At 39.8% G+C, this 125092-nt stretch overlaps 10 protein-coding genes across 18 annotated transcripts in view; 4 read left to right on the plus strand and 6 right to left on the minus strand.

Annotated features, from left to right (window-relative positions):
• LOC123960625 (speckle type BTB/POZ protein) overlaps nucleotides 1-15290 on the minus strand; it is a 99859-nt gene extending 84569 nt beyond the window's left edge. The window contains exon 1 of one of the 2 annotated variants that reach the window (XM_046035483.1): nucleotides 15172-15290. The gene's annotated coding sequence lies outside the window, so the exon portion shown is untranslated. The remainder of the gene's footprint in view (nucleotides 1-15171) is intronic. The other variant, XM_046035492.1, reaches the window with a different exon arrangement.
• Nucleotides 15291-43064: 27774 nt separating this feature from the next.
• On the minus strand, nucleotides 43065-45392 carry ndufa4a (NDUFA4 mitochondrial complex associated a). The gene is made up of 4 exons (XM_046035212.1): nucleotides 45235-45392; nucleotides 44023-44111; nucleotides 43757-43817; nucleotides 43065-43321 (listed from the first exon to the last, which is right to left on the minus strand). Exons 1-4 carry the CDS (start codon nucleotides 45274-45276, stop codon nucleotides 43265-43267), a joined length of 249 nt encoding a protein of 82 aa, XP_045891168.1. The 5' UTR covers nucleotides 45277-45392; the 3' UTR covers nucleotides 43065-43264.
• A 1345-nt stretch (nucleotides 45393-46737) lies between these two features.
• Nucleotides 46738-52796, minus strand: slc35b1 (solute carrier family 35 member B1). The gene is made up of 9 exons (XM_046043579.1): nucleotides 52280-52796; nucleotides 51235-51338; nucleotides 50913-51043; nucleotides 50765-50795; nucleotides 49815-49975; nucleotides 49537-49663; nucleotides 48166-48272; nucleotides 47823-47976; nucleotides 46738-47400 (listed from the first exon to the last, which is right to left on the minus strand). Exons 1-9 carry the CDS (start codon nucleotides 52402-52404, stop codon nucleotides 47348-47350), a joined length of 993 nt encoding a protein of 330 aa, XP_045899535.1. The 5' UTR covers nucleotides 52405-52796; the 3' UTR covers nucleotides 46738-47347.
• A 475-nt stretch (nucleotides 52797-53271) lies between these two features.
• fam117aa (family with sequence similarity 117 member Aa) lies at nucleotides 53272-63445 on the minus strand. The gene is made up of 8 exons (XM_046043651.1): nucleotides 62930-63445; nucleotides 60447-60592; nucleotides 57812-57907; nucleotides 57514-57627; nucleotides 56666-56782; nucleotides 55900-56119; nucleotides 55612-55786; nucleotides 53272-54698 (listed from the first exon to the last, which is right to left on the minus strand). The coding sequence occupies exons 1-8, from the start codon at nucleotides 63054-63056 to the stop codon at nucleotides 54485-54487; spliced, it is 1209 nt and encodes a 402-aa protein (XP_045899607.1). The 5' UTR covers nucleotides 63057-63445; the 3' UTR covers nucleotides 53272-54484.
• A 1955-nt stretch (nucleotides 63446-65400) lies between these two features.
• rundc3aa (RUN domain containing 3Aa) lies at nucleotides 65401-78986 on the minus strand. 2 transcript variants are annotated; one of them, XM_046035687.1, is made up of 11 exons: nucleotides 78719-78986; nucleotides 70122-70249; nucleotides 69714-69847; nucleotides 69509-69594; nucleotides 69142-69231; nucleotides 68398-68478; nucleotides 68137-68302; nucleotides 67873-68030; nucleotides 67026-67139; nucleotides 66756-66862; nucleotides 65401-66313 (listed from the first exon to the last, which is right to left on the minus strand). In XM_046035687.1, exons 1-11 carry the CDS (start codon nucleotides 78823-78825, stop codon nucleotides 66171-66173), a joined length of 1314 nt encoding a protein of 437 aa, XP_045891643.1. In that variant the 5' UTR covers nucleotides 78826-78986; the 3' UTR covers nucleotides 65401-66170. The 2 variants fall into 2 exon arrangements, with proteins under 2 accessions (XP_045891643.1, XP_045891650.1); XM_046035694.1 differs by having other exon boundaries at nucleotides 70134-70249; nucleotides 78719-78985.
• zwi (zwilling) lies at nucleotides 72613-74322 on the plus strand. The gene is made up of 2 exons (XM_046035755.1): nucleotides 72613-73200; nucleotides 74240-74322. The coding sequence occupies exon 1, from the start codon at nucleotides 72761-72763 to the stop codon at nucleotides 73007-73009; it is 249 nt and encodes an 82-aa protein (XP_045891711.1). The 5' UTR covers nucleotides 72613-72760; the 3' UTR covers nucleotides 73010-73200; nucleotides 74240-74322.
• Nucleotides 78987-80359: 1373 nt separating the features above from the next.
• On the plus strand, nucleotides 80360-83341 carry rnf113a (ring finger protein 113A). The gene is made up of 10 exons (XM_046035742.1): nucleotides 80360-80502; nucleotides 81272-81351; nucleotides 81432-81530; nucleotides 81791-81898; nucleotides 82193-82302; nucleotides 82419-82525; nucleotides 82614-82703; nucleotides 82779-82872; nucleotides 82956-83062; nucleotides 83193-83341. Exons 1-10 carry the CDS (start codon nucleotides 80397-80399, stop codon nucleotides 83258-83260), a joined length of 969 nt encoding a protein of 322 aa, XP_045891698.1. The 5' UTR covers nucleotides 80360-80396; the 3' UTR covers nucleotides 83261-83341.
• A 76-nt stretch (nucleotides 83342-83417) lies between these two features.
• strada (STE20 related adaptor alpha) lies at nucleotides 83418-94581 on the minus strand. 4 transcript variants are annotated; one of them, XM_046035730.1, is made up of 13 exons: nucleotides 94425-94581; nucleotides 92615-92680; nucleotides 92100-92157; nucleotides 89510-89538; nucleotides 87920-88022; nucleotides 87287-87408; nucleotides 86956-87064; nucleotides 86703-86826; nucleotides 85927-86098; nucleotides 85617-85721; nucleotides 85067-85320; nucleotides 84931-84973; nucleotides 83418-84455 (listed from the first exon to the last, which is right to left on the minus strand). In XM_046035730.1, exons 2-13 carry the CDS (start codon nucleotides 92624-92626, stop codon nucleotides 84300-84302), a joined length of 1287 nt encoding a protein of 428 aa, XP_045891686.1. In that variant the 5' UTR covers nucleotides 92627-92680; nucleotides 94425-94581; the 3' UTR covers nucleotides 83418-84299. The 4 variants fall into 4 exon arrangements, with proteins under 4 accessions (XP_045891686.1, XP_045891669.1, XP_045891662.1 ...); XM_046035713.1 differs by lacking the exon at nucleotides 89510-89538 and having other exon boundaries at nucleotides 94425-94535; XM_046035706.1 differs by lacking the exons at nucleotides 89510-89538; nucleotides 92100-92157.
• Nucleotides 94529-104099, plus strand: ddx42 (DEAD (Asp-Glu-Ala-Asp) box helicase 42). Of its 4 annotated transcripts, none has more exons than XM_046035652.1 (19): nucleotides 94575-94660; nucleotides 95883-95940; nucleotides 96483-96701; nucleotides 96839-96989; nucleotides 97092-97153; nucleotides 97565-97601; nucleotides 98003-98155; nucleotides 98278-98382; nucleotides 99206-99325; nucleotides 99439-99615; nucleotides 99712-99840; nucleotides 99951-100050; nucleotides 100134-100181; nucleotides 100280-100377; nucleotides 100976-101252; nucleotides 101455-101681; nucleotides 101784-101894; nucleotides 102106-102225; nucleotides 102787-104099. In XM_046035652.1, the coding sequence occupies exons 2-19, from the start codon at nucleotides 95897-95899 to the stop codon at nucleotides 103384-103386; spliced, it is 2778 nt and encodes a 925-aa protein (XP_045891608.1). In that variant the 5' UTR covers nucleotides 94575-94660; nucleotides 95883-95896; the 3' UTR covers nucleotides 103387-104099. The 4 variants fall into 4 exon arrangements, with proteins under 4 accessions (XP_045891622.1, XP_045891608.1, XP_045891613.1 ...); XM_046035657.1 differs by having other exon boundaries at nucleotides 102109-102225; XM_046035666.1 differs by lacking the exon at nucleotides 95883-95940 and having other exon boundaries at nucleotides 94529-94660.
• A 5367-nt stretch (nucleotides 104100-109466) lies between these two features.
• Nucleotides 109467-120344, plus strand: limd2 (LIM domain containing 2). Its single transcript, XM_046041544.1, has 4 exons — nucleotides 109467-109643; nucleotides 118207-118251; nucleotides 118500-118636; nucleotides 118736-120344. Exons 1-4 carry the CDS (start codon nucleotides 109641-109643, stop codon nucleotides 118893-118895), a joined length of 345 nt encoding a protein of 114 aa, XP_045897500.1. The 5' UTR covers nucleotides 109467-109640; the 3' UTR covers nucleotides 118896-120344.
• The last annotated feature ends 4748 nt before the right edge of the window (nucleotides 120345-125092 follow it).

The following is a 125092-nucleotide window of genomic DNA, read 5'->3' on the forward strand; positions in this document are numbered from 1 at the left end:
TGTATATTAACTTATTGAGAGAAAACTGGTAGATCTATGTAAAATCAGATGTTGAGCACCCCCATATCACCAAAATTATTATTAATATTTGAGGTCAGCCCTAATCTGCACATTTGACATTTTAACATGTAAAGTGACTGACAGTGCTGGATAAAAACGAAAAGCTTAAAAAGGGTGAGGAGAGAAAAAGTGTTTTCTGAGAGACTAGTTAGAGTCAGAGCTCAGCAAATCTGGGTATTGTGCGGAACAGGAACCATACTGACTGGTTGAGTACAGGTAAACAGAAAGGAGGTAGGGAACATGATGGAGCAGTTGATGTTTATTTACTTGAAAAGACACCCCGAGCAAACAGTTGTTAGTGCACAAGTGAATGTTTATGTGTCTTTTACATTTGCAGGTTTGTGACTCTAGAAGGTGTATGAACGTATGTGTGTCAGCGCATTGACATCCACAAAAGGTGGAAAAGCCAGAGCCGTGACCCTGCAGACGAGAGGGGTTTTTAATGAGCCGCCTCGCTGCCCAGTGTGTTGCAGTCGCAATAATACGCGCACACACATATATATATATATATATATATACACACACACACACACACACACACACACACTATGCACTGTGTAAATCCAAGGCCGAGTGTGTACTTCTGAGGAAAGCCATGAGAGAAAGAGATGGGATACTTTGGAAAGTGTGGAGGAGAGATTATGAGAAACTTCTAATACAAGTGTGGTGCAGCAAAGGCTCTGTGATCTCTTATTACTTAGACTACAAAACATTTTCTCAAGCAATGTGCAACGATGTACAATCCAAGGACACAACATAACCACCAAGCCAGCTCTGACAGCTACATCCACAATTGAACGTGATAGGGCTAATCGCTATGCAGCTTTCTCACTGAGGGGAACCTACATGGGGGAGTTTTGTCAGGCATAATAAACTCTCCTTGCGTTGTCACACCACTGTTGAGGAGGAAGGTTAAACTTAGAGCTGTCTGTAAAGCTGTCCCTCTGCAGCAGCAGTGCTCTGACTGGGGATCAGCGTAGTGTGGCTTCTGTTGGGCCTCTGGGCCACACAGCGACAAAGAGGAGGAGGTGGCGGCGGTGGGGCTCAGCCCGGCGCTAAAGACTTTGACACTAACATAATCACTGATAATTGATTCGGCTGGTGAGGAAGGTGCAACATTAAAGGATAAAAACGGCAGCGCTGGGGCTTAATGTGAGCTGATGGGGCTGAAGCTTCCTGTCACACGCTGTCTAATCACACAAGAAGGGAAGATCCTGAAGACATACACATATCATCAAATCACTACCAGACCTAGACCCGCTCAGCACCCTCAAAGGGGCTTTGATCAGCAATGGGCCAAGGAAAGCGAGGGGGCACACAGGGCAAGGACGGCACAGAGACGGTGGAGGACAATGTAAAGAAGACAGGAATCCTCAGCTGTTGCAGCACAACCCTGAGATGTCACATGGCAGGACAGAAACAGCAGGGTGTATCACTGATTAGCACCCAAGGTTCAGACAGCATTACAACTTATTGAGCTTAACATAATCCTGTGACCATAATAAATATAGGCAGAGGTGATTTTACTCAAATTACATTTACAACGGATAACTCGGTTAGTTTTGACTTAATTCCGATTTGGCTAAAGCAGATTTCAAGCGCAGACTAATAGATGCTGTTAAACACTGAAATAAAGCTGAAACAATGACAGAAAATTAATCAGCAAATATTTTGATGACACATTCATTAATTTAGTCATTTATCAAGCAGAATATTACCTAGTCCCAGCATCTGAAATGTGAGGATTTGCTGATATTCTCTTATATACCACTAAATATTGAATAAGTTTGGGTTTTGGACTGTTGAACATTTGAAAATGTCACCTTGGGCTTTAAGTTGGTCATTTTTCACCATTTTCTGACATTTTATTTAGAAAGAATTCTACAGATTAATCAACAATGATAATAAATCACTACAATGACAGTGAACTACCAAACATAAACTCATTGCTCCTGCAGAGGGGAACAAAGAGTCTGTGTTTACTTTAGCTTTTTGTTGCTCAGGAGGTGATTTTTCCTCATTTATCAGCTGTTTACATATACACACACACACACACGTTTAATGTATACATATATGTTGGTCTATTTCCCAGTGTTAAATTAAAGTAATATAAAGACAAACAGCAAGCTGAAATAACGGCAGCCTGTACAAGATGTTCAGAAGTTAATCTATTTGTTATTAGCTGTATATTTGCTCCTCACTTCTCACAATAATCTAAATGGAGCAGCAATATTCCAGTTACACTTTAGCTAATGTTATTCTCATTAGCTTACTATGAAATGACTGCCAACGGTTTACTGTCAAAAACTGCCAACCTGTGGGACACACTGAAATAAATCTGATGGCTTTCTCATTTTTTAGAGATAATCAACACATTTCTAGCATGTTCCACGTGTGATTTGAGCAGTTGTTGTTTCTTAACATGGTATAACATGGAGCGCCAATTCTAGTCACCGTCACAGCTTTGTTATTAACATGTAATGGAGACACATGAGGTAAGTCTAGTAGCGGTGACTGGGGTGTGCCTATCTGGTAAGTGAACTTATGAAGACGGAGGGCTCCCTGCAGCCTTACAGTCAGGGTGCTGATATAGTGGCCAGCCTGCACCCTTTCCCTACCTGCAGGAAGGATATGTGGGTTCATGAGAATCAGCATGGAAGCCTGCTAGACTGGAAATGACAATATTAAGTGGCAGTGCGACCGTTTTCATGAACACAGGGAGGCCAAGAGCACAGAGAAGCAGGAAGGCCTCTATTATGTCACAGAATACCAGACATAAAAAAGGAGCCAGTCGGACTATATGTCCTCCTCTACAGCACTGACAGACTCACCTTTCCCAAATTAAAGGTTGCTAAGTACAAACAGCATGAGACAGAAAAACACACATTTCCACCTTGTGCAGCAGACATAAACACACATCGCCTCCTGTCGAAAATGGCTGGTGGGAGATCAAAGATTTTACAGATGTTTAACGGAACCATAGGAGCTCCTTCAGAGGTACACCGCAGGGGTCGGATATCTTACAGAGGAGCAAGAGAGGAAAGAGGGAGGCTGAGCGGGAAAAAAGGGAGTAATGGCAAATAAGAGAGGGAAAGGGGGGCAGCAAAGGCTTTAGGCGGAAGACAGTGGAGAGAGAAGAGGAAGAATAGGATGACACGTAAGAGAGAAAATGCTAATGAGGGGCTGCCAAAGCAAAAGAGAGGAGAGAGAACGTGAGAGATTACTATAGGGACTGTTGGAAGAGAATTTGAAGAGCAGAACAAAGCTGACAATGAAAAAAGTGTGGCAGGGGGCGTAGAGAGCACATGAGGAAATGGCAATGCATGAGACTTGACGAGCACGTATCATGCTGCTAAAAGGGGCAGGATGCTTTCTCATATGTCCTTCAAAACGTAGTGCTGGCGGCTGTAGACATCACAGCACAATATGTTCCAAGAAAGAAAATGCAAGAGACACAGAAAAGATTGAGAGGTAGCAAGAAAGAGGAAGAAGTACAATAAAAAGTATAGAGATTATCCCCAGAGATGCAGCCCATGGCATCTGTTTGTCACAAGCCAGAAGCACAGGGAGGAAGAGGAGGAGGAGGAGTGTAGACAGACTGAGAGGTAGCTGCTCTTCTCAGTCTCGGCTATCTGGCTGTACTCCACCAGCAGCTGGAGGCTAAACTTAAGCTCTGCCAGCAACCACCAGGGGAGAAAGGAGAGGCCTTGGGAAGGGGTCATCTACAATCACCAACCAAAACAAAACTCAGGGACGCACATCTGCATCATTAGCAGAGGAGCCCAGAGTCCCCTGACTACCCGCTGCACAACAGATCCCTCAGAAATGTGGCCACCACAGTGCCTGTGCACAAAAACAGCCTCTGCGCAATCACCACACATCGATGTCAGCTTCCTCTTAATGAATATTCATCTGCCTCATTAACACTCAAGTGGGGAAACATAGCATATTGCATGAGACTCCTGTTACTTGGAGAGAGAACGAGAGTTGAGTAAGGGAGAGGAAAGGGAAAGAAGAGATGGGACACATGGTGACTGTAGAGGAAGCAAAGGGGAAGAGAGCCAGAGTAAGAGGCAAAGCCTTCTTTTCATTGCCAGAAAACTTTTTTTTTAAATCTCAAGAGTGAAGGGGGGGTGTCCTATATTGTTCCGGGAGCTGATACCCTCCTGTCGCTTTTCCTCATGAAGCCAGACTAGGCCAGTATGAAAGCAGCGTCAGCAGCAGGGACAGCACAGCGGGAGCACAGTATGGGAATTACAGACCATTTTACCCTGCAAATCCTCCAGCAATAAAAGCTTTAAAACAGCTGCAATTTCTCTGCTGAAGTCTGGCTGTTCACAATAACTGCTAAACTGTGGGGGATATGTGTGAATACACCTCAACACAAGTTGCAGCCGTGCAGACATTCATACAACCCCCGTCCTTGTTCAGGGACAAAACACACCCGCACATACAGACGTACAAAGCCAGGCTGTCTCGTACACAAACACTGATTCTGTCGGTCCACTCAGACAGACTCTTTCTTTCTGAGCCACTTGCCAACAGACACACATGCGGGCCGATTCTACCACACATAGAGAGAGGATTATTTTCTTTTTATGTTGTAATGCCAGTGAATCTCTTAACAGGAACTGCCAACAGGGGAAATCTCCCATCCTGCAGCTGCGTCCTCAGAGAGACTCTGGAAACAGCAGACTCTATTTCCTTGACTTTTTCTCTGCGGCTTTGGTCACAGAAACAGCCGCCCACTTGGGGGGGAAAGAAACGAGGCAAAGTCAGACGATGCCCAAAATTTTGCCCCACTCGAGTCACTCTGGTCCTTTAAAGGGCACTGACCAACCCGGTGGTAACATAATTGGACGCGGCCTCTGGAAATCAATACGCCTGCTTACATCAGGGGCCTCCACCAAAGCTATTTCATATTCCACCTTCTACACACGATTTCTGACAAAAAAAAAACTTCAATTTCAGAACAGTATGAACTATCGATTTCACAGCCATGTTTCTTACCCTCTCTCTCCGCCTACTCCTGTCCTCTCTATTTTCCAGTCCCCTACCATTGACATGCAACTCCTTTCCCACTCTCTGTTACAAGGAAACAGAAGTGTTTTCTGTTTGGGGGTAAACAGGCTGGAGTGGTACTTACCTGTGAACCCCATAATTTTAGACCATTCAAATCCCTTACAAGTGGCTTTGCATGGATTTATTTCAATTGGTTGGGACAAGGACCTTCTAAAAGTTCTATCCTTTTAGTGTATTTCTTTAACTATCTGTCAAATATTAGAAAGAAGCCTTTTCTCTGCTAAAAGTAAAAACCAAGGCTATTTACTACTTTTTAAAGATGTATCTCCAATTTTATACTGTCGTTTAAATTGTCTGCTCTTTCTTTAGAGACTTGTTTTCAGTTATTACTCTGAAACCACTAAGCAACACACATAGTATAAAGTTTATTATTATTATTTAGAGATGCAAATAACAATTATAATTATAATATTATTACATAATCTGTCCATCGCTCGATTAATTAATAAGTTGTTCTAAGAAATATCACAAAATAGAGGAACATGTTCACACCCCTCACAAGTCTCAAGAGCACAAAGTATGGTAACATATAGTCCCCCCCAAAAGTATTGGAACGGTAGGGCAAATTGCTTTACTTTTGTTGTTCACTGAAGGCATTTGGGTTTAAGATCAAAAGATGAGTATGAGACAAGAGTTCTGAATTTCAGCTCTCATTTTGTGGTATTCACATCTAGATGTGTTGAACAACTCAGGACATACCACCCTTTGTTTGAACCCACCCATTTTTCAAGTGAGCAAAACTATTGGAACATGTGACTGACAGATGTTTCTTGTTGTCCAGTTGTTACCTTTTAGGTTGATTGTCCAAACATTAAATAGCTCTGCAAGACTAGTCTACGTTTTCATCCTTGGTTCAAACCTTGGACAAACGTTGGGCATAGCAAGCCTGAAAAATGTCCTGAAAAAGAAAGAAACTACTGGTGTACTGAGCAACAGACGTCCAACAGGTCGGCCAAGGACAGCAACAGTAGTTGATGACAGAAATATTGTGAGAGCTGTGAAGAAAACCCCCAAAACATCAGTAAGTGACATCAGCAATGACCTCCACAGTGCAGGGGTGAAGGGATCACAATCCACTGTTCGAAGAAGACTCAGAGAGCAGAAATATAGAGGCCACACCACAAGATGCAAACCACTCATCAGCAGTAAGAATCGGAAGGCCAGATTGAAATTTGCAAAGAAGTACAGAGATGAGCCGCAAAAGTTCTATAACACGATCTTATGGACTGATGAGACCAAGATTAATCTCTACCAAAGTGATGGAAAGGCCAAAGTGTGGAGAAAGAAAGGAACTGCTAATGGTCCGAAGCATACAAGTTCATCTGTGAAGCATGGTGGAGGTGATGTCATGGCTTGGGCCTGCATGGTTACTTCTGGAACAGGCTCATTAATATTTATTGATGATGTAACTGATGATGGAAGCAGCAGAATGAATTCAGAAGTGGACAGAAACATTTTGTCTGATAATTTACGGAGAAATGCATTGAAACTAATCGGGAGGAAGTTTATCATGCAGCAGGACAATGACCCAAAGCACACTGCCAACAAAACAAAGGACTTCATCAGGGGGAAAAAGTGGAAGGTTTTAGACTGGCCAAGTCAATCAGCTGACCTTAACCCAACAGAGCTGCATTTCACCTCCTTACACCCCGAAACAAACAAGAACTGAAAGAAGCTGCGGTAAAAGCCTGGAATAGCTTCACAAATGAAGAATGCAACAGTTTGGTGATGTCGATGGGTCGCAGGCTTCAGGCAGTTATTGCAAGGGTTATACCACCAAATATTAAATGTTATTTACTTTAAGATTATTTGTTCCATTACTTTTGCTCACCTAAGAATGCTGTGGTCTAATACAAATGGTAGTATGTCCTAAGATGTTTAACACATGTGGATGTGAATACCAGGAAATGAGAGCTGAAATTCTGAACTCCTCACCGATATAACTGATGCTTGGGAGATGGGTACCAATGATCTTCTGAGCAGTTTTAATCACCCGCTGCAGAGCCCTCTGGTCCTGGGCCATACACATCCCATGCCAGTTAGTGATGTTTTCAGTCAGGATGCTTTCTATTGCTGCTCTATAAAAGCTGACAAGAACTTGGCGTGGGAATTTGGCCTTCCTTAAGAATTACAGCGGTTTCTGATGACCATGTGAGGTTCTCTGTGATGCTGATTCTCGGGAACCTGAAATTATTCACCTGCTCCACCTCAGCACCACTGATGTAGACAGGAGTGTGTGTCTTTGTCTCCTTTTCGTGAAATCAACAATTAGCTCATTGGTTTTGCTGATGTTGAGCAGTAGGTTGTTCCCTGTGCACTCTCTGTTTCAGTCTCGGTGTCATCCGCAAACTTCACATCAGAGTTCTCACCATGTCGGAGGATGCAGTCGCGGTTGTACAGCGTGAACAGGAGGGGGCTGAGCACACAGCCCTGGGGGGCTCCGGTGTTGACAACTAGAGTGGAGGAGGTGTGACCGACAAAGGAAGTCCTGCATCCAGTTGCAGAGTGTTGTATTTAAACCCATTGTGCTAGGTTTACCAATCAGTTTCATCGGGGAGTTTGTGTTGAATGCTGAGCTGAAATCAACAAACAGCATTCTGGTGTACGTGTTGTTTTTGTCAAGGTGTGTGAGGGCTGAGTGGAGGGCAGTGGAGATGGCAATTTCTGTGGATCTGTTGGTTCTGAAAGCAACTGGCGAGGGTCCAGGCTGGCTGGGATGTTGTTCTTTATGTGCTGAAGTTATTGATGTAATTCAAATTCTTAAGTCCCGTCTCTGGCTTCATCGCTTAATTTCCTGGACATACTTGTTTTCAGCAATGCCTTGAACTTTGTCGCACTGGACCTCTCTTCACTTTTCGGTATAAATGCTCCGTACTTGTATAACACCTTTCTAGTCTTTTTTTTGACCACTCAAAGCGCTTTTACACTACATCTGCATTCACTATTCACACACATTCATTCACTGAGCCTAAGTGCTCAAACAGAAACTAACATTCAGCCACCTGATTAACGGGCAACCCACTCTACCTCCTGAGCCACAGCCGCCCTATATAATGCATTATTCCCACTGCCTTCAACATTAAAAAAGGATTAAGAATGAATGATTCTCATATGCCAAATCAAATAATATTTCAGCCATGACAGAACTGGATCTGGTAATCAAACCATTAGGATGGGTCACCATTTTCCAGACTTAAATGCCAGATAATTATTATTATTATTATTATTATATTAATTAGGGTTCGCCCAAATGTAATTTTTTGAGCTTCGAAGCTAGACAGTAATTAACAGCAAATAGTCGAAGCTTCGACGGCACCACGGACTGACTGCGTGTACGTGTGAGAGAGAGAGAAAGAGAGAGTGCTCTGTTTCTTTATTTACATGTAGGCTATATAATAACAGCATGTTATTATTACCAAAAGGTTGTGTTTAACTTTTCTCGTGGCGAGGCTAGTAGTCCCAAGTGCAGGACTAAAAGAGGGAGGAGACTGGAGTTGGATAAAAGAGGAAAAATTATTGCAGGGTTGAAGTGATCGGAAATTGAGCCGGGAAGAGCGAGGCAGACTGGAAGACTAGATGCTGTAGAGCCAGGTTAATGGCTGCAGTGCAGAGCAGGAAGGAACCGTAGCTGAGAGTTGAGCAGGTCCAGAAAAGATCATGGGAATATATTACCCAGGCAGGGGTCCAGGGAGAGTAGACGAGTAGTAGTAGACGATGAGCACCTTTTCCGGTAGTGGAAAGTAACAACACGTTATTGTGTAAAATTCGCTTTAAACTTTTTTTATAACCTAGTAAATGTTCTTAAACCCCATAACTGCCACACTGCCATTGTCATAACTCAGTTTAAAGTTAAAAATCAATATTCGAATCCAAAAATTGAAAATCGAATGTGTACCCAACGATCAAATATTCGAACATTCAAATATTCAGGTCCAGCCCTACAGATAATATCAGCAAAATTTGATTTGACTTAGAGGCAATGACAACTAACAGTGTTGTCATTAATTCACATTCAGATGGCTTCCCTGGGTCACGAGTTGCGTTGAGCAGACTGGCACAGACCGGGGACCAGACCAGTTCAATCACAGGTCCAAACTCAGCATGCATGCATGATTTAAATACATCTAAAATGGCAGATGGCGAGAGCGCTGGCTCATGTCTGGCTCCTAGACAGAAACAGTGATGTAGGAGAAGCAGAAGATGAAGCTGAGTGAGAGTGAGGAATAACCTGGCTTGTCGTTAAGATTACCTTTCCTCTTAAAACATTCACTTCATCTGTGTCACTCCTGCTCCCAACTTGTTATTGGAAAATAGGAAAGGTGGGAAACCATTCGATGCCGGCACTGTCTACATCAGTCACACACTGACACACACACACACAAAATACATTTCATCCTCCATATCCGAAACAGCCAATAGCACTGGCAGGCATTTGCGACCCCAATCCATATTTCAATTTCCCTCCTCTCATGCAAACTAATTCAATACTTGTTGCCTTCCCTTACAAGCGATCGGCAATGTGAGAAATAAGCTTCTTCTCATGCTGCATCTATAAAAGGCCCAATCAGACACATTTTTGAGTGGGCCTCTGCCTATATCAATTATGTCTTTGTGGGCCTGCACACTGGCAGATTCTTGGAGGCAGCATTAGAGGATGAAAAATCTGTGCTTTGAAACATTCTCACCACACTGTAATACCAATTGCAGATCACTTTTCTCCATATTTTCTGTACTCTGAACGCATTCAGCCCATATTCAGCTACGTTTGAAAGTCATAATTTACATCACATACTGTCAGTGCTTAAGTCAACAGCTTAACTACACATGTGTTCAAACCAATTAAATAAGCATTAGGCTAACAGTGGGATGTCAGTCAAATGAGTATTTCAAAAATTATATACCCTAATTTTAACTTCTAAAAGTCCCTCACAAACCCAGAAACAGAAACACCAAAGCTAGGCTGTGATGCCATCAGCCAACACTTTTTGGAATTGATCCACCGACACCGCTCAGGAGACAGACTGGACATAGTGACAAGCCCAATTTGAGGGGAATTTATATTCTCCTAATCAGGTTGATTAGTGGAGAAAAACTCAGTCAAACTCCATTCATTTAGAGATTCTACAATGGATTTCTGATGAGTGAACGATCTCCAATGACTTTGTCCTCACTAACGAGCATTTTGATGCACTAACTGCTGCAGCATTTTACACTGTGACAACCAACAAAAGACTCACACATCTTGACATTTTCTCCTGCAGCGCCATCAAGAAAGCAATTCAACAAAAGCACACAGCCAAGTAGGAATATGGGTGTCATGGTGAGCTGGGTGCAGCAGAGTCAAACTAAGAAGTGGTGCAGTGCAGAAACATTGTGATACTATACTTACTTGATACCACTATGGTGGACAGTATATTACTGATCGTTACATTCTTTCCTCTAATTCACTGTCAATGCATTCTGCGTTGTTCAAAATACACAAGCATGTGTGCAAGTATGTACTCACCAACATACCCATACTTAACAACACCTACAACACCTGCCCCAACTCAGGATCCTGGTTGCACTTTTCCTCACAACTCTTTGGCCATGTAAAGGGAGAAGCGAGCAGGTAATAGCAACAAATTTAGGGGCTTAAATGGCAACAGCTTTACGATGCCTGAGCGGCCTCTATGACTCCATTCCTGTCAGATTCTATTAGCTTGGCCTCTACCACGTGTTTCGATTGGCTCTTGGCCTATTCCCAGCAGTTACAGAAGCACCTCCCATAAATAAACCAAATGGCTGCATCTTGTAGTGTATGAAAAGGGTGGGGGGAGCAGGGCACTTGTGTATAAAGAACATCTGACAGAGTGGTTGAATAGTTTAATATACAGCACTGGGCTGAATGGACACAGTCGACTAGAGGGAGAGCTCGACACACATCATTGTAAGAGTTTAGATTTGACTAGTGTTTAAGAAGAATGCAAGCAGCCAGGCGAGAAAAGCACTTCTAAATCAAGACAAGTGGTCTCATTCTACTCCACACACACACTCCAATAAACAAAAGAAAAAGTGTGTCTATCTGCCAGCTGCCAGGTGGAAGTCTAAGGAAAGGCCACCTGTCTAATAAATGTTTTTGATGTGTACAGCTCAGCAATATGAAACTGAGCATCTGGCCTGTCTCTTCCAAACTGATCTTGTTAGCAGCATGCATATCCGTTCCTCTTATAGAGAATTTATTTGAGTGCTTCACCCAAATAGGTTTTCCCTTTCCAAAAATGAATTCAACCAATGAGGGCTTGTGAAGGGTTAGGGTTAGTCACACTCATCTGCCAGATGTTCAGTGGATTTTTTTCATAAGGAGCACACAGTGTTTCCCTCAGTTCAGACCAAAAACTGAGAATGGTTTTAATTAAATCCAACTCACTTGTTCTTTATAAACCAAATACCCCAAGAGCAAGACGAAATGGAATAATAAATTCTAGCAACAATTATTATATGCAATGCTTGACATGCTGCGGCTGAATTAGTTTTTTTTATGGCTTTGAGAAAACATTTCCATGGGCAGATAAAAAATACTGGACTGTTGCTCAGTCTGCTGAAAGAAGTCAGGCTGGCAGGGCTGCTCACACAATGACATGACAATCAGCTATGTGTTCCTTTGAATTTTGAACAGGAAAAACTATTTACCAAAACACAGGGAAAAAAATTCACTATTTGTGAAGAAGACACACTAGCACATACTGTTATGTTATTTAAGAACTATAATATAATAATGATGTGCTGTAAATGGTAAATATTAGTTTCATATATTTGACTATCACAAATCTTAATAAAATATCTATTTTTTTTGTTTGTCTGTAGTTATGTATGGGCCTTTTTCACAGCAGGCATTTTGATTTGTGAGTCTTAATGAAGCCTTACTTAGACTTACTGAGAGCACAGGTGTAATTAATTCCTTTAACAATGGCTCTGCTTTATTTAAGTCCATCAGTGAGCCGGCATAAATAATGGCAGGGTCCTGAAACTGGTAAAGCCAAATGGAGTGCATTACTTGTTAATATTAATTATTACACCTGTGGGTTGAGCAGTTCCAACAAGTTACTGAGTGATGACACAATAAGTTGTAACACAAAACAGTTTGTTTGATGAACTAAAATCTTAAAACAGTTTATTATTCTTTATAGTTTATTCTTTTTTTTTTTTCACAGCAATATGAGTCATATGCATCAAGACTCCCTCTTTTACCACTAGCTAAAGAATGTGAACAGTAAAATGCAAAGCTAGCCAATGAGTTATATTTGAGATTCACATATTTTTGCCTGTGGACTCTTATGAATCAAACAAGACTTCCATTCAGAGCATTTCTAAACTCCCACACGGCTCCCTGCACATGCATATAATTCAGCTGAGCAGAAAACGCTGTGGGACAAACCAACTGAATTTTAAACATGCACTTCAAAATAGAGAAGACTTATACTGCCAAAAACTAATTTATAAGCAAACATTCAATTGTTCCACCAACTATCCTACTTCTTTATTGCTAATCAACAAATAAGTATTTAAATTGGGTTAAATGACTTGTTTTATGAAACGTTGTTATTTTTTGTGACTTATTCCACCAATTCACAGTTGACTTATTTGTGACTTAATCATTTAATGTTTCTACTATAAGGCTTTTTTGTCTTGTTATATGCCTCTAAGGCTAGGCTCACACTGCAGGCCTTAATGCTCAATTACAATCTATTAAGAATATTAAGACGTCACGTGCAGCACACTATCGTACAGAACTAAACATAGAGGCCACAGAGATTAGCATCTGTGGTTATATTTTTAAGATGAATTCAGGTGAAAGAAGGGGAATTCGTGAGCAAATGACAACGAGGACAAGGAGAAAGAGAGACAATTTTTTTTTATGGCTTTTTGTGGAGCAGGGCTGCTACTTTTGTACGGAAGCACTTTGTGACAAGAGTCGCTCTACAGCAACATCACAGGCACATGATTTCCAATCTGACTGTCCAGACTGAGGATGCATTTCAAATAATGCCACCTGTATCTGATTTGGACCTCATATGAAAGTGGCCCAAAACCCGAACTGGAAAACATCAGATTCAATGTGACTTGGGCTGTTCACTCTGTTAAAAATCAGATCTGAGTCACATATGAGAAAAAAAAATCAGATTTGGTCACTTTGCCCTGCAGTCTGAACACAGCCTAGCATAGTGCTGTGAATTGATTTGTTTTCTGTTTTGATTATTTGTTTTTAATGCTGTTTATTTGTAGGGCATGCACCAATCTGTGCAGAGTCTGATCCAGTTTCTTTATCAGTGAAATTATAAAATTCACTATTATCCATTCATTCATTCATTTTGAACGGGCTGTCAACTCTGTTTTTCTTGCCACAGCAATCCCTGGTATTATGTTACCTTAGATGAAAAATGATAACAGTCGATGAAGTATACAGATTTAAAATTTGGGGGGAAAGACAGCATTACTGGATCTGTACTCTGTATCAGTAAGAGAAGGTTAGTGCATACCCATTAATTAGTTTTGTTACCTCATCATAGCCCTCGTTGCGAGTAGGGCTGCACTATTAATCTAATCGCAACTGCGATGTCGTCATGTGCAATTACATAACCGCAAAAAGTGGTGTGAAAAGGTGTGTGTGACTCTCTTCTGTGTGTGTGCGCTGCAGTCTGCTCATTATATCCGCCCACACCGGACTCTCGCATGTGCCCCTAAAAACAGATAAGCATATACGTACAATGTGAGAAATAATTTTTGAGCAGTCTGCCAGTAACTTGTAAGACAACAACCTACCACAACCCCCCTCCCCGCCCCGCCACTAATCGTTTAAAACATAGTCGGACTCGCCACCAGAGAAATGCCGGTGCTCCGGTCACTCTGTGACAGAGACAGAGAGACGTCGTCAGCAGCTGAAGCAGTAAGACAGAAGAAAACAGGGAGAATATAAGGAAGGTTTGGGTTTGGCTCGCTGGCCATTTAACATTAGCTGTTATCAGTGCCTTTAGTTGTTCAACATGAGCAGTATTTAACATATTATTGTTATTCTAGCAGTATACTATTAACTAAACATTATACTCTTTATTTAATACACTCATGTAATGTACAGTTCCTCCTCCAGGTTGTGCATAGAGACTGCATTAGACAGATGTACACTGAGCCGGTGCCAGGATGCCAGTGTGCCAATACTTGCTGGTTCTAGCCGCCTCCTCCGTAGAGCAACGCACTCCTCTTGTTCTATTTTACATCTGTTTTACTAGTTATTGTTATAAATATTGTTTAACTTCGTTCAAGTTGTGAAATACACATTTCAAAATGTCAGTATTTTGTGCATTTTCCTTGATAATTAGGCTAAGCAAGTAGACTCACATTACCATTTGTTCCATTATAATCGAATCACAATATTGCCCCACAATAATCGCAACATGACTTTTTCACCAAATCGTGCAGCCCTAGTTGTATTTTTTATGTTCAGCACACTCAAATTGATTAAATTAAGTTTTAAAAGTTGCAACTGGGAGTTCATTCTATGGATCTTGATGAACCAAACATGTCACTTATAAAACTGAGTAACAATTATTTCTCTGCTTAAATAAAAACACATCACTCACTTTTCTCTGTGGCTTGCAACCTGCAGCAGTCCTGCATTGCGCGTGGAGGTGATCATTATTTGGCAGAATATATTAGGCAATAGTAGGCGTATTATTTTGCAAGTACCTGTTTTTGAAATTTTCACACAAATAGTTTTTGTCATGACAAAAACATCCAAGGCAACACACCTCGGCATGACAAGGAAAAAGACAAAAGGCAGCCGAAAAGTCACCCCCACCAGCTCGACATCACAAATAACAAACCTGAGCAGTCCTTAACTGCTCACATTAGCCAGTTAGCGGCTAATATTTAAGCAATGTAAAAGTGCTGCCAGCCTTAAATCACGCCCAAACTTCAAACGTACGGGGAAAATATTATAAGATATAAGCGATATGTGAAAGAAAGCACGCGTTATCTAGCTTAGAAACTCACCTTTGTTTCGCTGTTCCACGAAAGGGATGAAGATTTTCACGAGCTGTCACTGCACTTCCGGGTTAGAGTGTGACGTGTACAGACGCCCAGCAGCTGGCCATGCTGGGATTGTTTTGGTTTTGCACGCTGGATGTTATAAATGCATTTCTAAGTTAAGTTTAGTTTAATTTCGTGATTACTGACATTAAAGTTAGTTAAGATATAATAAGATAAAACTTTATCAATCCTCAGCAGAGATATTTAGCATTACTGGGAGAAATGTAACAGAGAGCCGGTGGTGGAAGATGTATTCAGATCTTTTGTCTAAGTAAATGCAGGTATGTCTAATTAGAAAATTGGTCTTTAAGTAACTAATGTTTAACTGCTAACACTGATCTTATCATGCAGCAGAACTGGCCCTGTCACAGTTATCAGATTGTATGGATATATTTGTGTTATCTATGCACAAGATGCATGTTAGTGTTGGAGTAAGTATAACTACCTTATATATTGTTGGGCAATTTAGCATGGAGCAATGTATTGATCCTCAAATTTAGTTTAATCTGTAAAGTACCTAGAAATAGCTGTCAGCAAAACGTATTATTTTAATTTTTTCCCCTGAAATGTATTAGTAGTAGCAGAAAAGGAAAAGACTCAAGTAAAGTACAAGTATCTCAAAACTATACTTAAAGAGATAGTTTGGGATTTTTTAAGTACTGATGGACTCATCCATAGTCAGTGTATTACCTGCAGTAGATGGCGATCAGCGTGTCCCAAGTCTGGAGAAGCAGAGAGTTTTACCAGCAGGGAAGCTAAGCAATGCCACCTAAAAGGCCCACAGAAAAAAGTTCAAGGGTATGCTATAGAACATTGTCAGTGCTTTACCTTGCCACCAGACAGCCGTTTCCTTTGGGACTACGATTTCTCAAACATAGAACTTCCATATTCCTACACATAAGTGCAACTTGGCTGCACACTGTATTACACAGCTGTTTTTTAACATATCTTTATTATTAATTATGCATTCATTATGCCTTATTCATATATACACAGATTTTACCCACATCCCCTTCAAAATTGTACACAGCACAGCACTGTCTTAGTTCACAACTATGGTGAGATATACATACAACAAAGCCTCCCCTCAGCATTCAGCAATCATTCGGACCTGCGGTTTGTGTGTATCTGTATGTTTTTAATGTGAGACATGAACATGTCTGGACTATGAAAACAAATTACTCTCCTCTGACAATAAAGACAATCTATCTACGGTATATGTTTCACTCTTAAAGAACAGACAATTCCATGTCCAAACTATGTGCACTTTAACATGTGTAAAATATCATATTTATTATTAAATGGAGAACAAAATACAACCAGGCATCAATGCTGAAGACATTTCTAAAAGTGATTGTCCTTTTGGAGGTATGGGTTCTTGGTAATTTATAGTAGCCTACATCTTGAAGCACACACACATAGATTGCATTTGTTTTTCACCAGTAACTGCTTCACTTTATTCCCAGCATTATGGTCACTATCAGCATCAATTTCTGATTTGGCAAACCCTATTAAATGCAGGCACTTTGCCATACATGTAGTTTTTGTGAATTATTGCTCTTAGGAAAGTAGGTAATCACATCAGGAAACACATATATGCAAGCAAGACTTGGCTATATAGGAGATAATAATATATATATAATGTCCAGACTGAGGTTGATAAAATAAACATTTATATAATGCAAAATATAAATTATTGTGCAGCATCTTTGCAAAATTTGCAGCTTTACTGGTTTGATGATAACATGAAAAGATGTGCTGTAATATGATTATGATCTTGATGCCAGCATTTAAATTGGCTATGAACAGAATAGTGTGCAGGCTTGTTTATATTGCAGATGTAAGTATGTTGCAGATATTAAGTCACCACATGTGGGTAGCTGCCCATGTAGGGTATCTTGGCAATGTTGCAATGTTATAAGAATATCATAATATGATTTTCTCTTTTGAAGATTTAAATCACATTCATCCAACTTCAACAAAAGCACTTGGGATGCACAGCGAATTTGCTGTGATGCTCATCCAAAAGGTTGTCTGGTGGGGTATTTAATTGAAGGCAAAGCAAATTAAAAAGGTAAACAAAAAATGAAGAGGAATCTGGAAATTGAATAAAGGGAAGAAGAGAAAAGTTGTTATGACACCTGGATTGTTTTCTACTCAGGAATGTTTGATCTCTCAAGGAACACAATGCTGCAGAGATCTTTTCGAGGGTGGAATTTGGTCCGTTGTTGCATGTTCTCACACTTTTGAATTATATACATCTGTGTCGACATTCTGTTTTGCTACTCTGGTATTGGGAATAACATTTTTTTTCAGCTTCATAATGTGGAATTTTCCCAGCTGGTGGGATGTTTCAGTACATGAAATTGTATTACTGTGTGACAATCCCAGCTTACTCCACAGGTCTGGCACCATGTTCAGCCATGGCTCAGCTCTGGAGTTCAATGCAATTATAAATAAATAAGCATGTGGTCGGGAAGAAGACAGGGCCCTATGGGGACAAGCTGAGAGAAAATAGAGGAAGTTTAATTAAAGCTGCAAACTGCACTCCCACACACTTAGACACAGAGACATGCAGTAATATAGGCGAACCAATACACACCAATTATATGTGTTTGTGTGTGCACTTCACTTGCCTTTATGTACACTTGCATGCGCGGGTGTACCTATAGCTACAACTGTACAAAAGAGAAAATTGTGGTGAGTGTGCCCACATCCATATGTGCACGTGTCTACAGGCAAACCAATACAGGAGGAAAATGTGAGTGTAGAGTAATACCATGTTGCATTTAGGTAAGGCCCTCTAAATTTCTTCATCACACAGGTTTTTGTGTGTCACCTTCCTGACTACAGAGAGGAAGGTATTTTGTCTCTTCCAGTATGTCACCTATCTGGCTATCACACTCTCTACACAGCCACAGTAAAATGATTTGGTGTATGCAGTTATGTTTTTGTTACATTTTTTTCTGCAAAATGATTGAACTGGCAGTCTCCTTATAATTACCTAAGGGGTGCAGGCAAAGGCACAGCCAGTAAAAGGCTGATGAGGGAGTATTGAATTTGCACTTCAATTAGAGTGCTTATAAAGTGTGGATTACACAAGGACTCCAGGGCCACAGCTCTCACTCAATTACCACAGTGCACTATGGATGGAGGGACAGCAGGCATGATGGGTGGACAGTGTAGGCATCAGGGTAAAGTTGCAAGGTGGCTGAAGAAGATATGAAGAGAAAAAAGTAAGAGATGTCAAATGTTGGTGTGGCCTGTGTTAGGTCTTTAATCAGAATGGATCCATGAAATGGCATCTCCTTCCACAAGTGGAAGAAGATGCATGCACAGGTGACTCAGGTCTCCCTCTCCAAGTTCTGGCCTTGGATTCAACAAGGACATTCTGACGCTGCACAGTGGAACACTACACTGATTTGAAATGACTGTGAATGTGCATTCATTTCCATTTTCTGTCTTGTTTAAACAGGTTTCATTGGAGTTTAAGAGGGTATACAGAGAAATATGCTCAAAAGGATACCCCAAAAAAAGAAGAAACCTCAACAATGTGTCTGGGTCCCTGAGTTAATTCTCAAACGGATTATTGAGCCAATGAGTGAAAATCACCGGCCATTTAGAGTGGATTTGTCTGCGAGGCAGCGATAAACAGCAGCTTGCTTTTCTACAGCTTAGCCCCTTGATTGTTAGAAGGAGATGCTTGAAGGACATGCTTTTCGAGTAAACAGGCCAATGGCAGTGAAGACAAAAAGAAAGTTTCTATTCGATTGCTTAGCTGTACTTATAAAGACAATGTCAGATGAAAGAATGTGAATAATTAATTGTTATAGAGCCTTATGAAGGGTTCGTGGTGCTTAATTACTGGTTGGGATGTTTGCACGAGGCACAGTGAGATTTTAAAGAATTCAAAGTGAAAATGTGCAGAGGAGAATCACAGAAGAAAAGAAGGGTTTTATTATCTTCTGTCTGACTCTGAAATCACTTTTACAGTATAAGTTACATAAGGAGGCTGCACAAACACAGCATGACAGTGTTATAACAGACATATGGGGAGGTTACCTGAATTCAATTTGACAGTGTTATAAGATGTGTGATGTGAACGTGAAGCTCCTGCTAATTCAAAAAGTGGATGAACAATTAAAGAACAACCTAATAGCTTACTGCAAAAAGGGATTTTATATCTGCACGTACGTTTAATCTCCCAGACTCCAGCAATTTTCTGTCTGTTTAGATCATCTCCCTCCGTTCTACCTTCCTCTCACTCTCTCTCTCTCTCTCTCTCATTGCTACTGTCAACAAAGAATGTGCAGGCTTCCCACAGGCCCTAAAGGAATCTCTCACACTGCACTCACATAATCACTTCAGACCCGGCTGTTTAGGCCGACATCTCCACTGGGACTTACCAGCCGCTCGCTGCAGGCCAAATCAGACCGCTGAGTAAAAAAAACCCAACAACAACAACAACAACAACAAAAACCAACTGCAACAGTGAAACAAAGAAGTGCAAGTCAGACAGAGGAGCGTGACCAGTCTGAGAACATCAAGGACTCGTCTTTTAGTGGCTGAATGTCATACTCTTCAGTAATGGGATGATTTGGTGCCCTCCTGTATGAAAATGATAGACTTTAAGAGGCTTCTTTTGAGCACACAATATACACCCACATATTGTGTATGAGCAGAGTGTGTCAAGTTATGTGTATGTGGCAGGTCAGGCATGAGTCTTTCATTGCCATAAGACCAGTTTAAATTCCATCATCCTTTCGAAAGACCTAATGGGATCCAGAGTGCCATACATTTATATCAAAGAAGCTGGATTTAATGACATGTTTAATGACTCCTTAAGTTGGCAAATGGACTTCATTTGAAATCACCAGCGGCATCAGAAAGAAGCTCGTTCTCCACCAATTAAAGGCATCCTTTGGAAGACAGACTCACTGTTCAAAGTTAGAGAAAGAAGAGCTGTTGATGCTTGGTCCCTCTCCATTGTCAGTCTGCAAATACATTAAACTATCAAGGTGGGGGAATATTTTTAACAATGGCAGGCAGTGACTGAAGCCTTGTGGGACTTGACAGCTTATGAAAAAGTGAGTTAAATGCAGGATTAGACTCAAGATCTCCCCACTGTGTTTTATGAATGGTATCTTCACTTCATTGTTGATTGAATATATTTCCCCACTTTTCTCTTTAGTTAAGTTGCTTTTAGTTCATTTAGAAGTTTAGTTGAGTCCAATGCTGGTTACAGCAAGGGTTATTGATGTTTTTATGTTTTTATTATATAAATGCTGCACTGAAAAGTTGCACACTTGCAGATGTGTTGCTCTGAATTAGGCAAATTGTTATGTTGGAAGTAGCACATCCTTGCTCGGAGCATAGTTTGCCTCAGTGATCCAAATTATTAATATCTTAATTAACAACTACAATATGAAAAGTGTGAGACACATAACCAAAATTAAAGATGCTTGTTTTTCTTCAAGCTGTCAGAGGCTGAGCTATGCAGCTCAATTTGACTGACTCAAAAAGCTAATTCCCCTCCAGCACTGAAATAGAAACATTTGCATGGTAAAGGGTTACATAGAAGCTGAAAGGTTTTCAGGCTAATAATGTTTAAAATACTACATGTGAAGACACAAGTGCAGATTAATGTACATTTTTTTCTGAATTTCTGAAAAGATCAACACAATTCTGTGTTTCACTATTTTCTTTTAAAATGGACGCGTTAAACCCTAAAATTTAAAGGGGTACTCCAATAACTTGGTAGTGTTATTCAATAAAGTTGGGGGACTCAAAAAAGACAAAATGAAGAATGGTTTTACAGGACCATTCAAACATATGGACTCCAGCACTAGAGGCATAAACAGGCTACCATTCATGGTGAATGGAATCTAACAGCAGCCTGACACCACCACTGCGATTTAACACGAAGGTTTTGCTACAGCGCAGGATGAGGAAGTTCAACGTCATGCAAATGGACACGCATGAGCCAAAACCTACAGACCTACTCTTCCCATAATGCAACTTCAAAGTGTCTTTTATCAGACCATCTCTGTCTGGTAAATGCCCATACCTTTCAAACTCCACATCCTGAGTTTGTAACACAGTTTTTTCTTATAAATCTGAAGTCTCAAGCCAAAGCTGAAAAAACCCTGATAATATAATCAGGGTGTATTATACTACTGTTTTCACCTGCTGTAGTATTTGGCGGTTGGCGGTCAGTAGTTGGCAGTTTAACATATTGAGCATATTATATCAACCTAATATTAACAACCAAATACATTACAATACTTTATTAAAGGAAAACAACTACAAAATATTTAGGAATGACAGAAATGTTAACATACATCCAACATTGTTTTGGGTTACAAATCATAATACAAAGAGAAATCATTAAGATCAGTGTAAAATATGATGTACTGAATTTGCACCAAAGAGGCCCTCATCTGTGTCTTTCAAACTGCAGTAATTAACTTACTAAAGTCATTTCAGAAACAGAAAGGACACTGGCTGTCTTTCAAGGCTTTGGCATGCTTGGCTCCATCTCAAATGTTGCACTATTACTCTGTTTCTAATTCAGAAGATAAACAAGGACATGAAACAAAATGCCAAAAAGTCACTGCATGAAGAATAAACCAAGCAGCTTTTTGTCAACAGACTCTCCATTTGTCATTTCTTTAACCACTTCATCTCCACCCTGATGGTTTATCTGTAAAGGGCTTCACCTCTTAGAATTTTTTGTTCACTTACCATCAACCAAAGTGCAGTGGAGTTGTGCAAAACAGGCGTATCTGTTTTCCTGCCACAGCTGGAGCATAATGACCTCTATGCCCCAAATGAGGCTGCCTCTGCTCGTTAGGGAACCAGCGTTTTAAAAACACAGAAAAACAATCAGTGCCATGGCCATTAAAGATGCCATTGACTTTTTAATTAAGTCTCATAAAGGGCCTATCAATGTGAGGACAGTAATGTACGACGGCATAAAGCCAATCCCATCCCATTTTTGTGTTCTTTAAGGCTTTAACAGATCTGTTCTTATCTCACACTATCGGAGAAGGTTTGTGACTGTAACACTTAACATCTCGGTAATCTCAAGCGTAATTTCTCATCATGCACCATAATCAAATTCCACCTTTTTTATTTTAGCCCCAATCAACATGGCAAGGGGTTTTTTTGTATAGCACCGTTAAAACACAAAGGCCAGTTAAACTGCTTTACATGTAAGGCATAAAAAGGATTTATAGTGTTATAGTGTTATAACCTCACAGAGATCTGACTGAAATTCCTCTCAGCTTTTACAAAGCTTAATATATTTTTTGTTATTGTTTTGATTTTCCTGTCCACAACTTTGGTTCGTTTGTTCACTCTCATGGCGACATTTTAGCCATAGAAGGCAGATGTTTTCAATGGCTGTCAGACAGAGCACACAGCAACTAGCTGAACATGATATTTTTTTAGTTAGTGGAGACCAAAAACAGAGCTAAAAGGAGAGTGAATATTGGACTTACATTTGCTTGGTGACTAGAAACACAGTTCCAATGCTATTGTTGCTCTATTTCTTCTGGGTGTGTAAATAAGCAACTGTTTGCTAACAAGTTTGCACATTTGTCAGTTTGAATGTGTGATCCCTACCACAAACACGTTTAGCTTGTTTTTTCTGTCTATATTTGAATGACTTTCAAGTTCGATCAAGCCTCACATCTTCAGACATTTGTTGCAGATATGTGGTATATCTAAACTAAAAGTTTTGTTTTTTCTGGTTCCTTGCAACAATAAGCAAACCAGTCTTAGACAAACCCTCTGGGATGTCTGGTGGGTTTGTGACACAGAAGCAGGTCACAGATATATATTTTGGCTAGTACTATACAAACAAAAACCACTTAGTAAAAAAAAAGTCGTTTGACACACAGTCAGCTTGTGCTTGTGACACCATAATATAGTTGTCTGGAATAAAAGCATGGACAAATTTTAAACTAAAGTCTTACTTTAATTGCTTTCAATTTGTGCTTTATTTTCATGATATGGTTATTAAAATGTAGGTTTGAGTCCACTACTTCTCCAAGCTGTCTAACTTGTTTTTAATCATTCAGTCTATTCAGTTTTACAATGTGGTGCAGCTGGTAAGTCTTGTCTTTTCGGCAAAAAGTTTACAGTATTTGTATGTGTTTTTGCCAGAGAAACATGAATGCAATGCAAAATTCAGATCAGGACAAAAATGCATGACCTGGATTGACTACTTCAGACTTTGAATTCCTCCTCTGATTTCCTCTGTAGAGGGATCGTCCAGAGGGGAGGTGATATTGGAGAACCTTCACTCACCTCACACATGGGGTAGGTCACAGTGACCTCAAATCTCCACAGATAAAGTTCTGAACAGCACCGGGGCTACCACAGTGCAGTAACAAGACCGACCTCCTTATCTCCAGTTGGCACGAGATACTAAATCTAATGAAACATCCAGAAGATGTTAGAAAGTCAGAAAGTCCAACTTTCTACATGGGAAAGTGTGTAGTCGCAGTATGGGACAGTGTTGCTGCAAGGAAAAAGTCAGAAACTAGGTTGGGTTCAGGTTTGCAAGATGCAATTATCTGATATTATGTCATCCTGGCAACACACACATTCTACATTTTAACATGATTATAATCTTCACAATTAGGCAACTTGTTAACATATGCTATACATCCAGCTTATGTTTATAACTTCAGTCAACATTAAAGTAACTGTTCCAAAGAGAACAGTATTAAACAAAATCTTGTGGCAATCAATGCTTGTCTCTTGTTTTTTTCTATGCTGGACTAGTGGAAGTTACAAAATTGAAAGTAAATGCAAACAACTAACCTGAAATTTACATCTTTCAATTTTCATTATCAGGTTTGTAGCTAACCATCTTGCCCATGTTACAGTGTCATTTCAGACATAAAAATTAATATGCCAAAACAGCCAGTAAAGATTACAACCTTTGAGGAACGGAAAATAAGTTAAAGCTCCACCAATCTCCAGCTCTCTGCAGCTTTCAGTGTCTGTCATCTCATTGTTCTGTCCTTGCAGGATTCATAGCACAAATTTAGAATAAAAGCGTGGCACAAATCTGGGTTGCATATTGTTGACGGAAGTGCAATATAAAGTTTATGGTATAACTATAAATCTTGGTCATGACTGATCTTTGATGAACACATGCTGATGAGCTCTTTTAACCTTAAAAGCATAAAAAGTATGTCAAACTTGTGTTTGGCTCCTGTCGTGGTTGTGGGATATAGTTCTGTTATTACCGGTTTTATTTTTTAAGTATTTTGCCTCCTGTGTCTTGTGTGACTTTTACTTCCTGCTTTGTATGATCTCTGCCGTAACCTAATAAGTTTCTCCTGTGTCTTGTGTATATAAAGTCCATGTGCTTTCCTAATCTTTTCATCCTCGTCCTGTTGTCAACCGCTTCTGCCCTTTCCAGTGTTTTTTTACTGTTCTTTGGATTTTCTGCCTGGCTTGTTTTGGGCTTCCTGGATTTTGTATTCCTGCCTGCTCCCCTTTGGATTTATTTTGTTTTTTGGACTGCTTTCCTGATTGGACTCTTAATTGCCTTCATCCTGTGTTAAAAGCCAATGTACTTTTTGTTTTAACATTAAAAGACCTTTGAACTATATCTGTTCAGCCCACGTGTCTGTGTTTGGGTCCTTGTCTCTCATGCTTCTGACCCTTGCCTGACAAAGTGTGACAGCTCCCAAATATTTGTAAAAATAGTTTGGAGCTTCTTTTCTTCCTGAACACATTGTGCTGCTCGAATAATCAAAGACCTTGAGTCTGGTCCAGGGCATTATCTTCAACCAATTGCATAAAGGCAGGAGAAAGAAGGTAATGGGGTTGGCAACATACATCAATGCACAAGAAACTCTATTATTGGTAAAGTAATGGGGACCGACGTTGTTTGTAAGCTTCAGCTGTTTGCTTAATTGCAGATTTACGAGCAACATTGGCTCTCATTTACATATGTAAATTCTAAGCAGGCCAACAGAGCTCTTCTTGGCAATGCTTCTGTTTGCCTGCAGGAGGGAAAAAAAGGGGCTGTGTGGCGAGAAAAAGAGAGGGAGAGAGATAAACAAACAGATGGAAACTAAAATAGAAAACGGAGATGGAAGTGATCGTTTAAGAAGTGATGAGCAGAAACGGAGGCAGAGCTCTAGGGTGAAGTGACGGTCTAGCAGAGGTGGTGGATGCATGAGGAGGAGGGCTTTATCAATACAAGAAACTCAGCACTTCACCTGAGCACACAGCAACTGTCTCCACTTTACCCTATTTAAGGCAGCAGTCAAGTAAATAAAAGAACATGTTGCTCTTTCCTGCAGGTTAAACCAGAGAGCACCCCTATAGGTTGTCTGACAGTTGCAGGAGTCCTTAGGGCAAAATCCCTGCGAAGTTCAAGGACTCTCAGGCTCACACTGATGTACTCAGATGTGCGCAGATGTTGCCATGCCTGAGACTGTGATCTGCTAGCATTAGTGGCACCGTGTGTTATTAATTCATATAGACAGCTGGGGACAGTAGGAGCAGGTCCTCAGTGCTTTACCCGCTTCCAGACAGCATGCCACCATGCTAATATAGCCAGGGCAAATCTGTTTATGTGTTTGTATACAGGAGAACATAGGGCCAGATAATGGTACAACTGAGGAAGAAGGCACTTCTCACAGTCCGTAAATTACAGCGCAGAGAATTGTAAGCCAAACACGCTCAGATCCTCATTGCTCCAGTGAAATGTTGGTTAACGGTGAGAGCAAGCCGTCATAGGAACATGCGGAAAGGAAAGAGTTCAAAGTTCAAACTCAACCACCTGAGATAAAAAAAATAAGCTTTGTTTAAAGGGATACTTGGCAACATTGTCACAGAAATAAATACCCATCATTCTTTATCCCTGATTATAGCAATCTCCATGCCTGATTAAATCAATCAGCAATATAACATAAAAGTGATTCAACCTATTCCCAGTTCATGAATATACATTAACTCTCCCAATCATCCAGTGTCTGGTTAGAGGAAAAACTCTAGTGTGCAGGAATTTATGTATTTTACATTAACTGTATAAAATAAACTAAAATATTATTAAAGAAGAAATGATTGGTTAGCATTAGCAGTGACCATCTACTGTACCTACAGCAGTGACCACAGCATCTGACTAATAAGTGATTACCACTGAAGAATGAAAAAAAAAAATAATGGTTTTGCATTCTTTTGCATTCATTTCATTACAAGGATGTTCATTCAAATAAGCGAGTAAACATGATGCACTGAAACCACGCTAAGCCCAAAGATAGAAACCATTTGATGTCTCTCTCAGAGCCCTTTCTGAAATAATCATGTGTTACTAGAAGCAGCATTGAGATATGCAGCAGATTTGAGGAATGAAAGTCAGTTATTGATCTACAATTAATGCAACTTGGCAGTAGAGCAGGCTGTTGTCCTGGTCAATCGCTCTTACTCTTTTGCTCTTTCAAACACGTGCATGCACATACACACAGACACAAAAGGACCATCAACAAAATGTCTCCCTGTGTTCTCCCTTTCCTCTCTTCCTCTTGACAGACTCCTCCACTTCTGCTCATCTTGAGGCTGTCCTAATTCTTCGATCCTCCTGAGGAACCATCAAAGTGCTAACTTCTGCATTATAGCTCTTTCTTCTGCTTCTGCTTGTCCCCCACCACACACACACACACACACACACACATTCACACATGCACCTTAACACATTTGGAGCAAGGAATGCCTATAGTGGAGGTTGAGTAACAGTCCAGAAATGAATCCTACTCCAGATGGTGAAGTGTGTTGTGTGTGTTCTTTTTTAATTTTGCACCACCTCTTCTTTTGAACGTAGCTAAAGCTTTTTTGTTTGAACCTCTGTGTGGGGAAAATTACCCACGAGTTCGTTATACAAGAGCATGATGTCTTTAAAGCTGAAATGAAAGAACTTTACCGCATGTGTATGTTAAAGAGGAATTTCACCAATTTTACACATTGAGAGGGCCAGGATTTTTGAAGTGAGGCTATACAAGGTACTTATCCATAGTCAGAGTATTACCTGCAGTACATGACTCAGCACTTCCCCAGTTTGGAGAAGCAGAGAGTTCTGGAGAGTTTTACCAGCACAGAAGCTAAGCAATGTACTGCTGTGGACAGGGCAGCAGAACGTATTTTAGCCACCTAAAAGAAGGCCCATTGAAAAATATCGATTAATAGCTCAAGTGTACGATGCCAGTGCTTTACCTGTCTGTCAGACAGCCATTTCCTTTGGAACTATGATTTTCTCAATCATAGAACTTCCATATTCCTATGCATTTGCACAACTTGGCTGTGCATTGAAAGAAAATTGCTGTCTGGCAGCAAGGTATGTCGCTGAAAATATTCTTATGTAGAGTACACTTGTATTGATATTTTTCAGTTTGACTTATTTTATATATTTACTCTTATTTAAATAACTTTTGTTGCTGACCCTGTCCACAGCAGGACATTGCTTAGCTTCAACGGTGGTAAAACTCTCTGCTTCTCCAAACATGTACATGCTGACCGCCATCAACTTCAAGTAATACACTGACTATGGATAAGTACCTCATACAGCCCCACTTCAAAAATCCCAAACCATCCCTTTAAGGTCTGTTTTCAGGTGTTGGGGAGTACCAAGACATATATGAAAAACTTTTATAAAGCATTTTGTGGCTCCAGAGGGATGTAGGCACAATCTGATAAATGGCCTCAAGTGACCTCTGTAGCTCAGTTTGCTGCTACTAACATACCCAAATCTCACACCAAACTGCCTTTGGGGTTGCATGGGGTTAATGAATGCATGGAATAAAAGAAAAATTTATCTGTTTCTGCTGCTTTGATTTTGATCCATTATTCTTTAAACTGTCCATTGCATGTCATGGTAGTGAAATGTATGATGGAATACTCTTTTAAGTTAAAGAGGTGGTATTATGCTTTTTGGCTTTTCCCCTCTCCTTTATTGAGTTATATATCTTATTTGTGCAGGTAACAGGTTTGCAAAGTGAAAAAGCCCTAAGTCGAGCCCAAAGGGAGTTCCTATCTCCCACAGAAAGCTCTGCTCTGAACCACTTGAAAACAGCTCGTTTGTAGTCCAGCCCTTCACTTCCTTTACTTTTGACGTCACAATGAAAACACGTCATAAAGCTTGCCAAGCGACTAGCGGTGGTCAGGCACGCCCTCAAACCAAGCTAGTCTGAGCGGAGGCCCTTTGGCTCGACTCGCCTTTGTTTGGTTTTCCATTGTAGAAATTTTTTGGTGTGAGAGACCCGGGTTCAATCCCCCACTGCTAAGCACAGCTAAAGTTATAATACTAATGTTACACCTGATGTGAAAGCTACCGAGCAAACGTTCAAATTGTTTGGCCAATTTTTATGTAAAATTGAGTTGAAATATGGTGGTTTTTGTAGTGGTTTATTGTAAGATGTGGAACAATGATATTGTGTGGTTGTGGACTGGTAATAACTTATACCATCTGCTAGGTTATGGTCGCAGTCTGAAGGCTTTGATTTGGATCACACTACCTTGTTTCTTACGACCCGCCCTTCTCTGCTTCTGATTGGCTAGTAGTCCTTACCTGGGAACTGCGCATGTGCAACTCCCAACAAAGATTTTGTACAAGTAAGATGCATCACTCTGTAGCTCAAGTGCGGAGCGTACAACACACAGGGTGTAAAGAGGAGCTGCAGCAATGTGCAGTATGAGAAAAATATGGTGTTTTTTGAAAATTAAACCATGTAAACCTGTTCTGGTACAACATCTAAATTAGATTTTTTTTACCTGAAACTGAGCATAATATGACCTCTTGAAACACTGATGCATATTTCTCCTTGGTTCTTTCGATCTGAAAAGAAAATATCAGATTCAGCACCACGGACAGCTCCAGTCTCGAGTTTTTCAAATTCCAGCACACAAAAAGAATTAGGAGGGTTTTTTTTCTCAATTGGGCATTTTATTGGGTCACATTAGGCTACAATGAGCATGTTAGGCTTCTACAGAAACATGCTGGTCTTTGAACACCTACAAAAACACATTCCCTCTCCAAATCAATAATCCAATATGTTCAGTCCGAGATAACAGATGATCAGAAGATAGGTACTACGTGGTGCCAAGAGGCGCCTCCATCATGCCTGACTCACACATTTCAAGTAAAGAGAGGGCCCGCCAAAAAGCATCTCGAGGGACTGCCAATCACCTCCAGTAATGATAATACCGGAGACAAATGAAGGCAATAACTAGCAATGGGATTAGGCCTCTTATAAAAGTGTGAAAGAGGGAGATTTGGGACATTTGTCTCCTCCACTACAGTGCAAATATGGCAGTGCTGTGACAGCAAGTGTTTTTAATGGGCCAGATTTAGCTGACATTATCATGGTACATTTTTAGTGAGTGTATGTGCCAAGAAAATGTATGTTTTCAGCTCATTTAAACCAGGATGAAAATGTAACATTTTCAGTTTTGAGCTAGAGGTTAAGACAAATTATTTCACCTTTTCACCCAAATCTGTCACCTAAAATGATGTCGCAGAAATGTCTATATGAACCTCCACTGTTTATATATTTCCATTGTTGGAAATAATCAGTATTGTCTCTCAGTAGAACCCAGTTGCCATGAAATGCTGTCAGGTTTTGGAAGCAAACTTTCTGTTCTAATACTGAGCCTATACGCTTCATGTAATTTGTTCTTTCTGTGCTTGCTGTTACCTGCAGGAGAAATCAGATGCTTCAGAGCATCTATAATAGTACCATGTGCTCATAGAGGTATTCTATCACACCTTGAAATACATATTTCTGCCTCATTTAATTTGGGCTGTGGGAGCCTGTCACATTTAATTTATTACCGCAGTGAACTTTATCCAGCGTTTTTGAAAACCTTATGGTTAATTGTGAGAGTGAACAAAATAATCTAAATGTTTTGGAGCCATTAATTTCCCTTTGAAACATGAAATTTAGTGCATTGTATTATTCGTCACACATGATGCTGTGCACATTTACTTTGCACTTCACTTTTTCTTCCATGCAAGATGTTAATTTTCCCTAAATCTGGATTATAGGTCTTATTAGACTCAACTGTTGTGAAAGGCACTGTAATAAGTAATGAGGAATTTATAGATACATTCTGTATATGAGGAAAGCATATTAGTATACACCTTTTGGTCCCTCTTTGTGGGCTTTGAGTTATCATGGAAGGAAACCATCTTATTGCAGATTAATGCATTTCATAAAAGAACGTATCAAGGCTTTGTCAACAAACAACCTGGGTCATCAAAAAGAACCCTACTGCACATCTATTAAGGCTAATCATCTGAAATAGATGGACATCGGGGTCCACAGAGAGCTGAGATTAAACCCAGCAGGCAGCAGAGACAAATAATATGTGGCACTGTAGCTAATATGCAGACAAAAACAAAACAGAAGCAATATTATTTTTGTACTGATCACTCATTCATGTCTTTACGTGACCGGTGATGTTTTCAGATAATGAATTTACATTTGCACAGATAAGCTGTGGCACAAGTGACAAAGTACACTATGTCTTGACTTCAAATAAAAAAGTTAAGCTTGTATTGTCAATTCTTTTTTAATTTCCATGCGTTGTGGAAGCAAGTTCCCATTTCACATGCTGTTATGAAAGCAATATAGGACTTCATTTGCATGTTATTTTGGGTAAGCCATCCACCAACTGCTGTTCCCTTTAAAACTCATTCAAAGATTACAGAAAATATGGAGCAAGCTTTAAATTGGATTCTTCTTCTTTTGAAGGGAGTAAAACACAAGGGATGAATTTACCAGCAAAGGAGTGGTAAAGACTATAAACAAAAGAAATCTTCAGTAGAATAAAGTCAAGAGGAAAATGTTGTGTGGACTGTCAGTTCAGCAATAACAGGAATTATTTCACCCAAATAATACATAGGGTATAGTGTAGATCCTGTTTTGTTTGGTTATGTTTTAAAATGTCAAGTATTTTGTTTGAGTAGTGTAACCAAGAAAATTGAATTCAGTTCATCTCCTCACATAATTCAGTACTGTTTGTCTGTTTATGGCGGAGCTCTAAGAGAAAAAAAGCAGTTGTTCAGTGTGCCGAGATGCAGTTACATTTCTCCTCTGCACTTTAAATGTTTTGTATTTGCATATTAGTTCATAACCAGTGGCTACATAAAAATTATATTGAAAATTTAGGCCTACATCTAAAGTGAGACATCAAACAGCACCACCAAATACTCCTTTGTTATGATGGTCGCTAAAATGGTCGCTGCATTTTGCCCTTTTGTTTTTATTGTTTGTCTGCACTTTAAAAGAGCATTAAATCTAACATGAATCTGATTAATGTTACAGTGTGGGTATAATTATGTTATGGGACAGACGAAAAGCTCTCCAGTAGGCTAATGTGCTTGTGGTTGCTGCTCGCTTGACTTCAGATGGGAGCCAGTAGGCCTAATTGGCTACATACAGCCTAATCAGAGTTGCTGGATTGTCTTGCTTAACATTTTATCCCCATCCTTGTATCAATTTTCAACTAAATTAGCCCGGTCCACCAGAGATGTAGCAGAATTAGGCCGGGGGAGAGGAGGGGCTGCTATCACAGCTCTTCATTTCACCATCACAGTATTCGCAGTCTGCCGCAGTGAAGTCTGTACAGTGTGCCTGGTGTCATTCAGAGGCAAAAATATAAATACAGCGTGTGTGTCCTATGTCACCTGTCGCGAATGTGTCAAAAGTGCACTGTTGTCCTGCATTTTTTTAGTGACACATGCAAAGATGTTATACCACCCCCTATAGGCCAGGCTCATTGTGATATACAGTGCATTCCTGGGCCAGGACTAGAGTTTTGGGGCCCCTAGGTGACATGCTTTTTTGACCCCCATTGACATTGTGTGTACTTGGGGGGGCATTGCACTGACTGAAGTAAACAACGACATTGACAAGTGTCGTGTGAGCAAAAACCGGGGGGAAAAACGCCCGGGGGGAAAATGCCATGAAATATATTGTAAATTATCTTTCAGTCAATTCAATGAAAACAAGGTCAAGAGACACTTTAACAGAGTTCATTTTATAAACATCGTTGACCTCTGCTGATCATTCGTCTTAAAACAAATAATTTATCTGCTAGTTCAGATATTTTATCTTTAGCTTCAAAGGGCTTTAGAAGAGGCTTCCAAAGCATTTCAATAATCATTTATCATTTCCAGCTTGCTCAAGAATCAAGTATCTACATAGGCGATTCCCAACCTTGGATAAAATGATAACATTTTCAACCACAGATAAGAGCCAAAGTATTAGTAAGGGACATTTGTTGCATATTAAAGAACCAGACCCCGCAGTTGTGTGGGGGCCCACAATCTATTCCATGATCTAGTCCTGACACACCAATATGAACTTTAATACATGTACATTGGTCATATTTCTCTCTGTGCCTATAGTGTAGAATATATGATCAGGTATATCTTCCTAACCTACCTTGCAGCCCTTTTTCACAATCTTACTTGTCTCAAGCAATCTGTCTTTTGTTTTCATCCCTCTGCAGGCCCCCCACGCTTCATTTTTGCTGTCATTGATTTGGTATTGAACTGTGGAACTGAAGACAACAGCAGTAGTAGAACCATTCAGGGAGTAGAGTAAAGTCTTTGATCAGAATAGTGTAGAAGTATACTCAAACTCCTGATTTAAACAGAAGTGTAGAAGGTGGACAGATGAGTGATGAAGAAGGCGGAGAGGATGTGGCTGTGAGCTGTCTGAGTGGTGATGACGAGGAGAAAGGAGAGTTGCCTTGGCTGTGGGCAGATGCTGGTTGCAGTGCCAGCTGGTGGGGGGTGGGCCCACCTGTCTCTGGCTCTCCCCGTCTCCCACTTCTCTACTTCGGAGGAAGCGACAGATGGAGTCCGGAGGTTCTGCTCCAGTCCCAGTGCTGCTTCTTCAGTCCTGTCCTGCCCACTCCCACCCCGGCCTGAGGGCACCTTGCCAGGTGAACATGGGGACGGCGCCCAGCACCCAGCCCTCCACTGCCAAAAGGGTCAATTGCTTACAGAGAGGGGTCGCCCCTCCGCCTCTTTCTCCCACAAACACTCTGCTACCTCCTCGTGGAAGTAAGCAACAACTGCATCTTCCCTCTGAAGTCCTGGCTGAGTGGATTCATTTCTTTATTCAGACATAACATGCCCTCTCAAGGTCTGTCAGCAATGCCAGCTCTGAAAGACGGGAGGCTTCATGTAAGCGACTCATTTTTCAATGAGATAGAGAGGGAGAGGTGCCAAATTGGTTATGTTGTACATATTGATGTGTAGCTGAATTGTCCCTGAGGACGGATTTGGATGAGTAGTGACGCATGTGGACTGTGTAACAGCATGATAAGGAGAGAAATGTGATGTATGGTGGAGGTCAAAGGGTCGCGTCAAAACCCCAAAGTAATGAAGTCCATCAAAGGGTGGCTTGGTGACCTTTAAGTCCCTGGTTTTTGATAAATCAATTTATGAGGTCTCTAAAGAAGATCCCTAGGGATCGTTTAAGGAGTGAGCCACCCACATAAGTTGTTCTATCGGACCTCCTATCGACCTCGTGTTCATTTGTTTAAAAAAAATTCACACAGCTTTTGTTATGAGGAGCTGTTCCAAACAAATGGGAAAGGAGAAAATTGCTGTCCTCATAGAAGCTCCCTCAGACCTTGTATTTGTTATATATCTGCAGATTAATAAATTCTTTCCTGCTTGGGTTTTTACCAGAATCAGCCTTGATATTTGTGAGTGTCTGTTTCATTAACAGCAGAGCTGAATTATGACTAAGGTCTTCTCTCGCCAAAAGTAGCATAACTGGGCTGTTTCTCCTACCAGCAGCCCACGCTGCTCCCAGAGGTACCGTCAGAGCACATTAATGGATTCTCTGCCATTCAGGAAGAAAGCTATGGTTGTAGTAAAAGCTTCCTTTCAGCGATTAAGAAATCACACCAAATCCCAAGGTAGTTATCGATATTTAAATAACAGACTTCATAGATTTGGTGTTTTACTGTAAAGGAGTGAGTGGCCTCCTTCCGACTGTCTGAAGAGCAACAGAGTGTACGATTCAAAGAGGAGCACAAAGGGAGAGCCAGAATTCCTCAACAGCTGACAGATGAACTGCAGGGTATCATGGGAGGTCAGTTTTTACTCACAGGAGGGTTTGGACTTAGAGGTTTCTTCCCTTTAGGTTTCTTTTAAAGCCTTACGGTATTGTAACATGTTGATTTAATGGAAATTATCAGGAGGTTTTCCCACTGCACTAAAAATTTAATGAGTTTTCTACTTGACCACAGAATTCAGTGGTGAAAATATGAAGACTGAGGGATGTGTAAAAGCAGTCAGTCGAACGGTTCAGTATTATCGAGGCTGACAAAGCTTCTCAATTATAACCGAACATGAAATGAATCTAAAGAGACCAATTTTCACCAAATAATCAAGCCATTATCATTCATGACTCAATCACAGTGGAAATTACTAACTCTCTGCTTGTGCCCAGCAGTGGAGAAGAAAAAAACACCCAGACATATGTGGAAACAAAGAGATGATGACAGAGCTCAAACCACTTTGTGGCTCCGGTGGGACCAGTGTTCATGTGCGTCACTGGGGTTTGGCAAGATGTGGGAGCTCTGCCATACCTGAGCCTGATTAAGTGCAAATTAAATCTTGTTTCATCATTTGAATGCAAGACAAAGAATGAGCTAAAATGGCAACAATCTATTTGAAGGCAATATCTGTAAAGACAATCATGTCAAGAGAGCATTCAGGGACCATGTTTCCTCTGAGCTCAGTGCATTTGGTGAGTCCCATCTACATAGTAACATGTTGTTGTGCAGTTATTGTTGCACTTTGTCCCCACTATAAAGTCAATGAAAGTATATTTGTTGAAGAATTGAAGCCCCTTAACGGGCAATGCAGAAAAAAGGAGTGATGTAGATCAGAGACATAGAGGTGATGGTAGTCAGTGGACGGAGGATACAGACCAAACTATGGAAAAAGTCCTGCACGTACTTAAAATTTTTCAGCCGCTTTTTTAGGGAGAAAAAGGGTTCCTTTTCCCAAAACGTCAATACTTAATTTGGGAAATAAGCTTATTTCTTGTCATTACTGTGAGGTTTGGGAGACTTCAGAAGGTGACTGCTCCCGATCAAGAATTGTCTGGCACATGGGTGTAAACCCTTAAAACCCCCTTGTAAACCACACGTAACTCCAAAAACTATTGCTTTAAGGGCGTTTCACCATGTTGCTTGGCTGCTGATAGACAAAATATTGCTGACCCTTACTAAATGTATTATGGGAGAGGGTAGACTATATGGAGGAACAAAAATTTAATTCAGAAGAATATTTGTATACCTTGTTGAAACTTTGACTTTTGTAAGCCATTAAAACACTGCTTTTGCATCAAGTTTATGTGTCCGACTGTTTTCTTGTTTGTACAGATGCACATTGATCTGAGTCTGATGATGGGATGATTTGTATGTACTGCTTCTAAATGAATATTTACTCTTCTTTATACAGAACCAAAACCATAAAAACTGTCCTCAGTCTGGATAAGAGATGGTCCTGGAGGCCTGTGGGACTGACTGGTGTGTGGACGCTAGTTTGTCTTAAGAGGTTGTTGGGATGTTTGGATGTTGTTTGGATAGATTGTGGTGTGGTTGGTGGTGTGTGGATATGCTGTTTGGATAGCGTGTGGATGGAGTGTGGTTGCTGGTGTCAGCATGGCTCTAATCAGCTGTTGGCAGGCGGAAGAGCGGGCGGTCTCTCCCCGCGGCGGCACCCCGGGTCGAAAGCCGGTTTGAAGTTTAATGATGCCAGCTGCCAGCTCCACCAGGCTGTGAGCGCTAACGAGCTGGCACTGGCGGCGGACTGGGCCGCGGCGGCAGCACCTGGAAATGTAGCACACGTTTCAGAGGGGCGGGGCTCCACCGGGGCTGTTGAGGGGCCTGCTGGAGACCCAGAACGGCACAGAGAGGCCCGCATCTCTTTGAAGAGCGCCCCAATTTCCATATTTCATTACGCACTGCTGACTGACAAGGCCCAGCCAGATGTTCTATTTTCAGCTATTTAAATTTTGACCTGCTTTCCTAACATGGATGCAAAAAGATAAAAAAATGATTTCATCAAAACACAAATGCCAAGGAAGATGGGAACTTTGGATCTGGCATTCCTGCTAGTTTTTGTTACCATTCTTTATATCTTTCCATCCTAGTAAAGCATTGGGAGACTAATCACACATTAAACGTTGCTCTTTAACTTACTTACCCTTTTTCACGTCAGACATTTTGACAATCTACCCTGAGGCATTTACTGTTGCTCAAGGACACTTTAACAAGACACACTGGTTGTTTCAGGGATCAACCCTGAGACCTTGTATTTATGAGACAATCTCTAACCATCCAGCTGAATTGGCTCCAATGTGAGTGATGCATACTCTGAAACACCACATAAAGCATGCTCGCACAGCTTCTCTGTCCCTGAGATATCGGGAATGATTCATTCCTGTGGTATTCCTGTTGAAACGGCTGTTAAATTGCAGCCTCCTTACTCAATCCCTCATGCAAAAATACATCGACAACCCTGACCTTTTTGTGCATCTGCTGCAAATGGCACTTTGTCATCCTGAGTGAGCAAGCTCAAGGATCAATGTGATTTTGTTGGACTAAAACTTCTACAAGGTACTCTATGCCTGTGTGCATGAGTGTGTGTCCATGTCTGGGTTTCATGAAAATAAAACTGAAAAACTCCTAAAAGAGGAGGAATGCGGATGAGAGTAGGGAGAAAAACAAACAACAAAGCGGAGGTGAAACACAGCAAGAACGAGTGGAGGGCAGCTCTGAGTTGAACACCAAATGGCAAAAAATGAGAGGCACCCTCTCTGCGAGAATCAGAGGGAGAACGGCTTTCACTCATTACTCAGCACAGCTCACAGCAGGGGAGGGAAAGCAGTTCATTCCTTCAGTAATGCATCTGTGAGTGTGTCTGTGTGTTTGTGCATGTGTCTGAATGAGTGAAAACAGAGAGGTAATTGAGAGGTGACAAAGGCATTAGAGAGGCAATATTGACACAGAGATAAAAGTATGAAAGTATAAAAGCTATGTGCATTATATTGGTTTGATTCTGCTCACCATCATTCTGTATGAAATATCTATAAAATAATAAACTGAAGAGTGTGTATTTATTTGTGGCCACTGCAAACGTTAAACTCTTCTATCCTGTGTGCATGAAGAACTTTTAACATCTGCATATCTGAAGTTCATAGAGTGTAAAAACAGGAGTTAGAAAGATAAAGTGACATAGTCTTTTAGTGTTTAGAGGAGCTGTGAAGTGAAGGAGACATCACTAAAGGCCAGTGGTGGATAAAGTGTTCAGACCCTTTAATTAAGTATAGGTACTAATATCATACACTACTAAAATATTCTATTACAAGTCAAAGTCCTATATTGTGTGTGTGTGTTACTTAAGTAAAAGTATATATTATAAAATTGGTTGTATTCACCTAAATATTTATCTTTTTTGTGTGTGTGTTTGTTGTTGTTGTCGTCTTTGTCGTAGTGTGTTGATTGTGGTATTGTTTATGTCTTATTATTGTAATGTTTGATTTGTCCCTTGTTCTGTATTGTACTGTATATTAGGACCCCCTCGAAAACGAGATGGTTCATCTCAAGGGGTTTATCCTATTCAATACATTATACTACAAAATTATGTTTAAAAGCAACAAATCCTGAAATCCATTTGTGAAGCTGAAATCATGAAATGTTTTTACATGGAAAATGACTTAAATGACTTTATTATCAAAATAGTTGCCAACTTTGTAATTGACTTCTTAATTCTTAATTGAATCAATCATTTCAGCTGTACATTCACTGTTTATTTTATAAACTTCATATTTTTTATATGTGATAATCGTAGTTTGTAAACTAACTAGTGGAGTAAAAAGTACAATATTTCCCTCTGAGATGTAGTGGAGTAGAAGTAGAAAGTTGCCTTACAAAAAAAATACTCAAGTAAAGTACAAGTGCCTTACATTTGTACTTAAGTATAATACTTGAGTAAATGTGCCTAGTTACTGTCCATCACTGCTAACAGCCCCTATCTGATAACATAATAACTAGCTCGCATTAAGTTTCTAAATATGTGATTTAATTTCTCCAATCATATTTAAATATGTTTATTTAAAGACTTAAAAGGAAGAGTAAAAAACTCTCCTTATGAATGAGGGATACATTAAATTGAGATGGTCTAAAATTTGAATTATACTGTTGATGAATCTGTGCCATAATTTCTTCTTGCAGTGGGATGTTATTGAAAAAAGACAAGCTTTGGAACCCAGTATGCCAAACATGGAGCTTCTACTGCATATGGATGATTAAAACAAACGTTCATTATATAAAATCTACAAATAAGATTTAAAGATTCACTCTCAGCACTCTCATCAGTCAAATTTCCATCCACAAAAGGCGAAGAACAACTGTTCTTGATAAATCTACTGTATGCTACCTGCCCAGTGCGGAAAAGCACACAGGCAAAGTTAGCAACTATAGCTAGTGAACATAGTGGATAATTTAGCTGCTAAAGAGCTATCTATTTCCTTTGCAAGTTGGTGAAAACCAAAACAGAGCTAAAAAAATAAAAATAAATTAATGTTGGACTTACGATGATGTTGCTCCTCATCTGTTGGACACATCAACTATTTGTTAACACAACCAGCACCGGCCGCCCTATATGCTGAATATTACGTAAGGATCTTTGAATCTATTTGAATAAACTGTATATATTTACTGTATACATATAAAAAAAGTTGCTGGGAAACATACAATCAATGGCTCTGGCCCAGAACAAGGGGAACCTTCCTCAGTGTATAGATCATGTCAAACCAATCAACATTTCTGTTGGGGTGGGGGCTGCCACAGAATAAAAGAGAAATGCTGCATTATTTTCTTGACATTGATGGCTTCATAAATGATAAAAAGTAATAATTTGGGCGCCCTGGTTGTTCATCTGGTAGAGCGCATACCCTGTATTGAGACTGCAGTAGCGGCTCTGGTCATCCCCACTCTCTCCCCCTGTCTTTCCTGTCTCTCTCTACTGTGACTATCAAATAAAGCAGAAAAAATGTATCTTTAAAAATTACAAGCAATATTTTCAACCAGCTAAATTTCATCCGTATTTCTCCATAATCTTCACATCTGAACTGATAAAATTAAAGTACTCAAGATAAAAATACTTGAAAAGATAACACAGGAGTCTAGCTGCTGCTGACAGACTGCACTTGGCCAGCGTTGCATAAGCTTTATGTACATTTCATGTTCATTACACAGAATAGAAAATCCAGACTGCCATATTATGCATTGCAGTGACAGTAATAATAATTAAACAATACAGCTTTTTCCAAGAGAGCAATATTTCTATGCAAAAAAGACATCCATGTGGATGTAAGATCACACAAGTATATCAAGTTGTTAATCAGTCCCTCTCTTGCACACACTTTGAAACTCACACAGTCACTAGTAAGCACTGTTAGTTGGTGCAGGATTCTATGCAGCCTCCCTGTTTCTGGACTGCCTGGCCTTTGGCATGACCTTTAGAAAACAATTTGCAGCAGCAGCAATCGCCCTACGCCTCCTCTCACATTATTTTCCCTCATTATTTTTTCAAAGTTACCTTTGCAGTGTGGTAAGAAGAGGGCTGGACTCAACAGAGGGGTCAGGGGTCAGGAGGACAGAGGGTAAAGATGCAGGTCAGATTGGCTCTACAGTTGTGTCCAGCCAGTCTCCTCAGAGGAGTCCCCAGCACAAAACCATTTGAACTCTGAACCCTCGAGTTGTCTGTCAAAAGCTGACGCTCAGTGGTTTGGCAATCAGGAAAGCTCCTCAGCCAGCAGTAATGGACTGGACAGTGGCTACAAAGCTTTAATGTCTGGCAACACAACAAGAAATGTGTATGGAAAATCAATATTGGCATTCAAAGTCGATTGGTCCACCACTGTGGTCCACACTGAAATATGTCACCAACTATGAGGTTGGATAGATTGATGCAGAATTTTCTGCAGACATGCATGGTCCCCGGAGGATGACTCCTACTGACTTTGGTGATCCTCTTGCTTTTCCTCTTGTGCACAATTGACATTTGTGGTTATGAGTGAAATGTCCTGACAACTATTGGATGGATAGCCATAAAATGATTACTACATTACGCTGCCCTCTTGGTGATCTCTTAACTTTTCATATTGCGCCCTTATCAGGCCAACATTTCACTATGGTTTGAAACTTATCAGGCCACTTGATAAACCAAAGTCACTCTCATCAGCCTCAACAGTACTTTGTGTTTAATGCTAAATGAATTAGTATATGTTATCATCTGAACATGCTAAACATAGGACATGTAAACCTGCTAGACTTCAGCATGTTAGCATGCTGGCTTGACATTTAGCCCATAAACCACATTGCCTCACAGTATTATCAAATCTGTACAAACAGCGAGTCATTGCGTTTTATTTATTATATTTTAGTTGCTGCAGTTATTCCCATCTTACATGAATGCAGCACCAAATGGAAGTACAGTACAAGCTTCTGACTTGCTAAGGCAGGCAGATTACTACAAAACCTGATTAATAAATGGAAGGGGAAAAAAATGCCACAGCAGCAGTAGATTGTGCTTGTGTTATTGATTAGTGTCAATAGGAGAAGAGGCATCTAATAAATTAGATTGTTCCCATCAAATCACACCAGAATATATATCCATATCTGGTAAGGTGGTGTCAATACCACCTGCTTACCACATGCTTTTCTCTAGATTTCAACATGTCAAAATCTGCATGGGTTTATATTTAGCATGGTGTTGTAGTACCTCTGCACTGACTGTATATTTTTGTTGTATACAACCTTTAAATATATAGATTACTCATCTGCAATGTGAAAATGTGTCGGAAGTCTGTGATCCACCTGCTCAAAAGGATGTTGTAATGGTGAGGTGAGACTCTCAGCTTGTCACACTCACCCTGCTTTGCCTCCAACCTGGCCCAGATTTTGATTACTGCCACTTATGGTGAGGTGTATACTTGTGCTCCAGGCTTTAAAAAGTCCCTCCACAAACCTGTGGGTCCACGAGACAGAGGCATTTCCTTCCTGAGTGGCAAATTTGAATTTTTCTCTTAATGACTGAAGATAGCGATCTTTCTGTGGTTATGACCTGTATAAGTTCATGCAGGATAGACTACAAAAGGCCCCATCTGAACATGCTAAACATAGGAAACACAAACCTGCTGGACTTCAGCATGTTTGCATGCTGGCGTTGACATTTAGCCCATAAAACACAGTGCCTCACAATGTTATTGATTTTTAACAATCATGACAACAAAACTCTTCATTTTAAGACCTTTATTCTTAAGAATTAGCAATACTGTCTTACAAAATCACTGATGATAAACATTGTGAGGTTTAGAAATAAATAAATGCCCTGATTTTCAGTCAACATCCTCTGCACTATACAGAGCGTGAATGGACAGGTTGGATTTACTCCCAAGGCAGATGCTTTTTTTTTGCTATTTAACAGTTTGTTTATATTAAGAATACCAGTTGTTACTGAAGCCAAACTTTTGACATTTCAAGATGAAATAATGTTCTTGGTTAATTGAAATATGTCATCCTACACAAAGACATAAAGCTATTAACTCCTAAACCTATAGTGGCAGCATGAATTAATGATTCATTTAGAGTTTTTTCCCTTGATCATTCAGCCACCAGGGTTTGCAATCCAGCCGCACAGCATGTCACATACTTTCATTTCCCTTCCATTAAGCTGAATATCACAGCAAACAAATAAATGAGCTGGAGAAATTCTCTTATTTCCATTAACTATTGAACTGATAGTAGGTATTTTGGGGTGAGGAGCTGTGTGATTTGAAGCAACAAGGTGAAACAATTCAAATGTTTCTCCAAAATGAACTGTTACATACTGTGCCATTAGTTCATTTTCATTTACCCAGGTGAGAAAAGTGTGTGGAGTGCTCCAGCCGTGGAGAGGCTGTGCCAAGATTTAGACGTGGGCTTCTATTCAAAGATGAAGGTCTCCTTGACATTTTCTGCACTGCGTTGGCTGCTCATCTTTGTCGCATTTTTCCAAGCTGCATATGGAACAGCGCGACCTGTTGACATTTACAAGCTCATCTGGCTGAGAGCGATGGCATTCTATAAGGAGAAACACCTCCACTTGTCCCACCGCCCAGTCTTACACATGAACAGGTTATTGCTTAAAACAAACTTTTGCAGTTAGACAACCATGTTGTCTTAATCTCCACTTTAAAGTCTAACTGCAGTATCTTCTGAAAGCTTCTAAACATATGCAGAAGTAGCACTGGGAAACTGGTATGCCTCAAACAGGACTAAATACTGATGAGGTTTCATCACACAAAGACATAAAGCTATTAACTCCTAAACCTGCAGTGTCAGCATGAATTAATGATTCATTCTGGTATGACTCAAACAGGCATAGATGCATAGACTGGATGCCACAGCTGCCACCAGAGGGCACCCACTGCTCAAATGTGACCAGGTTAAAGTAGCCCAGACATCCTGATAAGGCTCTGGATAGCAGCCAAGAATGGTGTGCCCTAAAATTCAGTAGTAGCTGGGTTAAGGCAGGACAAAAGTGAAATGAGGTGAAAGCAAAGCTTAGATAGTAACTGCAGAGCATGACGTAACTGTAAACAGTTACAGAGTGTGGAAAGTGGTCTGGGTGATAATGCTAATATATGTGTTAAAATGTTATGCATTAAAGTGACAATGTAAATAAAAAACATGACCCAAGATCAATGACATGCGAAGTGGCCATAAATAAAAACAATGAATGAAACAGGTTCTTTTCTCTGTATGGAGGAGAAAAGACTCCATCACTTTATTGACAACCATTGAAAATGAGACGGCTTTGCAATGAGGAAACTTAATATGAATATTGTGCGGGTTTTGCCTCTGCATGCCTTAGGTTCCCGGAGGAAATTCAAAATGGGGCTGTGCGGATCAGCTCATCTTTGAGGTTTTGGTTCAGCAGATATGATTTTTAGAAGTCAGGCCCCTGTTTCTTCAGCTTGCTGTAGTCCATGTTAACGGTGTAAAACTGAGAATTCAAAACAAATCATGAAGTTTATGTTTTACAGTGTGTGGCAGAGCATAATGACACAATGACAATTCCCTTTACGTTACAGAATCATTCAATTTCAAAAGATGATTTATAAAATCTTCTTGCAATAAAGTAAATCTTCTCTTTTCAGCATTATTTGCCTTTTTGTTCCTGGAAACTCCCTAAAATTACTTTTTATCAAGTGTAAGTAGTTAATGACTTCATCAGATTTGTAACTACAAGTCAGTGTTAACCAGATTGTAGAAGTAATTTGATTAATCCCATTGAAAGAATAATCCATGGCTCAGCAACAAGTCTGGCAAAGATCCATACCATGATCCCTAACATAACCACCTACACTCTTCAGCACAGAAAATCAAGAGTGTAACACAGCATTATTAGTAAGATTTCCTATAAGTGACTAAGGCACACCTTGTACTGATCGGTTGGGGCCATCTTGTTCCAGGGCTCTGGGTTGTTCTTGCGATCCCAGCTGCAGAGGAAAAATATATAAATAGCTACACAGTCAATAACTGAGGTGCAAAACTGTCATCTTCTTTACCCTTTTCCTCTCTTCTGCAAATCTCATTAGATGCAGATTACATGTACCCCCACCCACTTGCAATTTTGGAAAAGGGCAAATGTAAAAAAAAAAAAAAAAAAAAGTAAAAAAAAGACACAAGGTTTCCAGTCCTCACCAGACATCAGGGTTTCTCAAACCCAGACGAGCGAGGTACATCAAGGACATAGTTGCCCCTCCACCAATGAAGACAAAAAGGGGGATCAGCTGTAAGTGACAGACAGGAAGGTAAAAAGTAACCTTCAAAACTGAAGGAAATATAATGTCAGTAAATACAGACTGCTGACAGCTTGTGTATACTGAAAACACCATGCTGCACTGTACTTTAAACTGACCGCTGCCTATGATTAGAGCTGCAACATTACTTGTCAACTATTAAATTAATAGCCAAATATTTTTGATAATTCGTGGTCTTGAGTAATTCTTTAGAAAAACTGATTGATTTCAGCTTCCCAAATGTGCATATTTTGTGGTTTCTTCACTCCTCTATCACAGTAAACTGGAAATGTTTGGGTTGTGAACAAAAGAAGACATTTGAGGACATCACCTTGGGCTTTGGGTAATTGACTGACCTTTTTCACAATTTTCTTCACCTCAAAACTAATCGATTAATCAAGACAAAAATAATCGATTGATAACCCTACCTATAATATAACTAATGTCATTACACATTCCCTCTATTTACTCTGCCCTTGTTTTATTTATGTATTGCTTATTTCAGAAGGCACAATGTACATTTACCAAACATTAAAACACAGGCTAGTTTTCACCGGCAGTTCCTTTGCCTGATATTGTTAAGCATCCTAAAATAATAAACTACAGCTGCCATGTGTTGGGATGTGACAGATTAAAACCAACTATTTTCCAACGTTATAATTTACAAATTTCTTTCCTTCACTACTTACGCCCTGCAAATAACAAGATGTACAAAAATAACATGTGTGAGTAGTTCCACTATGAGCTACATTGGCAGCTAACTTGCTAACTAGTAGCATCAGTTGCCATTTTTAGCAGACCGTCTTCTTGGCTTCTTGCTATCGTCCTGCGGGTGAAACTGACTCCAAAACATCAACAACCAAAAGTTTCAGTGCCTGTGTTTTTGGAAAACATGTATATTAATCTATAATAGTTACAGAACAAAACAAGCATCTTCAATTTAAAAAAATAAAAAATTCAAGAGTCTTCAACAGTCCTAGCTTGCTAAAGCTAACAACGCTAACTAGTTAAGCTAAACTAAGTTAGCCACAATAATTCACAGGTGACCCAAGTTTACAACGATATCTCAGATATTTTAACGACTGTTTAATTAATATAACCGGGTTCTACTTACAGCTGGGTGGCTTCTGAGCTGTTTGCTGACTGTAGCGAGCATTTTGATGTTTGAAAAGGTTGTTATCCCACTTTGTACAAAAATAAACGGATTACGAACAGGCTTGCCAAAACGGTGCGCAATTTAATCTGCCAGATCGGGCGGAGAAAAAAGGGCCGAGGAAACACACGTAGGGTCCTAAACATACTGCCTGACCGACGGTGGCGGAAATACATAATTTTTAATTATTATTTGTACTATATAGAACATTTATGTGATACTGCATGTATTAAATGCAGAGTAATTTTGCATGGTTTCATCAATGTGCTGCTGTGTCGCTTCAACCTTTATTTCCACAGCGCATTTTATTCTGGCAAAACTAAAGCGGTTTGAATGTCGCTACAATCAACAGATTTCGTCCATAAAACCAAAAACAAGCCACACAGCAGCACTGGACAGATATTCTTCTCTTCACCGGGTGGAAGTTATTCTGTAAATGTGTATAATATATAATGTGATGTGTGTATTTAATCCGGTTTCAAAAGTCACTGTGATTATCTGGCCATATTATGAAGTTGTAGTATTAACTCATGTTACATTGGTTTAATTCCCATAAGATAATTAAAATGCCAGCATTTAATGAAAAATAAATAACAGGTCGATTTAATTTATTAATGCAAGTGACATGATGGAGATAAATAACAGTTCACTGCCCTTGTCTCTAGCATCAGTGTGAGGATGTGAAATGTCTGCATCACAATGTGACTGCAGGGGGCGCTTAAACTGCACTCAAGAAACACATTTTAATCCTTAAATGTAGGGGGAATTATAATCATTATTCTGCCTTTCTTAGAACTATTTTCTCTTCTTCTCTCTTAAAAGATGTTTTTTGATGTACCTCATATTTAGGAGTTTGATTTTCTTTAATTCTGTTGATGACACAGAGAGGCAAATTCCCTGTAATTACGCTATATGGACATATATTACCTTTATAAATCCAATGTGCTTAGGCGCATTCACACTCAAAATGTGTTTACGTACTATTATTTGAAGCATCCGAAAAAGACATTATTAAAAGATCAAAATATTGTATAAGCTTCACGTTAGTGGCTGTTTGCTGTATGTCTATTTCGATCTTCCTGCAAATCTTTCTTTTAACTGTGTAACATTGATTACCAAACAAACAAACCTGAATCAAAATCCTTGTATGTGTAGACATACTTGGCCATGAAAGCAAAGATTCTGATTTTCTACTTAATTAAACAAACATAGTCAGAATGTGTTAATAGATTAAGTGATTAGTGGTAAAACACAAAGTTAGTAATATGCCTTTTAATTAAAAAAAAAAAAAACAGGTTGGCTAACAGATACATAAGTTGCTGGTGGTAGTGATTTTTATGATTATCTGTTTGTTGGCTATTTTATATCCTTTTCCAATAAGCAGCACCCAATCAGAGATGAGTATCTCAACTAACCGATGTGAACCACTCCACTGAAGTCTGTGTAATAAAAAGAAAATCCCCATTAAATATCACAATTTCCCTTTTATGGTACATTATTTTCAACTTGTAGAAAATAAAATTAAAAACAATTCAATGGTAAGACTGGACATAACAGAACAGGCTACATACAACCGTTTATATCTTATACATGACATGATAGTTGGCTAATTGTTTGCCAAGAAATTTGATAATTACACATATTTAAGAAACTATTTTTAAACCAAGCCTTATTTGGTGGCAAGTTCATGAGTTTAACGCTGGAAAAATATGTCTTGGGTCTTGTTTGGTTCAATATCCATCCAAGAGAGGTGAGCTGGTTTCAGAAACATAAGAATTTGTCTAAATACAGTATTTTCCACCTGTGTCTCTGAACCAGTTCAAATTCCTCCACAAAGGTGTTGCATCTTGTGGTCATTCAGGACTTGCTCCCAAGTAAATCTTTCAGTACATCAACAGTAAACAGAAGCTGGAGTTGAAAACTAAAAGAACTCTCTTTTAAATACAGTTAAGTTCAAAATCTGACCGTGCTTAAATCATAGGCACATACAGTATGCCTGAACAGGATGTCTTATGAAAATAAGATACTGGCTATATAGTGTGTTCATTTGATGTGCAATGTTTCCGTCTTTCTCTCAGTGTGTCGTCTTCTTTGGGGTTTTGCCAAATTTAGCATCAAGTCCGAGACCTAAAGTAAGAAAACCAAACATGTGATTAAGGAGAATTACCAATTTTACCAATAAAAATGTGAAATAAAATATCAGCCTCTTCTGTAACTATGTCAGTGTTAAATTTACTCTCCCCTTCAGCTATATTGTCAATGCATAATTTACCAGTACACCAAGTGGTTTGCGTGGGAAGCCTAAGTATTCCCTAATTGGACCTAATTGTTTGTTATAACAAATACATACAGTAACTGTCTTAGGCGATAGTTGAAGGCTTCAACCATGTTTTTGCAAGCATTCAATTTCACAGTTATACTCTGCATTGATGAGATAAATGTAGGATATTTGAGTATAGACAGAGGGACAGAAAAAAAAAAAAACATAAACCAGACACTGACAATAAATCCAGAGGCAGCAACAGAGTTAAACCAGAATAAACTCTCACCGAGGAATACCAGGATGGTGCCAATCCACTGCATCGTACTCATGACATTGCCAAACAGAATAACGGAGCCGAGGATGGTGAAGAACTTCCTCGTGGTGGTGACGATGGAGCAGGTCAGCGGCCCAAAGTACACCACAGTCATAAAGATGAAGGTCTGGTAAATTCATTTTAAAAACACATATGTAGGAATGTAATTTGGATATACACTGTCAGGAAGCTCATCATCTGTAGGCATTCATTATAAAACTTTCAAAGTAAAGGATTTTTTCCAAAAGTGCAACAGAACATTACCCATCACTTCATACAAGTACACTGGCCACATCATGTCCTTTTATCCACCCACCTGGCCTAAAGCACTAGTCAGTCCAAACAGAAGAATGTTGTAGATGATGCTCGGGTGGCGTTCAGTAAAACTTAGGAACTCCCAAACCTCCCCTGTCCACAAAACCGCTGAGAGCAGAGAGGAAGAAAGCGGAGAAAAAGTAAATAACATTAATGTGATTTCAAAAACAACTTAGTGACTGAACATGTCGTCACATTTTTCTGCCTTAGCTGGCTTATCCTTGGCACTGATGTGGTGAGAAAATCAAATTACAGTGTTCAGTGTGGGCATACGGCACCACCAAGTGGTGTAATAAAGTAACAACAGTTAGATGAAGTCTTGGTGGGGGTGTGACGGATTCGTGGGAATGGAGGTATAAGAATACCTTTGTCTCTTGGGAAATACCAGCACTTCAAAGCTGTCACAGTGTCTTTAGGTGCAGTTTTCACAAAGTAAAACTAAGGTGTTCTGAAGGCATTTAATACAGCCTGGAACATAATTGATTACTTTTGAAAAACAAATTTAACATTTTTTATGTAACACGGCTGATGAAAGTGGGAAGCAGATGTGTAGGAGAGATGGGTACTCACTAAGAGTTAGCAAACACTGTTAATTAGTTTGTTATAAAAACATTTTTTAAAAGTCTCTCAGTGCTCATACTGGCTTTGACCTTTTGATCTTTATCTTACAGTCCATTAGTGCCTAACCCTAGAAAGACCCTTGTTATATTGCATTTTATTTTATGTGCCTTACTTTTCAGCATATTATAGCAACCTCATCACAGAACTGAGGGCTTTGGGGTGCAGGATTCCTTATCTATAAAGATAAAACTGCCTTGCCTTGACTGAATTAATAAGTTTCTGGCTCCCGAGAGAATAGTGTTCACCTTTTCATAAAGAGTGTCCAACTCAGCTGGTAATGATATAGTTAAGGTTTTGTTTGTTTTTTTTACTTATTTGAATTGCAATTAGCTACTGCATCAAAGCAGCTCTTCATCCTGGGGTCCATGTAAGAATTTATTTTGACTACACAACTAAAAATGACATAGAAGAAAGAACACCGACCACAATTACATAAATCAGCTGTTAATACTACATTTACAAACGAGTTCATAACATTATAGTGTTATAAAAGTGTTCACTGAGAATTATTCTGAGAAAGCTTTCAAACAGGACCTTCAGTGTACCAGTGTTTCATTCTGCTATATTTTGGCAGTACTGAGCCATATCAAGGTGATTTTGCTCATTAGTTTCTCCTCGCTGGCTTGCAGGTGTGCTAATCAGAGAAATGGCCTGGTGTAGTTTGGGTTTGAATGAAACCCTCCATGGTCCTGGCACAGCACGGCGCAGATTCGGTTAGACAAGAGTTTGGCAGAGAGCACGGTTGACTCACCTAGTCCCAGCACCAGAGTGGACCACATGTTGATATTCAGCATCATGTGGTTGGCACTCGTCTGGAAGCGAGCCCTCATGTGGTCCTGGGCCACACCAGTCAAACCGTCCAATGTCAGAGAGACCAGCTATGACACAGTGAAACACACCACCAAGCCATGAGATGAAATGTCATAGAAATGTCAAAGTAATGATGTGTAGAGTAGGAGAGATAGGCAACATATGGCAAAAAATGAAATACAAGTGAAATGGATGGAACATAAAGTTATTTTAACTCACCAACAGAATCTCTCCAAACCCAAAAACATGGTCATCTGCAACAGCTGAGCTCTTGTTGGGTTTGTAGAGAAAAAGAGCTACACCACTCACAATAAGCAGCACACACAGGTACTTAGCGAGTGGGTAATTCTTCCTCAGTATTGTCACACCGAGGATCATCACTGCAACAACACAACAAGAGTATGATGGATGATTTTTAGCCATGGATGCCAGGGTGACATCTCTAGGGCTTGAGCGAATCCTACCCTGTATACAATGTCAGGCCTTCACCCCTGGGAGTAGAAAATATGGCTGGTGAAAGTGTGTGTTTATGTATGTGTACCAAGAGATAACCAGGCAGGGGAGCTGTGAGATATAACCTTCTTATACAAACAGAACATACCGTAACCTGATATATATGCTCTCAACTTTTAAAGATTTTGCTTACTCAGTGTGCCCTTGATCAGTTTAGAAAGATATCAGAAGCTCTCCCATTTGTCAAGTACCGTATACACATGGTTTATTTAGCATGGTAAATATGTATGTCAGCACATTACATTATGAAACCTGGCAGCTTCTGAGTTAGTCAATATTGCTATAGATCACAGCTGAGGCCTGAAATTTGCATGTTTCACTGAAACATGCAAATGAACTGAAAATTTTACTCATGCATATTTGTTGAAAAAATATGCATGAGTAAAATTTTCAGTTCAGTAAAATTAAGTCAAATCTTTTTTTCAGTCCCTTTTCTCAACAAAATCAATATCTCAGAAAAAGTAAGTGCTGATTTGTTTATGATTCAACTGAATTAAATCAACACCTTTATTGAAGATTTGTTATATTGTTATGGAGGAAAATTACATCGCCATAATTATCATTATTGTTTTATTGCACAGCCCTGTGTGCAGGTATTTGGGTGATATGTAGGCAAGAAGCAGAAGGCTAACAAAAAGTGATTTTATCAGATTTACCTGGTATGGGCTTGCAGGATTTCCCCAACACCTATCACAGCAAAAACAGAGCATAGGATATGATTGCACCAAGCATTATTGATGAACAAATGAATCCAAAAGAATCATGTTAACCAACTAACTTTCCCCATCTATATGGCAGACTCACCTGTGTTGGGTAGTTGACATACTGAAGGGCAGAGTTACTAGACACCATGGCTCCGAGATAAGAGAGGGAACACAGCCCGTAGAGCCAGCTTTTGGTGTGATCCGGCTTGGAGCCCTCAAAAAACTGAATCACTGATATAAAAAAAAGAGGAAGATTTTCATTTAAGAAGCATCAACAAGCCATTATATGATACGTTTACAAGACTTTAATTGAAAACCTGTAGCCTTGCAGATTTACAACTTCAGAAATGTATTTTGGAGGCTGTTTTTGTATCAAGCACTTTTATTAGTTTTTGTGTCTCTTACATACAGCACATACTCACAGATCTTAGCAAACAGAGCGCTGATAATGCACTGGATCAAGACCAATGTCCGGGCAAATCTGAACTTCTCCTTTTTGTCTTCATGACCATAATCACCTCGAGTGCTGGAAAAGTCAGAGAAACACTGTTGAGTGCAAAATATCACAGACAATGAATCTGAAACAGACTACAACTGCTGTTAATTAAAGTATAGAGCTTTCATGAGTTTCCAAGCTGGGAAAAGGCCACTGAGAATGACATGTATTCAATTACAACTGACAGAGTGGGGTGGTGGAAGTGTTGACATTTTGTTAGGGGGACCAAGAGTTTTTAGCTGCAGTGTTGCTTGCTTGTTGGTGTCAATGTGCAATACAAACCAAAAACCCATAGGAAACAGTAATTTCAGTATTGTTTAATCACAATATATGATTGAATGATATATAATCATTCAGGTTTGTGAACAGGCAGCTTGGGTGAGACGCCAGTTTCTTGTCATCATTTTGAAACCAGATACGATCCCTGCCCACTCTAGTGACCACCAACATATCAGCTGATTCATGCCTCAACTCAGTCAGTATGTGATATGCAAGAGATGCCAAGCTCTCCTTACTTCATTTGCCCTTTCTAAATAAAAAAAACACATATACTGAATTATTTTACAGATGGACATTTAATAATTTAAAGTTTGAAATATAATGTTTGTTGCAGACCAATAACAAAAGCATTGCTAATCTATGAGGGATTATGACATAGTAGCTTTAGTGAACTAGAAATTCCACCTGCTCAAAGGTGTAGGGGCCACGCCAAATTCCATTCAAAAATCTGACGATTTAATGGCAGATCTGCCTTTCGCATAACGCAAGTAATGTTACATACCTCGCATGAAATTGCATAACGAATTGTTTAAACAGACAAGCACATGATAGTTTTTGTTGTGGATTACGTAACATTATAACTATCCCAACAATTAAGCTCGTATTGTTTCGGGAACTGTCAACAGTAAAACTGGATGATTTTTGAATGGAATTTGGCGCAGAACATAACGAGATCTGTAACCGTCACTTACATCGTCTCTTGTAATATTCCATAATAAAAGTAGCACACGAAAACTCCGAGGAAGCAAACGATGAACCGTATCTTCATATTGTCCCATGGCGAGGTGGGCTTCCCCGCTCCCTTTCCCGCAGCCATGCTATCGTCCCCGAGACAGGGTATGGTAACGTTAACCGACACCGCTCCGCTCCCCGAGCCCCGCACACCACCGACGTCCCGCTCCACTATAGCGTTTTGACCTCAGCTGTGGTAGTTAAAGGTCCTGATGATAAATACCGTCAAACCGTCCTGTGCACTAATCTTCCAACTCTTGCTAACGGCACCTTCTCTGTGGCTGCACAGACAGTCAGATATCATGTCATTTGTGTATTTTGTATCATTCTGAGGTCTAAATTTCTTCTACCAGGACAAATGTAAAATCAAAAACATCCCATTCCCACTTGGGTAAGGGTAAATAAGCAAGTAAACCGTCAGGCGAGCACAGTTCGTGCTTTCTTACAGAAAAGCCGCTATTTATTGGGGCAAAAAAGCGGTCGCGTAAACGGGTTTCCTAGAAGGACCACAATGGTGTCAAAAGCAATGCATGAATAAAAATATTTACTTTAATAAATTAAATCTTGAACACAATGCATGCTTATGTGTTTAGTGTAACCGCGTCGACCCAGTGTCAAAAACGCTACAAGAAAGGTGATTTTTTTTTTCCTGCTATAATTTACTAGAAATTGCCGTCTTGTGTCATCTGGCAGTTGTGAGAGCTACTATAAAAAAAAATGAGGTCCTTCCTTGAAAAAGTCGCGTGCCTTTTTGTCGTCCTGGGATGTGGATTCAATTAATTGGTCCGTGTCAGGCAATAGATCCCCTCTCGGCCAATCACAACGCAGATGTGGGTTAAAAAACAAGGTGGTGCTTGTATTAAAAAAACGTAAATCCACGTGTAATTTAAGCAACCACAACATGAGAGAACCCACAGGTATGATAGGTGTTACAGAAGGTATTTGAACGCCCTGATAATTAGGCTAACTTTATTTTCTTTAAAATGGCAACAGCACACTGAACATTTTTAACTGTCATCACCCTATAAAGTATGAAAAAGGGTGCATACTCAGGTCTGAGACAACACAGGGCTGACAAATTATGAATTTTCATTACCATCCGCTTATTACTGTCACTATAAGGCATGTTTTTTTAATCAGTGTTGCACAGGATCATGAGGACAAATACTGTTTTATCTAGTTAAACATTAACTTGAGCATATCAAAGTGAATATTGAAACATTAACGCTTTCTGGACAGGACCACATGGTCCAAGGAGGCTCAATGTGTGACCCAGACACATTCTTAAAATGTTGACAAAATTGCAACAGTTTGGTTAAAACAAAGCCCGCTGTAGGCATGTAAAGCTAATAAACATCTATTCCTGCTTATAAATCACCAAAGTTTTCAGTGAATACAAAAACAGTATCGCCAGCTTCATAACTCCTTACAAACATACAAAAATACATATATTCCTAGGAAGTACATCTGTAGAAAAGTAGGCCACCAGAAACTATAGGCCAAACATTCAGCCGACAGATCTTATGAAATTTCAGAACAAACCCATCAAGTACTTTGTTTTTTATCAATTAAATCTCTCAAATTAAGATGAAAGTTCATCTAAACTTAAAAATGCTTTACTAGGATATTAATCAATAGTAAAAGGATAGTAAGAAAGTAATACTCATGTTCTAAGTGCTGAATTCACTTATTTTGACACTTAAAAAATGAAAACATCCCTAGCAGACTGCAGTTTTTGTCTGAACTGCATTAATAAAAGAATATTCAGTTTTATCCAAAAGAATAATGTCAAAAATCAAGAACCGTAAAACTTTTCCAGCTTTTTCCAACATTTCCAGAAATTCAGACCTGTATCGTAATCCACAGCCCATTTGAGGGAATACTACGACAACTGAAGTGCTGATGAGGTAAATATCAGCTGATTTCAAGCATCCTGCAGGTGGAAATAACCAGTAAAGCAAACAAACCTCAGGCCAAAGTTAATATAAAATATGATGAAATCCTTCTAGTCACAAAGTCTCTGATTTTGATCACAGTGATCATGGCATGTTACAGCAGTGACGTTTACACAGGTATCTGTTGGCACCATGCATTTAAAACATATCCAGTTTCAGCAGGTTCTGGCAGTGTGGTTTAGTCCTGAGAGGCTCTGCTCAGATATCCACCTACTGCATGCCCAGGTGCCTGGTGGGAGAGGCTTGACCTGGGTAGCCAGTGACCGGAGAGACTGACAGGCCACGGAAGAGCAGGTCCATGGAGGGCAGGAGTGGCTTCAGAATACTGACAGGGCAGAAAGCGGAGCCTCCATGAGGGGTAAAGTTGACTTTATTGGGGTCAGGACATGACGGCTGGAGGAGAGGCTCATCCTGACAGGCAGACCTGGAGGTACAGAGGTCGAGGGAGTAGTTGACATTTACCCCGGGATCGTCAAAAGCCACAGCTTTGTATGTAGTTTAGCATATTTATAACATCATGATAACAATGTCTTCAACTAACAATCATTTTCATACATTATTTTCTATAAATTGTTTAGTATATGAAATGTCAGAATATAGTGAAACATGTAATTCACACCCATGTGAGTGAATTAAAAGGATAACACGCTGGACAAAGCATCTATGAATTTCAGCATTCTCTTACTAAGATAAGGCAAATTTGCACACAACATTAAATTAGTTGTAACTTCTTGATAGATGATCAATATTAGAAGACGTGCGTGAATTAAAAGGATTAAATGTTTTTATTTTAGGTTTAACTGATGCTGTGACAGCAGATGTATGGACACAATTACAGAAAAAAGGGCTGCAAAAATGATTTTAATTATCGACTAATGTCTCAATCATAACTTTAATTAATCAATTCATTGATTGTTTTGTTTTTTTGTGCAACCAACTATTCAAAACCCAAAGAGACTAGTAACTAGTAAATAAAAAAGTTGCAATTAAGTCTATTAATCAACTTTTTGGGCTGCTCTGATTTAAATCACAATATGTGCCCCATGCTGGAAAAACAGGAAAAAATTGAACTGCAGACCCATGAGCAGCAGTTTCAGAAATGTACATGTAAATTATATATTCACACATTAACCATGGCCTTCTGCCAAGCTGGTTAAGATAGAAGTTTAACGTTTGTGTGACGGTTTAATCTGATCTTTTATTTACAAATTCTAATGATTTGCTCTGTTGGTACTTTTGGGTCTCCTATCAGTTGATTTTGGCCATAGAGATTAGGGAATGCTAACATGATTATATGATCTATGCTTGATGTTTTGATCTGAAAAGTGTTAACTTACATTCCCTCCTCGCATACTCGTACTCGCTCGCAGCCTTCTGGCGGTTCGCGCTGGAAGGAGTAGGTTTTGTTGGGACGGGGAGAGGAGGAGCAGGGCTGCAGCAGAGGAAGCTCCAGTGCAAATGAAGGAAGTGACGTAGACGGAGAGGGACACAGGGTCTCACAGTCCACCGGCTCTGCACGGAATATTGTAAACACATACAGAAGGAAAATTATACATCACCATATCTGTTTAATACCTCACTGTACAGTTTAAAAGCACACCATAAAGAATGTAGAGTTGTCTAACCTTGCTCTCCCATGGCACAGGGAGACTGTGATGGAGACAAAAGAGATGGGTGACAAGGGGAATTTGAAGGCGAGAGAAGTGAGGGATCTAGAGGACAGGGGGACTGAGAAGGAGAGAGGAGGGAAGGATCCAGGGGGCCCGGGGAGGGCTCACTCTGAGAGCCACTGCTGCATCTCTGGGCAGGGACTGGGGCCCTGTGGCCATCTGGGATATCCAAAATCTGGAATATTCAGGAGGAAACAAGTAAAATGGTCAAAGCAGGTACAAAAACGATAGAGGGCAGAGTGTGGTAGGCTTTCCTGTCTGGGAGGGACAAGTAGCCAAATTTAGCATGTAGCAGGTACGGTTGACTTCAAAAAGACTAGAATGGATGTTTCTGCTGTTATCAAAATAATTATTGCAATATATCTTAATAACATGCTGAAATCAAAGAGCAATTATTTTGCTATTATGATTGGTAGCATGTGCTCTCCAGTTGGTTAGATATTAGGTTAACATTTTGTAACATTTTAGTTCTGAAAATTATTAAAATCAAGCTTTGATGATATGAGGCTCAAATTGCTCTGTGGGTACTTGAGGGGAGTTTCAGCACAGGGTGTTATAAATTACAAATGACACAAATGGCCTCTCCAGCCATATGGTTTACATTATTTCTTAGGATGCAAATCCAAAGAATAGTAAACCACAATAACGACTGTAAAATATACAAAGTTTATTCATCTTAAACTCATCCTCACTGGTTCTAAGCATAGCTCAGTGGCCTAACCTCATGCTGATCGTCAGGCTTCTCAGAAACAAACGCCTCCTCCAGCTCCAAGTTTAGGCCTTCAACACTCCGTCGCAGCCGCGGGGCGAGTCGGTTCAGCGGCATCAGGGGCATTGTCTGGAGAAAAACGAGTCAAATTCAGGAAAATGCCAAGGCAGCTTGCTTGATTGTGTACAACAGTTTCTTCACTTGTCCAAAATTGTGGTGTGGTTTCTGGGTCTCTACTGCCTGTGTTTGAATTGTACAGTGTGAGCATGTAATCTGGGATTAAAATGGAAATTTCTCCCCCCACCCAATATTTGTAATGACTAGTCATCAAATGCCCCCAAAAGCTAAAAGAAAGAGAAGTTTCTCCCCTTGATATTCTGTGTTAAACCTACATCATATTTACTGGGTGTTCACTGAACACCTCCTGCTTAATGTTGGCTTACATGTCAACCAGCGACAGTGAACACAACAGCTGTGCAAGTGTGTGCGCATTTAGATACAAATCGGAGACAGAACAAGCATTGCCTTATTTTCCCAGCAACATTGAGCTTATGGCATAACCGAAACCTTAAAGGATGGTAAATTAATAAAAAGTATTTTTAAACTGAGTGAAGATGTTGCCCTTGGCACAGTATGATATGATGGTTTCAAATTGTCTTTCTGCGACAGCGTGTCAGTAACACGGGAGCTTTGACGACAGCAGCTCCTAAGAAAAGCATCAGTGTTTTTTATATCCCTGTTACTAAGCTTGTCCTAGTCTGCCTGTGGAAGCCTGTCTGGCATCAGTGGTAGTCATGAAGACTTTGTTCTTTGTGTCTTTCCCTCACATGTCATCAAAAGACAAAAGAGCAGTGGGCTACCTGAGTGATGCCTGCTGCATGACCTGCTGGCAGGGGGTGGTGGGGGAGCTCATATCCTGCTGAGGGAGCGGCATGGCGGGAGCGCTTCTGCAACTGGTGCCTCAGCTTGGCCACCTGAGGGCAGAGCGGAGAGAAAAATGATTCAGGAGTCACTATGATTCATTCTGAAAAAGGAGAGGTTACTCACTTTCCCCTCAGGGGTTGTTAATATTTCATGCTGTCATTGGGGCGGGGGGATGAGAGTGAGAAGCAGAAAAACTGATTAATGACTGCTATAGTGATGGACTGAAGAACTTGCCTCCCTCAGGTGCTCTGCACTGCCCCACGACGCTGAGCGCTTGTGTCCGCCGACACTTCTCCTTCCTCGGGTCTCCTCTGCCCAGGAACTTGGAGTCTATGAAAAAAATATTATCACAGTGTGGTGAATAACGAGTCCAGTGTTTGTCTATCAAACCTTTGGGGGCTGAGGAAGAAAATGGCCTTTTCTGGCAGTAATTCTGGCTGACAGCAGGGCCAACCTTTTGGAGGCCTCTTACATTTTCTGTGAAACCCAGTGAACTCCAATCAACACAACAAATTCAGAGTACAACGCAGAAGTGGAGACCCACAGCTGTCGTGCACACCTGCCCCACAACAGCTGTACAGAGGAAGACGACGAGAAAACCACTCTGAGCTGCAAAACAGCCCCGCTTCCACACACATAAAAAAACATCCAAACCACATCATTGTAAAGTCTATAAATACAGTGCAAGTATCAGCATTCAACACCTCAGTGCACTTACATGCAGATACAGTAACCCTGTTATTCACAAAGTCATGTACTGTAGAGGAAAAACAACTAAGACAAACAGCCAACAGGCAGACTTTCTTGTGCACTTCTTCTTTCGTCAGTCACAATTCCATAACGTCCTACTTTCACTCATATGATCGTACCGATTTCTTCACATTGACTCTCGATCTTCTACCAGGGGGAGTCTGGGCGACCGCTCCCGGCTGTTGGTTTGGAGAAGACGAAAAGGAGTTCATCATCACCAGGTCAAACCCAGGTTGAGTGGACCCACGGGATCAGATACTCACAGTTCTGGCGCCTCCACACTCAGTGTTAACTGCTTCACACACTTGCAAACAATGTGATTCACTCACTGGTGTCCACTCCATTCATAAGGCAGCTAACATTACACACAGCCATTTAGCTCACGCTGCCATACTTTGGCTATGTCATGGTTTTCTGTCCCCAAAATACAAGCTGTTCTTTAGGTGTCGGCCTCACAACTCCTACTGGTGCCAAACTGCTTGCAGGAAAACACCAACACCATCTTCTGCCCTCAACTCATACATAGTCCATCGCCTGGTTAAATAAGTCAGAACGCAGCATGAGTCAGTCATACAGTGACATCAGTGTAGAGTTACAGCTGCCCCCCACCCCCATCATTCAAAACATGAACGGGGGGATCATGGGGCACAAACCTATAAAAAGACTCAAAGGTAGCAAGAGCATTTGGTGAGGCATAGCCTGGGCATAGCTAGTGTTTCCAGCTTGGACGAATCATTAACGTACTTAATTCCTGTTTGCAATATGGGCATAATAATAGGAAAAGGGCTGCAAGTAATGATTATTTTCATTATTAATGAATATGTCAATTATATTACCGACTAAACTATTGATTAATCAGTCTGCAAAATGTCAAACAATAGTGAAAAATTCCCCTGCCAATTTTTCAATTGCTTATTTTGTCTGATCAAGAGTCCAAAACAGATGATATTCAATTTAAAAGCAGAACTTGGCATTTTTGTTTTGCCTTATAGATGGAAAATGGTTTTAGAATTTTTCTTTCGATGGAATGATTGATTTACTATTTCAGCATTGAACAGGAACAAGTTGAAATACTACTGACCCTGAAATACATACGACCGCGTTGATTACATTTTTGTGGTCATAGTATTGTATTATAAGGTTGTTATAGTATTATTTTGTCCATACACATATACACATCGATGGCACACATCTTTAGACTTACAGCATAGTTAAAGGAGGTTATCTACATTTTAAATTGTCATTCAGTGTATCATGTATTTGAAAGTTTTTTTATCTTTTGATTTTGTTTATGTGTTACCGAAAAGATGTGTGTTATAATTTTAGGATGTTTGATAAAATAGTGGTGTCATGTAATCCCATGTGAGATTAACTAAATGTTGGCATGACCTGGATATAAAAACAAACTGACTATAATCTCTTGAAATATAAATCCACATCAGTTCATTTTTTTTTTGTACAATTTGCAAGAAAAGTTGAGGAGGTCCAATAATATGCCTAACAAAGAATGAAATAGCAGCATCAATCAGTTATATCATCTGAAGTAATACAGAGGAACTACGGCAGAAGGAGGCGCTGGGTGGGGTGGCGTTGTGTATGTGTGTGGTTGAGGAGAGTGCTGGGGGGATGGGGTGTCTGTATAATGAGGTCAGGAGGGGTCTGTTCCTCACAATGGAGGCAAAGGGGGTTTGTTCGGGTTTAAACTGTGTCAGGAGCGGAGACGAAGCTGTGGCGCTTGGTGATGTTAGTCGGGGCTTTGTGCACTAGTTAGGAGCAGATACAGTCGAGGGGGGAAGCGAGGGAAGAACAGCAGAGTTTAAAGAAGAACAAAAACGACTATTTCCAGTTGGCTGCCTTCCACCCACAGCATCAAACTGGAACCACCAGACACCTGCAGAGCCAACACCAGATATCTTGTCCTCTATAGAAATCCTTTAGATACAAGAAAAGCAGAGCAGAGAAAACGGCGTGGTTCTGCAACATGAAGCAACAGGTTTTATAAGGAAAGTGGTAGCACTGGTATAAGACTGCCACTCGCCTGCACCTGGTTTTGTTTAACTACAACCAACTAACCAAGGTATCACAGCTAATTTGACAGTGTCACGATGTTATTATTCACCTGTGTGGCTTTGTCATTGACACAGGTAACAGCCGTGCTCTCTGCTTCTTTGGGCCACTGTCCCTGCAGATATGGTCCAATGATGGCGTCCAAAGAAAGAGTTCGTCGGATGGTGGGTTTCGGTGGGCGAGCCGTGGTCCTGTCAGCTTTTTGGGATCAGAAATAAATCACATTAAGTCAGCGTGCATGTCGTTAACTCAAAACAATGTCAGTCTTGCAGAAGGTGTAAAAACTCATGCCTGCGTGATCATGTTTAGCTTGTAGTAACACTGCATGTGATATATATTTGTATAAAAACTCTCTCTAAAGGATTATTTTGGTATTTTTAAACCTGAGTCCTATTTTAACAGCTCGCCTGTCATAAGATTTCAGAGCGTGAATTGTCCTTGAGCAAAACTTCAGTTTCTGTCTTTCTTCATATGGATCCTTTCCATGATGTTGCCAGACACCTGGTATAACAGTGTGAGCATATCGGTGGCAAAAAGAAGCACATTTTATGGACCGGTGCAATTTAGGGCTGCACAATTAATGGAAATTTTATCAAAATCACAATATGGTCTACTGCAACTTTCAAATCACAGGAGGTGCGATATTTTTTAAAGTGTGAAAAGGTGAAAAGTGTATAAAAATGCCATTTTAAATTAAACATTGTAATGCTGCATTATATCCTGGCCTACACATCATATTCTACAGACTTAAGAAAACATCTTTGTTTGGCACCAGTACCCTGAAAAATCACACCATAATCATTTTAATATGTTTTTATATCGAAATGAGAATAATAATGTAAAAATTATAATTCCCTCCAATATTGCAAATCATATTGCAATTGCTACATCAGTCAAAATAATCTCAATTACATATTTTTTCAAAAATGTGTAGCCCTTGTTCAAATTCTCCAAAGGAACATGTTGAAGCGACTCCAGCCTGTTCGCAGCTGCCGGCTGAAGCCATCTACTGCACAAATTCCAAAACTTTTTGTACCTACTAGTCAGTTGGACACCAAAATATGTACAAATAGGACCCAGGTTTTAAAAAAAATTACCCTTTAAGAGGCTAAACAGTATTTTAACACCAATGGCAGTTGTTCACAAAATTGCTCCCAGGCTTCCTCCCCACCAATAAGCATGCAGTGCGCAGAGATGTGTGTGTGTGTGTGTGTATGTTGGCAGCTCTTTGTAATCTCTGGCAGGTGTGGACCATGCCTTTGACCTGGAGCAAAGCCATCCAACTACACAACACTGGTAACAGTCACCACAGGCTAACATTAAGTACTACCAACCCCAAAACACACACACACACACACACACACACACACACACACACACACACACACACACACAGACACACACACACAGTATGTTGTCATCAGCCCAGGTTGCAGGGCAGACAGGATGTATAAATAAACACCACTACATGCAGATGTGACTTTCATGGATACAGTTACAGGACAATGCACCCAAAGTATAACAAAAAAGCCTAAAAAGCTGCTGCTGTGTTAGCATGAATCATGCAGCAGAGATCCCACAGGTCAGAGTGCAAATGGACGACTGAGAGTCCAAATAACATTATGAGAACAGTGTTATGTTTCAGGGTTAGAAGCCTTCATTGTTGACTTAACTTTCCCATAGCGTGTTGGAATTGTGCTGTTTAGACCACAAATCAAATAAAAAGTTGGAGTTAGTTAAAAGTCAAATGTTCCCTGAAGCAGCCTGAGAAGCACGGCCTTTCCTTTGAATAATAAACATTTACACAATAGTCATCAAATAAAGCCATCTTTTTTTAATCTAAAAGTTATAATTTTCTCTGATTAAATGTTGTAAATCTATCATTTCTGTATGAGTGCAAGTTAAAATATAATAATTTTAACATGTTTTTCATTTTATTTTTGCAAGTACCTGGTAGTGATGTTACAAGCTCTCCTTTAGCAACCAACTAACATTTATTGATGTTGATTAATCCACTGATTATGTTCTGTATTAACCAATTAGTTGATTTGTCCATCAAAAAAGATGCCCATTTTCTCAGAGCCCCAGTTTTTGTTGGACCAACAGTCCAAAACCTAAAAATATATAGAAAGAGAAAAGCAGCACATCTTCACACTGGAGAAGGTGGAACAAGCAAATGTTTGGCCTTTTATTCTTGCAAAATTACTCAAATGATTATTGTAATGAGTATTGATTATTAAAATTGTTTATGATTCATTTTATGTTAACTGATTATTCATCACTCTACCTTCTTTTGTGATACAATAAAGAGAAAGAGAAGTAATAGATAGAGATCAGTTTTGTTTCAATAGAATCCACTATATTTAGATCATAAACACCAACATCTAGTCATTTACCATATGACACAAACTTTCTATAATTCTTTCAATAATGATAACATGACACCAGTAAAGTTTTCTGCTCTGGACCACATGGAACTGAATGTAGATTTTAACGCCCTCCACCCCCATCCACCCACCCCCCGTGTGTATTTACCCGTCTTGAACTCTCTGCAGAGGAGAGCTGAGCTTCTCTGGAGCTGCTGGTATGGGACTGTGGCTCTGAGGGGCTGCAGGCTGGGGTTGCTGCACCCCCGAGGTGCTCCTCCACTTCTGCCCGACATCCCCCACAGCCGAGCTCCGCTTATGAAAACACACACACGGCTTTGCTTCTCTTCTTCTCGTCGTTCACTGCAACTCTGCACGGCGCTGGCTTTCTCACTGCCCACATTCAGTTCATCCACAGGGATGATCCAAAACTCTGATCGGGCCTCTTGTTGGGCACCCAGCTTGAGCTTTCTTTTGTGATGATAACCATGATTATTGTTGCTTTACAGCTTTCTTTAGCGTTGAAAAAGCAGAGACGAGCTGAGCGAGCTTTGCACTTCAACGGATCTTATTAAATCGCGCGTTATCCTTCATGTTGCAGTCTGAAGAGGACACCAGCAGAGACTACGCGGAGCTCTCACGCACCGCTGCGTGTTTCCCTTGTCTGCAAAGTGACAACACAACAGCTCAGCACAACCTGTGCAACTGTCTCGTGTTGTATATAATAAGGGAAGGGAAGGCGAGCTGGTTGGTTGCTGCAAAATACTACTGAGCCCTTATTGGTCGTCACATCCATCTGTCTCCTAAAGGGAACCCCCCCCCCCCAACACTACACGAAAAAAAAAAACCCTTAAAATTCCCATCCACTTTGTTGAGATCTTCCACTATGCGGGGCATGGCCCTTCCCCTCCTCCCCTTCAAACCCACGCCTAAACTCTGGGTCTATTCACAGTGTGAGTGGTCTCCAAAGTGCGGTTCAGGGACCTCTAAAGGTCACTACTGAGGCTGAGACGGTCCAACGTAACTATTATATTTTAATATTTCATTTGGAGATGTAGCTATTTTTTATTATAAATTATAAGTTATAATAGAGAAATGAAAATAATATTCAGTTTGATATCTTGTCATTGTCCATACAGTGTCACAACAAATAATTATCATATATATTTTCTTCATAACACAAAGTAAAATAAAAAAAATAACACTTCCTTAGCTGTTACACTGCTGTAAATCAGGTATCAAGGATGATGGGTCTTTTTTTGTACTGTACATGACTTTATATTATACTTTTAGCTTAGATTTATTGCTATTGTTGCAAAGAATAAATAATTCAAATGCCAAACTTACAAAAAAAATTACAAAGGCAACTTATAAAGGCCTTAACTGTTGTCAAAGATATTAATATTAAATAAAAAGCATACTTTTTTCATACAATGCAAAGAGTGCAGTGTTTTATAGACAATAAAACAAACCTCGTCCACATTATTCAATAATACTTTGATTTGTATATTTTCCTACTACAGTCAGTATCCACCTAGCAACTCAAGCAGTATATATTATTGTTGCATATTGACCGGGTTTTTCTATCATTCCCCGTGTGTTAACTCTTAATACCACATGCATATATTCTCATTAGACTCAGCAAGGGTCTTAGCATAAGCTTAATGAACTTTCACGTACAACTCAAAAATGTTCCAACAGGTGACACTTATATTGTCAACAATATGTTCACATAGAACTTAGATGTAACACACAGACTGCAGAAAGTTTGCTAAGGGCTCAGTGGAAGCCTCATCATCATGGAAAATCAATCAAGTGGGTGTGTTGATGTATTCTGTATTTAATCGCCACTTTAGTGGCATGATTAAAGCTTTCGCACACTATCTGTTGCTCTGTGGTGGGATGTGGTGTTTTCTGAAAGGCGCTGTGGCTGAGAGAATGAGGGAGAAGCAAGGCAGGTCCTTTGATGAACAACATGTAAACGCTCTTCTACGCTGCATTGACAAGATATCAATCATTGTCAGCAGCAACATCAAGAAAATGAACACTGGAAAACAGAAAGTTCTTTAATTAATTAAATAATGACACATATATCCTGATTCTGTTACAGTTACTGTTTTCTCCTGTCCTTCTTCACAAGGAGATCAGAAGTTATGGTCTGCTATCAAACAGCAGCCATGCAGGTGTTATGGGCTTCAGAATCTTGATGATGGACAATTCTGCAGAACAGGTGATTGCAGGTTGACAGAAATGTTATGGCTGCAGTCACTCAAATAATACTTTGATCTATTTGGAGGAAACATCTTTACAGTCTAACCTGACCTAGTAGGAAAAAAAATCAGTATTTTAAAAAATATAATTTAGCTAACTATGTATTCCCTATAAGACCATAAAGTTGCTGTTAGTAATGCACGACCATTCTGGGCATTAATGCATTATGTTAAACTTTATAATGTTAAACCACAAGATGGAGCCAAAGAACACGTCCCATAAAATTAACTGCTCGGTCCGACATCTTCATTAACCTCCTGTTTTGGAACCATGTTTAAAAATCACTGCTTTTGGCCTCATCTGCTGTGTCTCCAAAATGCCATACATCCATCGCAATGCAACATTGTGATCTACACAAACAGACACACATAATGGAAAAAGGCAGTTTATTGCAACTCAAAACAAAGAAAATCAACCCAACATGTATGTGTAAAAAGACCACACTGCTGTATTGGATCAAATGAGACATATGAACATATGCAGTAGCTTAAGATTTGACAGAATCAATAAATAGCTTCTCAGTGCTACGTTACTGTAAGGACAGTCTGTAAAAACCCATCATCTTCTTTTTATGGATAATCAGTATCTCTTAAAATGATCATCACATCTCTCTTTGCAAGTGGCTGCATCCAAAGAGCTGCAAGTGCTGTTTTGGTTACATTTTGACAAGAAAATTGAATAAAACAGGCCAAAGGCGCACAAACACACAGACGATGTCATGGGAAGAATACTGATATTCAAATATGGAGCAAGATGGGAATAGAATTTAGGGAAATAAATGGATGCTTTGGAAAACATCTGACAGGAGTTTGCAGAGGAATTGCATGATTGTGGATGACGGGATTGACAGATAGTACAAAGTGGTTGTGGGAGAGTGGGAGATAAGAGTCAAGCAGATAAGGCGAGGAGAAGAGAAAGAACCAAGAGAGATGGACCCTTTCATCTTCATGATGACTTCACTCTCTTGTGTACAAAAAAACAGAGATGGTGTCATAATGTTGTATTTTCATAGAACTGTAGATGGTCTTGATGGATCGTGGGAGCAGGGTTTTGGTTTGGTCAACGCAGCATCACCAGGCACAAGGGCTGGGGGTTAAATCTCTGTTGTTGTTGTTGTTGTTGTTGTTGGTCTGGAGCTCCTAGCTGGGAGTGAGCGCGGGGCTGGGTTCAGCGCTGATGTTGACCAAACACTCGCTGGACTTGAGACTGGCCAGGGACTTGGAGCTTGGTAAAGAGGCCAGAGAGCCACACAGACCTAGCATGGAAGGAGTGTTGTCTTTTCCTAATGGGACGAAACAGAGAAAAAGCACAATGAAATCTTCTAAGCTTCTAATCATGCATAGTTCCAGCTGCCCACATGAAACACCATAAACTATATGCATCAAGCTTTTCTTTGTGTGAGTATGTATGTACGTACATGTGCATGGGTGGCTGCCTCTGAAAGGCTTTATCCAGTAGTGGAAAGAGCACACATATATTCGATTCCTATTCTTATTGTTACTTTTTAGTACATTTTAAATAAGATACATTTTACTTCTATACAGGAGTCTAAAGTAAAATGTATCTTATTTAAAATGTACTCAGGAACAGTTAGGTAGTTATAATAATAATAATAATAATACTATTGCATAAAATGGCTTGACTTCTGCAAAAGTAAAAGTGAAATATAAATTGTATATTAATATTTTGTGATGAATGTAACAGAAGTGTAAAGGATTTTTTACCAGCTGAAGTCCAGGCAGTATCTCCATTCTGTCTCCCATCAGTCTTCTGGGAGTCAGAGTTCAGGCTGACCTCAGCAGAAAGCTGCTCCAAACTGTGGAAACTCCTCCTGGGTGGACAAAAATATCATCATGGCATAAATACCTGAAGCAAAGTACATTAACTGCATCTATAAGCCTATTCATGCTATGTGTGTTATTCACCAATGGAGATCGTATATTTAGGTTGGTTTGATGTAAAGTAAAATAATCATGCTGTTCATGTCAGTTTACCTGCGGAAAAGCTTGACATCACCCTGATTGTTTGTGATGGTGGACCACTGGTTGACCATCGGGATGGAAAGATCTTTAGCCAGATGGGAGGAATCACAGGGCATGAGGGCAGAGCTGGATGAAGCACAGAGTACAAATCATTCAATTCGGAAGTGATACTTTTAATCTTAGCAAACAAATATGTAGCTAAATATAAAAAACTACCTATCTCTTGTGAATTTAATTGAGATACTTTTGTGTCTGCATGAATTTGAAAGTGTATACTCCCTGATGCCCAATACCACAACCAAATCCCCAAATTTCAAAATATAGTCTGAAAATCAACACAGTTCATAGTTCAAATACCAACCGTAAAGTGCAGAGGAAATTTAGGGATTTGGGGTGCTATTGGTTGCTATAACAACATCATGTATTGCACCTCTAGGTATGTTTTTATTGCATCTTAATGCACTTGAAACCAGAAGTGTCAGAGTGAAAAATGTATGGCCTCTTAATGAGTACTGCATTATATGCTGGCATAATCAAAAAATAAACTTTTATGAAGGAAAATAAACAGTTAGATAAACAGGTTTATAGACCAATCATTTATTTTCTACTGAGAAGTTTTCTCCAACAAAATAACAACTGTTGTCAGGGTCATTTAAAACTCCTCCTCTAACCCCTGCTAAATTTGCACATATTTTGTAGTGCTAGAAAAAGCTAATGTGTGTTTGTCAGAGAGGGAACAAATTAATAAATTTAATTCAGACAGGATCGTGAGTGATGAGGTCTGAAGCTCGCGGTTAGCTTTTTTAATCAGGTGAATGTAATCCAAAGTTTGTGTGTGTGTGTTCTTGTGTTTTCTCACAGTTGTGCCTGCAGCTCCAGCACAATGGCCTCCAGCTCCTTCTTCTCCTGCTGGCTCTGGACCGTCAGCTCCTCCACCTTGGCTCTCAGACATTTGTTCTCCGCCTCCACATTCTTCAGCTGTGACTCCCGCAGGCGCACCAGCTCCTCCAGGTAACCCTGCAACATGAAAGTGAGGACACAGGGATTGTGTGTGTAGAAGCCTATAGTGAGCACCAAGCATTTATACAGAATTAACTTGGTTTTAGCAGTTGTTGTGAGTCACCTTCTGGGCATAGACTATCTTAAACCTCTGCTCCATCTTGCGACACTTGTTGCTCCAGCTCTCCTCGTCGGTCACCAGAGGGATGTAGGGATGCTCTGGGACACTCTCCTCGCTGTTACTGCTGTCCACGCTGCAACGGTCCTCCTCATCACTCAGGTAGTCATAGCTACACAGCAGAGAGGCAACAGTGTTTCAGCTTTGTACATGCACAAAAACGTGATGCTAAAATCTGAGTGACAGGATCAGCGGGGTCAGTCTCACCTCTGAGTGAACTTCAGGTATGGTGTGTAGTCAATCACAGCTGGGGATTTCCCATCCAGAGTCTCCCCCTTCAAGCAAAAACTGCACAGAAACAGAGATGAAATAAATCACTTTCTTTTTAGGACGATAGGTAACTCTGAAGGGTGTGCACATTATCACTAAATATCAATGTAATGAAATGTAGTGTGGAAGCCACATATGCAAACAACATTGGCTATATATGTATACAGTGCATACACTATACTTCTGTATATATGAGGTAATATGTTTAAACATCTCTTTTAAATGGCCAGTTTTACACACTATGTCTGGCAGATGCACTTTCACTTACATAATTGATACAGAAATACATGAGAAAGTCCATATATATATATATATCTTATAACCGTGTATTTTCATGAATACATACTCTCTAATAATCCCTTAACAAAATATACTGTTATTACAAAAATAATAAAAATAGGATTCAAATATATAATAATTTCAATCTAATCTATTGGAAGATCTAAAATACAATATGCTATACTCAAAGTCATCTTACAACTTGAAGGCTCTTTAATTAACATGGGGCCTAAAAACAATATAACAGGCCAGAAACGCTTACAATATCCTAGCTTAGGATACTTTAAAAAGTTTACAAATATAAACCACATAATTGTGATGATGTAAAAACAAAAAAGCCCTGGTGTATGTACTTATACATATATTGAAATCCTCTGCATTTAATGCAGTGCATGTCTTCACCTGAAGTCAATGGCACTCAGTCCAATCAGCATGCCAGTCAAGACTGTGGCCTCCTCTCTCAGCATAATGGCTCCATCATCATAGAACCTCCTGTCAGGTGAAGTAGTGGTTATCATCAGATATAATGCTGATACAACATTTATAATACTGATAAAGCAGTGATTCAGTCAATTAATGATTGATTTTAAAGTATGTTTAATATTGTAAACATCTGCAAAGAATAGAAAAACTGAGTGATTAGGATGAGCAGACGTGGCCAACATGAAGGCAGAGCATCCCTTCAGCAGTGGTCACTTAGAAGAGAGAATGTGGCAAAAATTAACTAAATCAAAAATGTGTCATTGTGCCTTTAAGTCATCAGTCTGACCTGGTTGTTCTTGTGTCCCTCAGAGCAGTAGACACATATTCAGACAGACGTTTCTCCATCAACGCCACCCGAATCCAGGCACGCCCCTGTAGGACAACGCAGAAGTGAGTAGGAACAGAGGGCCTTCTTTGCAGATCTCTCTAGCAACAACCCACACACATACACACTCAGTCGTGCACACACTTCCGCATACAAATACCCTTGCCTTGGCTCTTGATGTGCTGATGTTCTCTATGTTTTCGATGCTGGCAATGCAGTTGTTCTGCACCTTGCTGCATGCCAGCCGGATATATTCCCAGAAACTGCGTTGTCCATCTGAACTGAACCAGCTTCCTGAACCTGATCCAATATCAAAACACAGCAGATAATCATTCCTGCTCTGACACGCTGTAGCCATGCAACCACAGCAACATTATAACTCACTGTATAATCATAAAGTTTTTGCCCTTTTGATAATAATGTAATTTTATTTCCATGGTTAATGTCTACAGTATAATCTATGCATTTGATTTTCATTCCAGTTTTATATTTAATCTTAATCTCTCTAAATTTTCACTGTCTCACATTCAAAGTCATAACTAACTAATTTGTCTTTTCCTGTGCTATATGTTACCTGCAGTGTTACCTTTGAAGCGGTGGCTGAGGATGTGCTCTAAAATGGCGGCAAAGTTAATAAACTCCTCTGATGAGTCATCGATGGGCTCTGCTGTGTACTTTTCTAGGAGAGTCTTTACAGAGAATCTGAAATAGAAGCACATAGAGGAAGAGGCATTAGAAAAACACAAGTACAACTACTTCACATATGTGCAGGATTTGAATTTTCAGTTGGTTGTGTGCCGCACAAGCCGATGAAATGCAGCCGTGTACTGTACCAGGGTCAGACAAATGTACTACTGTATTTGAACCCTGCAACAATAGCAGGCAGGAGTTTTTTTTTTTTTTTTTTTTCCTTTTTTTGGGAACCACGCCATCTTCTCATACTGAGGTCACCCCAATTGTCTTGTGTACTGCACAATATACCCCTTCAGTGCTTTGGCAATGTTATCTTGAAAACAATACAATTAATCCCCTGTCTTTTCAGGCTTTGTGCATGCTGTGGTTCCAGGTCCCTTTTGGTCCGGCCAGCATCAAAGAATGATCAAATAATTCCCTCCCCCTCATCTATACATGGTGGTCTGATCTATTTAGGGCAGCCGCTGTCGAAGCTTTAGTTTGTCTTTTGACCTCACACGCACACCCTGCTGCACTACAGGGAGCTATGCAGCTTGCATGTTAGGAGCCGGCATCCAGGCACGGGCTCGGGCTGACTGCCTCTGCTTCGATGGGTAACACTAGCATCACCGAGGGCAAGACAGCCCTGGCAGTGGGAAGCACCTCCATAGCCAGGGGAAAGACTACCGTCTCTTTGGGCAACTCCTCCATCTTCAGGGGAGTGACCACCACCTCCATGGGAGACTCCACTATTCAAAGGCAAAAGACGACTGTGGCTCTGGGACGGGCAAGCTTCACCCGGGGAACCACAACCACTTCCTTCCGCAAAGCCTTAATGTCCAAGCGCAGGAACACCTAGATGGAAGGGACCGCTGAAGCCAGGAATAAGACACCCAAACAGTCCAAAAAAGACTCTAAAAATGAGTGGAAAACCACATTCTCGTCAAGCAAGACCTCCTTCACCAAAGGCAGGGTTTCGATCCTGAGGACTAAGTACGCCATCTCCTGGGGTAAATCTTCGATCTCCTGGAGCCGAACCACTGTAACTTTGGGAAACACCAACATAGCGGTGGGCAAAACTTCTGTTACACGAGGGGAGACCACAAGCGCTCTCACCACTGTGACCTTCACCCATGGGACCAAGTCTGTGTCTTTGGTCAAAACCACCCTCATCAGGGGCAAAGAAACACACAGCAACGTCTACTGGGATTTTCACACGATTCCAGCACACACTTAAAAACCCAAGGATATTTCTATCTGGTCAGTTTTAGCAGGTCAGTAGTATTAAGAGTGTCAATAAAAAAAGGAGCTGCTATGTTTGTGATTAATGTGGCATGATATCATCTCTTTGCACAAGGTACAAAAGTGGATTCCCAAGTAAGAATGCGATAAGTGAGTTGCAGATCTAATGAGTTTGCAATCAAGAGCGAGATTTTCCAAAGCCATGCTGAGCGTGTTATTCAAATGTGACAGTGATGACATGATGGTTTACCGCGTGTCTACTTGGCCGGGAGGGAAAGTGTGAAACAGCCATGTGGGATGTATGTGGAGACAAAAGAGAGTGTGTGTTTTTCCATTAGCACTATTCTCCTGTATATTGTACATGTCATCAACATGTCTACATGTTTGGTATAAATGTGATATATTTGTGCATTCTGATAAGATTCGTTTATATTCTGATGTCTGCCTGCATTTCCATAACTATGCTGCCAAATGTCCACCAGGAAACTCAAATTGGACTAGAAAGCTGTTGATGTAACAATGCTTATAAAAGTAACATGTCTAAACACTGCTTGGCTCGATTGTTTTGTAAAAAGATCAGAGTTTTTGTCAGATGTTCTACGATCTGAATGACATTAAAATGGTAGAAATTGAATATTCAAATGCATGACGACCTGCCAACAGTTCAGCAAGGACACAAATGGGTAATAAACACCAACTGAAGGAACCACACCCATATGTCAAATGGAGGGACAACACAAACACGAGAGAGGTGCAATCAAAGCCTCAACTTCATGTGAAGAACATGAACTTATTCATCCTTTCTCTTATCAAATCTGATACTGTGCGACTCATTTCACATATGGTGTATACAGTCGTGCACAGAGGCTATGTCTTACAATCAGAGGCTATAGGGAACAATGGCTCAGAAGAAAGTGATGTCACCGCAGATTGCTCCCCTTTGCAACAATGTGTCCTTCAACCGTCCGGTGTCGTCGTGGAGTTGGGACAATCGCTCCACTGTCCCAGTCCACCCAGATAGGCTGTGGCCACCTACGGCTGCCTCTGTCCATTCAGAGGGACACATGGGTGGTATGTGGCCTTCCAGAGCCCACGTCGATCAACTCAACGAAGGCATTATGCGACACGGGGGTCGCACTATCCACGCTTAGCATTCTGGTCCGCTCTGGATTGTAGCTGATGTTACTATTACCGCCGAGGGGCAGAGCAGGGCGTGCTGCATGAGTGTGCGATGCTTTGTGTCGAGTGAGCCCCGAACCCTGTCGTCGAATCTGGGTCAGGAAGACGAGATTCTCCTCAATGGGCAACACCAGCTTCACCGAGGGGAAGACGGCCTTAACCCTGGGCAACACCAGCATAAAGAGGGGAAAGACCAAGCTTGCCATGGGGAGCTCCTCCATCACCAGAGGCAGGAGCACGACATCTCTGGGCTCCTCCACCATTACCAGTGGAAAGACCAAGATCTCCCTGGGCAGCGCCTCCTTCAGCAGGGGCTCCACCACCACCTCTTTTCGGAAGGCCCTCTTCCCCAAACGCAAGACGCTCTAGATGAGAGGGGACCTCATCGTGGGGTGGGGGGACTGGCACAAAATGTCACAAGAAAACAGCACCACTACAGAGAACATAGGGACACTACAGCATCTGCACAGGGTCTATTCCAACTGAGAGCGAAAACTGGATTAAATTTACTTTGGGACCTTTGACTTGTTTTGGTCATGCCGGATTCATCAAGGAAACAGGTCAGTGGCGTCTCAGTTTTATCTCATAATGTTATCTGCACAGACCAAGTAGATCAGTCAGGTTTCAAGCTAAAATGGAGCTCCAGGATGTTATGTATGGTTCCTGCAAGTATGTGCCCACCATGACCCACAAACTCTGCTATACCAAAGAAATCCACTTGGCAGGTGATGCCAGTTTTGCTTGTAAGCGCTGGGACAGAGAACCACAGTTATTGTCACATTTAACCTTAAGTCTAAAGGAGTCCCATCAAAAAAATAATTTCTGTCAAGTATGATTTTGTAGAGAATTGTTCGGTCTGTCTGAAATGTAGGATAAAAAGTGGGTAGTGAAACATATGGTCAATACTAGTCAAACAACCCCTCTTTGTGATGACTTCCAATGATAGAAAAAAAATGTATGAAATCAAGCAGTTCCTCATTATGCAAAGTGCCAAGCCTTTGGAAAACCACCAAGTGCCCCCAGTGGTTCCCAGGGCTCAGTATGGGAACCACTGATTTATGGCTAATCTACCTGTTTGTCGATGGGATAGCACTTAAAATCATAACAATAGAAAGTTGACTGTTGCAAAAGGCCTCTCTGACCAGATAAAGTGGCAGTGTTAACTCAGAAGGAACATTACAGCAGATTATTGAAATTAAGTCCTTTGATCTGAAGGGGAATCGCTGGCGTGTCTCAAATGCAAATGGATGGAGTGGAATAGCAACATGCTCTTGGTACGATTTGACACTGAAAAACAACTGCAGGGCCTTCTGACAAGCTTCTTTTGTGCCCCCTCTCACTCAGCCTGGATCGCTGCCAAGCCCACTCTCAGCCCTCTTTTAAATGCCCTCTTGTTCTCCTTTCTCACCCCTCTACTGTACTTACACAAGCGTGTTTGATCCGCAGAACGATCTAGGGTAACCAAAACTACATTTATCAGCAGTGACACCTAACCTAACTACACAAAGCTTCACGTTTACGCTCAGCTTTTCTTTTTTCCCCCTAAACATTTCCCTGACTCCTTTCTCTTTCTTCCTCTGTCTGTCTCTCTCTCTTTAGTCTAGGCATAACCAGCAGGATCAGATGACACAGGCGGACTCCTCACTGGTCTCAGCATTGTGTAACACCAACAAGTGCTGTGTTTACCGTCCTGGGCTGTCGGGGGAGACGTCCTGGCCTGTACTGGATCAGCACAAACAGCCAAGAGAAAGAATGCAGTGTGCTTTTATGAATATTAAGATTAGAATGATAATTTGGGCTTAATTAGACAAAAAAAATGTAAAATTGTGACTGCAGCAGGGGCCGTCTCTCTTTCTCTCTCACCAGCCCCCTCTGTGAATTAGAGTCTAGGCAAAGTGTTTCATGGTCAGAGGAGGTGTAGAAGGATCAGTGTGCAAGATGGACAGTAAGGGTGTTGGGCTGAGAAGCGCTTAGAGTGTAAATCAGATGTTTGAAACTGACAGGGGGGTTAAATGAAGAATATAGCGTGTCACAGAGAAATTGGTAATGAGAGAGAAGACTGAGCCGCAGGTGACAGATGCCCAAAAGTTTAGTAACTTCACATACTTGATGGTACGGCAGTTTTGGAAATCAGAGAAAATGCATAAAAAGGCTGCACAGAAACCAAACTAGAAAACAATGTTATTCCAGATATTATTTCTTAATAAAACTGGCAGCCCGTACTATTGTTCAGAATTTTAAAAAGCACAAAGAGCCTCCCACTTGCAGAATCATGTCTATGAGACATGAATGTGTTGTTGTGTTTACTACAGCACAGAACATTTTATTCTCTACTCTCGAGCCACGCCCCGGAAGGGCTCAAACCTCAGCCAAGATGCACCACATCACCGCCCTTACTCCTTTCACTCCCTGTTCCTTTTGGTTACAGGAAGCAGCTGAAGGGATAACACCTTACATCAGACCTGTCAAGTCTCACTCATCTTATCTATGTTTTCTTAGGTCCACCGTGTCCACAGCAACACTGTTCCTCCAGTCACGGACGACGGCATGAGCGCCCTCTTTAGCCAGACTAAAGCAACAAAACAGTGAACATTACAGTACAGCATGTGTCCCGTAAACAAAATGCCTTGTGATCTTCGCCATTTGATCCAATTAAGCTCAGATAAACAAAGTTAAACTGGAGTTGCATGAAAATTCCCACTGACTGCAGCAAGCCTCAGCTCTGCCTTGTTAAGATAAAAACCTGTTACTAGTGGTAACAGCACAGTAGATGATGGTGGGCGTGATAAATATCACCATGTCTCCTGAAAGCCATTAAGATAAAGTTCCTGCAGATACATTGCAGCTAAAATAATTATTATTATTATTGTTATTACCCTCAGTCTGAAGAGATGGCGGGAAGAGAACTTTTAATTTGGATAAAAATCACAAGTATTCTTCTTAGCCACATTTTGAAGTTGAAACTTTTTAACCTGACCGCGGTGGTCTCTTCTGTTATTTTTACTTGCCATTATTATTCTTAATTTCAATTCTTGGTCTCAGTTTATCATGAGACAACATTATTGTAATGCCTTTGAGTTCCCTGTTGTGGTGCAAAATGTTTGATCAGGTTTTCCTTTATAATACACAAAATGTCTATTGCTGTATATATATATGTGTGTTTCTAATTAAAATGGGTTCATTAGGTCAAGTATGACACTGTAAACAAGGCACTGAAACACTGAGCAGACATCAGACAAGTTTCTGTGCCTGGTACTGGTGACCCATATGATGCCACATCACGTAAATAGACACCGTTTATGGAACAAGTGAACCTGAACAGAAACAGCCCCCTTCTCTGAAGTCCCACAGAAAGACATAACTTCATCAACTGAATTGTTGGGAACTGAAAATAATCTCTGTGTGTGTTGACTGTATTTTAAATGTGTATGATGTGACAGTGCGGGAGAGGAGGTCAGACTTTATGTTACACACATCTATTAGGGGAAAATAAAAGCTTGGCCTGGTGTACTAATCTAGCACTAATGTCAGCTAAGCTACTGTATCCAGGCAGCTGTTCAAGCTGTGCAAGTAGCTGTGTCTCAGCAGCACATCAGAGCCTGGATCCTGCACCAACATGACGCCCAGCCTGCTTTAATGCACCGCCAGGCGCCCACTGCTGATTCAGGATCTCTCTCCAATGAGACTGTACGAACACACAACAACCTTTGACTACTTGAATCAACTGACCAGAATGGCATCAAGAAGAAAAACATAACAAGGTCAGAAACATCATTAATGAGGAGATGCAGATCTGACAGCGACACAGACACGCCTGGAAGAAGTTGCCCTCCAAGTGAACCTAATCAGTGTCATGTTGTTCATTAGAAAATGGAAGGAAACTATGTAGCAAGCATTACTGATGGAAAAGCTGTTTGAGATTTATTTCTGTCCTGTGTGTTTGTCATTAAAATGCTTAAATGATTAAATAGGTCTTAGCATGGTCAGGCCAAACTGAAAACAACAGTCTTTTTGTGCCCTCACTAATCTTTCTCTGTGTTGTAAGTCCACTGTGAGACGTTTTCTTTCTTTGCAGACATGCTCTGTGTGATGTTGTGTGTTTTGCGTCACTGTACGTGTCACTAAAATGCAGACAGGATCTTGGACAGAAAGGTACTGGAATAAAAATGCTTGATTGTGTGTTTATTTGAGAGTCTGGACATTGTCTTTTTCAGTTTTATGGTTGTAAATTAATTTAGTTTTAAACACCATGTACAATCCACTGTGAATACGGAAAAAGACAAAGCAAGGCAAAGAAAAATTAAAAGAGAAAATGTTAAGAGCGAAATGTGGATGCATGACATCACTTTGGCAGAAGGCCTGCACACTTAACATAAATAAGACAATTTATGACTATAGTCAGTTTGCAATTTAAGACCCTTAGTAATGCTATAATACATTTTACGAGAGAACTATAAGTATCAAAGTAAAGCTGTAATTATAAGTAAAATAACCTCTGGTTATATCACAGAATATAAAAATATTATAAGGCAGAATAACATCGTTATATTAAGCTAAACATTTTCTCATTTCAGCTTTTGAATATAAATACTGGTTTTATACTGGTTTTCAGAGTCTTCTATAGTACTATATTCAAGCTTTATAAAGATGTCAGCCCAGGCTCTGTTAAGATAAATATTTTTCTGAATTTCATAGAGTAGTTAATCAATTAATCAGAATGATAATCAGAACATTAACTGATAATGAAAATAATTGCTGCAGTCCCAATATCAAAGACACACATTGGAGTGTTGTATTGATATCAATTTAAGAAATGAATATGTATAACACAGAATACTATTATTAATTTAAGAGTGAAACTATAGAATTATCAATGCAAATAAAATAATGTTTGAATAAATTTCTTAATATATTGCCTGTTGAGGAACATTATTGGACTAAAACACCATGAAACAGGAAAAGGTCATAACCTTGAGAAGATAAAAAAAAACTTTACTTTATGACAGACAGATTATGTATTAATATTATATAGATAATATAGAGATTCTAAGCTTACTTAACTCTATATTAGACTTCAGGCTATTTAGATCAGGGTTTAGTTCCCAACCTGAACGGTCACAAATAGATATGAAGGTCACAAGATGATTAAAGGGATAATAAAGAAAAGCATGATTACTATTGATTTAGCTCATACTGATTTACACAACAGATGACTTAAATGTCAGTCATGTAAAAATAATTCACTGTTAATTAACATTTGAAATCCAACGGATATAATTTACAGGAGCAACAGGACATGTTATGAAAGACATCCCGTGAGGAAAGATAAGGGTCTTCTCTGCTTGTGACATAACACTGTACACGACAGTGATCTATTAGAGCCATATAAAGACTGCACAGCACAGTCCGTCAGCACTGTACAAGCTGGGGGACCCAGATGGGGAGAAGAGTCCTTGTATTGCTCCAAATGCCCTTGTCCCATTCAGGCACTCAACCTGAGTGTGATGGAGGAGGAAACCTGCTGTTTGCTGTTGTATTTTCTCTCTAACTTTATTGTAAGATTGACAATATAAGCCCACTAGTCTCATTTTTTTTATCCTTTGAAGATGCATTTATTAGTATAGAGGGGAATCAAGCAGGTGTCTCAACCTGTTAAAACATGAAAGAGACTTTCCTTTGAGAGATTTCAGAGGGTCCCTACATAAATATCATACCAAAGATATGGTGTTTGGAGGAATGTTACAACAAAGTGTATCCAGGAAAGGCAAGTTAAGGGAATATTATAGGTAAGCTCGGTTTTTTTCTTGTCCACAATGGGTGTGATGGCAGGGGTATGTGAAGGTGAAAGCGCACCTGCCTCCTCTTCAACCCTTACATTTCTAGAAATGTGTCCATTAGGTTATTCTGCATTATTACATCTATTTTGTGTTCTGCTACCATTGTTTCTCCTCAGGAAGGACCTTGTTTACTAAAATGCTCCATCGTGTTCAGCTTATGGAAATTATAACCGGAACAGCATGCAGGTACTGGCAAATTGCAGATAACAGCCTGTCGACGGTGTCGTGATGTAGCCTATACCTGCAAACCGTGATGAGGTTTTTTCGCTCCACGCCGACGCTCCGAGCAGACGCCTTTTTCGATGTCAGACCCATAGCCATTGCTGTTTGAATGCAGCCCGACTCCATCCAGCGACGGCCCCGGAGCCTCTTCGGGATCCGTGCCCAGGCCAGGACCCCTCCCTCCGCGGGCCCTGTGTCCTACAAACACTCGCTGTCCTCTGCGGGGAGCCCCGGTGCTGCTGCTGCTGCTGATGGAGGAGGAGGACAGGAAAGTGGCCACCGGCGTTAAATTAGAGATGATTAAATGTGCAAGTTCCGGCTAGAACCTTCGAAATAAAATCAAATGTACTTATTTGCGCCTCACTGTGCTGATTGTCGAATAATGGTACTTTTATTTCCACCTTTATTTCCGGTTTTAGTCAGCGTTCGTCATGCATTTGGCACCGCTGACCAGTGGAAATGACGCCTTCACGTAATTTTGGACCGTCGTACTAAATAGCTTTATATAACTTAAAAACACCATCAAATAGGCTACATACCGTTTTAAGTTGTTTCTAAATCAGCTTACATGACTTTGTTGTTGTTCTGGCATATTAAAAGATTTCCAGTTTCAGACCTGTTTAAATTTATTGGGGTCGGCTATTTTTAATGCATTCGCTGTGAACCACAAAAAGAAAAACAGCCATGCTAGTGGTATAAGTGAAGCACATTTGATGTTTTATCAATTTCTATTTCGTTTTTATGATTAATTTGTTTATTGTTACTGTCCTTGCTTTTTATTGGTACAAGGTATTGTATCATTATACAACACAAAGTTGCATAACGTAAATAGAGTTTGTAATCCCTTCATACTACACACACACAAATTAACATAGCCTTTGATTAAATGTATATGAAAATATGGTAAGAATACGACTTTTTGTCTGATATTCCACTGTTTTGTTTATGAGCAAAAGAACATTTAAAAAGATATTGTAGACCTACATGGATGCCAAATTTCATTGGTTATCTTTCTTTGTTTAAAGTGGGTACGACATTGACACATACATAGGCTAATAAAACACATGCACACAAAAACAATCAAAGTCATGGTCCACACATGGCAGACACCCAGAATCAGCGTCAGCCATATGGTTTTATACCACAAAGAAAACCAATTGCCAATGCAGATAAGAGAAGTAAATAGCTATTATTCTATCGTGCTGACTGAAATAAGTAATTATAGTTCATTTAAATGTTTTAATAACTGTCCAGGGATAACAGATGCAAATTTACCTGATGAGGTAATTCTGGCTCATTTACAGTATGTTTATTATTTATTCATTTGATCTGCTGTTGATTAATGAGCACTGTCCCTGTCAAATAAATAAATTAAGTGAAAACAATGCAGCACTCTAGTAGCCAACACCAATAGTCTGTAATGGATACCATATACTATTGCCATATTTCTGTAAGCATGGAAGGCATTTTGTGTCTTCTGCGAGAAAAGGTACATTTAGGACTGTGTTTGACGTATTATGTTTTTGTGTAAGAATAAATTAATTGGGGACAGAAGAAGTTATTTTCCTCTTCACCAGCAGGAGCCGACTAAGCAGGCTTTTTTAAATACAGTCTATGCTTTTATTAGCATCACTCCGAGACACCAGAGGGCGCTGTGGTGACAGCGGTTATTTATAATAGGCCTGCTGAAGGTAAAGATGGCGGAGTCTGAAGAACCAAAAGCGGGCCCTTGCACTTTTTTGTTCAAAAAATCTACCAGAAAATTCTCCGGACGAAAGAGAAAAGCAAGCGACAGCGACAAAGGTGGTAATAAATCATTTAGCTTGTGTTTTTGTTATCGTTTTCATGATGATAATCCCCTGTGATGGCAACGTTGTGGCTTTGTCAACAGTCCTGAAATGTCAAACACAAATTTGCTACAGTCACAAGTGTTTGTGTGTATTCCTGTCTTTAATAATGCCAATTACATTTACCTAATTATAAGAGTGAAACGCGCTACAAACGACAGAAATATGAGCGCAACTTTGTAAACTGTGTGCAGGTTGTGACAATTTTCGTCGCTGCTAAAAACCAGTTCCCTCATTTGTGTTGCGTTTTGGCTCCCTCGGAATTTGGAGGGCTATGACTTGTTTGTGCAACTGTATATAAAAAGCTGTATTTTCTCTATGTCCGGTTAATTCAGATGTCACTTGATAGCTACCAACCCCTGTGGGCTTGAATGGAAGTTGTAATAAGTTTGCGTTTTCACAGTTGGGATTATCATTGCACTTCTGTTAATAACTATTAAATACTGTACATGTCAACACTCCTTATATTTAGATTTTAGATTTGGATCCATTCCATCTATTACTATCTATTTCACTACTACTATTTATCATTACATTTCCTTTAATACTGTACATATCCACACCTTTATAGTTTTATTTTTAGATTTATATTTCGTTATTTTCTAGTTGCCTACTTATTATTATTTCTATTTCTTAATACCTTGATATACAAAGTGAGTGAAAGTTTCCCCGTCTGGGATCAATAAAGTATTTCTGATTGATGGAGAAGAGTATCTTTTTTTCAGATGGCAATAGTGATGAGGACCAGAGCTCTGTGGTCAGAAAAGGAAAGAAAGACACTCGAGTCAACCCAATGATTCAAAAGGTACCATAATAATACTATTTTAAAATCCATTTTGAGTTTAAAGGTGAGGTAAGCCTGACCCTGGTCTTGTCCCTGTTCAGTCAAAGAAGGTGGAGAGAGACGCTGTATCTTCCAGTGAAAGTGAATCTGAAAAAGAAGACAAGAAGATCACTGTCGCCTACAAGTCCACACGGTCAGCAGTGAGTTGAGATATTTCTTTCATATTGCAGGAACCATAAAGTGCAATGGTTTAAACCCCCTGGTTAGGGAAAGTAAATGAGACACAATTGTCTCCTCCAGCAACTTTTGTTATAGTGCCAATGAGCAAGCTAAACAACCTCCCTGTTACTCAAGTAGAGCTGCTCACTTCATAGTTTGTATGAGCTCTGATGTTTTGGCCATTTGTTTTTGGCTTGATGGAGGTGCTGTAGCAGTCTCTCTCATTCTTGTCTCAAAAAAGAAACCGGAGGGACCCGAGGACATGGGTGCAACTGCTACATACGAGCTGGACACAGAGAGAGACAAGGACGCTCAGGCCATCTTTGAGAGGAGTCAGAAAATCCAAGAGGTACATGAGAAATTACATGATGTGATTCTTCAATATAAATGTACAAAATGTGTCTTCATACACTTATATTTTTTAGTCAAATAGGCAGTGTTCAATTCAATGCATCGGTATTGTCTGAAAATACTGCTCAGTTCAGTTATAAATCTTGTATAACTGCACCAAGTCACAGTTGAAATATCAAACTGATTAGATTATTTGCACCAACCTTTATATATCAGCATAAACTTAAATGTTAAATTATGCACAGTTTTTCTTTTCCTACTTAATGCATGAACCCTTTTTCTTCTTTAACAGGAGCTGGAGGGTAAAGAGGATGATAAAATCTACCGTGGCATTAACAACTACCAAAAATTCATCAAGCCAAAAGATACCATCATGGGAAATGCCTCCTCTGGCATGGTCAGGTGAGCACTGAGCAGAGACGTATTCATCACATGTTTTCATAAGACATTTCTTCTCCAATGAATGCTAATATATAACCAGGTATTTTTGATATCATTTCTTTCAATCTGTTTAACAGAAAAGGGCCAATCCGAGCCCCTGAGCACCTGAGAGCCACAGTCAGGTGGGATTACCAGCCGGACATCTGCAAGGACTACAAGGAGACTGGTTTCTGTGGTTTTGGAGGTGGGTTTGAGCTTTGTATCATTTGAAATATCAAAATAATCAACTTTTTAACATCTTAACCATTCATGTTCTTCTCTCCTGTTATTAGACAGCTGCAAGTTCCTTCATGACAGATCAGACTACAAACATGGCTGGCAGATTGAGAGGGAACTGGAGGAGGGCAGATACGGAGCCAATGGTGAGTTCAGGAAGGGGGATTTCATGTTTTTTGCCCGCATCAGCATTTCCTGAACAATACTGTGCTTTCATCTAGATGATGAGAACTACGAGGTGAGCAGTGACGACGAGGACTTACCCTTTAAGTGCTTCATCTGCAGGGAATCCTTTAAGAATCCCATCATCACAAAGTAGGACTCTTTTTCTCTTCTTCATTCTGCAGAGCCTTGTTTATCATCAGGAGCAATGTGTTGACCTGTGAAATATCTCCCAGGTGTAGGCACTATTTCTGTGAGACCTGTGCTCTTCAGCATTACCGCAAGTCCAAGCGTTGCTATGTATGCAACACTCAAACCAATGGCGTCTTCAACCCCGCTAAGGGTAAGCAGGCTCTGTTAAAGAACTCTTGATAAACAGGAATAAACTTTTAAGAAATTCATGTGATGAATGTCACTTAACAATTCTCTCCAATCATGTTTGTATTATTTTCCTTTATTCTTCCTTTATCCAGAGTTGATGGCTAAGATGGAGAAGCGTAATGCCGCAACAGACCAGCCGCCATCAGATGAGGAAGATTAGCAACATCTTAATCTTTTCAACCCTCCCCTTATGTTTGTCCATGTACTTTTTCAATAAAATAACTTTTTTTTAGATAGTTAACTGCCTCACTGTGTATTACCATCAAGTTAAACCATTAAATGTAAGTCACTTTGGATAAAAGCGTCTGCCAAATGAGTAAATGTAAAGTGAACAATGTTTATTGTTAAAAGTCAAGTTTGACTTTTGCAACACGTTGTTTTGCCCTCGCTTTTAAATGTACAAGCAGACAAAACAAGCACCAATGTAACATTCACGTTTGACGTAAGTAACATCACATCCAGAGTAAGTTCAAGGAAATACATAGCATAATTCTATGCTCTGAAGGTTAAACTAGAGATGTTACACTTAACCTCTGTGCAACTAAAGAGATGCGTAAAGCACGAGATGAAGTTTACAATGCAACACAGGCAGAGAGCTATAATGCGTATACATGCTGTACATTAAGTTGACCATCTGGACAAAGTCGAAACCTTCCATCTGGTGTAGAGGGGGCTGATAGCGAGGTGTGAGAACCGGTGTGCACCCATATGGTGGTCTCACTGAGCAGATGGGCCGCATCAAGCGGCCATTTTCAAACAAGAGGTAGAGTGCCCCCTCTGAATATTTAGTAGCAGCTTCCTACTGATCCATTTAATGGGAATCTTTAGGTTGAGGCTACATCTGCATCCATAGACCTTCCTCTGAAAATGCAACAGCATGAGATAAACAATCCTGCTGTGTTTTGCCTCTACGGGGCTTGTAATGTGCGAGTACAATCTGTAAACAGACGTGTGTGTGAAATAGAGAGGCCATCAGTGCAAGAGTCGGTGCATATCTAGAGAACAGATGCGTGTGCAAGACCTCAAGATGAGGCAAGATGGCTGCTGGCTTTTAACTTCTGTCTGAGAACAGCAACTCCTTTTAGGTTGAGGCTTGAATTATTTACAAGGGAACCATTACAAAAACAGTTCTCGTCCCGTATGCTCCGAGACTTTCCTGTCAGAGTCCTACAAGTCGCTCCCCACAGAGTCCTCCACTGTCAGAAGTCCCAGTCGTCCACCTCCAGGTGGCTAAGGCCTGACTCCAGACTAGCCAGTCCAGAGGGAGAGTCCTGCGGCTTGGAGCTGCTGAAGGTGGAGATAGGCGTCACAGGCCGCAACAGCTCAGGCAGCGCCTCTGAGGGCCGACGTTTGATCTGAGGGAGGGGAATAACATCTGGATTACAATATTTAAATATTTCTTTTTCAATGTATTCTTCACATCATACCTAACCAAATGCATAGTTGTAGTATTATTAGTAATATAAAAGTAAAGCCAGTGGAAATATAATTGGCATGGTGGAGCATTTTTAGGCAGCAAAGAAAACATGTTTTCTTTTTGTAAAGTCACCTTGGTCATATGGCAGAAGCTGGAATTTGTGACACTTAAGATTATGTCAATACAGTAAATATACATTTGTTTCAGAACTAAAAAAAAAACCTCTACTGTAACACCACAAAGTCCTGTTTCAAACAGAAGTTCAGCAATTTATAGCAACAGAAATCAAAAGGAAATTTGTCTTTAGCAACTAAGCTCAGAAGATAATGTATTTTACAAAAAAGGTGAAAAAAAAATAGTAGAAATGTATAGTTTATAGTGTTGTTTTCATAAGTCAGGATTAACTTACACACCTGTTTGAAGAAGGGATGACCTATTAGAGTGGTGGCAGACGGCCTGAAGGAAAACAAAGCGAAAACAATTAGTGGAATCCTACACTTACAATATGTCCTATACAACATTTAAGCACGCAGGAAGAAAAAGGCCAACCTCTTTTCTGGGTCTCGCTGTAGACACACCTCCACAAAGGCATGGAATTGTGGGGAGAACGTGCGGTTGTAAGGGTGTCCTGCGGACGAGGAGGAGGGCTCTCCGTTGGAGTGGCGAACACCTCCGGCTCCTGGGCCCTCGCAGATCCCAGAGTCAGCCCCAGAGCGTGAAGGTTTCAGGGACAGCTCCTCTGGAGGGATAGTGGTGGTGTCCAGCAAACACGGCACCGTCCCATTTAGCTTCTCCAGCAGCATCTGTGGAAGCAAAGTGGACACGGAGTGTGTTAGTTCACCTACCCTTTGATTCCAGGAAAACAGCTTACAGACCTTTGTATTTCAATTTACGAGATATGGCCCTTTCCTTGATGTAGTTTTTAAAACTGAACAAGCTTAAGTTGACTACAGTACTTTGTTGTACTGTTTGTGCAAATAAATAAGGTTTGTCTGAAAATTTATCTAATAGTGGAATTTTTATCCCGCAGTTTTATTTGTCACTAAAATACTGGTTACAAACAGATAATGTGATGAAGAACTGATAGGTCTTTTCTCACCTGTGTAGCTGGCATGTCTTTGAAGGGGACATGTCCATTTGCCAGTTCACAGGCTGTAATGCCAAGGCTGTAGATGTCTGACCGAGAGTCGTAGCCCTCCAGGTTCTGAGAAGAAACATTTGCACATGAAATTTAAACAATCAGTCAATTTCATCACCATTTCAGTTCTGATTCCTTTTAAGTTTGCTGATAAATGCAGCATGAAGAACTATTACCCTTGGATTTTGACTGCAGAACAGTATGTGTAGACCAGGGTAAAGACAGTATTACACAGATTAATGCTCGATTGTGGAGGGATGCAGTACTGTACCTGCTGCAGCACCTCAGGGCTGAGCCAGGGCAGCACCTTGACGCTGTACTGGGGGAAGTCGTGGACAACTTTGGCCCTCTGGCCGTGACGAATCAGGCTGAAGATGCTCCGTAGACCTGACATGCAGACCTGGCCGTCTGCTGAAATCAGCACGTGGCTGGCCTTCACGCTCCTGCACATAACGAAAGACAGTTAAGACAATGAATATCACATTGACCTGTATTAATACGTATGGTTAGACTGACATGTTAGTTTATCAATATTGTCAATTTATTAAAACTCAATGCAAGTATAGGCCCAGAAACCAGCACAGAAAAGAAATTATGAACAGCTTATTGTGTAAGAGAGATACTGGCGTGTCCATCTTCTCCAGCTATGACATAACGACTCCTTCTTAAACCACTGTTAGTCCTGATCAATGACCAAGTAATGCTACAATGGGTGATAACCCTATGTAGCTTTTTTATTTCGATTTAAGAGAGCTGTCTGAATATGTTTGTTGTTATTACTGTTTTAGGTCAAAGTTAACCAGAGAACCCTTTCCATTATCACCTGGGAGGATTTTATGCAACAGCTTCACTGTGTCATATATAAATACTGCAATGACCCCACTTCAACCGTCCCCTAAACCTAACAAAATGTCATTCCTTTGGCTTTCAGCAGAACGTCTTTGTGTGTGTTTAGCAGCTTTCAAACATTTTGTTTAATTTTGATTTGGCAAGAAAATTATATGTCTGCCTTTAAAAACTCAAAGCCAATGTTAAAGTGTGTCTTACCGGTGCACATATCCCATGTGGTGGATGTATTCAAGAGCTTTGAGCATGCCCAGCAAAATGTAAGCGATGGTCAGCTCACTCATACCATCAGTGAAATGTGTGCAGATCAGATCTCTGGCTGACCCTGAAAGACCATCAAACAGATAATCATGATAAGAAATTGTCCTCTATTAGTACTACTACTTTAAAATACTGGTAACACACTTTAATTACATATCATGAAATACAGTGACAGTTTAACTGTATTTATTACCATAAGCCATGAAGGGGGTGATGACCCATAGCTCATTTTCAGCTATGAAGATGCTCTTGTAAGGTAAAATACTGGGGTGGTGAAACAGCTTTGACACATGTAGTTCACCCTGGGAAGCAGATAAAGACAAATTATTCTTTATTAAATAAAGACGACAGGGGATTCTGCATTAGGCTTAGGAGGGTGAGCGGTAAAGGCAGGAAAATTAATCAGACAGACACAAGGGTTACATAAGTATTCCCAATGAAGCAGTGAGATGAAAGATTGGGAACAGAAGACTACGAGGGAGCTGAGTTACGGTAGAACGATGGGGTCGAGTGCTGATGCAGACCTGCAGGTAGGTAACCATGTCATTAGTGCATGACTCTAAATCAATCCGTCGGATGGCTACGTGCTCCCCAGTGGGTCTGTATCGAGCCAGGTTCACCGCCATCAAGTCATCCAAGCCCCGGCCTAAAACACACACACACACACACACACACGCCATCACTGTTTTGAGAGGACGGCTATAAGGATTTATTGAATTAGATTTTTTTATCCAGTGTGTTTGTGTAAAGAGTTTATGGAGTGGTTGCATTGTTGTGATGCTTGCCTGAGACCAAGTTGTGACACAGTATGAGATATACAAAATTTCTGCATCTGCACTCACTAGATTTCAAATACATTTTAAATGAGCAAGGTTACATCCCTGAACAATGTGTGGTGAAACCTGTAATATAAAAAAAATAAAACTGAGGCTGAGCCTGTCTCAGATCCAGTTCACTGAAAAAATCTAAGATGTATTAGAGACTTCAAGTTTTTCATTTTTTCAAATAATGGTGCAGTGAATTAGCTTTATTAAAAATTATGTCACAATAGGCTGTACTTTAGCCAATACATACTTCTAATGGCTAACTGCTAAAAACTGAATGAAATGTGTGTATCTTGAAATAATTACAAAACAGCCAAGTGTGCCTTTGCTTACCAATAACAGTGAGGAGCTCGTAGGCGCTGCTGTCAGGGAGGAAGCTTCCCATGGTGTCCCGACGTGGGAGGAAGGTCAGACTCTCCTGACTATCCTCATGGGCCTGGAGGTAGAGGGGAGGAAACAGCAAATGAAGATGGGCTGTGACACTGACTTCACTTGCTGCAGTGCAGGACTGTGTTGAAGAGCTTGCGAGTGACTACCGCAGGTAGGAGTTGGTCATATATGTGAGAACTGTAAAAAGATCACCAAAGGATAGGCTGAGGTGTGTTTGCAAGGTGTGTTAGCATGACCCCTGGCACTAACCACAGAAATAAAAAAACAGGAACTGGAAAACATTATTAACACATACTGGCACTCAAACCATCCCCATTGTAAATATCTACTGTAGATCCACTAATGAAAACATATTCAAATACCAAAGATCCACTTAAACAATGGGTGTTGTTTTTATGGCCCAAGACAGTTACAATATAAAGTGTTTCTGAAACCATAACATGTGAACAGAATCACTGTGGCCTACTCTTAGCCTATCCCCTCTTGTGTTAAGTTAGAAATTATTTTAGACTTGTGCATTTAAAGTAAATATTCTTGGAAGTGAGGACTCCTGAATTCCATCAATTTACTGCCATTCAAATGATGGAAATGGACAGATTGCAGTACCAAGCTGTGGAGGCAAATGAAGACAAGCTGTATGAATACTAGGATTGTTTTCATGGTGACCAGAATGAAGACGCATATTCAAAACTGGAATAGTGCACTTCCTTGAACGTAATTTTATCCTACAGGTACGGGACTGACTTCAAGATCAAGGTTAAAGACACACAACCAAGAGTTGTTCCATGTGTGGACAGTTCTCTGGATGTGAAGCCAAACAATGCCTTTTGCCAAACATAAACTTTACAGACTGTACATTAAAACTGGCGTGACACCATAAAGTCAAACATGCTATGCCAGCCATCAGTTCAGGGAACATCTGTAAATGTTGATCTAATCACATGGGTTACAGTACAAACTGCCATCGTGATCAGATTCAGAAGAGGTTGCCATGCATTGCTAAAGCTGAACACATGGAACTCCATCCATCTACAGTCCGCAGGGACACACAGTGGCTCACGTCAAAGTGTGACATTATCAGTTCACCACCAACTCAACAACAGGCCGCCAGCACAGACAGACAGTGTCAAAACGCAAACACTCACAACACAAAATGTTCTTAGAGAATTTTGACTTTTAGTGAGGCGACACCAAAATCCAAAACAAAGCAGTTACCTGTAGCATGTTAACAACACACTCGTGACCCAGACAGGACTATTTTGAAAGGCTGTATTAGAGGACTGTAAGCTCTACCGTTTCCCCGTCTTCTCCAACTGAAACCCTGGTGAGTGAGGGGAGATGTCCTTCTGAGCTATGAGCATGTACAGCATGTGTCATGAACTAGACACTCATGCATACATAAATGTGCAAAGCCTCTGGGGTTTGTGGATTCCTCTGCATATGAATCTGTGTGCGCACATACACATTCATGCACGCACATACACAAAGGGAAAATGGGGGGTAATGATGCAGTGACAGGAGTACCACACTTACTTTCCTGTGAGAGAGTCCCTGAGCTTGCTCTGGGATAGAAAAACCACATCAATGACATAAAGACACACACAAAACAAGAGAAGGGTCCGTGTTTAGAGCAGCTCTTGAACAGGGAAGTGGAGCAACTGGTAGCGGGAGTTTGCAGCAGGCTACAGAATCTGATAGATGACCTTTGCTGGTTTCCCTGCTACTAACAGGATTTGTCTGAACCAGCAGCTTTGTCCACAAAGTGACACATTATTATCATTACAGACCGTTGTCATGATAACTTGAATATGTTTAAACTGCACTGCAAATAAAAATAATGGGAAAACAAATCCAGCTAAACCCTGCAGGGTCTTCCCAGGTATTATGTAAGGCAATGGGAACATAGCACAGCCAAAAGAGAAATGAAATTCTTAAACAAACATGCAACATTGAGCAATGATCTGCCCGCAAGAAATGAAAATGAGCATAAAAAGGCATAATCCACCTCACCAAAATATTTTTATAATACACAAAAGCTTCAATAATGTGCCAAAAATCATATTGATTATTAATGAGAAGAAACATGGCACTTCAAAACATAAACAAACCACCGATTCACGCAGTCTTTAAGCTTCAGGAAGCATGGAAAGACTTCAAATCTGATTTGCAACTCACAAACTACAGTCCGTTCAAATACAGCATACTACATTTATTCTTATCTAAAGGATCTAGAGTGTCACTTAATGTGACTGCTGGAAATATCACAGAAAAAATAAACCAGTGGAGTACAATCAGCCACAATGATAAATATTATAAATCCAGCTTCTGGCTAGTAAGCCATTTTGGCTAGAACTCAACAGACAGTAGTTTAAATGTTCCAGTCCATTTAAAAAAAATAACATGAATGGTAAAAGCACCTTGTGGACCGAGTATGATTTGGGTGAGTATAATTTTCTCAGGACTCATATTTGCTTGGTCTTGACCAAGAACCAACACAATTATTTTTGTTGGTACTCTCATGATCATCCAACCAAAAAAAAAATCATCCCCTCAGTGGCCCACAGAAAGATTTATGACTGGAGGGTGGGTGGTTTTAGGGAAAAGCTAAAAGTTCAAAATGTGAATAAGAACCTCCGAGAAACTGTGAGAATGAAAAAGACACTTAACCTCCAATCCTTCTAGAGATGCAGCTCTGTAGCCAAGAGTAAATAACTAAATGAAGCAGGAAGTATGCCAGTCTGAATAGTTGTGGTATTCACAGTTTCAGGGTTTTTCTTCAACTGTGTGAACATAAGTGTGACTGTGGTTGTCTTTGGATTCACCCGACAATGAAACATTTGACTAAAATTTGCTATGACATACTCTGTGAATGATGGGAGTGTCTTTTTGAGGATTTCATAAAGAGCGTAGATGTGTATATTTGTTCTGCACTGCCTAGAACCCTAATACACAAAATATAATAAGGCAAAACTAAGCACCTACACATCTACAGACTAGTCAACATTACATGTATTCACTCTTATTTTCTATTTTGACAAATATATTACGTACATACTGTAGGAACAAAAATGAAAAGCTACCCGTCATGAGTGACAGTTTCCGCCTCTAATAACACTGCTGGTTTTGCACAATTTCAGCAAATAAGGAAGTATCTGATGTGTGTGAACGAGTTAGTAGTGCAGAGGTGAGATAAATTCAGTGTGAGTGGGCAAGTCGGATATTCTGGTTAAAACAAAGATCCCCTGCTGCTGCTGTACAGAGATCAGTACATCAAACTCTATGGAGTCTGATTGACTGACACTGTGGATCACGTAGCCTGCCGACAACACTATGGATTTTTCTTGAATCACCAATTAAGTGAACCGAATTATTGACACATAAACTAAAACACTCTTTCTGCTTGCAGTCAGGCAATTCAATTGCATTCCTTGTTCTTATCCTGTGATGCTTACTTTATATACTTGCTATACTTACTATGCTTGTAAAATGGGTTATATTATTGTGATTGCACATGTAACTGATTTGAATTACTCAACTTGGACTGCTGTTATTCTGCAATTCATGATACCATGTAGGATATACACCGTCTGTAAGTATATGCTATTTGTAATTACCACTGATGTGAAAGGTTTCCCCAGTTACCAGCTGATCACATGCTGGCTCAAACCCAATCTTAAAGCTCGGCACCACAATGAGTTCTATAATTTGCTGAATCTGTATCGGAAGTGCTAGAAGTTCTGATTACATTCAGACTGACTCAATGAAGCAAATATGGTTAAACACATGAGTTACCGCAAGAGGGATAACTCAAATTTAGGTATAATGGCAAATGAAAATATTTGACAGCCAAAAACAAAGATACAACAGTTTTTACACACAAGATTAACACATAAACAAGAAGCATTAAATAAAATGGCACACACCTAAGACGGGTAACAAATCGCTGATTGACTGAAATTTTCCTACTTGTGATTCAAGGATGACATTTGAGAAGCAGAGCAAAGCAACGACTTACTTAGAGCAAAGCTATGACAGGATGTTGTTTTCTGTTTATGCTGGTGCCTAATGTGTAAGCAGTGCTTTAGGAACCTTTTGTTGCATCTCGGTTTGCCTTGGACCTCACCTCCAAATAACTCCAAATCCCGCAGGCTCTCCACACTCAATTTCTCAGATACCCAACGCTGACAGACACAGAGGGTTAATGACAAACATGGAGAAAAGAGAGAAAATGCAAGCAAGAATAAGGAAATGTCGCACAGAAACATAAACATATTTAAAGCTGTTGAGGAAAGAAAGTTCATGTTGACTTAATTTGTAGCTTTAAAAGTGTTCTGTCTCTTGGGTGGAAGAGAAACTCATAAAAAGCTACATTTTTCATACAGTCCTCTCTAAGAACTATGCAAATATAACTGTATGTTATTGTCTTATCAGTGATAACAATAGTGTCTGGCTGCTTGCAATGAAAGCTCATAAACATCATAAATGTGATTAAAGGCCTTTCTTTTCCTAGACCAAAGACAAGTGACAATGGAAATATTGATTAAAAACATATGAGTACTGTAGTACATTAAATCCTTGCTTGGGAAACTGGCCTTGTAAACCTAAGTCTAAAATAGGAGGTACTTGGCAAACACTTACAAGAAAAGACATGGATCCTCTTGAGTGTGTTACATATGAAATGCTGAAAACATATCCAGAGAACACCTGTAAAGAGTGAAGACAAGTTAAGGAGAAGATGTCTCTGTTAAGTCTCCTCCTGCTGGGGACAAAAGTCACTTGTGGTTGGTCAATGATGCTCGTTACATGATTTGATTTGACTTCACTTTATTATCAGAATATTTTTTGGTAGTTGGTCTTGCGTCCAAAGGCGTATATTGTAAATACATTTAATCAAACAACAAAATAAATACTACAAACATATATTACATCAGACATCACGAAGTATAAGTAGATGCAATGCAATCAATTGAAATGCTCACTCTCACATTCAGAGCTCAGTCTACACAGGTACAGTGAGGCCTACTTAGAACCCAAACACTGATTTAACAGTTTTACAGACTGAGGAACAAAACAGTTCTGCAGTCTGTTCAGTTTAGTCTGAGGGACCCAAAGTCTTCTGTCTAATAGCTAAAGCTTATATTCTTTAAATAAAATCTGACTGTCAGAGACAACATTCTCTTAGTATGCAGTTTCAAACCTTGACTCAAATGTTTAACCCACAATCTTTGAGCAGATACATATTTATTACCACAGTCTAGCTTTAAGCTGAATAGTGAGACAAGTGTCCTACGCACTGATTCCATACTGCACAACACTGCACAACACTGCATTATAGATTGGAAAAATAATAATAATGATATTAATGTTTGCTCCAAATGACAAAAATGATAAATATACTGCAGACATAATCTATAAAGCAGCATTCACACAGAAGCCTAAATATTAATAGGTGGAAAATGTATTATATCAGTTTTACAATCATGTGTATAAATCGTGAAGAGCAGAGGTGAGCTCACACAACCCTGGGGTGCTCCTGACTTTGACGTAAAAATAGAAGATGAATGTTTGTCAATATGTACATGCTACACATCGTTAGATCTGTTAGATTCTCCACAATTCAATCGTTTAGTTCATTTTACAGTAACACTGACCATCAAAGCATTCAGATTTACTAGCGTGGCAAAGGTATTAAAGGTCTGTCTCATACAGATGCCTGTCCCAAATGTAGGCAGGGTGAGTTCAGTGATTTAAGCAAATAAAAACCCGGGCTATTAATTGATGTTTTACTGTATGTCTAATTATCTGCACTCTGTTGGTAAGAAATGAATGAATGAGATGAGGATTAACCTGTAGTTAAATGTCTCTGTTGAATTCTATCACAGAATACATATATGTGTGTACTGATATCCTGAAACACAGCACACACAACTGTAGAACATAAATATTATTTGATAGTTTAAATGTTATTGTTGTTGTTTGAAATGACTTATGTTTTGGCACATAACCAAACACGACAACTTGTCATGCTTACTGCATGCTATGTATATAAGTTATTATTACTTATTAAAGTGATCATTAAACCTTGTATAGCAAAGTAAAGTCTACCAGTCAGATGATCTAGTGCTGGCTTGAGTGATGCTTTCTATTTCCACACTGATTTTGAGGTTGAAACCAATCAACACGCTTGATAAAAATGTGTTTGTAATGCAAAACACGGAGATGTGTCTCTGACTTCCAACCATTGCAAATAACGTTAACTTGAACAGAGTTAGAAGAAGAAAAAAAGCAAATCACTAACTCGTAGCAGATTATTCACAGGCAGAGTTCAGGTCTTGCTAATGGCTAATGTTGCTATGACGAAGGGCGCAGGCTACCGTTAGCTAAAACAACTGCCTTCAATTATTTTAGTAATAACAAATTGCATTATTTTAATGTCTTAATAACTTACCTATAAACCGTTTAGAACAGCAATGCCGTGTTGGAGTAATATTATATTTCAGGATAACTTATTTAGCTAGCCATCCTCCCCAGCAAAATATTTTTCCACTACGCCTTCTTGGATGAACGCCGTGTCGCGTAGGAACGACGACACACCCAACGGCGCGCACACATGACGTAATCACCGCTTGGTCTGCTGAAAACACTGGAGAGCTGTTTTTTTTTTTTTACTGGAAACAGAAACAGGTAAATACGCCCTGTTAGCCACTGTTCACAAAGTTATCGATATAATCAGCCAATGGAAAATATCATCGTATATTACACTCGAGTGTGAAAGGCATCCTAACTAAAACCATGTTTACGGAGAAGTGAATCGACTCTAGCATCGCACACCCCTGCCTCGGCCTCGATTTGCGGCCTTGAGCTAAACGTTAAGGTTATGCATAAGTTAGACATATTGTGAACAATAATAAGGTTTTGTTGTTATCAAATTACTGTCCTGCAGAGTAACCGCCGTAGGCCCGCAGCTGAATCCAAAATGCTTTTATCGCTTTGGACCGTCGTGTTTAGCTAATGGCTAACTAGCATCAATGTTAACACGGATACGTCAGTTTCAGCCTGATAACGTTTCCTCCTGCAGAACCCTATTAAATATACCTGTTATTACAATGTTCTAGTAGTGCTTCTGGTGCGGCCTCCATGGACATGTTTAATGAAATCCCCTTATGAATTGCGAGTATGTATTGTAACATTATAAACATATAACATTGTAAACATATGTTTATCCTAAGGGTGCGATTTGTGTAAAAAACAGATGGGGGATTTTTTTTTCTCTCGTAAAAATAAGGATCTATAACGTTACCAAACCGAGATGTAGAATATGATGTGTAGGCCAGGACATCTCTGTAGCTTTGCAATATTTAATTTAAAATGGTATTTTGACACAAATTTAGCCTTCAACAAATATTGCACCTCCTGTGATTTGAAAATTGCATTAGGTCATATTGTGATTTTGATAAGATTTCGAATAATTATTCATCCCTACTGCACAGCTACTTACACACACACACACACACACACACACACACACATACATACATACATACATACATACATATATATATATATATAAAATAAATAAGTAAAAAAAAAATGCACATCCGAATGTCTGTGTCTGTAACTTTCCTATGTAAATAACTGTATATGGCCTATTGCTTTATTTTATTTATTTTAAATGTTACTACATTTTAATACACATTTAATTATCTGTTAAGTTCTGTGTATGTACTGGCATGAAGGGACTACAGATTTTCGTTTAATGACAAATTAACAACCTTTGTAACCCTTTTTATTTGTTTATAAAGCGCCGAATGGTTTAGGGCCAAAATATATTTCCGATCTTCTGCTACATTATGCACCATCCAAACATCACAGGTCGTCTAGGATCAGGTCTGCTTTCTTTCCCCAGAGTCAAAACTAAACATGGAGAAGCAGCGTTCAGCTGCCAGACTCCCAGAAAACTACAGGTCTGCTGAAACTGTGAATTCTTTTAAATCAAAACTGAAGACTTTTCTTTTCACTTTGCACTTTGAATTGCCTTGTTGTTGAAATGTGCTATACAGATAAACTTGCCTTGCCTTGTCTTGTAACTCTTGTATGTTGTTTAGCTAATGTTGGTCTCTAATGTTTGAAGCTAACCTTACTGCGGTGGCAGAAGTCCCCGTCAATAAAAGTGAAAGTATGCGACGGGTTATTCTGTTTATTTAAAAAGCAGCTAACCAAATCAACTATTTAACAAGCAAAGTGAATGGCAGACAGGGCTACTTATTTACTACTTTTTCATAACTTAGTCTTGTTTCTAGTGAAATTGTCGTTGTTAACCAGAATACGTCTGCTATAAATGGTCCTGTGACCTGATTCAGAGAAGTGCTCGGTCACTATCTATTGGGAGTACCTTAAAGAACCAAGGCAGACAAACCAAAAATACCAAAATGTTTGAACAAGATTTGGTATAATAACAGTGGCATCTTAAGACTTAAAAGGCTTTTCTCCCCTCTTGTTTTCACAGCTCAGCCATGAACTGGAACAAAGGTGGTCCAGGTGTGAAACGAGGATTTGGGTTTGGAGGATTTTCCCTTGCAGGGAAAAAAGACGAGCCTGATGTAACTCCAAAATCTCACACGTCATTCGGAGGCGCAGGGTCAAGTGGGGGATATGGGAAGAACCAACAGCTCCCGTCGTTCTACAAAATAGGGACCAAAAGAGCTAATTTTGATGAGGAAAATGCGTGAGTATTACATCTCTATCATACACATACATACACTTACACATATGTTCTGGTTAACCCCTGAGAAAACCGTCAGTGTAAAATGTGATATGTGGTATTAGATAATTATAAACTGCATCTTTGTCATTGTCAACAAGGTATTTTGAAGATGATGAAGAGGAGTCCAGCAGCAATGTGGATCTGCCGTACATTCCAGCTGAGAACTCGCCCACACGGCAGCAGATGCAGTCTGGTGGTGGCTCAGACAGTGAAGATGACCCACTGGATGCCTTCATGGCAGAGGTTGAGGTGAGAACAGAATTAAAGATTGACAGAAACAAACTAGAATATGCTTCTAAATGCTTCATCTGCTCTTTTCTCTAACAAATCGTTATTTTTCTCCTCCTCCAGAACCAAGCAGCTAAAGACATGAGAAAACTAGAGGAAAAGGAAAAGGAGAAAAAGTCAACAAAGTAAGACTTAAATGTCCTCTCATGTTTGATTGTTAGTCACTTCTGTGGTCCTTATGCTTAGGTTAAACTTTGACCAAAATAAATAAGGATTGCCCGCAACTGAATTAAAATGTTATGTAAAAATAGTAAAAGTCTACTAATTTGAGATAATCAGACTGTTAATTATATGTATTTAACTGCTGTTCACTGCTTTTACAAACATCTTAATTACCAATACAGCTTTATGCTGAAATTATATCTTAAGTCTCTCCAAGTAGTGGCACAAAGCATTGCACATCCAGCAATTTTTTGCTGGCTTAGCAGATATCATCAGGTAAGCAGAGTGACCTTAGTCATGATAGGATGTGGGCTGTCTTGGGTGTATGAACGAGCCGCAGGGAAGTTTTTTTTTTTCTCCGCTTGTCATTTCAGGGGTATTCGTGATGACATTGAAGAAGAAGATGAACAAGTGAGTGAGCCCTCCAAAGTTCTTCATCCACTACATCGTTGATCAGAGAGGTCTCCAGACCAAACATTCCTTAAATCGACCCTGTCTAATCTTATAAAGCCCCCTGCCTTCCTCTCTATCTGACCACGCAGGTTGCATTTAGGATCATTATGATGGAGGGCTTTTTCTTATGTAGATTATTCTTGTTGTTTAGAAAGTGTGTGGGGGGCGGGGAGCATGTTTAATATTTGATTTGTTTGAGCCAGTGGCAGAATAGTTGATATCATATTGTGAACAGTAATTTATCCTTCTGTTATAAAGCTGAATGTCTCTTTAAGTGTTTGTCAGTTACTGATGGCTGGTTGCTGTGGTAAGCAGCAAACCTGCTCGGTTTTTCACATGAAATGCTGTGCTCTCTGCAGGAAGCCTACTTCCGCTACATGGCAGAGAATCCCACAGCTGGGCTGACCCAAGAGGAAGAGGAGGAAAATATTGACTATGACAGTGACGGGAACCCAATCGCCTCTACCACCAAGAAAATCATCTTGCCGCTTCCCCCCATTGACCACTCTGAGGTATATTTGATGATGCTAAATGAGCTCAGAAAGTTCAGGAGTCTCAACTACGGATCAACATTTTATGTTTATAACGTGTAATATGAGTGAATTTATTTGTTTTTCTCATTTTTTTACTATAGATTGATTACCCACCCTTTGAGAAAAACTTCTACAATGAGCACGAGGAGCTCAGCAACCTGACTGGAACTCAAGTGTTGGAATTAAGGCACAAACTGAACTTAAGGGTAAGTGTGCGATTCATACATGCTACAGATGCACCAAATGTTAGGAAACTGAAATTAATCGTACGAAAATCGCAAAAAAACCTCTTTCAGTGTTCATCCTAATAAGTCAAAAAGACTGAATAAATTTTACCGAAAAATTAAATTGACATTTGACATTTTAAAGTTTTGAGAAAGACGCAAAAATCGCCGTTTGCAGACCCTGTTCTGCTGAATTGTCTCCTAGCACATCCACACCATCTGTGGCTGACTTCTTAGAAAAGGCAACAAACAACCTGAACCGCTTTGATTGTATCTGTCACTCGTTTATGAGAAGACGATTAAGCTAGCAGCACCTAAATTGTCCATTAAAATTAAATGGACACATGTAATTTACTTTACCGGACCCTCTTGGGCCTTGGACCTACCGCCAATAGTCTCTCCAAATCCTTTGGGAAACACTGAGTAAAAGAACATTTTGACTATTTAATTTATGCAGTGGTTTTTAAAAAATCGTGAAAAAAATGTGAAAAACTTTGTGTGGTATTCAGGAAAGTTGTTAAGTTTTTCATTGTATTCAATTTTGGCTTTGGCCAAGAATTGTAATTTCGGTGCATCCCTAATACATACTAGTATATAAATGTTATATAGGTGAAATGATACACATGGCAGATTCAGTCTTTTTTGTTTTGGCCCCAATCCACTTTTTAGCAACATTCCTTGCAGTGATGGCTGTGGGGAACAGATACAATGGAGACATAGTCCTTTTTTTGTGTGTGAACTGTTTTCATCATTATAATTGTTCTGAATCTCTCTGTTTTCTGCTACTTTACCTTGTCTTTCTCAGGTATCTGGTGCTGCCCCTCCAAAACCTTCTACTAGCTTTGCTCATTTCGGCTTTGATGAGCAGCTAATGCACCAAATCCGCAAGTCTGAGTACACTCAGCCCACACCGATTCAGTGCCAGGTATAATGCAAGTTTATCTTAAGGTTGTGCCATTATTGACTATTGAAAGTTTTTTTTTTTATATATATATTTCATGAAGAATTCGTTGTTTTTGTTCTCCATCTGGGTTGTAGGGTGTGCCCATAGCTCTTTCTGGACGTGATATGATTGGTATTGCAAAAACTGGCAGTGGCAAAACTGCAGCTTTTATCTGGCCCATGCTGGTTCACATCATGGACCAAAAGGAACTGGAGCCGGGAGAAGGGCCCATCGCAGTCATCGTGTGTCCCACCAGAGAGCTTTGTCAGCAGGTAAGAAATGGGAAGGGACGGAGTCAGACTTTGTGAGTGTGTAAAGGACATGTGCTGTAGTATTACTGTTTGTGTGTCACTTTAAATGTTTGCCAGATCCATGCAGAGTGTAAGCGTTTTGGGAAAGCCTACTCATTGCGGTCTGTGGCGGTTTATGGAGGAGGCAGCATGTGGGAGCAAGCCAAAGCGCTGCAGGAGGGAGCAGAAATTGTGGTGTGCACTCCGGTAAGAGAAGGGACGACCAACTTTTGTCTTTTGTCTTTTTCTTCTAAGAAGAAAGCTCACACCCTGCTGCTGCAACAAATGCGAGATTTATTGTTTGTGTGTTTGCACAGGGTCGTCTGATTGACCACGTTAAAAAGAAGGCCACGTCCCTGCAAAGAGTGACATACTTGGTGTTTGATGAGGCCGATCGCATGTTTGATATGGGCTTTGGTGGGTTGGCGTTATTGTTGTTGTAACAAAGATGTTGTAAACCTGATTTGTGCACTGCAACTTAGTTCTCTTTTCACTTTCAGAATATCAGGTTAGATCTGTTGCTAGCCATGTCCGCCCCGACAGACAGAGTGAGTGGGTTTCCTTAAGTATGAAGACAATGTTCATTATCATAAGTAGAGAGGCTTCAGAGTGCTTTTTATAATTGTTAATATGATTTCCTTCACAGCCCTTCTGTTTAGCGCTACTTTCCGAAAGAAGATAGAGAGGCTTGCCAGAGACATCTTGGTGGATCCTATTCGTGTGGTGCAGGGAGACATCGGAGAGGTATGCAGCATCACACATTATCAAATAACTCTGTAGGTACACAAAGAGACAGATTTGCTAGTTTATCCCTTTTCAGTGTGTCTCAATTCCCTAAACTCAAATTCAAGCCTACATAAATATTAAATACAGTAATTAATATGTTGAAATAATGTTTCAAATGGCTGAACAATTAAGTGAAATATTATTGAAATCGCAATATAGCAGAAGTGCAATATCCAGATTGCAGGAGCTGCACTTGTTTGCAGCTTGTAAGCATTGTGGTGCTACAGAGATGCCCCAGCCTGCAACTCATTTTCTCTAGATGGAAGGGAACATGCTTGTTTGTTACAGAACCCAGAACAAATAATATCATCATCATCATTTTAATATTTTTTTTCCAGTGAAAGTTAAATGCAAAAATTACCATTCTCACTAAAATCCTGACTCTTATTGCAATTTTGGTCAAAATAATCGCAATCTAAATTTTTCTTCAAGGCCAAGTTTTATAAAATAAAACATTTTAAAATTTGACTTGTCTGTCTTTGAACTTCTGTTTTAGGTGTACAGTATTTACATTTTCAATGTATCCCATGTTTTAATGACCTTCCTCTCTGACCAGGCCAATGAGGATGTGACCCAGGTGGTGGAGCTGCTGCCCAGCGGGACAGATAAATGGAGCTGGCTGACCCGGCGGCTGGTCGAGTTCACCTCCTCCGGCTCAGTCCTCATCTTCGTCACCAAGAAGGCGAACTCTGAGGAACTGGCCACTAACCTGACCCAAGAGGGCTACAGCCTGGGCCTCCTGCACGGAGACATGGACCAGAGTGAGAGGAACAAGGTCATCAGCGACTTCAAGAAAAAGAATTTGCCTGTTCTGGTGGCCACAGATGTTGCTGGTGAGTTCAAGAGACTGTGCTGATGGATCCTTGTCGCTTTCTGTTTGAGGATGAACAGTTTTGTGTGCTGTTTTTTAACATTTACTCTGGGAAGTGACCGTTCAGTCTACTTTATATTGAGAGCTGAGTACCAAAGCTATAATATAAACTTATAACTTAATCTTTTAACATTTTTCTGCTTCTTGTTTTTATTCCCCCGCAGCTCGTGGTCTGGACATCCCGTCTATTCGCACTGTGGTGAACTACGACGTGGCACGAGACATCGACACACACACACACAGGATTGGTCGAACTGGTCGTGCTGGAGAGAAGGGTGTGGCTTACACTCTCCTCACGAACAAAGACACCACATTCGCTGGTGACCTTGTGAGAAATCTAGAGGGCGCTAATCAAGCTGTTTCCAAAGAGTTGATGGATTTAGCCATGCAGGTGCGATAAAGAAGTTGAAGAATCAAAAAAGCCGGAGAGTAAATATATTGGTGTTTAGGGGTGAATGTTTTTAACTTTGTTCTTTTGACGGTTTCCCCCCAGAATCCCTGGTTCAGGAAATCCCGATTCAAGGGTGGTAAAGGAAAGAGGCTGAATATTGGCGGAGGTGGTCTTGGTTACAGAGAGAGACCGGGCCTGGGGGCTGAAAGCTCTGTGAGTTGTAAATCTGCTTTTTTTGTGATGTGGGAATAATCTAAGCAATCTAAGTACTTTGCACTGTAAAATGAACAAATATTAACAATAATTCCAGACTAAACCTATAAACTTCGACCCTCTTACACCATTAAAAGCTCTTAAGATGGAAAATATTTATTTTCTTTTGGGGAAAATTCAGAGAGATGTGAGTAACTCTCTGTTGTCTTAGCAGGAACGCAGCAGCAGCAGCAGCAGCATAATGTCTTCTGCTGGTAGTTATGAAGGCTACAGCAAACCGGCCACTGGGGCAATGGGAGATCGCATGTCTGCGATGAAACAAGCCTTCCAGGTAAATCTCTCTTCCTTCTGTTGTTCTGTCTTAATTACTATCAACTTTTACATGACAAATAACAATACTTTTCAAAACATCCCCCCCTCTGTTTTTTTTGGAATCGCACCCCTGTTTAAATTAAATTTACAAAGTAAAGTTTTCAATTCAGGCATTTATTTCATGAAAACTTCCACAAAAAATAATTGTTGTAGTTATTACACTACTACACCACCATTACATTTTCCCTGGAGGTGCGCTTACCACACTTTGGGAATCGCTGGTCTAAAACAATTGTGTTGCCTGTCACTCACTCATAGCACAAGGTCTTGAAAGTACCAACAGCATTGGTAGTAAAGGGAATTTTAGATGATCTCAGCACCTGGCAAAGAAATGTTTTAGTCAACTAGTAAATTAACCAGCATCCTGTCACCACCTTGCAATATATTTTGGTCATTTGTGTCACCAGGCAGTGTAATCCCTAATTAGACGTTTCAGAGGAAGGATGTCCCTTAAAAGTAAGGATATCTTCTGCCTCCCAAGCAGCTAATCTATTCTTCTCAATGTCTCTTTTTCTTCTAGGCTCAGTATAAGAGCCACTTTGTGGCTGCGTCAAGCGGTCCTCCAAAGCTCAGCACCAAATCTAACAGCTCATCAGGCTGGACCAGTGCCGGAAGCCTGAGCTCTGTGCCAACGGAGGCCGCCAATGGTTCAGAACGGTCCCAGGGCGCCATGATGTCCATGTCTGGCTTCACCAGCGCTGGCTCCCTTAGCTCAGTGCCCACCAATCAAACCAGTTCTCTGCTCAGCTACCCTCCGCCTGCTCCTCCCTCACAGAGAGACAGTTCACGGGACAGACACGGGGACGACCGGGGGCGCCATGGAGACAAAGATCGTGACCGCCACAGCGACAGAGGCGATCGACACAGTGGAGAGGATCGCTACGGAGACCGGGACCGCCATGGAGATAGAGAGCGTGACCGCCACGGGGACCGGGACCGCTACAGTAGCAGCCGCCACACCGATAGTCGTAACGGAGATGGAAGCAAGAGGGACAGAGAGGATCGGAGAAGTGAGAGGGAGGGGGGAGACAGGGGGAGTGGGGAGGGGAGGGACAGAGGAGATGATAGCTTTGCTGTCCCTGAACCACCGAAACGTAGAAAGAGCAGGTGGGACAACTAAAGGGGGGGGAAAAAAACACATCATTAGAATAATATGTGCAACCAACTGCTCCATGATGAGCTTGTCTCCTGTGTTGGCAGATAGCATATCAGAGGCTGACACAGGCACAGTACTTTAGGGGGTATTTTGTAGACTTGGAATAAAAAGTGTACTGACGCTTGTGTCAAGTTGGGTAGGACATTGTGATTTGTTCAGAGTTCAACAGTGTCAGACAGATCAACAGAAGCAGCTCAGAGACAGCCACTGCACATATACCACCAAGACAAGTTATTGTAAGTTAATAGGATCAAGCTGTAGAGCTGTAATGAATCCTACTGTCGTAAAACAATTCATAGTTTGGATGTGTTGGTTGTTGTCTTGTTTCCTCTCACTGAGCTCCAAACATGCTTTTGTGCTTGCAAATCTGATGCTTTATTTTGGGTCTTCGCTTAGTGTGTTTGTGTGTTTTGTTAATCTACAAAGCTAACTGTTTAATTTTTGAAGGCGCTCTGTGATGATTCACAGTCACACACATACATTGTCAAAACTATGTGTGGCTCTCTTTGTGTCTTGTATTCAAGTTTTAGTGAAGTGCCTTTCCTTGGCATTTAGTCTGTCTATGCTTTTGAAATGTTTTTCAAGAAGATGCGTTTGTTTGTATGAAAGGAATTTTGAGTGTTCATTCACACATGGAAAATGTGAAGTTTTGATTAAAAAGACTCCTTTGGCATCTACTTTTGTTTCTGCTTTCAATAACAGTCAAATGATGAAAACTGAAAACATCTGCACATCTGAGGTTCTCAGTTCAGTCTGTAAATGCAAAATAATGTTTTCCTAAATCACCAAATACATCGAATACTTTTTCTTAAAGTGTCTATTATGCAGTACATCAAATGAATTTTGTTTTATTTTGTCCTTTTATTTGTAATTCAGTAGGCAAAGAAGCGGGCATGTTGACTTTAAAACAAAACTGCCATTTGAAGTACAGATTGCCATGAAATAAAGACATTTAGAAAGACACGAAAGAACTGAGTGCTTGTTGTACTATGAATATCTTCACTGTCATGGTCATAAAATGCTCAGGGGCTGCTGTAATTCAGGCTTTAGTGCAGAATTGGAAACCAATTGATTTAATAGAAGTCGTAGTATGCTATCATGTCTGCTTTGATGCCAATAAGAAGGTGCAGTGACAAGAAAAACTTATTAGACAAGACAAGTGCAGTGACAAGAAAAACTTACTATATAAACTAATAGCATTGTATATTTATAGTCTTCATTTTCAGAAATGAAAGGAATCGGTAGATAAAAAACATTCAGCACTCTACAAACCCCAAAGCCTTAAAGACTCATTATGTTGAGTCTATAAGGGAGAGCGGGGTGAGTTGAGACAGTTTTTACTTGAGGTGTCTTTAAAGCGAGGACATGACAGTAATGTCTCCAACTAAAATATGTGCATATATTTTAGGATGTGGTGCATCCCTGGGAAAAATCAATCTGGATCTAAAATAAACTGTTTTCAAAATATGGCTTTCTAAAAAAAAAGTGGACTCTTGGCTCAACTTGCCCCATATGAGAGGCGAGTTGAGCCACATGGGGATCAGTGTCATTTTATCATGCAAACTCAAACGCCAGGTCCCAACATTCAATTTCACTTAGATAGTAAAACATTGCAGCTATGTCTCCTAGTTGTTTCATATCAATGTATCACTTCCTGTCCTGTTGATACATCATGTCCCGTGCCACCTGATGAATGGACTTCCTATTTTGTACCTCTCCCACTAATCTGTCCAAATTCACAATAGGAGTTGAAGCCTGTTTTCCATTTACAGAAGCATGACATGATGGTTTCTGGTCTAAAATGCATAATGTCACATCATTTTGGTGATGCTTAAAAATGCAATGTAAAATTACAGTAAAATAGTTGGCTCAACTTCCCCTGGGTCTTTTGGCTCAAATTACCACATCCAGCAGTTTAGAGTTAATATCATGCTAACAACATGGCCTCATATTAACTTCCTAAAGCAATAACACGTTTCTTTTCTTATACCTTATTTACCCCTTAAGCCTTTACTTATGACTATTATTGTCTGATACTGCATACTTTTGCAATGTGTCACGTTACTTGACACAGGAAGCTACAGCTTTAACAAATTAGATCTCCAGAAAACTATCATTAAAGCAAATCTTCATTCGTAGAATTATTGTCAATACTGATGTTAATATCATCAACTATGATAACACTAATAAAAAAATAATTGTAAATACTGACTTGAATAACGGTTTATTGTACTAGTGAGTGACTGGTGTAGCCCATAGACTGTATAAGGTATAGGCCATGACAAAACGTGATGGTGCAGTTTCTCACTGTAACCGCTGGAGGGGAGTGATGATCATGATTCTGAATGCACTCGTTAACTCCACCTGTTGTTTTTGTTTGATTGTTATTAACGCAGATATTAAAAACATTTCCATGTCAAATGAGGAATGTTCACTTTTAGTCCCTAACTGTGATTACTAGTGAACAATCAAGTGTCACTCGATCATGTTTATAATTATTATACTTCGATATATTTTGTAAGCTGATCATGTAAGCTCTTGATCCTCAAAGCTATCAAATAAATGTAATGTAAATTGTACAATATATTCCCCTAAATTTGTAGTAGAGACAAAGTACGAAGTAGCAGAAAATAGAAATACTAAAGTACCTTAAAATTGTATTTAAATCCACAAGACTGATTTCTTCTTTGGGACTATAAGGTAAAAGTTGAGGTTTTACTTTTGTACTTTGACTTAAGTAAGATTTGCAGGAGTTTTACTTGTAATTAAGCATTTTTACATGGTTGGACGGCAACTATTACTTCCTATATGATCTGTCTATGTCTTACACTCCTGTGCACATACAGTTTAATTATTTATTTTATTTGCTCAGGACAACAATCATATGGTACGGAGCAAAAATCAAGACCGAATAAAATAACAAAAAGACAAAATACATGAAGTAAGCAAAGTATAAAATGAATACACAAAACATTTTATTGTGTTATTTTTAGCTAAAAATATAATTAAGTTGATAACATAGTAGTGTAGTGAAGAAGAAGAAGAAGAAGAAGAAGAAGATATACTTTATTAATCCTGCGAGGGGAAATTCAATGTTTTCACTCTGTCATTATTATGTTAGTATTTACACACAGGTCCGAAAGACACACACATGCAAAACAGGATCCATAGCAACACACAGAGAGATGAGCAGTTGGGGGTTCAGGGGCTTGCTCAAGGCCTCCTTCGGCAGTGCCCAGGGAGGTGACGTATTTATTGACTTATAGACATGTAGAGACATGGAAATTAAACAGCACATGTTCATAAAAAATAAACACAATCAGGAGAGATATGATCAACTATAAAAACACTAATAACTGACTGTCACTAACTGACTCTCATAACCCCCAACCCTCCCTTATACTGTAAATGTTTGCACATGTAAATCTGGTGTAAATATTTTGCACATCATTTCACAATCTTCCATATTTATATTTGCATTTACTCATTTGCCAGATGCTTTTCTCCAAATCAACTTACATTTGAGGAACAACATACAGTACAAGCATCAATAGAGTAAGAGTTCTATGAGTAACAATAGATACTAAAAAGAGCAGCAATAAATAGTAGCAAGAGCTATTAACACATATGGCAGGAATGGGATAAATACCCAGGGAAGATGTAAGAGTTAATCAAAAAGTGCAATCAATATACAGGAAGTACATGTTAGAGGTTGCATATTACACACATTCTTTATTATTATATATATGTTATGTTTATTGTTATGAACGAAGACACCATAGCAAGTTCCTTGTATGTGTAAACCTACCTGGCAATAAAGCTGATTCTGAAGCTGATAATGCTAATGCGAGCAGTTATAAAATGAGTGAAAAGCACTTTCAGCACTCAAAACACAAAAGGTACAATTATCCTCAGGGTCCATTTTTACAGAAGAGGATTACACGTGGAGGGGGGCCACATGTGAAAAATGTAGCCTAATTGAGTTTTGAGTTTAAAGTCAGAATTCTGACATTAAAGTCAGAACTAAGTTGCCCAGAAATCAATGTTTTAATGTTTCTAATGTAAACCACACATAAAAGGAAAGGAAATTTATGTTTGGTAGATTATTACTACCAAATTATTTTGGTAGGTTACTATAATAATTATTTCTTATTTCTATACTTGCAACAAATGCCAGGTGAAGAATGGGATGCCATCCCACAGCAGTGTTTGACTCGGCTGGTGACCAGCATGTGGAGGAGGTGTCAAACTGTTGTGGCTGTGTATGGTTCTTCCACACGTTACTGACGCTCCTGTTTGTTCAATGAAATTGAAAAAAAATTGTTAAATTGCCAAGATGTCTTGTTTCTTCAGACTTCAATCATCCAATCCACCAAACAACACCAAACAGAGTCAACAGCAAAGAAAAGCTGTTTGGCATTGTCAGAGAAGGTTTGGCAAATTGGCAAAAAAACACACATACTCAGCTCTGCTGCTCATCCCACACATGTCCCTTACAAATGTGGCTCATTGAAAAGGGACATAAACAGACTTTCCAGTGGTAAAAGATTTATTGCCAACAAGCATTGTTACAACTAAGAAATAATATACCAAACACAAATGTCCTTACTTTGTGCATAGTTTATGAACATGTTTCTAGAAACCTGGTGTAGCAAATAAACAGACAGAATAACCTATTAGTATTATGAAAATATGTTTTTTTGCATCTGGTGTAGCAAATGACAGAATAACATTTTACTGTTAAAGTTGTCCAAAAATGTATCTAGTTTCAGTGTTTCTAAAATATGTTTCTAGTAACCTGTTGTAGCAAATGACAGAATAACATTTTAATATCCAAGTTGTCCAAAGATTGATCTAGTTCCAATGTTTCTAAAATATGTTTCTAGTAACCTGTTGTAGCAAATGACAGAATAACATTTTACTGTTAAAGTTGTCCAAAAATGTATCTAGTTTCAGTGTTTCTAAAATATGTTTCTAGTAACCTGTTGTAGCAAATGACAGAATAACATTTTAATATCCAAGTTGTCCAAAGATTGATCTAGTTCCAATGTTTCTAAAATATGTTTCTAGTAACCTGTTGTAGCAAATGACAGAATAACATTTTACTGTTAAAGTTGTCCAAAAATGTATCTAGTTTCAGTGTTTCTAAAATATGTTTCTAGTAACCTGTTGTAGCAAATGACAGAATAACATTTTAATATCCAAGTTGTCCAAAGATTGATCTAGTTCCAATGTTTCTAAAATATGTTTCTAGTAACCTGTTGTAGCAAATGACAGAATAACATTTTACTGTTAAAGTTGTCCAAAAATGTATCTAGTTTCAGTGTTTCTAAAATATGTTTCTAGTAACCTGTTGTAGCAAATGACAGAATAACATTTTAATATCCAAGTTGTCCAAAGATTGATCTAGTTCCAATGTTTCTAAAATATGTTTCTAGTAACCTGTTGTAGCAAATGACAGAATAACATTTTACTGTTAAAGTTGTCCAAAAATGTATCTAGTTTCAGTGTTTCTAAAATATGTTTCTAGTAACCTGTTGTAGCAAATGACAGAATAACATTTTAATATCCAAGTTGTCCAAAGATTGATCTAGTTCCAATGTTTCTAAAATATGTTTCTAGTAACCTGTTGTAGCAAATGACAGAATAACATTTTGATATCCAAGTTGTCCAAAGATTGATCCAGTTCCAATGTTTCTAAAACATGTTTCTAGTAACCTGGTATAGCAAATGACCGAATAACCTATTAGGCTACTTCTATGAAAATATAGTCTATTTTTTGCGTCTGAGAATTCAGATTTTAAACTCAAATACATTTTTCACATGTGGCGCTAATCCTCTTCCCTATCTTCCGTACATTTTAAACCTCTTTAAAAGTAAGCGGGGCAACATGTATGTAATTTGCCTGCGACAGTGACATCCCTTGTTTAACTCGCAGTTGTGACTTGTCCGACAACCCGTGAACGCGTCAGGAGCAGATGCGGACCAATAGCGTGCGACATCCTGCCGAGAACAAAAAAAAAAAAAAACCGTTCTGTTGGAAAACCGAGAGACGTGAAGCGAAGCGGCGGAGGGGCAGAGAAACTCACAGGCACCGGCACCAGCGTCTGCAACAAAGCTTGCCATAAAAGTGAATGAGAGCGTGAATATCCACCTCCAGACAGTGAGTGAACAAACCGCCTCGTTATCAGCCGGAGTGCCGCAGAGAAGACGCGCAGATGGTGAGTGCTTTCTCTGTCTCTCTCTCTCTCTGTCGGCTGGTTGCACCGTGTGTCCGCAGCCTCCCCCTCCCTGCGCTGCTCTCCTCTCTGCTTCTTTTTTGTGTGTGTTTGAGAGAGAGAGAGATGAGGTGAGGTGATGATGTCGGTCCACTCGCTACTAAAAGGTTTAGCCAAACCAGGAACCGGGTTTTTTGTACAAGCCGCAGTAATTAGGCAGGTTAACACGAGAAGAAGAGGAGGAGGAGGAGGAGGTTTTTGTTTTTAAATGTAAAGAGAATTTAAACGCCTGCCGTCGTGTTGCTCACAATGCTAGCTGTCGCCTCTTGATCTGCTAGCTTGCTGGCTAATTAATATCACCCAATGAGGTGATTTAAACCCACTTAATAATACATTTCCCCCCCCCCCAGCTAATTTGAGTAACGGATGATTAATTTAAACATCCCTCCCTATCAGCTGATTTGTAAATTGATATATGGTTTTATATTGCCTGGCGTGATTTTATGTTTCAGTTTTGTTTGAGCAGCCTTAACGGATTAATCAGTTTTGTTGTTGTTACAAATAAGCTATGTGTTGTAACTAAGCTCCAATCTGCTGAGTGTTATATAAAGGTCTGTAGTAAAGTATTTACAGAAAGTGAAGGACTCTGTAATAGGGATTTCCAAGTGATTTAACCCCATAGACCACAAACAGAATTAAACAAACACATAAATAAAAGCAGAACATCCTTATTTATTATAATTTAGAGGACAGTAACGCGGTTATGATGGAGGTGGGAAGTTTAAAGCGACCTCTGATCATATGTTGTTCCCTTATTGATCTCACTGAGTATGTTCACATCCTGCTTTAATGTTGTTTGTAACATGAGATACATGATCATAACAGTACTCCGGTTTCTAATCACCTCTCTCAGCCACTCGTTTCTGTACCAACAGAGAGTGATCAGAATTCTCCATCAGGTCTTTTTACATGCTAGGTTTCTCAAAACTGCGATCCAGGTTTGAACCCTGCTTGATATGGACGATCTACCTTGTACAAGTATCCCTGGACCCCATTTTTGGAAACATAATTGTTCATTGCAGCTTATGATCTCCCCACCATCAGCTGAGTAATACCAAATGGATGAGTGACTGGATTAATCCTCTGTGAATCAGATTAAAAACTCCAGGTGGAAGTTGTTACACACATTTCTTGCTTGTGTCTGTGTTGTCGAGCAGATAAACTGCTCTGTGGTCTGGTAAAGCCACTTTTTATCCACCCGTGTCACCACATTTACAAACCGTCTTGTCATTATAGCCCTGGCATATGGCGACAAGGCTTTAGAAAGTATAGGGCCATTTTCATTTCCTACCACCGCCAGCGAGTTGCCTGACTGTAATTTCAGTCAGAGCTGACGGCACAAACTGACACCCTGCCCTGCTGGCTGATTTACGTCAGTATTCTGGCTGGATTTGAGAGGCTGTTGTTGCTATTTGACTTGTTTGTCCTAAAAGAAATAATGCGGATTTAGACAAAGTACATTGTACAAAGCGGCATTTGGGACTAATAACATTTATTGTGTTCGACCATATGCTCTTCTGTCAAACAATTACCCTTAACGGAACAAAAACCTGATTGGTTGGGCATGTCAGAAGTGACATATGTTGGGAGGGGGGGGTGTTTTCCTGCTGTCAGATACAGTATTAAATGGGTCACCAGCAGGTCCAGGCAATAGAGCTGCATGCAAAAATAGTCAGTGTAATAGTTTTAACTAGCTGCACCTGTCTGTTTCTTTCTCATTCCCAATCATTTATTGTGTTAGGGTTTGCTTTGAAAATGAGACGTATGGTCGGGGTGGTTGTGTGAACAAAGCAACATGAAGCCTTTTTTCAGGCCTGGAAAAGGAGTAGATGTTTCTCAGTGTGACTTTAATATTATTGTGGATGGCTAGTATTGTCACTGTTATATTTTATGATGTTGTCCTCCACAGAATGTCCCATTTTTGCAAGCCAAATCACTTTTGTGGCGAAGAGTTCACAAGAACTCATTATTTTCCAGTCATCAGACAAATGTGAAGTTGCCAATTTGGCACATATTTGCATGCACTCAATAAACCTTTCAGCTGTTGATTTAAAAAGAAATGGCATTTATTTTGCCTCCTTTTTGGGGGGAAATATAAATCTGAATGTAGACTGTAAACCTGTATTGAAGTTTTCTGGCTCAAGACTTTGAAAGCACATTCTTTTCACTTTGATTTGTTTCGTTCATTTCATTTTCCTGACATAGTTCACTTCAGTGTACTGAAAACCAGATCTCAGGCAGACGATTTGTGGGTCGGCTGCACAACCAATAAAGCAACAAATCTGTCGGTAAGATGTCAAAAGCCAACAATAGCTCTTTATTTATTATGTTTACATGATTTGTTTTTCATCTTGGTGCAGTCCAAATGCCTTACACTTACCTGTCTAACAGCAGCTTTCTGACATGTAAATCTTTTAGGTTAGACGAGTTGTTGCAGGAAGACACCGGTAACATCAGAGAGAGGAGTTTGTTGTGTTGGAGTAACGTTAGGAAATAAAGTCTTGCTAGCAGTTCCTTTATGGACACAACAAAGTCCTCTCTCCAACTCTGACTCTCGTTTCTACCTGTCTCTTCCTGCAACAACTCATCCCTCAAGAGATTTTAGAACGTTTAAAAATACCGAAATTAAGCTTTAAGATTCTCAATATAATTGACTAAACAACAACAATGCACTCACATATCTTTCAGCTGTCAGCGCTGATATAATGTAGGTTATCTGGTTTGAAAAAAGACCTTAGGGCAGAAACACTGTACGTGCAGAGTTTCCCTCAGTATTATTAGTCAACAGTAGACATATGAGGAGTCACGTTTTAAATCTGCAGAGTTCTGTGGGAATATACTCACTGGAACTTATCTACGTTTTTAATCTTTGGAAATGACAACTTAAAACGTCTTTATTGGGCGAGGGAAGTCTAAAGCTTTCACCCTCCCGTACTTTAGCCTTCCTTGTCCCGGTTGACAGCATCGCAGTCTGCAGTTAAGGAGCCTTCAGTGTGTGATGGCAATGATCTGTGGTCATAGAGCTGATATTTCCATGTGAGATTTTTTTTTTGTGGGCTGGATGGGGCATGTTATGCTGAATTCCAGTCCTGGATGAGAATTTGTTTTTGAGGTGTTACCCTCTTCTTCAGTCTGTGATAGTATCTAATCAGTCGAAGCACTTGAGGCTGTTTCTTTTCTAACCTTAGCGAGTTGCAAAAGGCAGAGGCCTCTCGTTAAGTCACGTCACCTCAGGCCCACAACAACACATTCTTTCAAAGGTCATCGCTGGTTTTGTCCTTTGCAATTTTAAGAAGAAAACCTAAACAGACCAGCTGCTGCAGCGTACCTGCACATCACAGATCTCAACACCATTTTGATTTAGGGTCACTGGGCAAAAATCAGAGATGTCCTACACATTTTCCTTTAAGAACAGATCTTCTATTTGGCTTTCTCACTTGATTATTGGTATCTGATTTATGAATTGAAAGTATCACTTTCTTTATCTGAAAGGGCAGCCTGCCTCTCAGAAATGATTCGTGCAAAATGAGTGGTTCTTGTTTCCTTTTTTGTTTCCTTTACTTACGAAAGGCTCTAGTTCTCCCTTGAATCAATTAAACAGCAAAGAAAAAGAACACTTGATTAGGCCATTAATCCATTAGTGGGTCAACAGAAAAAATAACTGGCAACTATTTTGATAATCGGTTAATCCTTTAAGTAATCTTTCACCCAAAAATGTCAAACATTACCTCGTTCCAGCTTTTCCAATGTGAGGACTTTGCTGCTTTTCTCTGTTCTGTATCAATGTAAATTAATAACTTTGGGTTTTATATTGTTGATCAGACAAAACATTGGACATTTGAAGACATCACGTTGAGTTTTTTCTAACGTTTAATAGACAAAATTATTAGTCAATTACTTAAAAGAAAAACAATAGGTGCATTAATAGATAATGGAAATAATCTGTAGTTGCAGCCCCTTTTTTTTCTACCTTCAAGTTAAGCAACTTTTAAGCACTTGTCATGCTACAGCAACGTAGCCCCATATTTAAATACATCCTTAAAAGGTCCTTATATGGACGTTAACAGCCTTCACAGACAGGAAGTAAAGCGAAAGAGTGAAAAGTGAACAAAACAAGTGTCTCTCAGCTGACTAAGGAGACATAAAGACTTTCGATGCCTCGGGCCTTCAGACTGAGAAAACTGCCCCGTCACTTTCTCGTTGCATACAGGAAGCTGAAAAGGGGAAGAGAAGTAGTGGCTGACCAAATGTAAGCATAGCACGCTCCCAGATGTGATTACTCTGCAGACTGGTGAACTGAACCGCCATCTGTACTCGGAAGGATCAGGCTGTTTCATCCTACTTTCATCAGTTCCCCAGCTAGTCAAGTGTCAAAACCTCATGTTCAGCAAATATTTGCTTTTCCATCACTGTATGGTTTTTATTAACCCCATACCCATCTTGAGTTTGACTTGGGTTTTTTTTTCTTCCCAGACATCTTGTCCACATAACTTGTCTTGGTTGCTTAATGTTCAGAGTTATTGATGGGAGATTGCTGTCAAGAGGAGCCTACATATCTTCCCTGCAGCAGCTTTTAGTTGTTGGATCAGTGTCATGACTTGCAGCTCCAGAGAGTGCCATATACAACAAGAAATATTAAACAGCTGGTTTATGTTGCTGGACTAGAAAACGTTGTTTGTCATGATTTGGATTAAAGTCAAACTGTTTGACAACTGATAGATGGACATATTAACACTGTTTCGTAGTGTTTGAGGGATAAGGTTCTTCACATTTGTGCTGTTTTATACTCCCAAATGATTAAACAATGATCACATTTCTAAAAATAAGGCATGAGTGAGGTTGCAAACCTTGTTTTAGATTAATGACATAAGACGTTTGTTAACACAGCACCTTCCTTCCCTTCTAGGGGTCTGTTGTGGTTAATCGTGCACCACAGTGCATATTCAGTAATTATCAAGTGTGAGGCAGAGGAAGTTTGTCTAATTGTTTTGTGTCCATCGGCACTAGAACCATTTAAACTTTTGAACCCTTTTTAAACACGCTGACCTTTCACCCTCATAATATTATTTTAGAGTTGTTGTGAATTACGTCCGTAGATAGCTCTTGTAAACACTTGAGATTTGGACAAGAGGGGTCTGGTTTGTAGTTTTGGTTAGCCACTTGCACACGTTATTTTGAGGTTGCGTGCTGTCTAAACTACATCCTCAAATTCTCGTCCTATTACTGTTTTTCCTGATTTTGAAAAATTAAGGACAGACTTGGGGGTCATTTAACTCGCCTGTGAAATGGGTGGTCTGTGGCCTCAGGGGAAAAGACAGTGGGATTTGGGACAGTAATGCTTTGGATGTTTGTTTTTTAGAGGGTCCTCAACACAAAAGGTTAAACCCAAATATGTCCTTCAGTGTGCAGATGAAGAGACAAAGCAGCCCATTACCTTATCTTTTTTGCTGTCTCTATAGTAAAGATGTAGCTACAGTCAGCTGCCGGTTTAGCATAAAAACTAGTTCTGTCAAAGCGTAACAAAATCACAAACAGCATTTCTAAGCTCACTAATGACTTTGTTTAATCTGTACGAAACCAGAAGGGTACAAATGATTATCGTTTTAGGAGAGGTTATGTGCCACATATTCCAGTCTTCATGCTAAGCTAAGCTAACCATCTGCTGGCTGTAGCTTCATATTGAACATACAGAGACCAAGAGTGGTGTTGAATTTTTTTTCACCTAACCCTCTGCTTGATGATGGCGTGAGGGGAGATTTCACCACTTGTGTGAAAATAGTCTTTGTTTGGTAAGATACAACTTCTCCAGCTGGCTGTAGTTTCTCACACTGGTCTGTCAAATTGCTTTAGTTACTGTGTGCATAGCAGAGCCAATTAATTACACTACAATACCAACTTCTTAATTTATGTTCACATTCATTTCCCGCCCCTTCATGTGTTTGGTTATCCATTGTCTCTTTTATTAGCCAGGAGGACTCTTGAGCTCATTTGAGAGTTATATGCTTCTGAACAAAGATCCTAATTCTCTCTTGTAGTTTTATTCACTTTGCAGCTAAAGCATTCATACAGAACAAGAGGTCGTTAGCAGTCATTTATTTGGATGAAAGTCAGTTACGACTTTAGCTGCTGCTGACAGAGAAACACAGCCGTGTCATAACAGCTTCCTGCCACATTGACATTCAAGCTGTTTGATGGCATTTCAGACTCATGTACATATAAGGCAAAAGAAGACAAGATGGCACACAAGCTAATCTGATGTCTTTCGGGATGTCTTAGTGTGTGTGTGTTTGGAATGCATGCCTATCCCCTAACATGGTAATCTTGCTGCATTTTTTTTTACCCCAAATAAAACATTTCTGAGCAATTCTGTGCCTTCACTCAGATCAGTTGTCCTTTTTTAGCTACATTAATTTTATAATTTCATATGCTCAATGAAGCCCTTATTGACACGTTTTTCCTGCTCTTACAGCCTCCCACTGAAGTAAACTTTCTCTACAAATGTACTGTGAGAACTTTCAAACTTGAGTTTTCAATGGTGTTTTTGAGAAGATCAAAGTCATGTTTCAGTTGTACTGCAGCGACAGGAAGTGGTCTAGCATGCTGCCTGCTAGATAACCAGCAAAGTGTGAGCTGTCTGCCAGCCAGCAGCAACATGTTTACTGAGCTCAAGAGGAATCGGGGATGGAAGAAGAGAAGGCAGACAGTTGGGATTTGATTGCATCTACAGGAAGCTGCATGGCCTTGCTGTTAATGAGCCAATCATTTCAAAAGCATGTTATCCGGTTCTCATGAGCGTAGACAACACCCTTGCTGCTCCTCCTACTCAGTTGTTTGGTGGTGCATTAAGGCAAAGCCATCAAAAATAGTATGCAAATTACAATACAAAGGCAACATTCATGCTGTTTTAGATTTTTTAGGGCTACTCTCATCTTTCCAATTTGTCAACCATTAGGATAGTGCCTTTACTGTTGTTACCATGACTTTGACTTGACTTTACCATGTGGTTGTGTTCGGTTTGGAGTTATGTTCAGTGAGCTCCTGGGATTTTATACTCTCCTTGCTTAGACATCAACAAGTTAAAATGACTTGTTAATGGCAGTACAGGATGTTGACGTTGATAAAGTGTTTAATTGGATGTTCTAGTCAAACCTTTCATTCCCATCTATATATTTTATCTATAATCAGCTTCTATTTGATTATTTACTATGTCATATATAGATATTATGATATAAAATTACACAAACTGTGCTAGAAGATTTGTTCCAGATGGCATTTCAGCCATCTTCAGTTTCTTGCAGATTTTGTAAGTGCAACATACTTTAATCATTGGTCAGTTAAACAGAACTTTGATGTCACATCAGCAGGACAACATTTTCATGAGGAAGATGGATGCACGTACTTCATGCTGTCCCTTTTATCACTGTGGTGGACTCTTTGCCTATACAGCAGGGCATTTATCAGGTGAAAGAGTAATAGACCTTCAAAAATGAAAATCAGCAGTTGCTTCTGATGCCAAAGATTTCCTTCTCTTTGCCCCTGAACCCCACAACCTCCACAACTTCCTCCAGCTCCAGCCAAACTGCCTTACATAACAGGGTTTTAGCAAAGTAACAAAACAGAGGCTGCCCTTCTTCCCTGCACACTGGCTTTTCCATGGCAGTTACTCTCTACACGTCTGAATGTCTCTCTGTCTGTTCGTTATCCGCTTGAACTACCTGTTAGCCCTGCTTAAAGATGAGGCCTCGCTTGTTGCTGCTGGAGACCGGCTGTAATTCTCGAGAGGGCATATACAACCTTTACTACTGTGTAACTTCCTCCAGCTTGAGATTCTGCAAGCTTTTCTCTCTTAACCTTCTGCGTGCCTAAGGCGAAGTCTTTCAATTCCTCATGTCATCATGAACCAAACTGTAATTACCGGACAAAAACATCAATACCACAGCGTGTTGGGAAATGTGGTGACCTATGTTAATATACAGCTAGAGAATGAAAGACTAAACCTACGATCGTGCATTATAATAGGGTTCAGTGAAAGACATGCTTCATTACATTACAAAAAAAAAACCATGAAGAGGTTTAAGACTAGGTGTCTCCAACCATTTGTAAGAGATTTCGTGTGATATTGCCCTGTTTAGTTTCTTAACAGAAAGGCTGGTCCCGAGCTGTTCTGCTATGTTCAGGGCAGCCCCATGCAGGGCGTCCCACAGCTCAGCTCACATGACCAGACAGAAGGCACCTGATCCTCTCCCAGGGGTGCAAAGAGACAGATGGAGCAAATAGAAAGAGGGGGAGAGAAAGAGAGATCAGATTGACAATTATAATACACAGGTAAAGGTAAAAAGAGGACAGTGAAAATCCTTGTGGAGTTCTTCTGTTGCTTGTAATCTAAAGCGACAGATATCTACTGTTTATTTCACCTACTATTTGTTGTTGCACTTTAGAGGTTAACATAACTTTACACATATTTGAATATATTTGTTTAAATGTGTGTTTTTATTTTCTTATTTAGGACACCAGGAACACCACTGAAGAGAAACCTGTCCAGCGATCTAAGGTAAGTATGCGTTGTTTGTCTCTTTTTTTCCCCCCTCAGCCCTCATTCATAGTTCCTTGTTCTTCGTCATGCATTACTCTTGACCCATTTCACTTTTATCACCTGTTGATCTCAGAGGAGAGCCAAGGAAGTCTTTGCTGCATTTTTGTGTCACTTGTAAATACTAGCTTTCATCTCACTAACGATCAAGGCCTAGATGACTGCCTGTTTGTGTGTCTGGTAGTAAATCGGTATATTTATGTGGTCAGTCTTTCAGCTTTAAGACCCAAAAGGAAGTGTGTTCATCATGTGACAAGACGGTCTACCCAATGGAGAGATTGGTTGCCAACAACCTGGTCTTCCATTCAACATGCTTCTGCTGCAAGCACTGTAACGCCAAACTCAGGTGATTATTTATAGTTGACTATTTTCCCGTGTGTTTACTTTCTTCTCCTGAATCCTATTTTGTTTGTATATAACGGTTCCATTCCTCTCTTCCTTGCAGCCTTGGCACCTTCGCAGCTCTTCAGGGTGAATTTTACTGTAAACCCCACTATCAGCAGCTGTTCAAGAGCAAAGGCAACTACGACGAGGGCTTCGGACGCAAACAGCACAAAGAGCTCTGGGCCTCCAAGGACTCAGATAATATAACAAAGACAGCATAATAATCATGTCTGCCTGTGTCCCATCCCAGCCCTGCCTCTCCCTTTTCCTCCTCCTAACACCTCCAATACATCACGATGAACACATGCCGCATAGGCTGGGGGCACTGCTAAATCACCCACGAGCTCACTCGCTTTTTACATGCCATCAGAACAGATACATGCACAAACAGCTAGGAAATGACGGGCAAATCAGAGTCCATACCACATAAAAAATTAATTTTGGGGAAAATATTTAGGAGTTGATTTTATTGATAGCTGCATTTTTAAAATTTTATTTTCCAGTTTCTTATTTGGAATTGGTAGTTGATTGTGACCAAAAGCCTTCTCTGATATGGGGAGTCTAATAAAAATAATAATCACTTTTCTTTTTTATTCCTTTTAATGATTTGCACCCTTTTTATTTTATTTTTTAAAATAAGTAAACTGTATGCTCAGGCAAACATATCAGAGGGGTTACAGAGCATCAATGTTTTGCAGTAGAGCATACACTCAGGTCAATTTCCACAAAAAAAGATTGCATAGTTTCACTCATTTTTAACAATACAACACAAATCAAAATAATAGTCCTCAGTATTGTAACTTTGATGTCAGTTTGTCAGGTTTCATATATTTGAGGAACAAACAGGGTACAGAGTACTGTAAAATAACTGCGCACATCAGCAACAGCTCACCTCTCGTGTTTTTGTGTTTAGTTTTATTATTGTTCGCCTCATCCCATGGTTTGTTCTTTTATTGACCACTTTGAGTCTTATCCTTGCATGTTGAGATGAGTGGGTCTTAATAGCCTTATCTTATTCTGACTGACTGTATCGCTCTTTGGTGTTGTGAATGATTTGTTTTATTAGTTTTCATTGATAGCAAACCACTTTTGAAAGTTTTTAAAAGCACTTGAGTTTGGATTTGATTGATGTCACGGCATAAGTTGATCCTCGCTGAGCTTTTATGGTGGAAATTTTAATGGAATTCTCAGATTGTGTTTTGTATACTATCTGTACATAGAGCTGTCGTTCGTGATTAGTGAACATTCCCCGTCACACTGTACTCCCGTCTTGCACAGAACGACCACACGTGCTCACCGGACAAGATGTTGATAATCACAGGGAAACTGAGGCCTCGTTCGTCAACATCCCTCACTCCTTCGTATGAAACACTTCAAGAGGAGCTCTAAACGTTTTTGTTAAATTCCTTACTACAGTTACGTTTCTGTGTCACCAATGAGGGTGTTGATGGTCAGAGCTTAAGCCTTGCAGGAAATCACACAGTTTTGTTCCTTCGTCATGTCACACTTGATAGTTGTTGGCGTCTTGTGATGATTTTTCCCCCTGCTGTATTTGAGTGTGTTCGTATAACTGGACGTGTAACTTTTTAAGGGCACGTAGACAGATCCAATTACAGTGTCTTGAACATCCATGGCTATTTGCCCCCCCCTCCCCACCCTATCCCATCCAATAAGCGTGGACAGGTTTCCTCTTTAGATAAATGCCTTCCTGTTCTCATCTCCTTATTCGCTAAATACATCTTAGCACATGGACCTATTTCTTAATATTGAACTTACAGTAGGTGTCTGAGGGTTTGGTGTTGGTCCCCTGTTGTGCTCCTGCATGCTGCATGCTAAACCCAGTGCAGAGCAGCCCCTGCTGGGGAAAGTGTGACAGTAGCGTCTAGTGTGAGAGGAAGATAAATAACTTGACCATGAACTCAACGTAGCCTTTCTTTCAAAGTTTTGGAATACTTGCCTGGTCTGCAGTGCAGCTACTGCACTCCAGACACTTTTTATCTTATTCAATTCACCTTAAAAGAAGTTAACCCAGTTAGACAAGATTTCCACATCTATATTTCATTCTATACAAAGAATGAGTCTAAAGCCATTTAAATATCTCATTTTAGAAAATGTCTGAATACCGCTGAGACTTGACTGACACTTGAATGACACAAAGAACTGTTTGTGACGGAAGGTTTACTGTGAATTTGAGCATACTGTGCAGAATAGAAGGTTATACTAAAACTTTTTTTTTTCGTAAGAGAAGCCTTAGAAAGAAGTATCTGACCTTACTGCTTTTTCAAACAAGACTTGAGTGCACAGATCTATACAAAGAAATCTCCTGATCATGCCTTTTCAAAAACAGACCTGCTTACTCTACAGCCCAATTCTTTAACATAGGATTACTTCACTCAACCAGCAGCCATTTTTCCGATCTAACCACTTTTTTCCCACATTTAATGTCAAATAATTATAATTCTACTGTGTGTCTGTGTGTGTGTGTGACAATTTATTGTTTAATTTGAATATGGTCCTCTGGGTCCCTGAAAATGCTTTAAAATCAAGCGTCTTGTATCTAGAAATGCTGTCTTTGTCATTCTCTGTTAGCAGTTCGCCAAGGTACAACTGCTGAATCTGTGAATTGCAACTTCTGAGTGTAACAGAGCAGAAAAGGTACATTTTACACTGGTGCCAAGAGGCTCAGGTGAATGCTTGCAGTGTAACGTTTTAAATGTTAAACCTGTGAGTCATTCCACTTTTTGTGCTAAACTTGATGTGGACTTATTTTTCAATGCTGTTGTCAGAGACATTTTAAATGTATGCATCTTTGAAAATGTATTCTGTATTACAGACTTGACTTGTGGATTGAGGTGGCCTTACAGCAAAAGGACGTTTGGACTGTGTATGCAGTCTTTCTCCTCTATTCTCCCTTATCTTACTTAGTTGTGGTATGGAAGTGTAACATTTTAAAAAGTAAGCCCCCTTTCTACTCCTATGTACACAATCATTTTGTGCATTTTCTTTCTTTTAATTTTTTTTTTTTTACATGCTTTTGGAGAAAAAAATAAATGCTGGTGTTGATTTAATGCAGTGATTTTTGTTTGTGTGTGTTTACTGATGTAAAGATACCTAAATCCTTGAATTTCTAGGAACTTAATTACTGAATACTTGACTTAAGGATTTCCATCCATCCATCTTCATCCGCTTATCCGGGGTCGGGTCGCGGGGCTCAAGGATATCAAAATGTTCAATTATGGTTTAATCGTATAAATTTATGAAGTGGTAACGTCTTCCGGAAAAGTGTTGACCATAACATACTGAACTTAACCAGAGCGTGTTAAATAAGTGGTGGAAAAAGTATTCAGATTCTTATGGTAGTACGTTTTATAAACTGATCATATTGTAGCCTGTGTGAAAATTGTTTTATATTGTATTTAGAGATTTGTACTATTGGTTGGACATAACCGGCACTGTGAAGGTGTCATTTTGGGCTCTGAGGATTTGTCAAGGCATTTCGCACTATTCTTAATTTTAAACAAAACAATCAATAGTATGGCTTAATGTTAACAATCATTATCATATTAACAATAGATAATGAAAAGAAATCATTTGTTGCAGTCCTATACAAAACGGTTAAATGAGCTCTATCTGAACCAAATATAATGCTAAATCCTGCTTTTACATGAGTAGTAATAATGATATAAGCTAACTGTCGGATTATACTTTCATATTTAGATTTAACAATTTATAATCGATTCGATTATTAAATGATTATCGATGCATCCTGATGGATCAATTTTTCTAAACAGGATCCTTAGATAATTACTAAGCATTTGAATCCAAAAGAAACATCTCCTAATTAGCTTAAAATGACTAGTTTGCATCCCTAATGATATGTCATTTCATTAACACCAGTTGTCAGACTCCTCTGAAAACTGAAAAATAATGATCAGGATGTACAGTAGGCCTATGTGTAGGCTACAGGACAGAGCTGTACGCCAGTTTAGTCTAAGCTTGTACCTCATGTTCTCAAAATTGACTAGTAGGTTAGTTTGTAATGACATACAGCTGATAATTAATGTTACTAATTTAGCTAACGTTACATACATAAATAAATATTTTTAGCGCCTTTCACGGGACCCAATGACGCTTTACACATAGTTACAGTGACAGAACAACAAAACGTCATTCAGCCATTTCAGTTAAAATGTCAGGTTCTTGTGAAGTAAAAGAATGAGACAAAGATAAATCATAGATGAACTTTTTCCACCTTTAATAATGTGAACAATTCAATTGAAAAACAAACTGAAATCTTAGAGGGGGGAAATGAAAACTACAATAACTTGGTTGCTTAAGTGTGCACATCCTCTTAATAAGTGTGGCTGTGTTCAGAATTAACCAATCACATTCAAACTCATGTTAACTAGAAGTCATTACAAACCTGCCATCATTTAAAGTGACTCTAATCGCAAATAAGCAGAGAGCTTCCAAAGCATCAGAGAGATCTCATTGTTGAAAGATAGCCTATCAGTCAGGAGAAGGGTACAAAATAATTTCCAAAGCATTAGATATACCATGGAACACAGTGAAAACAGTCATCATCAAGTGGAGAAAATATGGCACAACAGGGACATTACCAAGAACTGGGCGTCCTTCTAAAATTAATGAAAAGACGACAAGAAAACTGGTCAGGGAGGCTTCCAAGAGGCCTACAGCAACATTAAAGGAACTGCAAGAATTTCTGGAAAGTACTGGCTGTGTGGTGCGTGTGACAACTATCTCCCCTATTCTTCATATGAATGGGCTATGGGGTAGGGTAACAAGACTGAAGCCTTTTCTTACAAAGAAAAACATCCAAGCACGGCTGAAGTTTGCAAAAACAAACATCAAGTCCCACAAAAGCATGTGGGAAAATGTGTTATGGCCTGATGTCATGTTTCCCAAACTTAGGGTCGGGACCCAAAATGGGCCCAAGCCCTTTTTCATTGGGTCGCCAATAGGCAGATTAAAATTATTAACTATGTTACATTATGAAAATATGTGAATGAATGATGTTTTTTGCTACACTTGTAGCTCAGATGCTGTGAGTTTTTTTCTCTCTCTTCTCCCTAACCTGATCTTCTGTCCACATTCAAAAATAATTTTTCTGTCTGTAGTCTGTGATCTGTCACTGTTTATCCTATGACGTCTAAACTAAAATACAAGGATGAGTTTATTAATGTTGACTTCACCAAAGCAATTCAGATTGGAGAGGAAATGCTTCAATGTGTAATATATGGAAAATTGCTCTCTAATGAGGGTTTTGAAATGAATAAATTGGACAAGAATCTCCAAACGCAACATTCGCTGTATCTGGGAAAGTCCCCAAATAAATTTAGTTGCAGAAGAAAGATGTGTTGATTCAATATGGCACAACATACTTGTGTGAATCTGGCTTTCTGACTCTGGCATACCTGGAAAAACCAATTCAGAAACAGACTAAATGCTCAGTGCAACCTCAGAATGGCACTTTCAAAAACTGAGCCCAGAGTAAAGATCAGAAAACTTCAACCAGCCACATGCTTCTCATTAAATTCAGGTTATGTCAAAAGACGTGTTTGTGATGATGGGAGGAGATGGGAAAAATGGGTGGAGAGAAAGGGGTGGGACACAGAAAGAACAGACTGTTGTTTTTGTTTATTTTAGTAAGAAAAGTAATACATTTTATATACATTGTTTGTTATGTAGATCCCAGGGAGACAACTGATTTCTATTTTAGGTCTTGAGCTGAAAAAGTTTGGGAACCAGTGGTCTGATGAAACCAAGGTTGAACTTTTTGGCCATAATTCCAAAAGGCATGTTTGGCACAAAATCAACACTGCACGTCACCCAAAGAAAACCATACCCACAGTGAAGCATCATGCTTTGGGGCTGTTTTTCTTCAGCTGGAACCGGGGCCTTAGTCAGGGTGGAGAAACATATGAAAAGTTCCAAATACCAGGCAGTTTTGGCACAAAACCTTCAGGCGTCCGTTAGAAAGCTGAAGATGAAGAGGAAGTTCACCTTTCAGCATGAGAAGGACCCAAAGCACACATCCAAATCCACAAAAGCATGGCTTCACCAGAAGAAGATTAATGTTTTGGAATGGCCCAGCCAGAGCGCAGACCTGAATCCAATTGAACATCTGTGGGGTGATCTGAAGTGAGATGTGCACAGGCGATGTCCTCGCAATCTGATAGATTTGGAGCGCTTTTGCAAAGAAGAGTGGGCAAATATTGCCACGTCAAGATGTGCCATGCTAATAGACTCCTACCCAAAAAGACTGACTGCTGTAATGAAATCAAAAGATGTTTCAACAAAGTATTAGTTTTCACACTTATGCAACCAGGTTATTGTAATTTATTTTTAATCCCCCCCCCCCCCCAGATTTTAGTTTGTTTTTCAATTGAATTGTTCA

The sequence above is a fragment of the Micropterus dolomieu genome, linkage group LG02 (genome assembly GCF_021292245.1).
Source record: "Micropterus dolomieu isolate WLL.071019.BEF.003 ecotype Adirondacks linkage group LG02, ASM2129224v1, whole genome shotgun sequence".
Classification (NCBI taxonomy): Eukaryota; Metazoa; Chordata; class Actinopteri; order Centrarchiformes; family Centrarchidae; genus Micropterus; species Micropterus dolomieu.

Excerpts from the sequence above, each read along its gene's own strand:
- ndufa4a (XM_046035212.1), bottom strand. The coding sequence starts at position 45,276 with ATGCTCGCTACAGTCAGCAAACAGCTCAGAAGCCACCCAGCT. Across the intron at positions 44,112-45,234 it reads AGCTCAGAAGCCACCCAGCT|CTGATCCCCCTTTTTGTCTT; the intron begins GTAAGTAGAACC and ends TGTCACTTACAG. Across the intron at positions 43,322-43,756 it reads CCCCAACCGATCAGTACAAG|TTTTACACCGTTAACATGGA; the intron begins GTGTGCCTTAGT and ends TTGAATTCTCAG.
- slc35b1 (XM_046043579.1), bottom strand. The coding sequence starts at position 52,404 with ATGGCTGCGGGAAAGGGAGCGGGGAAGCCCACCTCGCCATGGGACAAT. Across the intron at positions 51,339-52,279 it reads GGAATATTACAAGAGACGAT|CACTCGAGGTGATTATGGTC; the intron begins GTAAGTGACGGT and ends TGACTTTTCCAG. Across the intron at positions 47,401-47,822 it reads CACCATCCTGGTATTCCTCG|GTCTCGGACTTGATGCTAAA; the intron begins GTGAGAGTTTAT and ends TTCTTACTTTAG.
- fam117aa (XM_046043651.1), bottom strand. The coding sequence starts at position 63,056 with ATGTCGGGCAGAAGTGGAGGAGCACCTCGGGGGTGCAGCAACCCCAGC. Across the intron at positions 57,908-60,446 it reads TCAATGACAAAGCCACACAG|ACTCCAAGTTCCTGGGCAGA; the intron begins GTGAATAATAAC and ends TTTTTTTCATAG. Across the intron at positions 54,699-55,611 it reads CGAGTATGCGAGGAGGGAAT|GTCTGCCTGTCAGGATGAGC; the intron begins GTAAGTTAACAC and ends CTGTACCTCCAG.
- zwi (XM_046035755.1), top strand. The coding sequence starts at position 72,761 with ATGGGCAACACCAGCTTCACCGAGGGGAAGACGGCCTTAACCCTGGGC.
- rundc3aa (XM_046035687.1), bottom strand. The coding sequence starts at position 78,825 with ATGGAGTCGGGCTGCATTCAAACAGCAATGGCTATGGGTCTGACATCG. Across the intron at positions 69,232-69,508 it reads AGGGACACAAGAACAACCAG|GAGGTTCTATGATGATGGAG; the intron begins GTCAGACTGATG and ends TTCACCTGACAG. Across the intron at positions 68,479-69,141 it reads CTGAGTGCCATTGACTTCAG|TTTTTGCTTGAAGGGGGAGA; the intron begins GTGAAGACATGC and ends GTTTCTGTGCAG.
- rnf113a (XM_046035742.1), top strand. The coding sequence starts at position 80,397 with ATGGCGGAGTCTGAAGAACCAAAAGCGGGCCCTTGCACTTTTTTGTTC. Across the intron at positions 82,873-82,955 it reads AAGAATCCCATCATCACAAA|GTGTAGGCACTATTTCTGTG; the intron begins GTAGGACTCTTT and ends AATATCTCCCAG. Across the intron at positions 83,063-83,192 it reads CGTCTTCAACCCCGCTAAGG|AGTTGATGGCTAAGATGGAG; the intron begins GTAAGCAGGCTC and ends TCCTTTATCCAG.
- strada (XM_046035730.1), bottom strand. Across the intron at positions 87,065-87,286 it reads ACATGGTTACCTACCTGCAG|GGTGAACTACATGTGTCAAA; the intron begins GTCTGCATCAGC and ends TCTGCTTCCCAG. Across the intron at positions 84,456-84,930 it reads GTCATCCCTTCTTCAAACAG|ATCAAACGTCGGCCCTCAGA; the intron begins GTGTGTAAGTTA and ends CCCCTCCCTCAG.
- ddx42 (XM_046035652.1), top strand. The coding sequence starts at position 95,897 with ATGGAGAAGCAGCGTTCAGCTGCCAGACTCCCAGAAAACTACAG. Across the intron at positions 95,941-96,482 it reads AGACTCCCAGAAAACTACAG|CTCAGCCATGAACTGGAACA; the intron begins GTCTGCTGAAAC and ends TTGTTTTCACAG. Across the intron at positions 99,326-99,438 it reads CCACACCGATTCAGTGCCAG|GGTGTGCCCATAGCTCTTTC; the intron begins GTATAATGCAAG and ends TCTGGGTTGTAG.
- limd2 (XM_046041544.1), top strand. Across the intron at positions 118,252-118,499 it reads AACCTGTCCAGCGATCTAAG|TCTTTCAGCTTTAAGACCCA; the intron begins GTAAGTATGCGT and ends TTATGTGGTCAG. Across the intron at positions 118,637-118,735 it reads CACTGTAACGCCAAACTCAG|CCTTGGCACCTTCGCAGCTC; the intron begins GTGATTATTTAT and ends TCTTCCTTGCAG.